We start from the raw sequence: 144179 nt of genomic DNA on the forward strand, positions 1-144179 counted from the left end.
CTTTTTATTTATAGTGTTCTTCTTTGATATTTTCAAAATCTGGTCACCTTAGTAGCATAGTGAATAAATAAAATATATCAATATAAAAATAAGTATAGAGTAACAAAATTAAAAAGTTGCAGTCCGAGTTATATTAGATTGACTCGGTTAATATTATTCCTTTTTACCGTATGGTTTTTGTTGACAATGAATTTTGATCTCGTAAAACATTTAAGTGCGCATCTGGCGCTTGTAAAACATCTGCCCAATGTTGACGAAAATCTGGGTATTTACTACATTTATATTAATTTTATTTATATTTATAGACGATTGATATAATGAAAAAGAAGTGTTAAATAGCATATTGAGAACTCAACAAGAGAATTGAAAGGCAGAAGTACATGAAACAAATTCAGCAAAATTAGAAGTGAAAAAGCATCTGAAGGATAAAAAAGTGGAGAAACTGAAGCGGATCAAAGTTGACACCTCATTTGTATAAATATAAATATAAAATAAAACGATAATTTTTTTGTCAAGTTTTAATAATAAAATCATTAATTGCTTAAAAAATAAATTATTTGTTATGATTCATTATTTTGTATACAAATTATATATAATTCAGTCTATCTTTGGTGTATTATACACATACATTCGTACATACTAAATCACAATGTAAAATCACCACAAAATGCATTTATGTCTCGGATTCATCGGCGATCCTGCCGGACAATTCCACGCGTCTGAGAATTCTTTAGAGTTGCTCAGAGTTCCTATTACTCTGATTCTATTAGGACTATGCACGCCTTCAACTAATTTAGACTTTAAAGCTCCGATTGTCGAATTACCGCACCAAATCTAAAATCGTTACAATATTATAAACGTTTCGCCGTTATATAATATTATTTTAATCAACGTACCTGTGCGAATCCTAAGAAGAACAATTGTTCTTGCGAATATTTTTCCATGCTCGGTAACCTCTGCTTGTTCGCTTGCTCGTCTCTGATTGTGAATAATTTATAAGCATTCAAGGCTGCTCTTAATCCTCCGTTATCTGCAATGTTTTCCCCTTGCGTGTTGAATCCGTGAACCTAAAAATTGATACACATGTAATATAATTCAATAATGAATATAATCAATTCAATAACCAACTTACCGTGTAATTGGGCAATTGTGCCATGTGATATTTATTATATTGGTCAATAATGCATTGAACTTTTTCATGGTAGTGTTCCAACGTTGCCGCTGACCACCACTGCTTCAAATTACCTTTTTCATCATAGCGCCTGCCTAAATAAGCAATTTATATGTCAACATTAATTCACTAGGCAGCAATTTGATTACGTTTCGGCTAACGTACCTTGGTCGTCAAAACCGTGAGTTACTTCGTGACCCATGATCGCTCCAATTGAACCATAATTGATTGATTCAAGTCCATTGCCATAAAACGGTGGCTGCAGAATGCCGGCCGGGAATGCTAAAAGGATGCAATATATCTTTTAATATATTTTATAATAATTGTTAATAATATTTTCAGCAATACTTACTGACTGAATTGAGAGTAGCCGAGTAAAACGCGTTCACCGTGGTCGGAGTGGCCACCCATCTTGAAAATATTATTATTAATATCAATATGTATTAAATAATAATGTAAATATTACCTGTTTCTGTCTGGTTTTTCACGCAGGCTTTCTAGATTTTTCTTAACAGATCCATTAGTGAGCTTCAAATATGTATCGAATAATTTTCCTTCGACTATTTCAGTCTACAATTAAACAATTGGTGATTTGTTATCGGATATTATTATAATATATATTTACACAAACATACTTTGTTGTATTTCGCATCCAACTGTTTTGTCGTCAATAACCAAGCAGGAAATCCGACATAATTTCTAATTGCCTTTAATTTGTTTATGGTTTTTATCCTTGTAGTATTGTCCATCCAATCGAGTTCCATGACGGCCTCGGAGAATGCTTTTCTTACGTCTTCCAACATACCAATGGCCTGTTGAATATGATTATGAAATAAATTGTGCACTAATCTTAATCTTTATTAAATGTTTTATTTTCAAAAGTTTAGCCAATTAATTAATAGTAAAGAATGTGTAATTATTTATAGGTGGGCTCAAAAGTAATCGGCCGGATATGTATCTTTGTCAGTACATGTTCTGGGCGTTTTATACGCTTACCATATTTATGAAACTCTAATTCAGGACAGCTAAAAAATGTCATTTCGGAAACTTTTACATTTTAGTGAGAGGATGGTGAGAATTAAAAAAAATTATCTCGGAAATTTTGTGAAACCGGGACCACTGGTTGAAACAGGACCGATGTGTGTAACCGGGACTTATGGTAAGCCTAGTATTAGATCAAATCAATCGTATCAGTGATGTTTGAAAATTGTTTTAAAGTAACTGTTGCTGTTTCTCTGCAAAGGTTCTATAGAAATCCTCCGAAGTTTAGATGGTATTTATGGCGTCTTTTACTTCACATTGAAGTGGTAGAGTAGGGTAAAATAATGCAATACAGATAAATTTCCTCCCAATGACTGAATCATTTCCTCACAAATCTTTTGACTTCTTGGAAACTATACTTTAAATATAACTAGATTCAACCAAGTAAACGATTCTCGATATGTATTTACAAACTTTTCTAATATAACATACATCTTGAATTGTTCTTTATTGCAGCATTTGTCAATGGCCAGGGGGGTGAAAGTGAACTGAAACGTTGCTTCGGCTCAAAAATATTGCGTTTTATGAATAAAATAATGGCATTTATACCTAATATTAAACTCATTTTTTACATCTTCGCTAAATGATGCAGACGTTGAGAATGAAACGAACTATATCTACCTGAATTTTTCAATTTAAGTATTTGAAAAAGGTCCTTGACTATTGTTCAACGCTTATATTGCTTTCTCCATTTCAAATAAATAAATAAAACTCTCTATGACTTGAATTGCTTTGAGAGATGAATGTAGGAATTAAGGTAAAAGTGCGAGGTGCCTATGACAGGTAGATAAGTAATAACGAGTGTCGTGGAGGAATGCCGTCAGGTGAACGATTAGTGCTGAAACCCTGAGGTAGAATTCATTGTTTTCTTTTGACTTATTTTATCTGCATATATCAGTATTTAACGTTGATTATGCAACTTTATCACGGCAGCAAAAGATTGCACGAGAACTGTAAAGCATTTAGATTATGCGTAATTTTGGGCAGTATCGAAACCAGTCCCACTGCAGAAATCAGCTCACTCACAAGAAGGAAGGAACTCTAGTAAAGACAAAGAAAATGTCTGAAATAAATACAAGTTCACCTTTTAGGAATAATTTAAGAGTCCAAGTAAAGTGAAAAAGAATATGTCTACTAAACCATCCTCGCAAAAACTTTAAGCCCAGTTTAGCGTAAATAGCACTTTGCTGAGGTGGATACAAATATAAGATAGCTGAAATTGAGAATGTCAAGGATATGAATGGAAGATATTAACATATCCTCCGAATGAATCTTGCATCATTTGTAAGAAAGGCGAAGAGTGGTGGCATAAAGCACGCGTCCTTTAGAAATGTAGAGCCGATTTCCTTTGTATTATAACAATTTATTGAAAATTACATAAACATTTTTGTGAGTATAAAATATGGGAGTTTGAAGAGTATGAGACATACCTTATCAGATCAACAATTAAATGCGCATATATATTGTCAGATCAACAATTAAATGCGGAAATTTGCTCTATCTTAGTTTTCCTCAGTTATATGGCAAAGGTCAGTAAACATTGTTAGGGGCCAACGGCCGACTTAACCGAACACTCTTTCTTATAACCCCGGCGGCAGCCAAGGTTGTATCGTGTAAGCATACATAAGTCGAAAGAAATGAGTAATAAATTATCAATTTGTTTCGCTGGTCTTTCCACTCATCAAGTTACAGAGCTGTATATTCCATGTTAACTGTATTTTAAATCAGATTATCCAAGACAAACTTTATGATACTATTTTTTAAAGGATATGTTGCTAATATTTTGAACTCATCAGTATATTTATTCAAATTGATACATACATTTTCTCTGGAATCTTTGTCGAAGTGCTTCGTCACATACAAATAACTAAGAGCGATTCCAAAGTTGGCGTTCACGTTGGCCGTACAAGACTTCCACCGTGCAGTTTTCTGTTGAAGTCCAAACACTTCTTTTGAGAATGCAAAGCCCAAATCCTTAAAAACTGATTTGGTCAATGGTGCGATAGTCGAAAATACACTCCACCAAACAAACTTTTCTATAACTATATGATCAGTAGCAGTCAGTAAAAGAGATAATCTTTGTAAATATGGCAAATCCATAACAATAACCCTATCTTCTGTGACTGAAAATGTCACATTTGTATTCTCAAATGCATATTTTATGAACTCTTCGAACTTCAGCTGAAATTATAATGATACATGTAAAATTTGTATACGATTATATTAAATATATAATAATAAATATAAATACATCCTTCCAAGCTTCCGGTCCACCAGAAGCTCCTTCGTACAGTTGACTTACTGTAACTTCGTGGAACAAGTGCGTTCCACTTCGTCTTACTTCTGTCGGTGTCATTATCTAAAATACAAATGATTGTAAATCGTATGTAAAGCAAAATAGAAGAGTAATAAATATTTACTGTGGCTATTTCAGTGCTAAATGTTATAATGTCTGCAGCGAACAGTTCAGCGTCTGCATCGGGCTCATATGTTTTGATCATTGCTGAGATATATTTACGATACTGCTCAATCTCGTGTGCGAATTTATCGGGTGAATTTAAGTACTTTTCGCTGAAGCCAGGCGATACTTGTTCTATCTAAATAATAACGTGTTTAATATAACATCCATTAAGGGAATATGTTTTTTGACTTACCACTAGTCTGTTTCTTGAAGTGTTCCTAACATCTTCAGTCACATGTAATCCAATCATGGCACTAAGACCCAAGAGCCTTCTAGCTCGTCCGGCAGATCTTTGCCAGATAAAGTGCTCATCTTTGGCTTCTACTTCTTTAGGTGGATATTTGGTCATTCCTAGCATTTCAAGCGTTTTCTTGATGGGCTCAATTCCATCGCGTTCTATTTGAGCTGTAATGTTTTGAATCGTGATCGATTAGATATTCATACATATTTACGTCAATGTAATTTTTATGCAATCGTCAGATTTTTAGCCGTTAAATCATTTAATTATGCAATGATGATAAAGTGGGGCACGCCACTGAAAGTGGGATTTAATTGTTTAATGTTAGAATAAAGTTTAACATTTTTTGTTTATCATAAATAGAACTGAGGATTATATTTCGGAACAAACTGGCGAATTATTGTTGCTAAAGAGATCAGTAATATATGGTTTATTATGTAATACAAGCTATGATTACCATTCAATCTATTGCGTAAACATTTTTTTAAGATAAAGTCCTGAGGAAGAATCTTAAAAGAAGCATGACGAAACAATTTCACAAGCGACTGGTCATCGTGGTCGAAAAAGCATATCGTTAAATCTACAAAGCCTATTGTTATTTGTTATTGCAATTTGCTAAAAATAGCGTTTAATATAATTATCTATAGTGAATCTATAACACTTTAGGTTGTTTAACACAAATAACCGACGTCAAAATCGATCGTGATCTTTGTAGTAAACAACCTGATAGATATGTAATATTTACAAAGGTGTTGTTATTTTTTACTATTTTATTTGTAGTCCATATTTTTACTGCTAAGCAATGTAGTGTCAATAATTTTTTTTTACTAGTGCAATTTAAAGTATTAGAAACCATAAGAAATATTAATTCGTAGAAGGTGCATGAGAACCATTGAAGGTTGTTTTAAAAAAGGATCTCCAATAGTTGCTAAATAAAAATTAAGAGACATTGTTGAAACTAATTCACAAACAGATTCTGAAATATTACTGCAAAAGTGGACTAGAATTATACAGAATTAATATTAGTTAAAAACAGTAGGGAGTAGCAGATTTTAAATCCCCTCATATAAATTTTGCAATTTTTGCCGAAAAAATTTCTCTTAAAATGTTTGCATATATTTAGATACTATGCTAATAAATAAAGAACGTATTGTATAATACTTCGAATTACCATAAGTAAACATATGGTTTGTTTGTGATTATCATTTTATAGAAAGCATCTAATTGCATTAATTAGATAAAAATAGATAATATTTTATAAGTATGAGAAACACTTAGATGCAGTTTAAATTAGTGCTTATTATTATTGCATCGGAAAAGTTTTAAACAGTAATAGAATTAGCACCTTGTCGCAAATAATGTGCAATTTACATTAATGATTTCACATCACGTATACTTTAATGGAAAAACTTTTTCTATAAGCCAAGATTGTGATGACAATCACTATAGACACGAAAGACTAAGAACATAAAGATACCATAAATAAATAAACATAGTTCATCTTTAATTAATACATACATTTTGCTGCAATAATTCATAATCATATTACTCACCAACATCCATGCATGTTCTATAAAGAGCCTTCGCCTTCTTGACGCTCTTTGGAAGTTCGTCAGTATCAGGATCTTCCAGTAGTTCTCTCAAATCTCTGGACAGTGTTTCTCTCAACTTTGCCAACTGGTCCCAAGTCGTGGACCATTCAGGAACTGGATTTTTACGCTGCCAGCCTCCGCACGCAAAGGAGTAAAAATCTTGACAAGGTTCTACAGATCTGTCCATCGCTTTCAGTATTCTTGAAGCTGATAATAAAAGCACTTGTTAAGAAATGGTATTATTTATAAGTGTTTTATTGATATTGCTCTGACCAGTCTGCACGCATTCTTCAGTGACGCAAGAATTTATCTTTTGATTTCCGATGAAGAACAGAACAGCTGCGCAGCAACAAACGCCGGCAAGGATCAAGGATAATCCAAAGGCGAGCAGAAAGGAGCAGCTCAAAGGACTTCGGCATTCCCTGAGAAACAAAAAATATTTTATACACTTTAATGAGTCATGTTTACATTTTATTTTGAGTCATGAATGATTCAATATTATTGCACAAACATATTATTTTAAAATATTTATACATCAGTATCACAATAATATTGCTTAATCAAACAATATGATTAGTTGCTCCCATTTTTCACTATTATTAATGGTGCATTTCAGTGACTACTTCATTGCAATATTTTTTTCTTAGAACATACTGTTTTGTTTTCAATGTATTCTAAGAACAAAAACACACTCATTTTAAAACGTATATCAAACGTGTTGTACAATACAATTTAACGGCAGTTATCGTTTCTTCAAACTTTTTATCTCTATGTCTACTACTATTTTGATATCCGAGGTGATAGCGATAGTTTGTTATTAATGAAAACTATTGTGCCATGAATTATGTATGACTCAATACAGAAATCGATGCAAGTATTCGAACGTGTCTTGAATTCATGAATGTAAAAAACATCTATTCACAGATGATACTCTAATTTATCGTATCGGTGAAAGTGCTCATGAAGTGCTTGATAATATAAATAATTGATTCATTACATTAGAAAAGTAGTTCATGAACAATGCACAGATAAACAAAGTTGTAAATTGAATTAGTTGCTATTATTTAATATAGATAAATAACTATTTAGGATGAGAAATACATTGATTGTAAATATAACAAAAGTAATTTATATTCTACTAACAGATATAATTAAATGAGTTATAGGATAGAGAGCAGTATAAGATAGAGACAGATTATTTGTTTGTTTACCATTAGCTTACATTAGTTTTTTTTAAATCTGTAGGTTGCATCACAAAGTGGACCACAAATGAAATTATACGATGAAGTCCTGCTGGGAGATATCGAAGCGAATCGAAATACACCATTAAGGAATTATTCCATGTACTTTCACGATATCTTGAGTGTTTTCGTACTACATGATATTTCCGAAGAAACAGCGATAATGCACGACCACATGCTGTTAAAATGTCGCAAGAATAAAATAACGAATTTATCTAAAAGTTTTATCTAATCCTCCAATTGAGATTTATTTGTTCAATATAACTTTAGTAATGTACTAAAAAACTAACCATTGAAATCTCCAAAACCTTACAAGTTTAATAAAAATACTAACAAGATCATTAAAAGCTCAAAATATTAATAAAATCATAATTGTAACGCCTATATTCAATATCAGACATATCCATTGTTATAGTATCTTTACTAAATATGTATAAATATATGAAAATGAGCATATATTATATAAGACTGTTCTTAAATAATAAATAATTTACATAAAAGTATCTTGAAAATATAACTATCAAAAACATAAGCATCACGTGATCGTCCATTGTCTTATTAAGTTTACGTTTTTCTAAAACGCCCCCGATTGTTATCACGATTATTTTCTATTTTAGTTATGGCAAATAAGTTCAGTGAAGTTTGTTTCATTGTCAGACATACTATATAAAGGTTAATAGAAAATTAATAAATGTATAAAATTAATCTTAGAATACTATTTATATAATATGAAATATTTATTTTGTTATATATTAATATTTGCCGCCACATTTAAACTAGTAATTAATGATAATATATTAATGATAGTAAAAATTCACTAACGAAGGGTTTTCAGTGGTTTCCATCGCATAAACAATGTTTCCGATGCGCGCGGATTAAAAAGATGTACTGGTTATAGGTGCGAAATGTAAAATAGTTTTATAGAGCGCTATTGCAAATCAGTGCTTCTAAACATTGTCTCCGTCAATATTATCTCATACGTATTGTATGCACGCTTTTTGCAGATCTGCTCGTGTCGTTATAGAATTTCCGCGAATGGCATTTGAACATGAATTAAAATTCTCACGCTCATTTTTCGCATTAATATCACGACGGTGTTGCATTACACATTAGTTTTGTAATTTATATGTTTGAACCATATAAATCGGTGACAGATAAGATATAGTTTATGTCAACAAATATTTTGGACAATTTGAATGTGGGTCACAAACTACTTATATTATATATATATATATATATATATATATATATATATATATATATATATATATATATATATATATATATATATATATATATATATATATATATATATACAGATCCTTCTTGGGCCACAACTAGGGTTCTCAATCGAACGTTAGATTATTTTAAGTTTTCGCCCGATTTTCAATTATATGAATTTTCGAATATTTGTAAAATATTCGTCTAATGAAATTAAAAAAAATCTTAGAATGAAATAATTAGAGTACTTAAGCAACACAGGTGGTCTTTATTTTGCCAGCGCCTTTATTTTGTTTCGAAAAGCGAGTCAATAAAATAATTTTACGTCTTCGAAAAACGTTTCTTAATAGAATGTTTATTGGCGTGTCTACTATGACCGAAATTTGCAGAATTCGTTCGTTGAACGAAACAAAGTGTTGGAAAGGCCTACATTTTATTATCGTTTAACGTTTATTTCAAAAACATGTGTGCGTCGAAAATTTTTGTGAAGTTCGTGTAACGTTTTTGTATTTTTAAGATTTTATTTCAATCAACTCGATCGCGATTAATTTATTTCGTTATTTAATCTATATGCGAATCCGCACAAAGCATGTATAACAAATTCGTTTCAATAATTATTAAGTATTGTATATACAATAAATTCGATGAAATTATGTGTTTAAAATGATCCATCAAATTTGCTAAATTAACTCAATCGCAATTGATCTTAATTCAAAGACGCCCCTGATTAAAAAGCATATGATAATAAATTAAACATTCTCCTTTTGACGTCTACACTAATCAGTAATTGTGTTATGCATATTATATATAATTCAAAAATTTTAGCGATTATGACAGTAATTAATGATTAATTAAAATAATTATTAATAACTATTTTTTTTTAATTAGATCTTTTTTTACAGACAATTTTTTTAATTGGTTAAATAAATTAATATCGGTAAAAACCGAGAAAAAGTTCATCCGTTTTATATTCAATATTCGAATAGTTGAAAACTACGAATAATTGAGAACCATAGCTACAATGCAGCTCTGGAGTTCCAAAATCGGACTAATTCGATGGCGGGCGGACTGAGCCCAGGATTTTTTGTAAAAATCGGCATACGTACAATCAGGAGTAAGCACTCTTTTTACATTCATACAGTTTTTTCAATAAATTACTATTATCGATACAAAGTGTGAATATCGGTTTTAAAGATGGGCATTTTCTTAAGAAATTCGCCTATGTATTTGGTCGTAGGACATTTTTTTACTGCTACTTAATATTTTTTACTACATTTAAAAAAATATCAACGCAAGACCCAAAAGGTATTTTTTGACATGACAAATATATTGTTCAACTACCTAATACATTTTATTTCACTTTTAAATCTTTTAAAAAAGTAAACTGTTTTTAAATCCAATAAATATACCTTGACTAATAACAATGAATTAAGTGGAACAGATGGACATTCTCTTCTGTTAGTGTTTGGGATTTCCAGGTGATGGTAGATTTTGGTTAAACTACTAACTAAATGTAATACTTAATGGGTTTTTGCCATCTCCTATGCGATACAACACAAGTTCCAGGTATCTTAATAAAAAAAGTGATAATTCTCGCTTTTTATCCTGTTTCTTTATGACAGGGTAATATATTAGAATTTAGTTTTAATATTTGATAAAGTACAAATTGGTGGAAATAAAATAGCTAATATTAATTCGTAAATAAATATTTAAAATAATTATGTAATCTACATATCAGGAAGTAATATAAATTGATGAAATCATTTAATCCCTCATTTAATGATTTTTTTATCGTCGAAAAAATGCATTACGGTTTTTACTACTCTATATATGTAATAAGGAAAAAATAATAAAAATATATATTATAAATCAAATTTGAGCTATTCACTACATATGAAATTAACAACTTTTAAATTAAAAATATTCGTTAAGTGACACACAACCACAACAATTATACTATTACCAATTAAAATATATATTAATCGTTTTATAATTGTAAATATATTATTAAATATGAGTTCTGTTAAAACTTTACTTTCAAATAAGCTAGGGCGATATACTTGTTCAGACTTGAAAGCCGTTTTTCTTGGGTTTCGAAGGACCAGCGAAACATTTTAGTGGTTGTTTAAATCCTTTATTTCATATATCTATATTTTTTATGATAAGTGGGCTTATGGTTGCGTCCAACCAAGAAATGCACACTTGATTTGGTCCAAACATTTCAGTCATAACATCAGTTTTACTGGTCATGCTCTAAATAAATCAGAACAGTGCAATAAATCGGCAATATTATATTTTATTGATGAGCTATATTTTTTTAGTAGTGTTAATGTTTACTTTCTCTCGTAGCACAGCTACTTTAATTTACATTTTTAATTTACAAAATGGGCCACATTAGACAAGTGGATCGCGTTTTTGACATTGAAGCAATAAAGCATTACAATTATGACAAACACAATTCGTTCTATAACGGTCTCTGGTTTAGACCATATAGATCAATCCACACAGGTAAATTTTCTATTTTTAGATAATGGTGATCTAACTATTTCGTAGTATAATTCTTAAAGAATCGATTTGTTAATAGAACAGAATTATGATTTAAAAAAAATTATACTACAAAGTATGAATTTTTCAATGTTTGTAATCTAAATAGTATGTTTTTTTAACTTTATGTACTAAATCATCAAACTAAAGCATGCGGGTGAAATCTGGTTCGCTGCTTATTTTAATTCGGCCCATGAGCTAAGATTAAATTTTACATTTTTTAACTCTTTCTTCAAAAAAGTATGCGTTCTAACGGAATGGCCAATCGAAGAGATAAGGAGTTGCGAGATATGGTCGTATGTGGTGCTCCTATTGCTTCGCATTTAGTTGTAATTCGACAGACAGTATTCAGTGCCCTCTGTTACGCATTTGCAATTATTCGATTTCATATTATTACCCATATATATTCATCGCTAGTGGACATGGAATTTTGTGATTTGAAGGCAGAATGGAGTGTGAATTATTTTCTTATGGAAGCAGATGATAAAAATTGTTTTTATTGTGCATTGGTAATAAAAGAATACAATATGTATCGTCATTACCAAATTAAGCATTCAACATGAAAATGATAGCTTGCAGAAAAGTTGGAAGGTTTAAAGCGAAATTATTCATATTTTTTTCTTAAAGAATCGTTGAAGGAAGGACGAAGGATAAACGTTACAATTTTGTAATTTAAAATATTTTCTTGTAAGAAAATGTTGTCTGACATCTCTTCTGGTTTAATTATAAACCAGAGGAGATGTCAGACAAAATTTTCTATATATTGTTGGATCTGACACTTTTCAAACCATCAACAAAAATTTTGGAAAATGTCCTTTTTAAACATTTTAATGCGACTTCCGCATAAAAATAATAGTTGCGTGAAGAGTCCAGATCGAATATTATTTAAATAAAATAAAATTAGTCAATTGAAGGTATATGCATACGTGGCGACGAATTTGCCAAAATTTATATGCTTTGCAAATACTTATATTATTAAAATATCTTATAATTTATTAAATGTGAACTACCTAATGAGCTATATGTTTTATTGTTTTGATATATGATGGTATAAAAAACCTAGTTTTTAATTTGTTATGAGCAAGTTCAAGGCCCAATTTCTTGTTATTTTTTGCTCCGAATTTAACCATTGCACAGACTATTTTTTCTGGGATTTTCCGATTGCTCATTTGATATTTATATAGGGTTAATATTTTATTATGATTATGAACATAAAAATATCTTGATTTACTGTTGAGTATTAAGAATAAAATAATAATGAAGTAAATTATATTTATTTATGATTAGAAATTTTGTTGATCCAAAAATGTTTTACATTGATAGTACAAATTCTGCATTCAATAATTAAATACTAAGAACTTTGGATTTGATTTAATAAAAATATGGACTTTTCTCTATTCCTCCATTATAACAAATTGTATATTAATTAAAGTTTAATATCTTATGACATATATAAGGTTATTACATCAATTGTGGAATGGCACACTTTATAAATTGAAAACGTCAATATATTGCGCTTCACAAACATACACGTGTTAATAATTCATATACATAAAAAAAATGATTTAGTGCATAGCTATGCTAAGTACTATACTTATTATAAATGTATTTTTCACTATTTATATTAATTATAATTAATTAAATTCCATTGTAATCAATCTGTTCGATACGTATATTGAACCTTGACAATGGCACGAGTCAATCTTGACATCATTGGATCGCACACTAGTTTGACTAGTTCTGTACCATCGCTTATTTTAATGATTATTTTTATACTATTGAGTAAATTGCAATTAAAAAAATATGCTACACATTACAATAACTGATGATACGTAGTTAATTAAATTATACACAAGCGTATGGCGTTCTTCTTTTGTGTCACAGTGCATAAATGTCTGGTTTGCCCTCTATGATATGTTAGCCTTAAAAAAGCAGTAGCTGAGGTTATTCTAGATTACATGGTGGTTATGTAAAAGTGCTATACATTCGAAATTTTCAATTATAAACGTTCTTTAAACAGATACGTTTAACTGGAAGTGAAACTGAACGGTTAACGGCGTTGAATGCGAAAGTATTATTAGTGTTATTAAACATATCGTTGATTTTTAACAATAATTTTGATTTCATCATAAAATTTACTACATTTTTTGTAATTTAGAATTAGCGATACATATTGGATGCAATACAACACTACTTTCACTTTGATAGTCTATAACTAGTGTTTGCGGTTTGTTACTGTTCATATTATATACAAATAAGTGTTATAATAATTTGTTAACTGTGTGTTTATAATGAATGCAATTTTCAATGAATCTATTATATTTTTGACAATAATGATATACTAACGATACAAATTAAACCTAAGCTAATTTAATTATATAAATAAGGCAAATAAAGATTAAAATCATTCACAAAATATTAAAACTTTGTGAGTAGAATTTTAGCTTCTAAAGATATTATTCCTCTAAAATCAATAAAAATACGCCAATTAAAAGTAATGAGTGTAAACAGGAAGCTATAGGTAATTATTGTAAGGTAGTTGCAATGAGCACGCACAATATACATGACTGATTTTATAAAAAAAATAACATCAACATAAAGTCGATAAATGATTTAAATATTAAAATAGAAAAACAGTAAAAAATAAATATGCTCGGCTTAATTTTTTATTATTTTACATGTGGTGAATTATATTAAAGAAACATTTTCGTAAAATCGTAATTTGAACAGAAGAAGAATATTTATTAACCCTTGAAGGAAATCGGCAATAAAAAGTCCAGAAATAGAGATAGCCATAGACTTTCGAAAACGTACACAAATAACGTATACGAGACCCTATAAGAAAGTGACGTCGCTTCATTGAAACCATAAACAATATTGAAGTCAATATCTCTTCAAGGATGATTTTTTGAAGAGATTATGCTTAAGCTCCACTTAAATGATTGTGTGTAAAATTCGATTTTTCACGAATCCTTTTAAATATATCCTGCGAGTGGTTTTGACAAATGGTGAATGGGTTTATTTTACTAAATTAGGTGGTATAATTTATCCCCGCCTTCCAATGTACGCCACAATCTATGGGTTGGCAATCCGTAAATTGATCTATTAACTGGTGGCTACGAATAAAAACAAAAATCATTGTCTACACCAAAGATTTTTGTATATTGATCCATTTTTATATATTGAAATACAAATTTTAATAATGTATGACTGACAAAATCACACCAATTCGGTCTCAAAACTCAAAAGTTCGATCAAATTCAACCATATATAGTCAAACATCTGCTCTTGGTACTTGTTCATGGTCAATGGGAATAAACCAAAATGTTTGTATATGTATATTTTATACATACCAAAAATAAAAATAAAAGATAAACAAATCAAGTCATCACTAATAATTATTTAACAGTTAATATGACTAATATGGCGCAATATGTTGATTGACGATGTTTGTTATTTGCAGCCAAGTCGGTTACGTGATTGTTGCTGCGTATTATATACTAGGTACTATATATTGTCATTAATTTAAATAAATAAATATATGTCATTATTGAGACAGATTCGATGACATTTCTAGTCATTCTATTATTTATTTATAATAATTTAGAAATAAATAAGGAAATATATCATTTTTCAGTTACATTGTAGGTAATAGCAGTTCATATCAAAAAATATTTAGAATTAAGATTTTGCTTTCATTAAAAATGTTTTATTAAAAATAATTCGAGCACAAAAGTATGTTTAAAGTCAAGATTTAATCTGGTTGTAATTTACGTAATTTACTAAATACAAGAGTAAATTTCAATTGCTAATTCTAGTGATAATGATAATGAGACATTGAAAAGTGCAATGAAATATTCTCAGAGATTACATCTTGTTTTGAGTAAAAAAATATGTTTAAACAGAAACTCAGGAAATAATTAAGATATTAAAAAGAAGCACAATTAAAATTTGTCTGTTAACATCAAAAATAATTCAGCGCTCAATTGAATATATTTTAAGATGTACGGATGAGGAAGAATTCGTTAATTATGATGATCGTACGATTAAGCTGCATAAATAAATTATGTTTAATACATATGAAAGTAATTCAATATTTATATTTTAAGACATAATATAAAGCTTTTACCTATTGCTACCTGTTGAATGAATAATATGTGTTGAAGTATTTATTTATTTTTTAAATGAACAAGATAAATAAAAATAAAATCTCATTTACTCATGACTGATAAAACATTTACTCATGACTGATGATACCATATTAAATATTAAATCTAAATGATGTTGATATGTAACTACTGAAGAGTTACACATAAAAAGTAATTTTGAAACAAATGGCAATTTCGTCAGAAAAAAATTGGGTCGAGAAAAGTACATCGGATAAAAAAATATATTAAAAGTATTTGTACATATAAATAAAAATATAATAAAATCTTCAAATCTGAGATTATTTTCTTATATAAATCTTCAATCCCGATGTACTTATATATGCATATATAGCGAAAAGTATTTAAAATGCCATTTTAAATTAGCCTTAAATTAATTATATTTTAGTTTAATAAATATTTAATGATTTTTCTGCTGATGCTGTATGAACAGCATCAAACTAATCAATGTAACTTAATATTTATTATTCAATAACAATGACACTTATTTTTTTATTTGCATTGCATCATACACGTGAATTGATGAATGCATATTTAAATTTCACTAAATTACTCAGCGTTTTGATGACGTTACGTATGATTAGTTGTAGCTATAAATCTTTTCGGAGGCATACCAATACAATTGAAAAAACTGCGAAACAATCACACACCTGTTCTTGAAATATTCGCGTACATTAAGATGGAAGAGAAACTTTACTTTATTTTATATACATAAAAATATATGCAATACTATGGAGAACAACCGCATCAAAGTCTGGCCATGATGGCTAAAATTATAATATTTTAGTATTGAGAAGAGTTTAAAAAAATATCATTTTATTGTATAGTTTATACAAATAAAATATAGTAATGTTAAATATTTTCTTGGCAGTAATCTAATATAAATTATATGATTAACTGATGCGGAAATTTGTCTACAACGTATATTCTGCTTTAAGAGCTTTTATATACGTTATAATATTTGGATCAAATTTTATTCGAGCATTGATTCGATCTATGTATTTATGTGTCATTAAAAATAACTCACCGTTTCTTCGAAGCTCCCGAGTTGATTGAATTACTGCTATCGCCATCGGCTTCAGCGTCGGTCACCTGAAAGAGCATGAAATCAATTTGTCAATAATTGTAAAAATCAGGCATGTGTGTACACCTTTCTAAGACACAAAAAGAGAACGGACATCTTTTTCATGTCTTTACATTTTTTACGCGTCATCAAATCTGAAAGGTATGTAACGACCTTTCACCGCGACAAATCGTTTTCTTTCTTTTTACCTTAATCCGTGTCGACAAAACGAAAAGAAGTTATATTGCATAATTGCACGGATGAGGGGTATTATAATACCTTGTCTGTCAAGTTGCAGTAGTTCCGCAGTTTTTGCGTAATCAACATTTACATAAACCTATGTATAATCGAGTACTCTATAACAACAGATGATTGCAATATAATGAGTGAGTTTTTATCATTTTTATAACGATTATATTAAAAGAAAAAAATATATTTTTTTAATTTGATTAAAACTATACCTCTTATATATTTAAACTATATGAAAAATCCAAAAATACTTTATTCATTAAAAATAAACTTAAGCTTTCTGTGTAATAAATACATATATGATATTAAGAGTTAATGTTGAAATAGTTATAACGTCGATAAAACCTAGTTTTTTTATCGTAACAGTTGGAAGGGCAACAAAAAAGTAATGTATGCTACATATAAAACCGATAGTTTTATATGTAGCATAAATTTGTATTTTATTTATAATACATTAAAATTATAAATAGTATAAATCTAATCCTAAATACTTATAAACAGCTAATAAAAATATTTTATTTTATAACAGGTTGATTAAAATATGCTTTTTAAAATATATTTCTTTCTCCATTTTACATATTTCTGCTTTGGAAGAATAACTAAATAAGTCAATTTTTAACTGGTAAAAGATTTTGGATTTTACAAATATTTCATTAATGCCAACAATGTCTGGTTTCTGCGATTATATAATTTATCTTTAATTGCCCGTTGAAATTTCGATCTTAGCTCAAAATTGATATTTTCCAATTGGTTTAACGAAAAATTGAAGGCCCCTTCGGATGGCAATAATAATCGCGACACAATTGTCAAAAACAATATATAAAAACAACTTTTTGGATTATCGAAAAAGAAAAATAGCCCCAAATTGTTTTGCATTCTGACGATTCCCATGCGTAATTTCTTCTTATCAGAGCGGTTTCTTAGATCACCAAAGCAAAGATAAAACCGCCGGCAGGTTAAAATAATAGAAAATTGCAAAAAACTGTTGGTCAAACATCAAACATCTGGCACGAACACCTTCACCCTCGAAAGGTACCTTATTTGAGTGTCGACTTTTATTACTTAAGCAAAAATAAGGCGAGTGCGAGTATCAAAAATTTGTGATTTTTTTTGTCATTTCTAGACCCCAATGAAAACAGTCCAAGAAGTATGCATATTAAGCATGAACCCGCATTTACTTATGCAGCGTTATAAAAAGGGCAGTAGTGGTAAACCTTTTTAAAAATATTCGTACAAAAATAATGAGAATTCTCGATTGACATTTTTCGCGAGAAACACTAATTATGAGTGACATTCGCATAAAGAAGGCAGCCAAATTATTAAGCGAATAAGTATGTTACCTTGACTATTTTGGGTGAAAAATTCTCATCGTAATTTGAGACAATGGTGTTAATTTAGGTACATGCATTACTGACTTCATTGTTATTTTTTGACTGGCACATTTTTGTGGTGCTATTTTCATTTTAGAAAATATTAAATCGACTATAACAATATGTAGATCAGAAGTAGTAATATTTGCAATAAGCAAGCAAATATATATTTAAATGTTGCCCATTTAATTTAGAACATACTGTAAATTCTTATTGATTCGAGCTATAAATTTAATATTTTTTTAATAATTAGATTGTCATAAACCATAAGGTATGGAGCCTGTAAACAAAAACTGTATTAAAGCTACATGTGACAAAAATGTTTTATAATTGAATCAGTCGTTAAGACTATATCAATCCAGTGGCGTAGCTAGAGTATGTGCCACCCAGGGCGATCCTTAAAATTGCCGCCCCCCTCATACATTTTTTGTAGGGTCATAAAATCAGCATTTCTTAAAATAATAAATTGGTTATTATTAAGCTCTTATTATTCGTGGATTTATATATGTTTAAGTGCATTCAGGGCTAAGAATCACACTAAATGATCCCATCGCGAATATGCCGCCCCCAAGCAAGTGCCGCCTGGGGCGGCCCGCCCCCTCCGCTCCCCCATAGATACGCCACTGTATCAATCACATTGTGAATATCAACCAATCTAACCATTAAACCCTGGATAATTTACATGTATTACTGACCTAACAAAAGCACAAAATAGTTAAAATCTTTGATATTAAGAAATAATTTGTTTGTCAGATGAATCATATAGAAGCAAATTTCAAAAGGACAGAACCGTACTTTTGCTTCTTTTATTTACATGAGATGTGATTTTTTTAAGTTGTTTCAGAAGAAGATAGTTGATTGTTTTTTTACAAAGGCATATAAATGAGAGCTCCAATAAAACACAAAAAAATTGTAAACTTAAGCAGCCTCTTAGTGGAGCATTGGTAGTTCAACCATGAAATTTTCAACTGGCCTACTGCAGAAGTGTAAGCAACTCAGCCAAGTGTGGAATCTGATAATAAATGTGATTACGTTCCGTAATATTATATTATAGATATTTTTTATAAAAAAGTTAACAAGAATTTTGTAAGCAGTATAAATACAGGAAACACGATTTTTAAATTAATAAGTTCAAACTTTTTTAGTCCGTTGCTACAATAATTACAAATGGTATTTATTGGTTATGACGCATTGGGCTAATTTAGAATATAAATTAATACCTAAATGATAATAAACATGTTTCTGAGAACTCTTTTTGAAACTTGTCATAGAGATTAAGGGTTGTGTGTATTCAAGTAGCACGCTAGAGGATCAGGTTGTCATTTGTCTCGGAGGGGGGGGGGGGGGGCAGATGGAGACAATACAGAAAAAATCATGTAATTTAAGTAAATACTCGTACTATGAATCTTAATGAAATCGAAACAATAAAAAAAATATTAATAGTAATCCAGAAATTATCGGGTTATCCCTCAAAGAAAATCTAAAAAAATAGTCTGGAATCTATCCAGATAATATTTTTAAAATATATCATTTCAGTTAAATCATATCAGAATACATTTTTATTAGTTCAAATATAATTTATCTTGCAGGTGCTAGTAAAAATATATGATTTCAAATTTTTCATACGTTATAATATATACATTTACATACTTTTCCTACACGAGCTGGAACTTGTAAGATCGTAAACCAAGATCTTTCCGCAAAATATTGTATAAAGTGAATGGATACAGCTCTAATTGCTGTGCACGATTGGGTCCTCCTCAATACTATGCTCCACAGCAGAAACAACTTATTACGTGCGCACTGTACGACGTCTCTGCGGGTGCGTATTATCAATTAGAGTATGCGTGGTGCAAAAATCGATCCATGGTTATTCGAATTACTTGCTCGGATGGACGTTTATATCGACCGTAAAATAGAGGTAGCGCACGGTAAGTTTCGTAAACTGAACCACGATTTTCGAAATAAATTTGCACAATTTGCAAGCGTTGTTCTAGCGTGAGTCTATTTATGATAAAATGGCAAACCAAACTGAGCACAAATCAGCTATCAGCTGTCAAATTAGCTGTCCCTGGAAAAAGTGTTGCCAATTCGAAAAACAAACCTCCCTTTACTAGCAAAAATGTAATTCAACTGATGCTCTAAAATGTCTATTAAACTCAATTTGACAGCTGTGAAACGTTCGTTTGATTCATTCAAACACGATGTTTTAAAACTAATTATAATTTTAGAACTTTGATTAGGTTAAGTCCAAAATACAAACTAAATCAACTCTACCTCTCAGAGAAAAATAAGCGGAGGAAAAAGTACAGACAGACATGCTTCATAGTTTGTCATTTTGATATTACACTATGTTTTAAAAATATAATAGCTATTCTTACGGAATAATGATATTAGAGTATTGGTCAAAGTATATTCAAATCGAATTTTGGTCAATAGGAGAGCGCAAAAATAATTATCACTTCTCAGAAGGCAAAAATCCACGTCAAAAGCAATAAAATCGTGTCGGCGCCGTCGCAGTGGGAACGCTCGGTAACGAGCGTTCCCACTGCGACGGCGACGGCACGATTTTATTGCTTTTGACGTGGGTTTTTGACTTTTGAGAAGGGATAATTGTTTTTTGCGCTCTCTTATTGGTCAAAATTTGGTTCAGATGTGCAATATTCTATTCTCACTTATTGAAATATGACGAATCTTAATGAAATGGAAATATTTAAAAAAAAACGACCAACGACTGACCAAATTTTGCATCTCCTCCATAGAAAAAGCTGATATGACGTCCCTGTGGAGGATTATAGAGATGTATCTACTATTCTCTGAATGCGGCGACGACGATGATACAATTTACATGGTTGTCCCTCACAACTGTTTTATTTATCGATTGCCAAGAAACAAGTGATTTTATTTTTATTTCATATTGATACGTTTGAACATTATATTATTTTAACTTTAATTAATAATAATAATATATTATTTTAACTTTAATTAATAATAATCATAAGTATTACCATTAAATAAAAATTAAATAAATAAACATAAAATTATTTAGCTCAACTTCTTACACACAGTATATAAAAAAAGCAAGAGAAAAATCTTATATTGCCATTTACGTAATTTGGATTAACGCTCGAGCACTATATCCGCAAATTTGGGTCTCAGATTTAACTCGAATTACTAGGTTAATTCCGTGAAAACTTTTTGTGCGGAAAAAGCGGATTAATTGAAATTATCAACGTTCCATTTCGACATAAAAAAACGACTGATTATACTAACCTACATTTTTATTTAAAAAACGAAGATTTAACCCATCGTCGAATTTAAATAAGACGACCTTAGAAAGTTTGCGCTATAAGATTACGTATCGCTAATTACCTTAACGAAACTCATAAAATTAATATATTAACAGAAAATACTATACTTTAAGTCAATTATTTCAGTTAACGTTTAACCTGAAAAACTCAAGTTGATGCGATATAATATTAATTATCCAATTTTTTCTTTGAAATAAACCAAAAAATATGTCAATTTTTTTTACAGTAAGAGTATCATTAGTTTGATCTTAATTGTTCTTCCATTTGTTTGACATGTGTGTTTTTTCATATATTTTTTCTTACTGCATCGCAAACGAGAATTATCCAAGTGTTATGAAATGAGTTCAGTCGACTTTCTATCAACATTTTGTCACGGCATTCTCGCTCTGATGAAAACGATGAGACTCTAATGAAGCGAAAAGTGTAAAGCTTCGAAGGGCACGACGTGACAATAATTCGATTACGATGTAAAACCTTTATATTTAGATCTATATTTCCGTGTTACACAATACGCCTTTATTGTATTTTATAATCAGGATAAAACGCTGAATAATATCCGCGATTAAATAACGATCATGACACTATAATATGTTACTTAATAATTAATAGATACAAACTTTCCATCCGTTTAAATCAATGTATTATTTATTTTTCATTAAAAAACACAGTATATGTGTCATGGCAACGTTTAAACGTGAATCTTCAATACACTAGATTTGTATTATGAACATAAAAAAAGTAACTGAAAAAATCGTCACGTTTTGTAGAAAACGTGACAATCGTTTGTGTTGTTTATCTCACATAATCGTACAAAGGATATTTTTGTAAATCTTTTACTTTATGCGCTTTCAAACTACATTTCCTAAAATTTTTATCTTTAGAATATTTTTCATTAAATATCAAATAAGACATATTATTATAAACATATAGACTAATTTTAATTTAAGGACTTTTTCCTAAAAATCAATTTTAGACTTATATTTAATTAAAATTTTAAAAAGTGGTTATAGTGATCAATGAAAGCAAAACATATTGCTCTTTTATATTTTTTATATATATGTACTAAACAGTACTCTATATTTTGTTGTTTATTAACATGCAGATTAAATTTTTTTAATCATGCTTAAAAAATAGAATATATATTTATAAAATACAAATAAAAAAATTCTTTCAGAAAAAAGCTAAATCTAAAGGTTCAGTTTTTTTCTGAAAAAATATAGACACACATTCGTGCTATAAAACCAAAGTATATTTTTATATAAATATATACAAATGATGTTGTTGTTGTATTTTACAATTAGCTATTCAAATTAACTATATTGAATAATCAGTGCCTAAATTTAATTATTAAAACATTACGCGAATCGTTAACGTTTACCATCTGATATTTTTTTTATATTGTTACATACGTTTGTACTTAATTATATACATACATACATACGTAATGATGCTAATAAGTTTGTTCAAGTGTAATAAATACACTGCACTTAATTCGTTTAGTTTGTATATAGAACACTTAATTTTATGAGATATTAATCACTAGCGAAAGTTTTATATTAATATAATGTATATACTTATATAATTTCATAAAGTTTATATATAATATATACTATGTTATTGATTTTTTAAATATTATATTAATATTCTTAAAGAAGCAAATTAAAATAATAATGTTTGTTAAAATTAATACCAAATCGTGAGTATCTTTATCGCCTTGAAGGTCATCTCATCTGTATCATTTTGTTGCATCATCCAGAATGGAAAGATAAAATGAATTTGCATTTGAGCAATATGGCATAGCAAATTATACAGTAACATCATATTAGTAACAGTATTGAATATCGCATACCACAAATACCATTACTTGCATTGTGCGCTACACTGTGCCCTATTGTTTTTGTCTTGCACAATGTAAAACTAAAGATACATACATGTAAGCTGTAAATATACAGTCGAACTCGGTTATAAAAACATATTTTAATAACATTGCATGTAAAATATCGGATATATTATAAATTGTAATTATTTCAATGCATGTTTTACTAATAGAATCAGTGATATTTTACACGCTAATGAATCTTAGACCATTTTAATCTGATTTATATTGTAACCGTTTGCATCATAAGATTCCCTATCGAGCTCGACGGTTTACCGTTACATTCTAGTTAGAATCCACTACTATTTGCCTCTCATCCATACACCGTGGGGGTGTTTTCCCTGCGCTTCTAAAGAAATATTTACCATTTTATTTTTATTATATAATAATGCTGTTTTCTTATAATAAATATAAATATTTTATTGCGTTTGGAAACAAAAGATCAGATACATAAGTAGTAAAATTATGGAATGAAGTTAGTGGTATTGTAGGCTAATCAAATTTATTCATTTAACAATCCAGAACTGACGCCGATCCCCTAGAAATAAAAGTGGGAGTGGTGTCGCATGCAACGAAGAAAGAGATAAAGCATGCTCTTTCGTGTAACGGTACTTCGTCCAGGTGACATTGGAATCTTATGAAGCTAACCACTTATGCACCAAGCTTATTCAATTACAGTATATTGACTTACAGCCTATCTAATATATGAATTCCTTGAACATAGTATGATTGTCAACAACACTCTTTAGTAGTTTGAAGACATGCTTAGCGACTTACAAATTCCTGCAAGATTCTGAGATCTTAAGTGGAAGTTTCTATAGACATAACGCTCTCACTGAAACGTGAATGAGATCAGGAAAATGGCATAATATGACATTTTCCGACACTGAAAGTCAGACGACTCACTGGAGCTTCTCTCTCAATGAGAATCTGTAGAGAGATAGAGTCCGTAATAAATCGAATGTATATAAGGAAATTTAAATCATTTACAAAATTGAATTTTATAAAGTCGAATAGCCGAAAAGTTTGAAAGGTCTAGACTAGTAAACAAGAGGTAACGGGCTCGTGCCACAGCAGCAGACTCGAATTCTTGTATATAAAAATGCGCTCTTAATAAAAACCGCCCCCAGCTGCAGAGTGATATTTATTGATTATTAATTACCTATAATGCACATAATAATTTTTAATTAATTATACAAAAATAAAAGTCTGGTGGCTTATAATTCATTATTTCTTATTCTAGTTGGTACAGATTTATTCTGTTGTAACGCATTGGGCTTACAACAGAAGATTAAATATAAATGAAATGAATAACCCATTTTAGACTCTCGAGTAACTCTTGAAGGGTATGTTCGAATAGCTCGAATAATGTTCCTACCGTGATCGTTGGAATATTTTTATGGTAATATGGCATAATCCGACATTAAAGATAGACGGTTGATGTTAGTATATCGTTTATATCATACTACTCTTCGCGTGGCATGCGATTGTCGTCATTTTTTATAAATTTCAGAATATTTATATTGAATTGTATTGCATCTATTTTTTAGCAACCTGCTCGTTTAAATGTCAACGCTTTTGAGGAAAGCTATTTGTACTCCAATCATAGATGTGTCAGCAATAGTACTTGCCAATTTAATAAATAATCCATGGATAGCTTTAGAATTATATTAAAATGTTCATGGAACATTAATTTATTTTACACAGAACACCAGTGTTCCACGGAACATAGTTTGGGAAACGCTGCCATAGAAAATCTAAATCACTTTGTAGAGAGAAAGAAAAAGCTAAAATTGATAACTGCCATATTAGTGTCATGATGATATACAATAAATAAATATGGGATTTAGGTTGGACCCTTGAAGAACTCCCAATGGGGTAAAATATTTTTTTGATGGTTTTTACGAACGGTCTTTGATTGCTCAAAAAATGAGAAACCAAAATTCGACGATTTTTTACTAATGAATCGTGACAAACCTTGTCGAAGGCTATTTCAAAATCAGTACATACGATGTTCACTTGTATCCCCGCATCAAGAGATTCGTCACAGATTAGGTTAAAGACAGGAGGTTAGTGACCGTGGAACGGTCGGAACCAGAATTATACTGTTGGTTCAATAAAGTGACTGAAGACATAATAAATCAATTAATCAATCTTTGTAGCAAAACAAGTGTAATGCTGTGTATTCGCAGTGGAATATATATGTATATCAGTTACCACACGTCACACGTATCCGTAAAAATACGAAATATTATATAATATATATCATATAAATTATATATGATACCATAAATGTATATTAAAAAAAATACTTCACAATTTTTTATAGTAATTTAAAAAATGTACTTCAAAAATTCATAATAAATGCAATAATCAGTCCAAAGCTAAGCTGTAAAACTATTATTTATACAAATATATAATTAATAATAATAATGCAATCAATAATATTTAAGAGTAGTAGTGTTATTTTATTAATTTATTTAGATAATATAATTAATTTTTAAGCTAAATAAATTTTAATTAAACATGCATATAAAAAATACATAATATAAACATAAACAGAAAATAAAAATAAAATACTAAATATGAGGTGCTTTTTTTATTACATTTAGGAAACCCCCTACATTTTTATTTTTGTGAATTGTCCTAGAAATATGAATATACAAAATCACACCATCGTACATTATTCCCCTGGCCGTACTCGTTTTTTATACCTAACTATATTTAAATTGTATCGATTTCTAGTATTAAATCTATTTACATATTTATTTATTATTAAGTAATTATACTACTAGTATTTACCAAGTTTCTTTAATTATTTGCATATCTAATTCATTACTACTGATTTATTTGTTGCCTATTTTTTACTAATAAAATTGTCGAAAAGGTAAATGACATTCATGACATATAGTGTGATTGTTTCCCCCTGTCTTCATACCCTTAAAATATTAAAATTATATGTTTTTAAATTTATAGTTACTCATAGGTACATTTATGCACTGAATTCGTTACACATAACGTATCCGTACCAAGTCGTGTCTATGAATAATTAAATAAGAATTAAAGCAAGCTTTTCATCGGCTCCTTACTATTGTAAATGATGCGTTTCATTTTTTCTTTACATACCTATTAGTATATACAAGGTATTAACTAACACCTTGTATATACTAATCCTCCCCGAAAGACCTCGACCGTGTTCTGATTTCGTTTTCAAACAATGAAAAGTGAATCGTACGGTATATCGCGTTTCATGAATTTATATTGTGGTAAGAAATCGCTTTCGGTGAAAGCGAACGATTTGTATAAATGACACAAAAAAGTATACATTATTATTCACATTACACGAAACCATCGAAAGTATTGAAAGATCGAGCGTGACAAATATCTAATTTGATTATTAGTTAATGTTAAACTATTATAGTTATACGTGCAATTGCAAACAATAACAATATTATGAAAATATAACAATTCTGAACGCCTAGACCGTGAAACGATCTTAAAGAATGTCTCATACAATGCATACGAGTCTTCTCTATTCATTAACGTATGTATAGTGCAGTTCAAGGCTTTAGCCGTTGAAATTTCAGTATTTTTTAGTGTTACAAAGAATATTTTTCAAATATAAGATCATAGAGATAGTAATGTAATTTAGTTGAGATTCTCTAGTTTTATTGTAATAGTTATTTTTGCATTTTTTGCTTATTATGCGCGTGACGAAATAAAACAGTTAGGGCTTAATAAATTAAGACAAGGCTCGATAGCAAATTATTATGCAAGTAATTAATGATTAATTAAAATAATTATTATTGACTATTATTTTTTTAATTAAATCATATTTTACCGGCATTTAATTGATTTTTTGCAGTAATTGGACAAGTAAATTAATATCGGTAAAAACTGAGAAAAAAATTAAGAAAATAATGGAACATTTTAATATAACTACGAATAATTGAGAATCCTAATTCAGAGGCTACTGCGTTCTATTTTGTTTATTACAGACGTGACGAAGTACAACCTTTAAGGATTATGCATTGAAAGAGGCGTAAATAGTGCAATATTTAGTCGTCATCATGAGTACAATAATTCTCTATTTTATTCTATAGTCTATTTATTTTCAAGAGTCAGTGCGCAAGAACATTGTTTAACGCGTAATCAAAATGTGCTCTTAAATTTCTGCCTTGTGATTGGTCGTTCTCAATGAAACGATTGATCTTACGGCGAACGACCAATCACAGGGCAGAAATTTAAAAGCATGTTATGATTACGCGTTAAACAATGTTCTTGCGCACTGACTCTTGAAAATAAATAGACTATAGTTAATGTGTTAGGTTAAGATCTAATTTATGTTGATGTTAATTACAAATCAACATAAATGTTTATACGTGTTTACTTCTTTATTTAAATAAAAGAAGGTATTTAATGTACATATATACTAGTAATATAAATACGTGACTGATGACTGAGGAATCTGGGTTTAAATCCCATATAGACTTTAGTGCTTTTTTTAATTCTACCGTATCTAATAAAATTAGTGATTATTTTATAATTATAATTTCGATTGATTATCAAAGATGAGCTATATCTATATTTTTCTGATATTGCGGATAAAAATCGTAATGAATAATTTAATCAAAATCGAGCAGTTGTGCATAGATATATAATATAAAATACATGTCAATAAAAAATAAAACACAGTCTGATCTCTCACTACTTTATTAGTAGTTGTCGATTGGATTAATCCCTTTGTAATGCATTAGGCTTATGGCTGTCATATTGAAACGAAAGATTTACAATAATGTCTTAAATAAAAGGTGCATGCAGTTCATGATTGAAATATCAAATAAAATGGCACTTTTTAAGGTTAACAATTTGATTAATAAAATTAATATTTTGTACAAAAGTTTTATTTAAATGCGACATTGTTGAATGAAAGATATCAAAACAATGCGTCACGGACAAAGCTGAAAATTTAAGTTTAATGAAATGATGTTTATATTTGATACATACATATTTCAAATGCATTTTGTAACAAGAAATTGGTTGTTTCAGATTTAGGATTGCTCTAGCATCACTTAATAAAGTCGTACCCATTGAAAAATCAATGGAAATTCAACTTAAGTAATAAACCATAAAAATCTGAAAATCAATAAATTACATACAAAATATTTGAGTAGCAATAGAAACGTCAATTAAATTAAGAGTAAATTAGATGTTTATTACCCAAGCAAAATATAGTTTATTATTAAATTTAAATGTATCTATTTTATTTTAAATATTGATAAAGTGCTCGCAAATATTGTTGTATTTTATAAAATTAGATAGTTTGTTATCTATATATTCTTACAGTTTAATAATAAATTTATGATTTTGATTATCTTTAGAGAATTCTACACGGAACTAATTGTTTCTAATATTAATTTATTACATATCAATGCTTCCACGTGTAGTATTCAAATTAATTATGATTCAACGCGTAAATATTCATAGATAAAATAAATTGAAACTGCGTAGAAATGTATAACGAATTACGCATATGTTATAATAAAAAATATATGCATACGATTTAATGCGAAAAAGTAAAAGTTTTTGCATGTCGTTTAAATTTACATCGGTTTGTTATGCGAATTTCAGTGACGCTTTCTTTGGCGTGGTATAATTTTGAAGAAAAAAATATATTATTCTGATATATTTATGAATGTTTATGTAATTATTACATTTTTTATAACACTAGAAAAATAAATATGTAATCTGTTAAAGTCACTCAAAGAAAGAAATGACGCACTAATGAGCATAACGACCGAAAAAATGTTTTTAAAAAATAGGCAATGTTAAAAAATGTTCCTCCGCTATCTATAGTTCCATGAACTTCGTTATTTAAATACTATTCATAGAACAACTTAACAGACGTGCTCAGGATAAATATTGAGTTGCAACTAATTTATTTTACGTCTCACTGATCACTTTTTTTATACGGGATGTGTATTTAAAGAGTATCAATATAAACATCTCTTAAGAGTATTTGAATGTCTATGTACACATACAAATTTATCCATTGCTTATCCTGTTACAATGTAACAAATTTTAAATATATTTGAAGTAGATATATTTTTTTAATAAAATAAGTAAATATATTTTAAATACATAGTATATGTATCGCTCTAGAAAAATAGTCCTATATACAATAATCTGTTCTAAATAATACACTACACAGTAATTATCTCAATTATAAATTTTAATAAATAAGTATATTTCTTAGCAAATTGTTATAAAAAATTAAATATTTTTAGACTCACATTTACTGGAAATTTACCATAAAATAATAGATTATGTCTTAACTTTTTTACTCAGCTTAAAATTAATTTAATATGTTATTACAATCAATCACAAAAATTCAATTAAATACAATTTTGTAGAAAAAAATATACTAGTAGAATAAATCGTTTTAACAGCGATATATGTACATATTTTCATACAAAGTTATATTTCATTAAAAACATAAAATCGAAGTAGCATAACTTCATAAGTAGGACATTGTGTTTTATTAAGAGGTGAGATTTTTCTATTGTTAAAAAATCATTTTCGGAACATCTGAATAAATCTCTGTCAAAAGTCATAAGGTCAAAATATCGCTATTTATTCAAGAGTTTTTTGTATTTAGTAATAAATAACTGCAAGGAAAGAGAGTGAATATCATCGAAAGAGAAAGTGTGCCGCTGTATAAACAATTGAGAATAAATGTGCTGCAGAAGCTCAGCGAATGTTAATAACAATTCAACAGATACACTAGCGGTTAAAAATTGATAAAGGTCACTTAGATTGCCGAAGAAAAAAAATGTAGTTACTCATTAATTGTGTAAAATACGTTAATTACAAGTGATTTTCTCAAGAATATCAAGGAATGAGAATATATATTTATAATCACGAATGTTGTATTGTTTAAGTATTTTCACTTACCTTATAAAGCATAGTTTTGCTGCAACTTCTATAATAAATTTAATAATTGAATATTATTACGATTAACATTTATAAATACACATAAATATCACACATTTTTTCAATTCTTCGATAACACACGTCAGTTAAGACATAGACAAATATTTACTTTCGATATCTTATGTATCATATAGCAATAAAAAATATTAACGAATCACTTATGACATGTCTGAAGATAGTTTAAATGTTAAGGAAATAAGTTATTAAAAAATAATGTAATTTTTTGCACGAATTGCATTGAGGTAGATCGGTGATGTAGAACCGATTAAGATATCGATATGTTATGTTGAAAATTATTATTAAATTAGGTTAATAAATATACGGTAGGTATATCGAGAATTATTAATGGTATTGAATATTTTATGTCATCGAATTAAAAAAATATTATGTAATTAATATGAAATACTAACATATAATATCACTTCACTTGTATCGAAAGATCGAATCAAATTAATTAAGTTAACTATAGTGTAAGTTTTTGCGAGTCGGTAGTAAGATGCTTTTGAATCGGAAAAGTTTCCCGGGTTTTATAGCATGGTTTCAAAACTGTGGTGCGCACTGCGCGGCGCCCACCAGTCAACTGAGTCTTGTCAGTGCTGTCAATGCTTTTGGCTATTCCCCGCTTCGTCGTCTTCGTCACACTTTCAGTGTTTCTTTGAGATTTCGCAAATCTTCGACTTCCTCTACAGTGTCTTCTCGGATCACTATGCTTTTCCTTTGCTAAATAACGGTAGTTTTTTTGTCAATTATAATTTTCTTTTTTTGCAAAACTTATGGAGAAATCGCCAAAATGACAAATCTGTAACGAAAAATATTGCCAATATGGTTGCAGTATTTTAATTTTAACATTTCCGGCAATATAAATAGTTATTTTTTATGTTAAATATTTGGAAATATGTTATTTACTAGTTAATGAGCTATGTTTAGAGTTCATAAATATACATTTACGACCTACAATTTAACTCACTGAATTAATACACATAAGATTAGAAAAAATTAGGAAAACCAATTATGATGTAATCGATCAGAACACACAAAATATAACATTTCAGTATCATGAAATATTCCTTACCAACAGAATGGATACAAATAAAATTCCTAAGATATTTATATTTGAAGGAATTTGAACATTTTGATTTTTAATATCTATGTACCGTATGTTTCCGAAGAATTACAAATTTTAAATATATATAAATTAACCTTTAACTTGAGCAATTTAATTATTGAATTTCCAGAGATTATTTATTCATATTCCATAAATAGAATTGCAGACCTTTTAATCTAACATTGTTACAAATAATTTTGTTTATTAAATATATATATCCTATAGTTATGTTATAAGATAGTATTTTTACGTGCAAGGTAAAGTACGCTCGGGATAAGGATTCCGGTTTGTTATTGTGTGCGTGAGCTGTGTCGCTCAAAACAATTTCGCTCAGAATATTTAATTTTTTATTTTAAAAGAAAATATATGTTTATTTAACATACATACATCTGAGCTAAGTTGGAAATTTCAACGGACAATTAAAAATATATTATATAATCGAAGAAACCAGATATTGATGTCATTAATTAAATATTTGCAAAATTCAAAATCTTTCACTAATCAAAAAAATAATGAAGTCCTTAGTTATTCTTCAAAAGAAAAAAGATATAAAACGAGGAAAGAAATTATTCGCAGATTGTTTAATGGCTCGACGATTCTATTAAATCATTAGAATCCATTGAATAAATTATCATTGCCGCAACGATAAGAATAATATTTTTTTTAAGCCTACAGAGAATAGTGTAAAAAAAACCAACAACGTACGAATTAATGGAAAAATAATTAAAATATTTTTATGCACGGGTAAGAGGACGAATAACTTACAGTGTATATTTGAAGCCTTGTTATCAATTAACCCATATATGCCCAAGAAATGTTGTTCTCTTAAAATTTCATTCATAAATATTGTAAAAAACAGTGGCACGAGTTTAGTGACCTACTCATGGGACAGTGGGCATATCTGGGTTTTAAACCAATATCAACACAAAATTATTTAAAATAAATCACTAGAGAAAATCGAACTTCTGTGCCACACTGCACTTTAATGACGAATACCAGCGTTGACGAATCAGTGACTGTCCTTAAAAGATAAAGCGAGACAACGAAGTACACGGTACATCGCTTCTCCCTCTCATATATATGTACACGCACACAATAACAAACCGGCATCCTTATCCCGAACGTACTTTAAAAAATAAATAAATACTAATTATGAACAGGAACGATATAAATTAAAATACGAACCCATAATCTTACGTTGATTTTAAAAATAATACTTTGAATTAAGAAGTTCTTCAATAAGTTAAACTAATTGCAACAAATTGAATTGCCAGTAACTTTTAAATGAATATTGAATACTAACTGTCGACACCTCACTGTCGTGAGGTAGCGAAGTTAGCGAGTATGCGAATACCGGACCCAAAACTTTTTGGGTTTTAAATATTATTTATAACATCCAAGAAACTACACATATGTATATTGCGAGTCGTTACTCGGAAGGGAACGATCTAGGTGCTTTTTTTTGCTGCAATAATGGATTTAATTTATTTTGCTGTAACCAAGCTTCTTCGGCTAAATAACCGACTGCATCACAATCATTGTCACGCGATCGTCGTAAAAGATAATATCCCCAAATATCAATAGAAAAAAATACGTTTTATTAGCATTTATACGGTTTGATCGACATTAACCTCAATCTTCATACATACTAAGTATATATTACATGTTCACGTTTAAAACGTACCTAGTCCAGTAAAATCTAACGTATATGTGGAAGCAATGATAATGTTTATGTATTATAAAAGGAAAAACTCACTTTTCGGCCTCGGAGCCCGTCGCCAGGAATTCAAAATTTGAAGATTTCATTACGAAGATTGTTTTATGATTGTTTATCTAATTTAATCAATGTATTCTTCTAATCCTCAACACATTATGTATATATTTAATTTACATAGTTATAACACACCTAGTTAATTTGCAATCCGATTATTTATATTCAGTCAAATTGAACAACGCACATGATGAATTAATGAAAATTATTGTCACGTAGCAAAATTTTATTTATAAATAACAATTATTTACAACTGTTGTCACGTTACTGTCGGCCATCTTATTTTATATTTGAATGCTTATTTTTCATTGGTCGAAACAACAGAACGCATTACCGGCAGCATGAAAATCAATCGGAGCAAATTTAATTTTATTTTTATTATTATAATTAAATATATTTTCTTTGCTTACGTATATTATTCACCGTTCATACAAAATATTTTAATTAGGCATTAAAAATATCTACTCATAATATTTACCTGATAATTAGTCGTGTTCTCTTTGCTACTCAGTGTTGCCATATAGTGAATTTCCAGTCCAGGTCAAAAGCAATAAAATCGTGCCATCGCGGTGAAAACGCTCGATTATCAAGCTTTTTATATTAAGACTTTATATAACAATATTACGAGTGAGCATCGAATAAAGCACATTTAAACCGAATTTTAACCAATAGGAAAGCGCAAAAAACAATTATCTGTTACTGATAAGGTTAAATAATTCGAAAAAAGCTATCAAGACCGCTCAAGAAACTGAAGTTTCTTAATTTCCGAAGAAGAAGCTCATGACAATCTTTGTCCAATGCTTTTTGAAAATCGGTATAGACACGTCAACCTGGATCTTAGAATCGATGGATTTTGTCACCGCCTTCAAAAGGCGTAAGAGTTTAGAGTCCGTGGAACGACGTGGACGAAACACGCGTTGGTTTTTAACAAGCACTAGATATATCTATGAAGAATTATTTAAAACAATTAAGCAGGTGCCAAAAGAACGATACATGATTTTTGTGAATTCAGATATGTTGATTAATAATGTTATATTTAATTCTGAAAAGGTCAAAGTGCAGACAATAGAAATATCAATAACCAATTTAACATAACATAATTTTATTATTTTATAATAATATTCCTTAAAGTCAAAGAGGAACATATTATAAAGTAAATTTTAAAATAAATCCATGTATAGTATTTAAAAATGTAAAAAGGTAAACTCAACGCGCAACGCCTAATCTCCCACTACTCAACAACAGAGTTCACGATATTCAGTTATTTATTTCAATAAAATAAAATATATATTAGTAAGTACTTGATTAATGATTTTTTTTAATAGATTACTCTGTATATAAATAAATCTTTACGATAAGTACTAATATATACATATATTGCTACCTTATTCGTCTTATACTCGAAGTTGAATGACTTTTATGAATGAGAGTTGTTGATTTTTATTTTCCCCTAACCCTTAATTGATTAATACATACTCCAAATGGTATTACTGAATCTTATTCAGAATCATTACGATGCATTTCATTTATACTTTTATTAATAAAGGAAAATAAAACGCACTCATATGCAAATGAGTTACGTTTAGTAGTATTCAATCTGTATATAACATTAATTTAAAAAGTGAATTAAAATTTATTTATTTAAAAAACAACTAAAGTACCAATGTCTTTAAAAAGAAGTCAGTTGAATTTCTAGTAAATGGCTATGATTGAAAAATCTGTAAAATAATTGCACTGAATTGAGAGATTCAAGTGTAATTTTGGAATTAACCAGTGTATTGTCATAGTTAAAATGATGTTATTTTAACATTAAATTAACATTCCCTTGCAAAATAACTCTAAATTGATGTCATAAATAATAAGAAATCAAGTGTCTTTGAATTTCTTGAAATTACATTTATGTTAGTTAGCATGTACATATATTAAAATTTTCAATTATGTTAATCTAAAAATTGAAGGTCTTCTTTAAGTAACATTAAGATTAGAATTAGACTTTTTAATTAAATAATCAATTGACACGTATCTAATTGCTGAGTAGTATAGTAAATTAATTGGAAGAGAAACTACACTGACGACTATCTAATGTATTTAGTTGCTTCTAATTTAACTATTTTATATTCAAGTCGCGTTTAAAGTTCTGTTCCCCTAGTTCCGATCAACAATATTTATTTTTAGATGTGAAAAGTCTTTCTTCAAGAGTCATTGCACCTAGATAGGAAATGCATTTAAAAGATAACACAAATTCGACCTTGATTGCGGTCTTCGTGACGATAAGTATCCTGTCTGAATTGACATGGCGAAACGTCTGCGTCCTCGTTAAAAACTTCATATTTATGCGACATCCGTGAGAATGCACCGCTGGAAAAGCTGTGATAAAATTGTCGACAATGGCAATGCAAAAAATGTTCAGACAAATAATAAAAACAGGCTAATTAACTATTATACATAGAAATAAACTGATAATCGCGATTGTCTGTTAAGATAAATTAGCTATGATGAAAACAACATTATTTGTAATTTACACAAATTAATAACAATATTCTCTAAAGCTCTATAAATAGCAAATAAATAAAAGAAAGTATAATAATTCATACAATTAATCGATAAAGTATGTAATATGGAATTGAGAGATTGATTACTCAAACAAAATCATTATACGTTGCACAAATCATTAAAGTGTTGCCAATCAATTTGCACTAACGTTTCTTAACATTTATACAATTAGTGTTTTTTTATCCGAGTAATATTATATAATTTCCTGCTTAATGCGTTAAAATTTAAATTATAAGAAATAATAAAAATAATCGTATATCTGAATTAATAAAAAATAAATCTAATAACGAAATAATATTTGTATTATTTCCACAGCTTATAAAATGTATATAAAAATAGTAATTATATAACAAGAAATTGATTTTAATATTCCTTTAAATTGTAAAATGTGAATTGTGTAATACATGAAGTCTCTTTGAGATCCATATTTTTTTTACAATACTTGCAAGAAAACAGTTACAGATCTTATAGTTTTTACAAATGATGAATGTAACATTAGCATGTTTTACTAGGCAGTGATACATAATGACGTCATTATATTACAGTCTGAAGACTAGTGAAATATAACAATGTAATATAAAAAAATGCAGCAGATGCCATTGCGTAACTCACCTGCAGACTGACTTCATTTTCTAGCAGACCCTATATTTTTATATTACATCAATTTTGTGCTTTATTTAAATTTAATGTTTTCTTTTTTAGCAATAAAAACATAATTCGTTGAAGTTGGCACCTAGTAAGGTGCCAACTTCAACGAATATAAATTATTGAACTATTAGAAGAATAAGAAAAAACAGATCTTACAAGTTTTATTGTCTGGAGTGTATTAATTGCTCATGACGACTTGAAATTTGTTAATGATTGTGTCACACTTTTAGATTCAACCTTATGTTGTAACAAAAATTCATGTTAAGAAATAAAAAATCTTCAATCATTAAATATAAGTAGAGTAGAGTAAAAAGTTTTTTCTACTAGATTTTTTCATAGCGAAGTCATCCAAGAAGTCAACATTTTTTTGTCAAAATTTGCCAGTTCCATTGCACAAAATGCTTAGTGAAGACAACCTTTTTAAATCATTTTTAATTATTAAAAGTATTGAAAAAAATATTTTTTCTAACATTAAATAAAGAATAAGTCGCAAGATTGCTTACCTCATTATGAAAAACCATCTGATTTTTCTTTGTATATAATTTTATTAAGGTCTGTATGAGACAAAACATGCTTTCTGTGGACCTATGGCTTTGTCTTACTATATATAAGTGCAAAATTTCAACAGTAAGTTGCAGGTCAAAACGCTAAATCAGCCATTCATTTCTCTGAGTGATATTTTTGCTCAAGAAAAGTTTAAAATGTATCATTTGGTAAACTATTTTCTGATGCAAGATATTTGATAATTAAAATCAACTGTTTAGTATGTGAAATGCCAAGGTGAACAGAAGCCTTTTTTCAGCTACAATTTGGTCCTAACATAACTAAAAATAAAAATTTATGGTTTCGCATAATTACATTTTTATAAAAAAAATACTGTTTTTTTTCTATTTCATAGTAATATTTTACTGTAACATCTAAGAGGAGGGGTTGCTTTTAATTTAATTTTTTTTCAAATAAATTAAAATTGAAATTGTGTTATTATTATTTTAAATATAAATAATTAACATTTTTTATATATTTTTCTAAATTTATTAATATTATTATTTGACAGCAGTAATCGAATCACTAAATTAATATATACAAGTATTTTAATTTATTAAGTGCTTTAAAATATTAAATTTGTTTCATTTCAATATTTTTTGCATGTGGCAACAAATGGCAAATGTCACTTTTGAATGGCGGTTAAGGTTAAGGTGACCGGTTTGTTTTGACAATTACACAGACTGTGTTTGTACTTTTTTATATTTACACGCATTGGTGTATTATAAAACAGTTTGATAAAAATTGTCTTCGATCCAATTATTATAAACACAAAAATGTCTGCCAGTGGAATGCGTCAGATTGAAGAAAGGCATGTTGCTTCCAAAATTGAGCTTATGATCTGGTGCAATCGGATGGATCTCTTGGCATTGAGTAATGCGAGAGGTAATATTCGTATTTATTCATTAATTTATTATACATATATGCTTAATTATGTTTTATTATATTTTAAAGGCGAAGTGAATTTGCATCGACTAAACTGGCAGCGCGTCTGGTGTCTTTCTCCTCCCTCTGAGACGAGCAAAGTGAGAGGTATGATTTGGAGACCCGACGGAAAGGTTTTAGCCGTCGGGTATAGCTGTGGAACTATCTATTTAGTGGACGTCGAAAATAAAGAAATATTACACCTCATAAAGAGCGGTAGCTTAAATCCTGAAGATAAGAATTACAGTGGCGGCGTCTCTTGTATATCGTGGGGCTTAAAATCAGATAATAAAGACTCTATAGTTGCTTATACTAGTTATGTAAGTATAATATTGTATAACTACTTTATTATTACAATGTTCAATATTGATATTATATATTACAGGATGAGCCTAGTATATTCTTACCGAGCCCACCGTCGATCAGTTCCTATAAAAAAAGTGAAGAGCTCGGTACCGAGATGAGACACGTTGAAGACCAATCTCAATTGAATATCCTGATGATAGGATACGAAAACGGAGAGTTGCATTTGAGCGTTTTTGGCCTCTTTCCTTGTGGACTCATAAATTTGAAGAAAATCTTAAACACTAATGAAAACATTAAAATAATTGACGCTCAACTATCGGACGATTTTACTTCTGTGCAAGTGTTCATTGAAAGTAGTTCGGATGGGCGTTTAAAGCTTGTGTTATTGAACACCGAAGTATTAGCTGCATATTCCGACGAATTACACTCGTTGGCTTCAAATCACGGGAAAATGGTCGGCTTATTATTATACACAGACCAAACTATGGTGTCTATAATTGAAGCGTGGGAACAGATTCTTTTAGAGATGGATTCAAAGCTCGAGATATATGCGGATCAAGTACCTGAAGGAGGGATATCCGCCGACTTTTTAGATTTGTTGATGCTAGGTAATTGTACTTCATTGCTAATTTATATACATAAACATACATTTTTATATTTTTTAATTCACAGGTGTACCTTCTACAGAATTAGAATTATTTTTATTACGAGACTTGACTGCTAAAGGTCTCAAAAAATTTGGATCCTCTGTGGAATTAAGTTACTCGACTATCCAAAAATTAGTTTTAAAGCAGTTGAACACAGTAGGACATGATATCACCTATCATTTATCTGAATTACGAGGTTTATCTCGTATCATTCACAGATATCAGGTATGTAATATGAACGAAAGAAAGTCTAATTTTTCCCATCTATCGTATATACATATATATAAAATTAGTTACTCTTTAGGACCCAGCATCATCCCATCTTTCGTGATAGACATGTATGATATATGTAAAGTTATCCATTCAAATTACAATTTTGCTTAGTTACACTTTAGGACCCTTAAGCCTTTATATGTTTGGGCACATGAGGCAGGCCATATGAGCACTTCACTTTGTACTCATTTTAATAGCTAATACTAGTGAGTGTTTTGTATGACGTAAAATGCCAACTTGACATGTATTTTTTTTAAATTTTTTTTTTAAAAGCCATGTGTCAATCCTGGCATTTTATACATCTGTATTAAATTAACTTATAAAATTATTTTTTAAATATATATCTTACAATATTTTTTTATTCTTCTATAAGTTATGTAGCAAAACTGGCTTGAAAATAAAAAAATATTCATGTTTTTATAAATAAATGACTAAAAATGCCACATTTTTTATTTATTTTATATGCCGTAACAATATACAATCGATGCATATTCGAAAATACTGGTTGTAATAGATGTACTTATAATTTGTGAAGTTTAAAAGGTTAAGAAATAATAGTTTTCCAAATATATACCTACTCTTTGTGATATAAATGTTCGAGGAAAACCATCTTACTTCACTACCACAGATATCTCACTCCCTTTCTGCTATTACGACTAACTTCAAGTAAAATGTTTTTTTTTAATTCTAGAATTTCTCTAGATCTAGGATAAACCAAATAATAAAAAACACATTTAAGTACTTTGAAGAAGATGACTTATTTGGTATCGTTCTTATTGAATCTTTAGCATCACATTTCAAATGTGTCTCATTAGTCTCTATAGCCCTTGTAGTCCAGTATCCTGAAGCATAAAGCAAAATCTATAAAACTAAAAGCTTAATTAGCAGATATTTGTTTTTCACTACATTTCTACTATTCCAAATCTTTGTCATTCCAATTCCTTCACTCCTAATTATTTACATGTTATAAAATGCTTTGAAATTATTATTTTAATAAATTTTACGAACTTTTTTGAAATATAGGAATATTTAGGATATTCTGTAGTATATATATTATATATATTTATTTTCAAGATTATTTATTACAGTATGTTTTTAGATTTTAGGTCTTGACGAAGAAGTAGTTACTCAAGCCATCTTATCCAGTAGCGCATTTATTAACAAATGTCTAGAACTTCAACAAGTGATTGATCACGCCATGAAGAATTACAAAGCGTTTTTTAGATGGTTGTACACTGTGATAGTTCGTTTGATGGACGAACACGTTCCACCTGAGATCGTCAAAATCACTCAACAAGATCTTACATACATTGCTGAATTTTTATTGAACTTCGATAACGTCGGATCTAATAATTCAGATAAAGATAATCCGACTGAGAAGAAAGGCAGATTCAATTTGGAACGCTTAGGTCAATACTTGACCGATAAAGAATTGACCATTCCTCCAGATGACGATAATCCGTGGACGAAATTTTTAAGCGAGAACTCGTGCATAGCTGAGCATCCTTCGATAATCAAAACTAATAAGAATTTTTCTCTAGTTCAACAACAAAAGCATCTCAAAGATTCTGTTTTTAAAGTTTATAGTTTTTCGGAGAAATCTTTGGCTAATCAGTTCTCGTTTGCGGGTATGATCAATTGTATACCGTGCCAATTCGGAGACGATTTCATGTCGACAAATTTTAGAGTGACGCAAATCAACTCGCCAGAGAATCAAAGCGTATTGACAGCGTTTACGGATCCGATTTCCATAGAGCGAGGATTTTATTTTATTGAAATATCATATAGAGGCAGAACTGTTTCAACTAAATCAGTCTATTATTACTTTCACGCTTGTGGCAATCTCAACGATAGTAAATTGGAAGGTTTGGAAGGAAGCAATCTTAAAGTTTTAGATGTACAGTTTTATTCGAATGATATATTGTCCGTGTTATTGGAGCATCCGAATGATGATAACACCTCTTCTTTTGTACAGTTTCCGGTGCGACTTGCAATAATTAATGCTGTCGAAATTGATGGATTGAATCAAGATTTCTTGAAAGAAACGCCTAGATTTAACGCTTTCAGTATGTTGGAGCAAGGCGGTTGTAAAGTTTTAGATAGGATATCGGGATGGCGTATCGCTGTATCTGGTGGCCGTAAAGTGGCCGTTGTTCTATCGAAAGCGTGTCGAATTGTTCGATTATTTGAAATGGAGGTCGATGGCGAAGACGATGATGATGAAACTCTCGACACAACGCCTCAGTCTCATTCTACAACACAGATGAGCGATGCAAGTCAACATGTATCGATGGCTGAAAGTCCTTTGGTTAACTTGTCCGTTAGAGCTAATGAAACTCAAACTGAAGCAATTGAACTAGATACAACTGATAACTTTTAACTCGTTTCGGAAATGCCTAGTCTATTCGAACACTCGATAGTAACAGATGCATTTATAAACTGAAAGTTCATTCGTCGTTGTATTACTAATAAAAAAACAAATGAGCGCTGTTTCACTTTGGTGCATGTTACAAGTATGGCGGCCATTTCAACTATTTAATGCTGTTTGGGTTACATCCCTGATTCGTACTGTGATCTGTTCATCCCTCTTCAAACTTTATGTAACAATATTGCTAATTTACTGTACAATAGAGTGGTGTATTGAATTTTCATTGACATTTGACAATAGGAAATGTTTCTTGTCGAACTATATTTTCATCTGCTAGCACATATAGGTGCTTTGGATGTTCCATTCGTGACATTGCGATGTAAAAGTAATTAAGTGAATTCTTGTCGCATTGAAGGATGATACTTTTTTCGTAATGGCAAATTTGTGCCATTTGAAGCATAATAGAACTACCAACCTTGAGGGTTAGTTAGTGCTATGAAAAGCCACCCAGCAGGATAGTGTGACTTTATTTTCACCATTATCTAAAGCAGGGGTCGGCAACCTTCTCAGATTCATGGGCCACATTCTGCTGCAAGTAATTAAGGGGATATGGGGTTCTTAACCAGTTGATTACGATCAACTAGTAAATCACAAAATAAAATCTGATCAATTCCATTTGATGATTTATACCATATAAAAATCTGTACTTTCAACCCAGAAAAATTAAAAATGGCAATATAAAAAAACAATAAATAAAAATCGCTGCATAGCTCCGTTATCCATAACTCCATAACTAATTACATTTCTTGCAAAGTTGTGCAATATGTTTTGAACCAAATTTAGATGTAATTTAAAGAACACATTTTATTTTTATATTTGTGTATAATTTATTATTTAAATAATTTGCAATTGGGCCGCAGAAAAAATTTGCAGGCCTGCACGTTGCTGACCCCTGATCTAAAGCAAAATGAACGTGCTGCAACTGGTTTCAAAATGGTTTAAATTACGATTTGATCTTTTTTTTATCAAAGGCGAAATAATGTAAATTAATTATCAAGGCATCAACTTGCATATTATTTGTAAAATAATGCGTTGTCCTAGAAATTCGCAGCTAAACGTTTTGTAAAAATTTAATATTGCGTGTTGATTAAATTTAAAGACAAATAGACAAATTATAGTATAGATCAGGTATATTAAAATTATTTAAAAATTGTATTTTTATTATAAAAATATATTTAATTTAGATATAAATATTTACATATTTAAATAATATTTTATAATATGTTATGTGTACAAATTGTTTTATATCGGTTAGACTAAGTTTCTGTTGGCTACATTAATTGCTATTTGTTCAAAAGCAGCATTGAAATTTGTATCCAATCCTTGATTATCGATTCCAGTGATGTGATCTTTGTTTGGCTTACTAGGTCCTGGCATAGCGTCGTTTATGACCGTCGTCGTCCTATTGTAAATTTCATCACCGCTGCCCTCGTCTTCATCTTCGTCGGCTTGAATGATAAATATTTTATAAATTGTAAATATAAATATAATATGCACAAAATAAAACCATACATACCGAAAGCGGCGAGTCTTGCGTTTATTTTCTTTTCCTTTTTCCTCATACGATAAAATATTACAGCGCAAATGATCAACATGAGCAGTGAAATAACAATAAATATAATCTTAATGATTTCAATCTCGGAATTGTCGTCGCTCATTAAAGCTGCACTTTGCGGTTTAACGACCATTTGTACAGCTCCGATATTAAGACTATCGCTATTCAGATTCTTCGAGATGCATCTATAATAACCGGCTTCTTGTTGACTCACATCCTGTAAATAAAAAATATTTAAATTATTTGAACTAATATGAAATATAAATATTACAAAATGTTACCTTGATGAGAAGCTTTCCAGATAAGACCTCATATTTGTATTTACTTTGATCGTAATTATTTCCAGGACCGATTATTTTATTTTGTCCTAATTGCCAAAACATAAAGTTGTGATTGTCGTCATTGCTGTTGCATTTTAGTACGGCTGTAGCGCCGATCCCAAATTCCGCAACTTGTGTTATTAAACTCGGTTCCGAAATCATATTCACTATGCACAATATCTCACGACACACTGGCCACAGCAATTCATATAAAACGACACTTGCGTCATTCGAACGAGTTGTGAAATAGAAATATAAATATCTCAGAGTATAGCAGTAAAACATCACGCTCGCGAAAGTCTGCCAAGACTTATTAATAGAGTACTATATCTGAGTACGAAACACATTGTCTTAAGAATATATTGTCAATTGGTTTTCCACTAAGGCGAACTATAACCGCTAGTAGGGTCCGTTGTAGCTTTGTATCAGTTTTCTAAAAACGTTGAAGGTGAGCATCGGCAGCAATAGCCAGATGGGAGCCATCACGGCGTATATCGATAGGTTGATTTTAACATTTTCGAGCTTGACACATATTATTATTTGAGCTGCTATCTTCAACCCGATCGCCACTATGTACCATATCTTTCCGTTTATCGTTCTGTCCATTACGTTCTTGCAGCGAGATATAAAATGAAACAGCACGTATATCAACAATATAGTGTCGTATATCCACATAGGTATGAAGACGATGAACCAATTCCAATGAGTCCGCGACTCGAGCCGTAAGCATAGCAGTATCAAAAACACCAACAGTATAAACCACGTAAATATCGCTCTGTGTAATATTGTCATTTTTAAAGCAAAATTGCAATTATTTTGAAATTAAAATTGAAAAAATCCTGAAATACAACAATACACTTTATTATTATAAAATCGATTATATTGTTTAAAATGCAAGATTACAATACAATTCGAGGATACAACCTGTAAACTGAGTTTCAGGTTAAAAAACACTATTTTGACAGATGGAAAATAATATTTCGTTTGTGTCAATTATAGGTCTCAAAAGCATTTTAAATAGGCATGACCGAAAAGTATGTATTTTCAGTATATAATATATATTTTGAAACATTTCATTGTGCGTGCATTTTAAATTAAATTTTAAGGCTAATTGAACGATCAAATTGGATATTCAGGAAATTATAATAATAATTATTAAAAACAAAAATGTTCAGTTATGAAGTATTGCATTACCACCTAAGTAAAAACAAATATTACAAAAAAGTTATGGGAGCCGAATTAAGATTTGTTATGGCCAAAACTGGTTGGCGCTGGAGTAGCATCGCGTGACGGTTTTCTCTCTCTCTACCGGCAAGCCCGCAAGTAATCATCAAATAAATATTACTGCAGCGGCTCAATCTGTGTCTCATTGCCACCCGCCACCATCACCGTCCCTAAAAAGTCAATATGAAAAAAATAGGTTTTGGTTTTGAACAAATAATAATTAGTACGTTATATGTATAATACAGTGTTTCCCCAAAAATAAGACCCAGTCTGATTTTTATTTTCGCTTGGAGCTTATTTTCAAGAGATGTCTTATTGTATATGTACAATACACAACATTTATGGTAACCAGACAACTGAACACGTGACATATTACAAATGAATACATAGACAATTGAACAGAAACCGCAAAAATTCTGTTAACGTATTAATAAAATACATGGTAAATGGATCATTTAACCATAACGAGGTCCTCTAACCTTTTGTAGCATAAACGTCACGCTTAAATTTGACAGTTATTAAAAGTTCAAGGAGTTCATGATGGTTAAATGGTCCAAATGAAAGCTTTATACTTTATTTTACTCATACCATTTGTGTGTGCAATAGTCTCTGTGTTCAACTGCGTGTGTTCAGATGTCACGTGTTCAACTGTCATGAAACTTATGTTTAAGTTAATTCATGTAAATAAATATATAAAAAATGTAAAATATATTGTTGCGAAAAATAAGTTAAATGGTTAACATTATTAGCAGATATGCTCTTTCATTCCATCCACAATATCTAACTGCAACAATTAATTTCTACAAATATTAAAGAAAGGATAAAAAATAGTTGAGCGTTTATTACAAATACATAGATTAGTAGCTATGAATGTATGTCTATTTTATATTATAAATATTACAATTTTCCATTTTCTGCTTTGCTCGACCATCATCTCGTTTGGACCAAATATAGGCTATTATTAATTTTGACATTTACTGATAACTCGACACTGAGTTACAATGGCGTTTATTAAAACTGGTATAATCCAATTAATTATTTACTGTTTTAGGATCGTAATTAGCAATTGCTTATATTAATTCAGCTTATATTATTTATCATTTAATCTATTGTATGCAAACAACTTGAAAACTAGTCAATTTTCTATGTACGTGGGCTTTCAATAACCGATTGTTTCAGTGTCATTAAATGTCACACAATTCATTCTCAGGATGTATTATAGTCAGGCCAGAATAGAAGTTCATTAAATGGATTCCTAGCGTAATCAGTCAAAGCATTGAATTGCGGATCGAAAAACTTCTTTGTTTATAATTAAAATCTCATTATTTACAGTTATTTATCTTGAAAATTGCCAAAACTGGAGCTTTTTTCTGGCAATGTTTATTTTTGTGTTTTTTGGTTTATACCATTCTAAGGCATTAACCCTTTAAGCGGTATCTCCGTACATATACGGTGGTCGATCTTTCACTGTTTTGACCTACCATATATACATTTTTTAAGTTTAATTTAATGTAAATAATTTTTATAGAAAATAATATCACTAAATTAAAAGAGTATGATATAAATGAACACAACTAAAAATATTTTGTAGTAATTTTATAAAAAAATATTAGGAGCCTCGGAATTGATATAAAAAAAATGTAAAATAAATTATTAAAACATACTTATACAAAAAAGTAGTAGTACAATAAAACGTTGAGAATCACTGATTTTTTCCCTATAATTTACCATAAAAATACTTATGGAAAAATAACTCACTACCAGGTGTACACTAACAAATTAACAAGTGTGTATAAATCAACACACCACTCAAATTGGTTTTATTTCACGCAGTGCTGAATTGTTTATCAGAAAATTAGATATCCCTCTAAGTATTAAATTTCATCTTTGCAGAAGCCGATAGAGAAAACGTCGGAGAAACGTTTGATACCTTCGACACGACTGAATGTAAATTCCAGGTAACGAAACTTAGTATTTAACACTTGTTAATGCACATGATCTTCAATAATGTTTTCTTTTCAAGTCCTTAAATGTAAAACGGGAATACGATAGCAACGAAGATATGTCCGTAAACAACGTAGACAGCATGTTCGAAATAGGTTGGGCATATTTAAGAATACATCATTTATATTCCAATTATTAATTATTATATGCTTTTAGAAATGCACGATGTTAAAGATATACTTAAGGCGAATACTATTGATGCTGTCGTCTTATCTCAACAAATTTACAACACCCCCAAAGTAATAGTCGAATAGGCTTCAATTAATATTCATTTCAATATTTAACTGACAAATAAATCTAAAATTTCAGGAACCAGAAAAAGAAAAATGTACCAGAGTCGATGTACCGTGTATTCTCAATGAAAATAAATGTGATAAATGTGAAAAAACATTCAAAACTAAAAGTACACTTCTAATGCATATAAAAACTCATAGCGACGTTTTTGACTTTGAATGTATAAAATGCGGGAAAGCCTTCAAATGTCGAAACTATCTTGCACGACATATGGAAACTCATATCGATGTTCGTGCCTTTGAATGTGAAAGATGTGGGAAAACTTTCAAATTGAAAAAGAGGCTTTCAAACCATATGAAAATTCACAGCCGCGCTTGCAACTTTAAATGTAATGTATGTGGAGCAGCTTTCAAATGTAAATACATGCTTTCAAGGCATATGAAAACTCATAACGACATTTGTAACTTTAAATGTGAACTATGTGAGAAAAGATTCAAATATAAAATATTTCTTACAAGACATGTTCAAACTCATAGTATTCGTATCTTTGAATGTGAAAAATGTGGAAAAGTTTTCAAATTCAAAAACAGGATTTCAGAACATATGAAATCTCATAGTGATGTTTGTGACTTTAAATGTGATATATGTGGAAGAGCTTTCAAATTTAAAAACAGGCTTTTGAGGCACATGAATACTCATAACGATGTTTGTAACTTTAAATGTGAACAATGTGGAAAAGCATTCAAATATGAAATCTCACTTATAGGACATATTAAAACTCATTGCGATATTTCTGACTTTATATGTGAACAATGTGGAAAAGTATTTAAATATAAAATTTCACTTTCAAAACATATCAAAACTCACGGTGATATTTGTGGCTTTAAATGTCAACAATGTGGAAAAGCATACAAATATAAAAGCTCACTTTTAAAACATATGCATTCTCATAGCGGTAATCTTGTCTTCAAATGTGACAAATGTGGAACAGCATTTAAACACAAATCTTCACTTTTAAGGCATATTATTTCTCATTGCGACATTCGCGACTTAGTATGCTTAAAATGTGGAAAAGCATTCGCAAGTCAAGAGTGTCGATTGCAACATACGCAGACTCATATTCGTGATTTTGAATGTAAAAAATGTCAAAAAGTATTTAAATGTCATAAATATCTTTCTCAACATATGCAAACTCATAGAGATGTTTGTGATATTAAATGTGAAAAACCAATACTTTATAAAAAAAAAATCATACAACATCTGAAAGTGCATCGTAACTTTGAATGTGAAAGATGTGGAAAAACGTATAATTTAAAAAAAAATCTTACACGACATATGAAAGTTCATAGCAATATTTGTAACTTTGAATGTAAAATATGCGGAAAAGCTTTGAAAAGTAAAAACGGGCTTTCGGGTCATATAAAAACTCATTGTGACGTTCCTGACATTAAATGTGAAAAATGTGGAAAAGCATTCAAATATAAAAGTGGATTTTTAAAGCATATGACAACTCAATGCAATGTTCGTGACTTTGAATGTAAAGAATGTGGAAAAATATTCAAAAATAAAAATGCACTCCTAAAACATATACCAATTCATAGCGATGTTCGTAACTTTGAATGCGACATATGTGAAAAAGCATTCAAACGTAAAGATAATCTACTACAACATATGCGAACTCATAGTAATGTTTGGAACAAATTTAAATATGGTCCCTCATATATAGTCATATGAAAAATCATAACAATGAACTGAAAATAAAAGGTCACCAATAATATGACCCATGTCATAAATTTCAACCCCTGATTGATCACGTTAATAATATATTTCGGCAATATTATGTTCCACATCAGTATATTAGTGTGAACGAGTCATTAGTAGGGATTAAAAACGATTCCACATTACTGCAATACTTACCTAATAAAAAACATAAGGGGTATATAATTTTGGATCTTGACTGATTCAGTTGTTAATTATTGCTTGGAATTTTTTTGCTACCGAGGTGCAAAATCTTTAGAAGATCCTGAAGAAATATTAGCACATGTCGTGGTAATAAAATTGTTGACAATGGGCGATTATTTAAAAAACGGATAACACATCGTAACTGACAACTTTTTTACAAATATTTCGTTGGCACGGTATTTGTTCAATTTAAAAACGTACACCACTGGGACGCTGAGAAGAAATAGAAGAGGTAAACCAGATTCTATAAAATTTCAAGTGCCTGTTGGAACTGCCAAATTTTGTAGAAGCGGTGAAATCATGATTACAGCGTATTGAGAAAAAGTATCTCATAAAAAGCCTGTACTTTTATTATCGAAACACTCCAAGGCTGAAAATGCTACAATTACAAGAAGACGTCATGGGCAAGTAAAAAGCATTACCAAGCCCTCAGTTATACACACTTATAATAAATATATGGGAGGAGTGGATACTTCCGACATGATGAATTGTGTATATTTGGACGAAAGAAGATCGATAAAATATTGGAAAAAAGTGACTTTCCACATATCCAGGATGGTCTTAAATTCATATATAATTTATAAAGAAAACACTAGAGGGAAAATTTTATCTAGATATAAATATACATCAAGCATTATAGAACCACTTGAAAAAGAGTTGATGGATCTAAGGAATAACGAATCTAATTAAATTAATGGATGACGTGAACTGGATATGTATTTTTTCCCCCTAAATAATAACCACAAACGTTTTGTTTTATATTCTTATTTTTTTATCGAATTTAGCTTAACATGAAAATGGTCATAAACCAGTAACATGTATATTATATATAGTAAGTATGTCTGTAAAATTATTTATATTATTGAAATAAACGTATTTAAAAAAATTGCTTATTGAGGGGTATCTCTGTCCAGTAGAGGTTACACTATTGACAGCCGAAAGTTTTTGTTGAAACAATTAATTGAGAGATCAGTTCGACCAGGAGCCCGATGCCCGCCGGAGCGACGTCACGGCCCCGCTAGATGCCCCCAAAGCCCTCCACGCACCTAGCGACGCATGTGTATAACACGAATTTTATTATTGGTATTTAGCCAAGTTGCATACAAATATTTAAATGATATTAATAGTACCGACACAAAATGACTATGTAGTAATAATAATGTATAATAAAGTGGCAGTATTTTGACTAATTTTGAAACCCAGAAGTACGTAAATGGCACTTTACATTATTAATATTGTCAACTGTTTTTGTGATTGGTTTTTATTGTTTGTAATAATTAAATAATAATAATAATAATTACTATTAAATACTTATTAATAAATATAAATAAGATATAATTAATAAAATATCAATATTAACTCTTAGTAAATATTAAATAATAATAATAATAACAAAAACGATTCCTTGTCGTAGAATCATTTTATTTTACTTGTTCTATTATTTTATAATTTATTTGTAATATGTTTATTTATTTACATTAAATTAATACCATCGTGACCTAACAGGTTACCCCAATGCGTCACGATGGTCGAAAAGTTTATTATTTATTGTATATATATATGTGTGTGTGTAATATATATTACATATTCCGCCTAGAGTGTAGATATGTTGCACTCTTGCCGGTCCCAAGCCCGGATAAAGGAGGAGGGTTTCTATCATGGAGCAAACCAACCAACGTGGATAAATCCAAATAGTTATGAAAAAATCACAAAGAAATAATAAATCCGCCCCGATTCATAATGACCTAGACCAGTAGTCGGCAAACTTATTAGCCAAAGAGCCAAATATGTACATTACAACGGTTAAAAAAAATTGAGAGCCAAATCTATTTATTAATTTAGCAAACCTATATTATAATTTTCCAAATCAACACAAGGACGTTTAAATTTAGAGCTCCATATTTCCTTATTTTTTAAATCGAATGCGCGAATGCGCGTGGATATTTGTGCCAGAGCCGCACTTAAGGGGCCAAAGAGCCGCATGCGGCTCCGGAGCCGCACTTTGCCGACCTCTGACTTAGACGATCGAAATCTAGATAAACGACTGGACTTCAATTTTGGAAGCTGGAATGTGCAATATTACAACCAGGAAAAATGCAAACAATAGCGGAAGAAATACTAAAACTCAAGATATATCTAGAAGCCCTACAAGAAATTAGGTGGAAAGGCCAAAACTGATCACCGGTTGTAGCGCCGTGAAAGAAGAATAAGAATATGTATATATTATAAATTATACATATAATTATATATAGTTGTAACATCGTATCTTGTTATCAAGTTTTATTATTTATTATTTTTATATATAAAGAAATATGACAACCTTCAACAACAACCAATTGCAAACACCGTTGATCAAAAACAAACGGTTTGGTTATTAGGGTTATTTTTGTGTACGATATATGTGATTTTGTATGCATCAAAGAAATCTTGTCGATTTGTAAATTTTTATAACAGGATGTAGGTCAGACGAAGAAAAAATGCGTTGCAGATTTATATATTAAAATTGTCTCAGTGTGAGCATGACCCTGCTTGTCGTTCGCTTGTATAGTGCCGCGCGCGTGCATGTGTGTGTAGGTGTGTCCACGCGAGCCAACAAGCGGACCGACCAATTGATTTAATTTTGTTCACCTTATATTTCCAACAATACGACTAAAAATGTTTATTTATTGATATAATTAGAATGTTTAAATCATGTTAATCATACATATATAATTTTAAAATATAAAAATTGAGTATTTTGGCTGTAATGATGTGTTAAACAGAGTAAGTAGCCAAAAAATTATATCGCTAAAAACGCATGGCGTACAGCGAGTAATTAAGAATTTACCGGTCGGCGGTCTAAGGGTTAAATAGCATGTTTTTTGGTCTTGTTGGCAAATGGCAATTAATTCACGATTAATAGAAAATGTCTAAAAAAGATTCTTCAGATATCTGTACATAAGGGAATAAAAATATTATCTATTTGTATTTTCTAAAAAAACTACTAAAATCTATGCTACGATATGGTTTCCCCTAGTTGCATCGGTGAGTGTACTTAAGAAAGCACTTATTCAAGTTGCTGATAGAAAATATATACAATCTGGAGAATATGCAAGAACTTAATTTTTGTGCGTCACTTAATAGCCAGCCATTGCGTTCCCGAGTATTGTTCGAAGTACAGCATGGAAGATCAGAAGTTAAAATACTCCAGATGTTCCTGCCAGCTCTCTTTGGTCAAGCACCTTGCCCGTTGAACCATGAGCGACCAGCAGTCTTAACTTCTTGTAAACTTTGCATAGTTAGCTGTGCGCTGACGAAATGCTCTATCTCCATTCTCGATCTACGACAGCGGCCGGGTTTCCGTTCATTATTAGAGTCGATGGTTTCCCGGTATCAAGATGAAGTAAGACCAGGAGTATTAGACAACTTTTTAATAAACAGCTTGATCTTAATGTGACTTTTTAACCATCTGTCGGATAGTATTAATTAGTTTTGACTTAGGTACTCTCAGTTAGTGGGCGCATTGTAGTTTAACATTTATGTAAATTTAATTATTTTTTTCATGTATTAAAAAGTATAGTTTTGGTTGTTTAAAATTTTATGTTGGAATGTCGGTAAATTATTAGCTGAATTAACCTAACCGGTGAATATCGATACAGAAACTATGCGAAAATGCCTTAATCTCATTTATAATTCATTTTATTAAGAATAACTATAAAAGAGTTTGAGTATTTAATATCAATAATAAAATAGTAAAATATATTTAAAAAAATGAAAACGAATCAAAAATAAAATTTAAAACGTAAGAGTTAACTCAATAGTGTAAATAAATGTAGCACAAACGTTGACGTTTGCCATCCTGCGTAATGTCATTAGTCAATGGGCGAATATTTTAGTGTTTGGGGCTTCACATGTGTTTTTGTTGTGGCCGGATGCCGGCAGCCGGAGGATGTCGTTGCTGGTGGGCACAGCCCTGATACTAACATGTCTACGAGTTCTATTTTTACCAGCTTAGTGAGTACCGTAATCGATTTTGCCACATTTCTACCCTATAACCTACATTTTTACTTATATTATAGTTATCATTTATTAACATATTGCAATAATGATTCACAGCCGATCTACAGACTTCGAAGTACATCGAAATTGGTTAGCGATAACGCACTCGTTGCCTATTAGCGAATGGTATTACGACAGCACTTCGAAATGGACTCTGGACTATCCTCCGTTTTTCGCTTGGTTCGAGTGTGCTCTATCCTACGTAGCAAATCTATTCGATCCTCAGATGTTGGTTTTGTCCAACTTAAACTATGCGTCCGACAAAACTGTTTTATTTCAAAGACTGTCAGTTGTCGTCACTGACTTCGTCCTAGCAATTGGTGCAAAAAGGTGATGTCAATTATGTAAATCTTCAACTCAAATATGTAGACATCGATTTTTTAAAAGATGAAATTACATTATTTGTAATATTTCATTTAAGGTTGATATATAATATATTCTATATCGATTTTGGGTTTTCAGATGACCTAATGACAATTTATTGTTAACGATTCTCAGTAATCAAAAGAGTACTCAACATGCTCTAGAGTACAGCAAAGATCATATCTTAGTCCGCTGTTGTTCTTTCTGTTTATAATTAAGTAAATAGCTCATGTTGAAATGTATATGTAAATATCGAGAAGTACAAGTGTAAAAATCAAATCACTATTGAGTTCTAATTGAGAGTCTTCTAATCAGACATTTACACTAGACTCCCAAGGAACATGCTCCCTGTGAGCACTATCCCAGAGAATATCTATGATTTATCCCTGACAATCTGTTCCCACTCCCCAAAAGCACTAACTATGTCACACTCACTCGTTAAAATTGATCTCGCTCGCTCTCATACCACATGCATTCAATGCATTCTGTATCCTCATCTCTAACTGCCGTCTGGTATGTCCTTGTGTCCCGAGCTCTGAGTGATATGGTGGAGTTTATCAACTCTCTGCTGAACTTCAGATCTGGTTTATATTAGGTTTCTTTATAAATATTATCAATACTCAATTTTTTAACTGCTATTATTATTTATTTTAATTTTTACTTGTAGGCCATGTTTAACACTAGGTTTACGGGCATCCGTCAAATTGACGAATAAATACAAGTACTTATTTTTTTAGAATTTTATAAATTTATGTGGTGCATTGTCGCTAGTTGTGGGTTTTTTATTTGTTGAAGTGCATTTATAGCTGGATTTTTTCAAAACAAAGTATATTTTTTTATGCATTTTTGCATTCTTTAAAAAAATGTATTATAATATGTAATTTATTTTGAATACATTCACTGCAAATACATGTCTAAAACATTATCAATGAAGATCCTTTGCCAGATTTTCCAGAGGATAATAAAGTAGACAATATTTTCCACAAAAACTGTTTACTGTTATGTTTGAGCGAAAAAAATTTAAATATCCAAGTTATCACCAATAAAGCAAAATTTAATTAAACAAATATCAGACACATATGTTCTGAATGTGCTGACCAAGTTTCGTGCCGGTGGGTAACAGGGCGTTTTCTATAGCCTTGCCTATATATCGGGATACTGCACTTAGGAAGCATAAATTGTCATGCGGATATATCGGCATTTCTCACCTAAAAGGTTAAAAAGAGAATTTCAGACTACAAATGAAGTCTCAGAAAATAAATCAAGATAATAGTAGAACAGATAGTGATAAACTTTTTGACTATCCAGCCTCAAAAAAATCGTGTTGTTTGCACTTACTTCATACTTGTTGTTTTTTCCTGAATTATTTGGTCTTCCAAATGTTTTTATAAATTTTTCCTTTGTACTATAAATAATTCTGGATTTAAGCTTCTTTGTTTAAAACTAAAATTAAAATAATTTATTGACTAATATCCTTTTTATTTCTCGCATTAAAAAGTAATCAAAACAGTACAGTCCTTACGAAAATATTTCAGATAAAAGTATAACTGCAAAACAAAAATATATGTATATAATATAAATATTTAAGTTGTTGAGTTTTGCCTAAGCTGAGAAAAGCGAGTGTGTAAAATAATAAACATGGTCGCCACACTTCTAATATATACACAGGCCCTTGCGGTGAGTTCTTTTCCCTTTCGCTCACTTGCACGTTAAGTGACGAGAGTACTTACTTTCGTCACTTAACACCCGAGCGAGCGAAAGGGAAAAGATCTCACCGTATGGACCTGTTCATACATATGCATTTGTTCATACACATTGCAAAAATTTCTGTGTTAAGCTTTTAGGTTTTACACATGTATTTTCAAATAAATATACATTTTCAGGTGCTGTGATTCATTTATTGATGCTAAGTCAAAACTGTTGATATTTATATTTATTTATGGAAACATAGGATTACTTATGGTTGATCACATTCATTTTCAATATAATGGAATTTTATTTGGATTTTTATTATTGTCGATCAGTGACGCAATGAAGGTATTGTATTTAATTAAGAATATAAAAGCAAAGGTAGCGTAATAAATACTTCCTATATCATATCAGTATTTTTTTTTCAGAATAACTACCTCTTATCGGCTTTTTGGTTTGCTGTTCTGCTCAACATGAAACATATTTACCTATACATAGCGCCAGCTTATATTGTGTACTTATTTCGATCTTACTGCTTCACCGTATCCTCGAAAGATTCCGTGAGCGTTGCTTGGTATTCGTTCTCATTTAAAAACCTGATGAGATTAGCCACTGTCGTTTTGGTCGTATGCTTTGCTTCGTTCGCTCCGTTCTACAAAGACATTCCGCAGGTCATTAGCCGATTGTTTCCGTTTAAACGAGGACTGTGCCACGCTTATTGGGCACCGAATTTCTGGGCGCTCTATAACGTCGCGGACAAAGCTGCTGTTCATTTATGTGTGTGCAAATTAATATTTATTGTTTTTGTGTGTTGTGTTAATGTACGCTTCAATTTTTAGTTTCGAAATTTGGTCTGAAAACTAAGAGAATCTCAACTGGATCGATGACTGGTGGTTTGGTTCAAGAATATGATCATGCTGTTCTGCCGTCTATTACACCGTTAATTGCTTTATTACTTTCTGTTATAACAATGTTACCAGCATTAGTTAAACTTTGGAGGCTGTGTGCAGATAGGAAGAGAAGAGCGTTTCATTTCATCAGGTTTTGTATTATATTTTAATTCATTATAAATGTTAACCATATATAATTTTGTGTACTGGTCTTTTAACGGTAATCCAACGCATCCTTTAAAGCACGGGTTCCCAACCTATGGGTCGCGAAGGGTTTTCTGTGGTATTGCTGCCTGAAACAGTAAACTACAAAAACATTTATTTTTAAGTAATAATATTAATTTTTGCTGCTTGCAAGTGACAGAGACTTGATCGCACAGGAAGTTATCATCAAGAAAACACTGGAAATTGCCAAGCAAAAAAAACCTTCCCACAATTGGAAAAACACCAATAAAACCCTGCATGTTGAAAATGTTGAAGCTGGTTCTTGGGGATTCCAGTGAAGTAAAGATGCAAAAAAATATCTATAATAATATTATTCAACGGCGTATATTGGACATGTCTATAGATGTCAAAGAGAAAAGTAAATTTAGGAAACATTGCAGTGTGGTAGATGGATCTGAATGTGAAATAAATGACCGTTTCAAAGGAGAGATTACTAAACATCTGGAATCTCTCGAAAACAAACTCCAGCATTTTTTCCACGAGCTGACAGAAAAAGCTGCATTGGTTTGAAATCTATTCTGTGCTTCGAGCAATATTGTACAATGCTGTATTTGAACAATAAATATAATAAGTCGTAAAAAACCCAGAAAAAATACTGTCTGATACAATTCAAATCAAAAACCCGTCAATTTGACGGGTGCCGTAAATTTAGTATTTAATAAAATGTTTTATGCAATTACTTTAGTTTATTCCTTGAAGTTTCTAACAAGCATTATCATGTTTGCACATTCATTGCGTCTCAAATTGATACTTTTATAAACTTCTGTGCATAACTGCTTTATTTATTTGAGATTGGAGCATAAATACATCTTATTATATATATTGGCTTGTTCCTTGAGGCTTCTAATCTCTGGTTTGACAGTTTAAAATATAGCATACAAGTTCAATTTTCCTATAAACTTAACACAAACTTAATTTCTTTTTTGATACTAAATGTTGTGTCTAAAAGGAAAACGATGATATTTATACAAAGATGATTAAAAAAATGAATGATACAGCTGAAATGTGTATGATTACATATTTTATTTCCGTTAAAAAGCATATCGAATATAAAATGTATCTCTTCGTATAATATTGACTTGATAATTTAAACATCTGGAATATTTGAGTGTGATTTTTTGCAGTGTATCATATTCTGAATATATTTTACTTAATTTAATTTCAGGTGTATAACAATTTGTGGTGCTTGTTCTTTTATGTTTGGATGGCACGTTCATGAAAAGGCTATTTTGATCGTACTGATACCTTTGAGGTGAGCTAATTAAATAATAACAAAATCAAATTAACTACACATTTATTAACAATTTATAAAGGAACGATAAACATTTAAAAATAAATAGCATAGCTTTTTCTCTATAACACATCAATAAATCATAAACAATCAGGTAACGAGTATATACTTTAAACATACAATACATAGGCAGTAAAAATAATGTTTTATATTCACATGTATATATGCCATCAGTAAGGAATGTAATATATATATATATATATATATAGTTAATAAATGGCATTGTTTTTTCAGTCTTTTGGCAGCGCTGGATCCGTACGACTGCAGAGTGTTTTTGATACTGTCGACGGTGGGCTACTATTCGCTGTTTCCGCTGCTATTTCCAGATAATTTGTTGCCTATTAAAGTGCTTTTGCTGCTGATACATTCCACGATCGCGTTCTCCCAGCTGCCGACTCTGTACGCCTGTAAGAGGCCCGCGCCCGGAAAACTGAAGCACCTCCCCATGCTAAACTTCCTCGAGTCTGTTTACATATTCGGATTGATACCTCTGTGTCTGTACGATAACGTGATACACCGATTTACGACTCAGTACAAAACATATCCATTCCTGCCGCTGATGCTGACGTCGGTGTACTGCTCAGTGGGCGTTCTCTACTGCTGGTTGAGGCTTTACGGAAATTTTCTTTCAATGGGCGTATTCGACGGGGACGCAAAGTCGAAGAAAGTGAAATAAAGTACAAATTAACGTATATAAATACATTTTATATAGAATATTATATTAAATAAATATTTTAAAAGTTTTTGGTTTTGTTTGTATGGTCATCTTTTTATTCATTTTCACCTCAACGTTCTTGGCATTTCTTCTTAAGCTTGATTTTATCATTATCAATTAATTGATAGTATAGTTTAGAATATTATATATAGATGTTTTCTGCTACTGGTTAAGGAAAGAAGTACTACATCAAAAAAAACCTTTTGACTCGATCATAATATTGAGTATGCTGATGATACAGACGAGTACCTAATCATCAGTTTTATGTCAGATTTGAGCATATATCCTGGTTTTCGTTTTTCCAAAGGATCTTTTCATTGTATTATTTAATTCGGATGAGTCAATCCTGGTGTATTTTCTTTTGAGGACAATTTAAATGAGCAATATATGAAATAATTGTTCCATAAAATGAATTGTTTGTGCATTACTGTTAGACAGATTAGGCGCGAGCGAGTCAGCATTTGTCAGTACACCAAACACCCCACGAATAACTCTGAAACGGATCCTTTTCGGAAGAAAAAATTCGAAGATTTACTTATATAAATGCACAAAAAAATCGTTTTATGGAACAAAGTATTTATTTAAATGCATATATCACTTAAATAATTCCCTGTTAGATCACACCCTTTTTTCCTTATCTCAATATCTCTTGAGTAGCAAATTATGTATATCAATCGACGATGGTTTTAAAGCAGATATTAAGATAAGTAGCTGTGCTACTTCTTTCGTATTTATATTGCCAATAAATATTCTTCGCTTCTAGTTGATGAATACGATCGACGGAAACATTAAAGCAAATAAAGTATAAATTAAAAAATATAGTAACATTTTATATAGAATATAGATATAAATAAATATGTTTTTGGCTCTACTTCGTTCACGACATTTTGATTACGTTAAGGTTGTTCAGTTTGTTGACGACTCGGATGAGCGCTCGGTTCTCGGCTTTAAGTCGCTCGTTGTCCGCTTTCACTTTGTTGTAACATTTGAGCTCCTCCTCGATGAACTCAATCTTCTTTTGGATAGTTTCTATTTCTGTCTTTTCAATGAGGGCCGCTGCTGAGGTTTTCTTTGCATTTTCTTCCGCTTGAAGGGTTCGTCTCTTTAGCCGAGTGATCTTTCGTTCATTGCTCTCCCACAAGATCTTGTAGTCGTCTCCAGAGTAGAATTTTGTCATTTTTTCAGTATTTATGTGTGAATCAGATTGTCGTCTGGTATTCAGCTCTGACAGCAAACGAGCGACAAGTCAAACTGCCGCATATGTCAGTGGTCACGTGTAAAAGTGTTGCCATAGTTAAAAATATATTTCCCAGGTGTTAATTGGTTTGTGGGACTAGGGGTTTTCAAGTTTTATTTAATATAATATAAAAGTAAAAGAATAGATAGTATATAAAAATACGTTTAAATTATCTAAATATCATGTTTCCCAAAAATATGACCTGGTCTTTTTTTAATTCTTGGTCCAAAATACGCACTAGGGTTATTTTCAGGGGATGTCTTATTGTGTATGTACAATAAACAAAATAATTTATATATAACAATCAAAATATATTACAGTATAACAATCTACATTTTATTCAAAAACAGTATTGTCATCTTCTTTTGGAGCATCGTCACACCTGATCTAATGAATTCCGGCTTGATTTGCTTGCAACTCCATCACTGGTCCGAACCTTTTATGAGAAGAAATGCAACGGAAACTAAATAGAGCTAAACTCGAAAGCTTATTAAAAATTATATTTTTTCAATTGAGGCTTATTTTTGAAGTAGGTGTTTTATTACAAACATTCTGAAAAATCATACTAGGGCTTACTTTTGGAGTAAGACATATTTTTGGGGAAACACTATATATGATTTTGGCAATTGCTAAGAATATCGCCACTACGTTCAGAAACAAATGGTTATGAACATTATCTCTGCCAACAATACGGAAAATAATCATTGCTGCGGCCACGGCTCACACAAGGCTGTAGCGCCGATAAAGAAGAAGAATAAGGTGTGAGTGACCGTAAGTAAGAACATTTAAACCATTTATGTAAAATAAATAATTCTATCAATTTAAATAACTCTTATTTAAGTAGACTCTTAAGTTGTCCAAGTGTTGTTCACTGTACGCATCTAATTAGTTTTAATTTTAAAATATATTTATATAACAAAATGTTGTTGGCCACCTTCGTAGCTGTTAGGGCCAAATGCAGTGTAGAGTTCATGGTCATTGTTTTCTGAACATGTACCAAGATTTTTATTGTGCAATTTTTAAAGTTATATTTAAAAACGATGAATATATCTATTTTATTGAGGCTGAACTTTAATTTTGCTTATAAAATAACCACTATTTGCTACTACCGACAAGCAGCTTGAAGCCAATATTATTTACTAATTTATTTATCTGTTTGTGCTACTTTTGCAACGTTGGCCATCTAGACGTGAGAACATAGAAACGTTTTAATATGGATAATATGTAACATTTCTGCGCGTTTTAAAATATTTTATACCAAGAAAATTTCAATTTCTGCATTTTGAATACTGATTTTACTATCGAGTATCGACTAATTAAGTAATGAATTTGTCATATAATATATTTTGTTAAAACCAGGAAAAATGCCGCGCAGCGAGTTTTTAGGCATTTAACAAACGAATTGTTTAAGCATTAAAAAATAATTTACTTTTATTTGCTGTCTGTAACTTGAAAACTCATGTCGACCTAGATTTGTATTGGCTTCTCGTTTAAGATTATTGCGAAACGTTAGCGGATGACACGCACGACAGCAGTTAATTAAGCCATCGACAATAATAGAAAAAGAGCTTCGATGAAAGCTCACAAACAAAAATAATGACTAACGTATTATATATACGTAATTTCTTAAAATGTTATTTTGACCAAATTAGTGGTAGAACTATTTTTTAGCAAGAGCATAATCACAATTTTAAAATATTTTTACATTTTAGAATAAAACCAACTTAATTCGACATACTTTCCTCGAGCCTTTGTATTGTAACATGTATTAAAGAGTAGTCAGATTCGTCAAAGTTCAGCGGTGAATTAAATATAATTTCTTTCGTTTGCTATTTAGGTTCTCTGCTCTTTTTTATTTATTAATGACATACATGTAGTAACGAGCGTTCATTTCTCAAATAATTATTAAAGCTAAGAAATGATGTCGAAAATCCGTTGATGATCGGCGATTGATCAGCTGTGGGGTGAAAGGCCCTAGAAAATTACGATTACATCCCTCATTCTTGATTGTCGCGGTCAGGAGGTAAGGAGCTCGAGAACGCTCTTTACACGGGCTTGGTTATCAGCGATAACGACCATTTATGTGGGGCGCACAACTCTTTTAGACGTGCGCCAAAAAATTTTTTTTTTAATATTTTTGTGCAATTTAATTTATTAAATGGCCTTCAGTACTCTATACTTTATTTTTTATCTAATTTAGTATAATTTATCTCGATTCCCCGACCTCTGACCCAAAGGTTGGCCATCCTTGCTATATACGTAATTTTTAATACGTTAAATCTCTTGGGACACCACGTGCAGTACCTAGTAAGCAATCTGGTCAAAGAGGGGCTTGTTAATGCCTTAATTCAATATGAAAGTACACTTTGCGGGCTGGAAGCTTCACCGGTTTCAGCACGAAAGGGAGAGTAGTAGGAGCGATAAGCGTTTTCGTTTTCCAAACTTGGTCACACAAAGTTGGTGGGAATAATTTAGAAGCGCGTGCAGTTGTTAAGCATTGCAGACAAATAAAGAAGAGAGAAAGGGGGACCGTTCTGCACCAGCCGGCCGCAGTCTGGAGGAATATCCCGGGGGACTCGTAAAATTGTCCCGCAAGTTTTGTAATTGCATGGTCCACGGCCACGGTTACCCCGTTCCATTTTCTTCCTGCAACAAATGCACTCACACACGCGGACAGGACTTTTGCAGCAGCGGCCACGAACGAACATATTCCTTGTAATCGATGTAGAAACACGTCTAGACCGCCGGGCTTAAAACTCGACTAGACTACAGATAGACACAGGTGTTTGTCGTCGTGTCGTACATCGGAAGGGATTTGTCTTGAGAGAGAAAGACTGTTAATTGATTAACATGGTAGAAAATGCACAATTGTTCTGCAAAGAAAGGTATAGAATTACATTGCGCATCAAGATAATTATTTACTAGATTTATATGTGCAATAAAACGTTGGTTTTTAATGGATCAGTAGATGTTTTCTTATTAAATCTCTTTTTTTTATGTATATCGTCTATTATGTTTATAAAATTTTGATGAAATTCAAGACAAGAATAGTAAAAAATATAGGATCTCAAATATCGCGTTGCTGCTTCACCGTTTCGATGCACCAGCACACATCTTTAAAGTGTGAAGAATATCTTTAATGCTGATATTGGAATTTTTAGATAGTGTTAAAAGCAGAAAATAAAAATAGCAATTAACGTATACTAATATTTTAAATAATGATATACATATATTAAAATTACGCTTTTTTATTAATATACATACATATCCAAACTTTCACTTATATCTTTTTGTAAGGAGTCATCCAACTTCAATTTTTGAACATTTTAAAAAACCCCCCACAAATTTAAGAATAACTTTAGATTTAAAAAAAATGAATAGTAATTAAATGGCCGCCTCTGTTTTTTAGCAGCTTTTATAGCAGCCGGTCCTTTCGATGACTTTTTCTTACATTTTGGGCGGTATCTCGATTTTCGAAACCACAGATTTTCCACAACAATATCTTTGATTTTGTGGCAAAAATAATCGCTAATCATTCGCCTATAGCGCTCAACGTTGACTGTTACAGTTCGACCTTCATTGTTTTCAAAAAAGTAAGGCCCAATAACGCCGCCTGACCACAATGCGCACCAAACAGTTAACTTTTTAATCACATGAGTATTTTCATTGCATCATATATGGGGAAATTTTGCTAATTAACATACCCAAGAGGTAGAAATGTCCCTCATCAAGGAAGCAGATTTTCTTTTTAAAATCAGCATCAACTTCCTGCTTCTCTAGCATCTAATCTGCGTAAATTCTTCGCTGTCCATGGTCTCTAGTTGTTACGAGTATATGTTCAAGTCCAGATGCAAAATACGCCAAAGGGAGCCATAAAAAAGCCCAAAATCTGCGAACGCCAACGAATAGACAATTCCGGGTCTTGGACCACACTTTCACTTACAGTAGCAATATTCTCGGCTCAACATGCGCCACGATGATGCACAGGCATTACCCTATCTTCAACGCTTTCAGTCTCTTCAATTTTTTTTGACGAGGAAATTTATCATATTCTTCCCGTAAATTTTGTACATCTTTTCATAGAGAGAAAATACGTGTTAGGGTTTTATACTTGTAGAAATTATAGTTTTGGGTATTTATTAAAAAACGTATATTTAAACAACGAGTCTCATTTTCTTTCAAAATCATGAATTCTCGTCCTTATTTCAATATTTAATTTCTGAATTATTATTCAATGTATTTTTAAAGGATTTTGTAGTAATGTATCTTATCTTGATTTATTCGCTCTTAAGATAACAACTTAACTTTACAGATCTGCGATATTGCGTTTATTTATTTACAGGAAACAACATATATTACAGTTACTAAATATTAATCTTTCCTTAAAACTTAGTTTTAATCTCTGTTTATTATTCCACGCCCGAAATTAAGAATCAACATATTAGGTACAATTTAAAAATTATCTTTAATCAAAGTTATAGATTTTTAAAAAGATGTTAGGTAATCCCAAAATATTTCTTTTAAATGAATAAAAAAATCACTTGTTTGTTTTTCTTTTATTGATTCAAAATATTATATAATTTCTTTCCAAATATATAAGCTTCTCCCACCTTTCAGTAATTTTGTAATTTCATTAGTATAACATGCAAAGCCAATGCAAAATATTCCGATAGTCTCTTTTTTGGTCTGCGTAATGAAGTGTTGTATCAATTGAAATAAATGGCAGTCGAAATATCGTAGCAAGGTCTGGAGAATGAGGTGAGTGATATAAAACCTTCCAGCCAGATTTATCAATTTTATCAAGTGTCAATTTTGCCACATGGGAATGCACATTGTCGTGATATATAACTATTTTTTACTTCCCTGTGCAAACAATTTAACTAATCACAATATAAACTTACTGTTAATGTATGGCCAGGTTTAAGAGCTTGCATTCCCACCATACATACAAAATATTTTGCTATTTGACTTTTGACTGTCTTATACGACGATTGTTGACGCACAACACCCATTGAAAAAATGCGACAAGCTACAAGATCCAAACACTCATGGATTATGCAGCAATTTTCCAATTTTTTTCGCATCGTTAAATCTGACTGGTTTAGTTTCTCAGCCAGCTGATAATAGTTTCAGTAGGATTTACTCCTATTTATGCAGTCAGAACATCATCGTTTATCTTTGCGGGTCTCCCACACTTATTATTCTTAATATCGTAATATCCCGAGCAAACTTTTTAAATCATCTTTCACATTTACGGATATGTAATGAATCACCTACTACAGTTTTTTTTAGTAGTTACATTAATTATTTTAAATAAATTTATTTAACATGCAATTTTATATAAATTGTTCACTTGGTAAAAAATCTTTCATTGTAAACTTTGGGGTCCAATTTGTTTTAAAATATTAGAATAATGAGTCCAGATGTGTACCAGCAAAGAGATGATAAAATATGTACTGAAGTTTCAATGGCTAAAGCACGACCGACTATTAAAACTTAATTTTTTAAAAAACGACGTTTATTTTGCGATTACCTAATATATGATATTACATATATTGCTTAATATGATATTATTACATTATTTATATCTAGATTTTCACTAGTAGTCCATTTCAATAGTAACTGTGTTTAAATAAATAAATATCTGTAATTAGTGTGTCAACTAAATCATTATTTAAAATAATGCAAATATAAAATATACACGTTATGTATATTTTTCTTTATTCATTTGACGCACAGTGTTTTGTTTTATAAACATGTAAAATAAATACTTTCCGGTAAGAGGCAAATAAATCTTACAATAATTTCCATTCATTTATTTTCAGTCACGGAATGCCGTTTGCTCATTGTCAAGTTTGTATAAATTTCTGGATGTATTCAACATTTTTTTAACCGGCGCGATTAAAATTCACGAACGGAATTAATTAACTGACATGCAAAATAACTGTGTTAAGCATTATTTTATAAAATAAAACTCAACAGTTTTTTTGTAATTTCAAAACGATACTTTTAAAGCATTAAGGTTTTAATGGTAGTTTCTTTCAAGGTTTTTAAACTTGTACACACGTATTTACAAAATTATAAAGCTTTTATATTATCTATTTATATCTATATAATAACTCTATTTTTCTTTGTGATATTAAAAACACGTGAAAGAATTGTTTATATGACGTTCTGCTGCGATTTTCTAGGTAAAGTTATCAAAGCTCGTACCGAGAGCGTTCCCGGGAAAACAATGATTCCGGGCCTCATGAATATTAATTACAAAAATTAGTCATATTTGCAACATATTTTCTAAAATCATATTTTATGCGAAATATTTTAATTAGGCATTAAACATGATTAAAAATATCTATTCATATTATTTAACTGACAATTAATCGAGTTATTTTCTGCTCAGTGTTGCCATATAGTAAACTTCGAGTCCAGGTCAAAAGCAATTAAATCGTGCCACAGTCGTGAAAACGCTCGATTGTTAAGCGTTTATATTAATACTTTTTATGACAATATTACAAATGAGAATCGAATAAAGCACATCTAAACCGAATTTTGCCCAATAGGAGAGCGCAAAAAACAATTACCCCTTCTAAGAAGTAAAAAATCCACGACAAAAGCAATAAAATCGTGTCGGCGCCGTTGCTGTGGGAACGCCGCCGACACGATTTTATTGCTTTTGACGTGAATTTTTGACTTCTGAGAAGTGATTGTGCGCACATAAAGCTTGTTATAAAGCTGGATGGTTTATGTTAGAGAGGAGTTCTCATTGACTATTTCTATGGATATTTGAGTTTACTTTAAAGTCAAGCTATTAGATGTATTAAAATTGTTTGTTTTTGGAACGCAACACCCTGTGTACTGAGCATAATAATATTGTAATCTAATGATAGGCGGCGTCCAATCAAGCGAAAGGAAGTGTTTGTCCCGTTGTATAGGGATGGCAGGGTCGCCGCAGGGGTGAATCATGTGTAAAACAAGGCGTTAATATTTAAAAACCTTCGAGGTGTTCCGGCAGGATAAGTCGGGGCGGTATCCCCGGGGAGGTTCGCCTCCCGTCTGAACAACGCCGGTCCAAATGGCTAGGCATCACCTCCCCCACCGAAGGATATAAAATTTATAACGCCAAATTTCTTTACCAAAACTCATTCCGGAGTTTCAACTTTTTATACGCCCCGTACGGAAAACTTCGACATCTTGAAGGGGACTCGGAAAGTCGAAGGCTGGGCTAGCGTTACCGGTACTTTTTCAACAAATAATAACAATCAATCTGCTCGGGATACAATGCGGGATGTGTGTGGAATAGTTTCAGGTGAGTAGCATTTTCTTGTTATTGAAAAATATAGACTTTATTTTTATGTACATACTAGTATCATACCCATAGAAAAATCAATACGTAAATTAATATTTGTTACAAAATATTAATTTAATTCTTAGCAGTTTTCATGGTTTTGTCGGGCTCGTCAACTAAATCACTCTCTTTTCACAATTAAATGGATAAACGTATACTAATAATCATAAAAAGGTCAGTTCTGTTTTTAACCGTTTAAGAAAACATAGGTTTCTTCGTTAAGTCTTTACCGTGGTAAACCTCTTAATGGATAAAGTCATAAGGTATGCGCAATAAATCAGAAAGGATTAAAATATCCACTGCTTTGAAAAGAGATCCCGTCTATTCGGGTTTATATCGGGTTCTCCCCACTTGAATTTGGCCATTTACATGTAATTTAATAAAATACTATGAATTTTAACTAAGCCAGAACTTCTCGAGTTATCCCTAAAAAAATCTAAAGAAAACAATTTCGAATCAATCCCAAAAATATTTATAAAAAATATGCCATTTCTTCTTTTCTTTTTTTAGGATCTTCCGCCGACATCATCCTTCCGCCAGCTTCTCTACCACCGCTTGGAGGATAACAATCTCGCCAATCATAGTTTGTCGCAATATATAATATTAACTAATAAATTATTATAAGTTTCCAACGGCATCTTTTTGACTGCAAAGTCACACCCCTCGGGGTTAAGAAAACCGTAAAGTTCAATATTTTCCAAGAAAAAAATAATCGGTATTTTAATAGGAAAAGCGGAAAGTAATGATAATTTTTTTTCATATACAAAAAAATATTAAAAAAATATATATATACAATTTTAATCAGTAAAATAATTTCCATTGTTTTCTATTACTTTTCTCCAACGATCAGGCAGCTTTCTAATCCCTTTCTTATAGAACTCTGCAGGTTTTTCGTTAAAGAATAATTCTATGTGATTTTCGATACTGTCAAATGAATTAAAATTTTTATTTTTAAGGGAATGCTCTAAAGATCTGAAAAGATGGTAGTCAGAGGGTGCGATATCGGGGGAATATGGGGGATGCTGTAAAACTTCAAAATCAAACTCCCTGAATTTTTCCTGCGTGATCCGTGCCGCGTGTGGTCTGCCATTGTCGTGCTGCAAAATTCGCCTTTGATTGTTGACCAAAATTGAACGTTTTTTCAACAGCTCCGCTTTCATTCTGACTAATTGACCACAGTATACCTCTGCAGTAATTGTTTGACCATGTTTTAATAACTCATAATGGATGACGCCAATCATGTCCCACCAAACACAAAGAAGGACCTTTTTTAAGGGTAAGTATGGGTACTTAGTTTTTAGAAAGCCATTGATTTTTTTCTTTGGATTGTTGCATAGGATCTACTTCTCATCGCTTATAACGATCCTTCTCAGAAATGATGCCGTTTCGTGCCTAGACAATAGCGACGAACAGATGGTAAGTCGCTGCTCAATGGCCGTTTGTGAAAGTTCGTGCGGTACCCAAATTCCTTGCCTGTGTTTTTTTCCAATGCGCTTGAGATGGTCTTTAACGGTCATCCAAGGGCAGCCAAACTCCTCTGACAATTCTTTGACGGTTTTTCGGGGATCCGCTTCCACTGCTGATTTTAACACGTCATCGTCTAATTTTGTAGGTATTCCCGATTTGGGGGCATTTTTCAACCCCTATCACCGCTTTTAAATTGTCTAAACCACCTGTGACATTTTTAAAGATGTAATACGTCTCCATAAATTTCACAGATGATCTGAGTGGCTTCTTTTGCTTTCTTTCCTTGATCGAACAAAAATAGCATATAATAACGCAAATGGGTCTCCTCGATTTCGGGCCTTGACATTTTTTTCTATAGGGTAAAAAAAAACCTTCTGAGTATTAACAAAAGTAGACTAACAGAGCTACAAAATAAGATCAAATCTTACGTGTTAACTCGAGACGACAGCCGGCGGCAAACTAATTTTAAAATCGTCCCTTTAAAAAATATCATTACTTTCTGCTTTTCCTATTATAACACCGTATAAGTGGCCCTTCGATGCGATTGTAAGATGCAATATAACCAATACACCATTGCACAAAATCTTAATTTTATTTTTATTATTATCTTAGTCTTGTTTCGACTAAGCTTTGTCCACATTTACGTACATAATTCGCAAAGGGCCGAGAAAGGAGTGCGCGTCCCGAAGTTGTCTCGTCATCCGCACGCGCTCCGGCCACATTTGTCACAAAAGCCGAAATTGTAATATAAACACGCAGCGTGCGTAATTTATAACGGACCCCGAAATTAAACCGCATCCTCGGCGTGGAAATGCCCCTACGCAAATTATGTACTTAGGATAGGTACCGATGTCCCGAAAGGGCTCGCGCGCGGAAAACAAAAGTCCCCTACTATTTTTTATTTTATTATTTCATGCGAATAAATAAAAAACGGAGGCAACAGCCAGTGAGTGCCGAACCGTGTTCACGGCCCGTGTAATTGGTCGCAGTGCTTCACCTGAGCATTTTAATTATTCTCGACGCAAACGTTTCGGCACGGGAGCAGGGTGCTCCCTCTTTTTCGCATTAACCAGCCAGCCGCTGAGTTATTGCCGCAATTACCGATGACGCCCTACGGGGCCGTGCAGTCAAGCAACAGTGCGCGAATTCCGACGACAAACACCAAACATTATGTCGTTTCTGGGTAATTTGTTAAGAAAAGGCATGAACGGGTTGCCCCTTAAGCGCAGGGTGAGTCTATGGGTCTATGGGGGTTGCTTGCTAACGATGATTCGGATGAATTTAAAAAAAAGGAAAATACTTCAAAAAATAATTAATCACTGCGCGGCTTAATTTATTATATAAAAATTTCTTTCGGGATTGGCCGCAATAACAAAGTTGTTTTAAAACAGTTGTATGGATAATGTATTCGTTGAAGTATTAAATATTTTTTTACAGCACAGTTCTTTCTTTGAGTCGTTTTCCTGGTACTTTCCAAGACCAGAGAAAGTGTTCCAGCCTTAATATGTCGTTGTAACGATGGCGGTAACTGTATTTTAAAAAAAAGTGAAAAGCTTAACGATAATAATTTAAAGGATACTAAATATTATTAATGCATCTGAAAATTATTGTTAAATGAAATAGTCCTGCAAAATTAATTTATTCATTTGCGGAATATCTTAATTTTGTGCGTTGAAAAGCAATTATACACATTTCACTACTGCCGACATCGTTCAAATTTCATAAAGCCCGTGTCCATATTATATTCCACGAAAATTGTTCATTACACCTTAATTTGAATATAAACTAAGCTTTCTGATTGCCTCCAGACCCAAGTTGGGTATATCCTCGGCTCTTACACATTTTGAGAACAGCTCAACTCGTAAGAAGCAAACACTGTGTTATATACTTTATACGCAAATACAATGTTTTGTACTACTTGAGGATATAAAATTAAATAGGTTAATTCAATATTAGGCTGAAAGAAGTCATTAATGCCACACGCATTGCTCACTATACATAATAGTTGGTTCAAGAAGTTCACGGACCATTAAAATATTTCGTATTTAATATAATTTACTGCAATATTATAATATATTATTCGCGCTGCATTGTTTTATTTATATGCTAATAATGCGTGTTCGCGATTTTTTAAGTAAGAATTAATATATGTGGCAGTTTACATAGAATTGGCAAAATTAATACGGACCAGGCGCGGGCTGTGAGATTACTTTCCATCGCTCGTGTGTTACATGCCCTTATCTCTCACTCGCTCTAGTCATTTAACACGCGAGCGATCGAGAGGGAAAGTATCTCACCGCCCGAGCCTGATACGGACACTCGTTGAAAAAAAATGATAACAGCAAGAACTAAAAATTATGCTAAAAGTCACATTGATCATATGATCAGGGCCGCCTAGAGCGAACCCGGGCACTGTGAAAACAATGATTTCGGACCTCATGACAAAAATGTCATTTTTATATTTCTTTCTTAACATCATAATATAATTTCTTGAATAATTTTTTTTTGATGCTACAAATAAATATAAAAGTTAGCCATTGTTCCGACATATTTTCTGAATTCATATCTTATGCCAAATATTTTAATTAGACATTAAAAAGATCTACTCATAATTTTAACTTGATAATTAGTCGTGCTTTCTTTGCTGCTTTGTGTTACCATATAGTGAATTTCCAGTCCAGGGAAAAAGCAATAAAATCGTATAATCGCGGAGAAAACGCTCGATTATCAAGCGTTTATATTAAGACTTTTAAGATAATCGAATAAGGCACATCTAAACCGAATTTTGACCAATAGGAGAACGCAAAAAACAATTATCCCTTCTCAGAAGGCAAAAATCCACGTCAAAAGCAATAAAATCGTATCGTCGCCGTCGCAGTGGGAACGCTCGTTACCGAGCGTTCCCACTACGACGGCACCGATACGATTTTATTGCTTTTGACGTGGATTTTTGACTTCTGAGAAGTGATAATTGTTTTTGCGCCCTCCTATTGACCAAAATTCGATTTGAATATAATTTGACCAATACTCTCATATCATTAGCCGAGCGTTCCCAGAATTTAACTATATCATAATAATATAAACATCAACAGAATATCAAAAAACTTTAATATTATAATTTATTTTCTAATGCACGAATGTGTTTCTTTATTCTATTGAGGAAATTCGCATACATTTTTATATGCGGATTATCCTAGGATTATTATTATACAAATTCACACCTCTGTACATTATTCCTCTTGCCGTACTCGTTTTCTTATACCTGACTCACCTTAAATTTTCTCAATTTCTGTCCACCAACAATAACTGTCCGGTGACACACCCCTCGTACCATGTTTTCGTCGAGAATTATTTGTTTTGAATTATTTTTTCATTAGAATATGTTCTCATTAAAAAAATAAAGTGTGGGATCCTTATCTTTTTTATAATTTTTTTTATTATTTTTAAAACACTTTAGTATTAAAAAAGACGAGAGGGAAAAAAACGATCCTCTGACATAATACGTACTTCAAGTATGAAGATGATAATTAAAAAAAATATAAAATTAAAGTTCAGTACTTTTAAACGAATTACAACTTTGAACTTAACACTCGTCGGTACACAAATGGCTATTTTTTGACCTTTTAGATACATATATGCTTATAAATGCACGTATATTTTTGGAAGGAGTTATTGTCAATTTAAATAAAAAAATGTAGCCCGAGGCGAGATCGAAAATTACCCCATACCGTAATTTTTCAGACGCGGCTCGTCTATATTTTAAGGTTTCGCGTGCGCGCGAACGCAAATAGGGACACAATAAGGGAACCCCCCTTTGTCACCTGTAGATTGGCCTTTTCGCAGCGTCCGGGATCATTGGGGATTTTTATGATGGCCCTTTGCCGGCAGCCGTATTGTGCCGCGGGGATTAATACTTACATAATTTATCTAGAAAAAGATCGTGGGGCGGGGCACAGTGGGTTGAATTTATTTGCGAAGATAAGTTAATTTTTTGCTATTGATTACCGTTTTTTGTTATTTTTACTGTGGATTTGTTTACGCGATAGTACAATCAAATTGAATCATTTTACACCAAGTAAATCTCTAACCCATATATGCTTATTATATATTTCTATAAAGCAACCTTAGTGTATCTTTTTTATATTTACTGTATACTAATTACTATACATGAAGAGTTATTTTAACTCTGCAGATTCACACATATTTTTTAATACAGTCAATTTTTTAATGACATTGCAACCAACATTTGAAAATATTCCATATTACTTACTTATATCTGATTATTTCTATGGTTAATGTTTTTGCCAGTTTTTTAACGTAAGTACTGACTGAGAATTTTAAACATAATATGGGACCGACCCTGTTGTAGACTTTGTAAAAATACATTTCACAAAGCACATGTATACAGAGTGCCGTAACTAGCTTTTCTGTTACCTGTGCCAGGCTTAATTTTTTAGGAGAAAATATTTTTCAGTGTTACATTCTATAAGGTGTTTTTGTGTAAATATTTGTATGTACATATATAAAAAATATTCACATGCGTATGTATGTAAAAATAATTATTTGAGTTGCGCTTATATAATACATCGTCATAATTAATATATTTAATGAGTCTGAAAATATTCCATAATTTAAATTAATTAATCTAAAGTAAAAAAATCATCACTAATCAACGCTTCAATTATTTGTTTAATATTATACATATGACTTAGTATTTTTACTTCCAACTTAACCATGACTTTATTTTAATTTTTTATTTTTTAAATGTAATTAATTGTTTTTTTTAAATGTATATTTTCTATGCAAATTTTCTGTAAATATATTTTCGATGTATGTAAAATTTATATATATCACAATATAAAAAAAATATTTTATTAATTTTTGTAATGTTTTTAATTGCATTTCTTAAATAATATATCTTACGTGTAACATTATTATCGACCTCTGCTAAGCTCGCCAAAGTATGCCGATACGCTGTAGTATCCCGATAATAGCCGTTATTATAGCGCAGGTAGGAACAAAAACAACACACAATCGTATTTTCGTGTGACGTATACGACTTTCTTCTTGTGACTCGGATCTAGCAGGCGCAAATGTATGTGTTTAAATATTGAAATCTGTGGCATACACTGACTTAGACGAAGCAAGCATAAATTTACCTAAAGTTCTAGAATTAACTTTAGATTAGGTAAATATTTTAATTATTAGGTCGAAAAAAAGCCCGGATGTTTCCATCCGCTCCTTATGGTCGAGCATAAGTCCTTACCCACCGGGCCATTTGCAATTTGCTTTAACATCATGTAAGCCGACTGCAGTCAGGTACATATTGAGTGGGCAATGAAACCTCACCCAATCAGACTAAGCGTATCTAATGAAAGTTTTAAAACTAACTACAGCAGCATATAATTTCACTAGCGCTTATCAGTTTAATTATATTTTCGAAATTATAAATATATATTTACTAGTGAAAATGTATTCAACTAAGATTGCACTTCAATAATAAATACACATTCACTGTAAAATATACATATAATAGATGTTTTGCTTAAAATATTTCATATATTGAAAGTATCGTTCACAAATGAGAACAAATGAAAAAATAACAAAATACTCATATTAATTTGTATTTAGTTTTCTTTTTCATTGCGTGTCATTTCGACCCACTGTGCACGGGCGCGGAAACGAAAAAATAATATTCAATAAATAATTCAATCCAATTTCGTGGACCATTAACTGCGCTTCTTTGATTACGCCGAGGCGTTATGCAAAAGCGTTAAAGCATTTCATAGAGGTGGTGTGAGAGGGTAGTGGCCCTCCGGAGGTGCTGATGTAATTTCGTGCATGACGAAAAAGCGACGCTCAATTTATATTGAAACGTTTCCGGAGAGGAAAGATTGGGCGCGATCGGCAACGTATACGGCATTGATTCCGTATAGATAGACGGATAATAGAATCTTTTGCGAAGAAAATGAGAAAAAAATTAATATGAAAAATAAACGAACGAAAAATGTAGGGAGAAGTCGAGCGTTATGCTTTCAGGCGATGCGAAAACGCCGGTCAAGGGTCTAATGTTTATTTTGACAGCTGAACGATTTTTTTTTATCTTTTGCTATTTCTATTTTAGTCAATAATTTTATTTATTTATAGTTCTTCTAGCGCTTAATATTAAAAAATTAAGAACGTATAAGTGAAAAAATATCTTTTCGAAATTGTACCTACTTAATAATATCATTTATTTTTCTGTTAAAGTACGTCTTTAACCCTCAAAAGTCCAAAGGAATGTATGTCATGCCCTATATAATTTATATTTTCTAAAGCCTTTTTGAGTGACTTTCCAGTATTTTATTTCGTTAGTTACTCAGGGATATTTTTATTATATATTACGGTAAAAAGATTTGGTATAAAGAAGTAAAAACAAATTATGTGTATTCCAAAGAGAAAATAATACCTCACGGTATACCACAGGGAATCAAAATTAGAACCATTTATTTTTATGTTAAATATTAATGATATAATAAATAAAAAAAAATGTAAAATACTTCTGTTTGCGGACGATACATAAATATTATATATAATGCATAGGTAATATAGGTGAGAAATATATAATGCATAGAAGTTGTAGATATTTTAAATAATGAATTAAGTATAATAGAAATTTAGTTAAAAAAATATTTTAGATAATTTTATAAATAGTTATAGCGACCTCAAATATAGAAATAGTTGATAATATGACATATTTAGGAGTAATTGTTGATAAAAAATTAAATTTAAAGGAACATTGTTTTTAAATATTAAAAAATAATATAGGAATATTATCAAGGATGAAAACTAATTATGTAAGGAATAAATTCGAAAAAATACAATACCTAGTAGCAAATTGCGCTATTTTAATTATTGTGCAACAATATTATACATGTTTTATAAATTAGATAAATTGTTGCAAAAATTACAAAATAGGGCATTGAGAGTACTTTAAAATACAAATAGATTTAATAGGTGTAGAAGTATAATTGGTAGATTGGAATGGTTAAATGTTCAAGAAATATTGATGATTAATGTTTTAGAAAATATTACGTTACTAGAATATTTTAATAAGTAAAGATGTAGGCACATATATTTAATACTAGAAATAGAGACAATTTAAGGATAGTTACATATAAGAAATCGAGTACGGCCAGGGGAATAATATACGGAGGTGTGAATTTGTATAATATTATTCCTAGGATAAACCGCAAAAATAAAAATGTAGCGGGTTTCCTAAATGGAATAATGAAACTTTCGTGAATTAAAAAATAAATTGTAATATTAGGTTTTTTTATTTTCTGTTTATGTTTATATTATGTATTATATCTATGTTTAGTTAAAAGAACAATTGTTGCGATTGCGTTAGGCCTTTTTGTTCACTAGATTTGACGGTTTCTGATTATTTAAAAAAAAAATATTTCAACAACCCTTGCGAATCCTTTATGTTGAAGTTTTTCGGTTAGTAACGGAAAATACTCTTGAAATAGCCAATAATTGCCAGTAAATAGCTTTATCACAAATGCAAATATCCTAGCTGAATAAATTCAGTAAATAAATATTTTAGCATATTTTTTTAGGGGTCTAGCGAGGCTCTGTGCGAATTCTGAGGCTCTAAGCGCGTCCTTACTTCGTTGTATGGATGATTCGCTACTGCCTAAATGATTGAAATAATGTGATTTGAATAAAACTGCTGACCAATAAACATATATAAATGTTTTTCGTTAAAAATTATGCCACTTAGATTCGAGTAGTGCTGCGGACATCATCACTTCAATACAGATTGGACCATATCAATTGCGCTTTAAATCAGCGTACGCCACAGCTTAAAAATTTTTACACATACATTTGCGCGTACTACGGCCGAAACACAAGAAGAAAGTCGTATACGTCGCACGAAAATTTGATTGTGTGTTGTTTTTGTTTCTTCCTGCGCTGCAATAATGGTTATTATCGGGATACTATAGCCTATCGGCATATTTCTGCGAGTTTATGCAGAGGTTGATAGTACTGCTACACGTATGATATATTATTTAAAAAATGTAATTAATAACATTTTAAAAATTATTAAAATATTATATATTACATACATAGTAAATATATTTACATATTTAAAACTGCAATTAATGACATTTAAAAAAAATCACGGTTAAGTTGTTAGTAAAAATACTAATTTTTTAAAGTAATATATTTTTATCGATGAACTTCTTTTGTACAGAATCAATCAATATCCTTTTCACTTTACATTAAAATTAAAGATAAAATTTCCATAGCTACTGTATATCCAGTGGCGTAGTTAGGGTATGTGCTGCCCAGGGCGATCCTTAAAATTACTGCCCCCCCTCATACATTTTTTACAGGGTCATAAAATCAGCATTTCTTAAAATAATAAATTGGTTATTATTAAACTTTTGTTATTCGTGAATTTGTATATGTTTTAGTGCATTCAGGGTTAAGAAACACACTAGACGATCCCATCGCGAATATGCCACCCCCAAGCAAGTGCCGCCCGGGGCGGCCTGCCCCCTCCGCCCCCCATAGCTACGCCACTGTGTATATCATATGAAAAGGACTTTTAATTTTTGAATTAATTACATGTTTGTAGTAGTTTACATTATATATTGATTGAATAATTTAAAATAATACATTTGGCGGCCCCACTTTTTCAGGGGCGTAATTATTCACCTAAAGCATTAAATTCTCGGACGGTTCATCTCTTAAGCTAGGTATCCTATGTTTATACTTAACGGTAGGTCTTAAAATTTTATTTGTTAAGATCGATGAGACAGGTGTTGTAAACTCTTTTATGATTCCTAAACTCCCACTCTGCACGTGTATTTATGGCAATTCTTAAGCACTTATTTTGGATAACGTATATTTTTGGGAAGGAACTATCGCATATGCTGGGCCATAAAAAAGTTCCATATTTATGACAGTAGTGTTGAGTATGAGTTCAGATTTGCTATCATTGGATAAGACCTTTATAAACATAGCAAAAACAGTCAAAAAATTCCAATCTACAATATAAAAGAATTAAAATGATTTTATGTGAAATGTGTCATATTTATTAATCTGTATTGATATTGTAAATCATTAACACACATTAAACTGTATCAATGTAAACATTGAACTTTAAAAAAGTATTTATTTTCTTTTCTATGCAATATAAATGAAAATAATAGCAAACAAATAGATTGGAACTAGAGTTCTATTTTTATGTAAAATGTGCACGTGAGAAACATAGTCATAGTCATAAAAACAATTGCGTCTATTTTGAAGAGTTTCCCCTCACATGTTATTATTAAGACTTAATATATTCGTTATTTATGTATCTGCAATGGATAAATAGGAGGTATGAGGACGTGTGCGTATATATCCGGGGTTATTTACAAATCCAATCGAATGGGATCCCTCGCTTTCGCTTTATATTGTGCCTTTGATGTTTATTGAATATGATGCGTTCAGTTTTCACTCTATTTAACATCATCATATTCCCAACCCCTGATTGTCACATAAAGGGGTGTTCAGGTGACTGTATAGGATTTTCACGAACCCTCCGAGAGCGGCCATGCAACGGTTATCGATATACGTCTCTCTACCCGGTTACGGAAATAGTGTATATAAATCGGATTTGACGGGTCCGAAACACACTTTAAATTCAATGTGACTGTATAAAGATATGTGATACGAAACGAGTATTTATGTAAAATAAAGCTAGTGTTGCTTTTTAATATTACTTGTTATGCTTTTATCGGACATTAGTATTACACTTAAATTTAATTAAAATATTTAATTATTTTAATAAAGATGAGATATTCTTAAATTTCCTAATATATCAGTAACTAAGACATTTTAGCCAACAGAAAATGGCAAATAGTTAATCTTATTAAAAAATTTAAAAACATTTAAAGTATCAGAGACAACTTTTTTATAATTAAAAATGGCACATACATACTAGCCCTTTCTTAATAAAACATAAATTTATTAGAAAATATATTTAATTATGTTACTACAAATTCAAAATCCCAATTACACTTACTGTCCTTTGCACCTATTTTACATATAATAATCTCGGTTGCTATGTGTGCTATGGTAATTGTCGCTCATTTTGAAATACCGCAGGGATACAATTTGGGTCCTCTGCTTTTTCTTTTCTTAATCAACGACATATGTACACGCGGTAATAGATACTCAGAATATTTATTAAATAATGATGAACTGTACGTGTTTTAGAGTTTTCGCACAAATGCGGATTCATAGTATTTGCAAAAGGACTTGAAATCGTTGTGGAGTAGGTCGATTCAGTATTAATTAAAAATAATTAGTGTAAATATTAAATATAGTTATTATAAATATATTTTTTTGGGTCAGTATTAATATTAAATCGTTAGTATTAATATTAGACTAGCAGTACATTTTTGAACTTGGTTACAAAGCATAATATTACAGTAGTCGCTATTGCTATTTATTGTACATTTTTTTATGAAAACGGAATCTATATTTTTTTTGTAACTTTATAGACAGTAGTAGTCATTTTGAGTTCTGACATATATTTTCGGGTTTTTAAGACTGAAGGGGCGTGTCTTTGCAGCCATAGTGTGATGCTATCTGAATGATCTGCTGAAGTATCTTATGTCGATCTAAATGTGCCTGCTCGTGTCTGTCCGAGTCTTTACTTCGATGTCTCTCCAAAGTATGATCGATTTTATATAAATCGTTTGAGGCAGTTTTGGCGAATCACATATGAGGACGTTGCATTGCAGTGCTTCTTGAACACATCTTCAAAATATGTTCACGCCTTAAGAGAAAACATGACTCAGCGGTAAATAATCAAGAAGTTTAAAGAACAATTTTAATAAATGCAGAGTTAAGCATGTTTATCGCGCATCTTCTCATATTAGCGGTGATAATGCGTAGTTACCACTTTTGGAAGGACTATGCAATATTTCTTTTGTTAACGCTGTACCAAAATCTATATTCCGTTTTGTGATGTATAAAATATTACCTCTCAAATGGGTTAATAATGTTGTATTGTGAGAGATTTTTCTTTTCGTTGTTTAAGTGATCGCAATGGTGATCTCATTATTTATAATTTATGACGCAGGTGGTTAAAATCTCAGAACATTAAAAATTTAACTACATAAACTGTAATTTATAAATTTAATTATAGGGTAAAATTTATTCAAATAAGCAAACAATGCTATAAAATATTTTTATAATTAGGAATAAGGCTTTTTGTAGCATTTTTTGTTTTATAATTGGATTTTTGACATTCACCAATACTAATTATGCCAACTACAGTGATGGAAATTTGCGCCTAAAATCGGAATATTCGAGTACCGAATATATTTCCAATTTTTTTATCAAATATTTGTCTAACAATTTGCTCATATTTCGATTTTTTTTTGTTTTCAGATAAATATTACACAAGCTTTAAAAAGTTCAATAAAGCAGGTAGTCAATTTTTGGTGCACTGCTGCAGTATCTACATATATGTCATTACAAACTTATAACAACCATGGTCAATCTAAAAGCCGACAAATAAGCAGTTGCATACAAAGTAGCAAAAAATAGCTATCTTATATATAATTGTTCTAAGCCGTCGTCGCTTCCGGACGCGCATAACTTTCAATGAAACATTCTCTGTTCAATTCTTTACTCTGTAAATCGTATCGCTTTGTATAAACGATGTGTAACAATACACGTAAACAAAGGAAATATATTAAATTATAATAATAAATAATAATAAAAATAAAAATTGAATTTGCTCCGACTGATTTTTGAGCCGCCGGTAATGCGTTCTGTTGTTTCGACCAATCAAAAATAAGCATTCAAATATTCAAATAGCTTCGACCAATGAAAAATAAGCATTCAAATTCAAATAGACAGTACCGTGACGACGCTTTTAAATAATTATTATTTAATAATAAAATTTTGCTACGCGACAATAATTTTTTCATTAATTCGTCATTTGACTGAATAAAAATTAAATATATACATATTGTGTTGAGGATTAGAAGAATACATTGATTAAACTAGATAAACAATCATAAAATAATCTTCGTAATGAAATTTTCAAATTTTGAATTCCCGGCGACGGGCTCCGAGGCCTAAAAGTGAGTTTTTGCTTTTATAAATAATCGGATTTCAAATTAACTAGGCGTGTTATAGCTATGAAAATTAAATATATACATAATGTGTTTAGGACGAGAAGAATACATTGATTAAATTAGATAAACAATCATAAAACAATCTTTGTAATGAAATCTTCAAATTTTGAAATCCCGTCACCGGGCTCCGAGGCCGAAAAGTGAGTTTTACTTTTATTTTACATAAACATTATCATTGCTTTCCGATTTAATACATATATACGTTAGATTTTAAGAATTTTAAATTAACCAGTTATGTTTTAAACATGGACGTGTAATATATCCTTAGTATGTGAGGATTGAAAGTTAATGTCGATCAAATCGGCGCTGTTGGACAGCTTATAAATGTGTAGTTTCTTGGATGTTATCTAATAAACGACATTTTACAATGATTATAAATATGTGATTGCATACCTGGAATAATCGATAGCCAAAATATCTAATAGTGGGTTATTTTTAATTCCGATGTGGCAAAATATGTACAATTTTTGTTCTGTGCCATCATTCCTCTTTCTGAATAGCCAAATTTAAGATATTCAGTTACATCAAACTTATGTAGTATGTTCTTTATAAAAAGATAATACTTGCTGACAGTGACTTCAACATGAGAAGATTAACTCTTTGTTTATATATACCAATTCTACGTTGTAGCCATATAGGTCATCAAATTGTTCCATCATTGCTTCTGAAAAATAATTAAAAAACAATAAGACTCCTATCAAGAGTAAACATTGAACACATTATTACTACTAATATAATCCATAAATTAAATTTAAACGACAACCAAAGAACACAATTGATGAATGTACTGTAGAGGATTAAACACGTAGATTGGCATCTTTTCATCTTCTACAAAATTGTCACATAATGTCATATATTTTTTATTATTACTAGCATTGTAATATGTTTAATTAACTTCGGTATGTATACCTTTAATTGCCAAATCACCGCTGTTTGTCTTTTAATATTAGATCCTGGAAAGTCAATAGTAATTTTGTTAGAATAACCGTGTTATATTATTCATTTATAACTAAACACTTACTGGCACACCCGCAATTTATAGTTTTGTCTATAATTTCAAATGCTGCATCACTTGAATCATCTTCAATTGTCACTTTTTAACAAAAGTGCCGCGATTATAACATATTACGCAGCCGGCACAGCGAGCGCTTGCCAGATGTGACAGAACTGTCAAAGCAAATTTGGGAAGTCCCGCGCTTGAGAACGAACTAAATTGATTTTACGAGCGAAATTGATTTTAACGATTTAAATTGTAAAACATTTATTAAAATATGTATAAAAATCAGCAAATACTAAAAAAATGTTTTTTAAAATATTTTTTTAGTTTATAGATTTAAAATATAATAAAAATAATGTGGATATGTATTAGCTTCTCTATACAGAAAAAATATGTACCAAAATTTTGGCGAACGTTGGCAATTTAAAGTTTTAGTTTTTAGAGAATTTTTAAGACTGCTTTAAAAAATATTTTCAACAAAAAGGGGCAAAGTTTCAAAATAAGTACTATTCATTACCAACCAACTACTAAGCGCACAGTATTGCAAAAATCCCTCTTACTGACGCCTTTAAAAGTAAACTACACAAAAATGTATAACACTAATTTAAATATTTTTTAAATTAAAAGTTTCAGAATAAAATTTCAAGATTTATTCAAAATATTTTTTTAAACATTAAAAATCTTTTTTATTTTATTATGGATTTCAAATAATAATAATTTATTATAGATTTTAAATATTTTTAGTTTATTATTAATTTTAAATATAGTGAAAACTTTTTACACTCATTAATTATTAAAATATATAATGCTGCGCAGATAAACATTTACTTTAAAAAATATGTAAATCAAAATATTTTTTGATCAAAAAAGACAAAGGTTTCAAAATTATTAATATTTTTAAAGCGCACTTTTGGTCTAAAGTAACAGATTAGATGCTTGATATTTTTAGTTTATTGTTTCTTTCTAATTACTAAATGTAATTAAAAACTGACTTTTATATTTACACATAAAACATAGAAATATTTTTTTTTATTATAAAGTAACTTATGGTGTCACCAAAAAACTTTTTTGTTACGAAAATTTAAATTTATGATAAAATTGTGTTATGCAGCGTTAAAACTGACACTCAAACTCCTAAAATACGCTAAAACACAATCAATGACTTATAATCACTCACATTGCACTAACTATATATGATCGATTGTGTTGTTGCGTTAGTAACGTGTAACAAAATATTTTTTCATATCAGTAATATTTTTGAGCGGATGTGTAACCGATGCTATTTATTATTATTATTTATTAAAGTGTAAACCTACTTTTAAATGATACAAAATGTTACGTTTTAATATTATTTTTTATGTTGAAAACATTTTGATTTTTTTTGTTTTATTAATATTTAGTAAAGTTACAAACCTATTTTAAAAAATAATACAATGATATTTTTTGTACCGAATACCGATATAACGAAATTCCCAGTTAAACGAATCTTTAATTTGTCCCCGAAAAACTTTCATACAAAATGTTTTCATTGTAATGAAGACTAATCTCAGTATAACAAAATATTTTGCTCTGAATTTAAGAATGACGTTTTAACTTGACAAAATATTTCTAAGAATTCAGTTCATCATTGACTTGGGGTGTGCCAGATGTGTTCAAAAGCGACATTACAGGTGTTTCGTTGACCCTCAAACTTTTTTTATAAAACATTTTTTTCACAAATTTTATTGTGTTTCATACATTTTCCTTAAACAAGGAAAAAAAAACGATCTGTCAACCTTATAAGAGGTTATTTTGATGCTGTAGTAATATAGTAATTAAAAATAAAATAAAAATATATCATCTTCCTTACATTCAATATAACGAATTTTCAGTACACCAAAATTTATTCATTGGTTCCGTGAGTTTCGCTGTATTGAAATTTCATAGTACAATTTAAAATTTATTTTTATATAATAAAAGTTTTAAACCTATTCATAAATGATATACAATATTTAGATTTATCATTAAATATCTAAGTTTCAATATAATGATAAAATCTAACGTTGTAAATCTAATAAATAATATAAAATGTTTTCTTCTGGAAATATTTAGTCAAGTTGTAAACCTATTTTCAAATGAATTGAAAATGTTAAGTAGTTTTTTATAGATTGAACTATTTTGTCTATCATTGAAAATCCTAAATAGTAATGTCCAATTTGAACCATAAAATTTAAAAAAATATTTAAAAAAATCAGAACGAAGCAAAAATTATATTTAAAACCCAAAAAGTTGAGGGTCCGGTATTCGCACACTCGCTAGCTATCGGTACCTCACGATAGTGAGGTACCGACAGCTAGTTAAAATATGTTGCTATTGAAGAGTCTTATACATTGTAATTATATAGAACTAGCTGTCGGTACCTCACTATCGTGAGGTACCGATAGCTAGCGAGTGTGCGTATACCGGACCCTCAACTTTTTGGGTTTTAAATATAATTTTTGCTTCGTTCTGATTTTTAAAAATATTTTTTAAAATTAAATGGTTCAAATTGGACATTACTATTTAGAATTTTCAATGATAGACAAAATAGTTCAATCTATAAAAAACTACTTAGCATTTTCAATTCATTTGAAAATAGGTTTACAACTTGACTAAATATTTCCAGAAGAAAACATTTTATATTATTTATTAGATTTACAACGTTAGGTTTTATCGTTATATTGAAACTTAGATATTTAATGATAAATCTAAATATTGTATATCATTTATGAATAGGTTTAAAACTTGGCTAGATAATAATAAATTAAAAATTGTACTATGAAATTTCAATACAGCGAAGCTCACGGAACCAATGAATAAATTTTGGTATACTGAAAATTCGTTATAATGAACGTAAGGAAGATGATATATTTTATTTTTAATTATCACATTACTACAACATCAAAATAACCTCTTATAAGGTTGACAGATAGTTTTTTGCCCATTTTTAAGGATACTGTATGAAACAATAAAATTTGTGAATAAAATGTTTTATAAAAAAAGTTTGAGGGTCAGCGAAACACCTGTAATGTCGCTTTTGAACACATCTGTCACACACCACGTCAAGAACGAACTGAATTTGGAGAAATATTGTGTAAAGTTGCAACGTCATTCTTAAATTCGGATTAAAATATTTCGTTATACTGAGATCAGTCTTCGTTATAATGAAAACATTTTGTATGCAAGTTTTTCGGGGACAAATTAAAGATTCGTTATACTGGGAATTTTGTTATTTCGGTATTCGTTACAAAGAGATTTCGTTGTAATATTTTTTAAAATAGGTTTGTAACTTTACTAAATATTATTAAAACTAAAAATATCAAAATGTTTTCAACATAAAAAAAATATTAAAACGTAACATTTTGTATCATTTAAAAGTAGGTTTACAGTTTAATAAATAATATAATAATAAATAGCATCGGTTACACATCCGCTCAAAAATATTACTGATATGAAAAAATATTTTGTTACACCTTACTAACGCTACAACACAATCGATCATATATAGTTAGTGCAATGTGAGTGATTATAAGTCATTGATTGTGTTTTAGCGTATTTTATGTGTTTGAGTGCCAGTTTTAACGCTGCATAACACAATTATATCATAAATTTAAATTTTCGTAATAAAAAAGTTTTTTGGTGACACCATAAGTTACTTTATAATTTAAAAAAAATATTTCTATGTTTTATGTGTAAATATAAAAGTCAGTTTTTAATTACATTTACTAATGAGAAAGAAACAATAAACTAAAGATATCAAGCACCTAATCTGTTACTTTAGACCAAAAGTGCGTTTTAAAAATATTAATAATTTTGAAACCTTTGTCTTTTTTGATTAAAAAATATTTTGATTTACATATTTTTTAAAGTAAATGTTTTTCTGCGCAGCATTATATATTTTAATAATTAATGAGTGTAAAAAGTTTTCACTATATTTAAAATTAATAATAAACTAATGATATTTAAAATCTATAATAAATTAATAATATTTAAAATCCATAATAAAATAAAAAATATTTTTAATGTTGAAAAAAATATTTTGAATAAATCTTGAAATTTTATTCTGAAACTTTTAATTTAAAAAATATTTAAATTAGTGTTATACATTTTTGTGTAGTTTACTTTCAAAGGCGTCAGTAAGAGGGATTTTTGCAATACTGTGCGCTTAGTAGTTGGTTGGTAATGAATAGTACTTATTTTGAAACTTTGCCCCATTTTGTTTAAAATATTTTTTAAAGCAAAGTTTTAAAAATTCTCTAAAAACTAAAACTTTAAATTGCCAACGTTCGCCAAAATTTAGGTACATATTTTTTCTGTATAGAGAAGCTAATACATATCCACATTATTTATATTATATTTTAAATCTATAAACTAAAAAAATATTTTAAAAAACATTTTTTTTTGTATTTGATGATTTTTATACATATTTTAATAAATTTTATACAATTTAAATCGTTAAAATAAAGTTCGCTCGTTAAAATCAATTTCGCTCGTTAAAATCAATTTAGTTCGTTCTCAAGCGCGGGACTTCCCAAATTTGCTTTGACAGTTCTTCTGTCATCTGGCAAGAAATATGTTATAATCGCGACATTTTTGTTACAAAGTGACAATTGAAGATGATTCAAGTGATGCAGCATTTGAAATTATAGACAAAACTATAAATTGCGGGTGTGCCAGTAAGTGTTTAGTTATAAATGAATAATATAACACGGTTATTCTAACAAAATTACTATTAACTTTCCAGGATCTAATATTAAAAGACAAACAGCGGTGATTTGGCAATTAAAGGTATACATACCGAAGTTAATTAAACATATTACAATGCTAGTAATAATAAAAAATATATGACATATTGTGACAATTTTGTAGAAGATGAAAAGATGCCAATCTACGTGTTTAATCCTCTACAGTACATCCATCAATTGTGTTCTTTGGTTGTCGTTTAAATTTAATTTATGGATTATATTAGTAGTAATAATGTGTTCAATGTTTACTCTTGATAGGAGTCTTATTGTTTTTTAATTATTTTTCAGAAGCAATGATGGAACAATTTGATGACCTATATGGCTACAACGTACAATTGGTATATATAAACAAAGAGTTAATCTTCTCATGTTGAAGTCACTGTCAGCAAGTATTATCTTTTTATAAAGAACATACTACATAAGTTTGATGTAACTGAATATCTTAAATTTAGCTATTCAGAAAGAGGAATGATGGCACAGAACAAAAATTGTACCTATTTTGCCACATCGGAATTAAAAAGAACCCACTCTTAGATATTTTGGCTATCGATTATTCCAGGTATGCAATCACATATTTATAATCATTGTAAAATGTCGTTTATTAGATAACATCCAAGAAACTACACATTTATAAGCTGTCCGACAGCGCCGATTTGATCGACATTAACTTTCAATCCTCACATACTAAGGATATATTACACGTTCATGTTTAAAACATAACTGGTTAATTTAAAATTCTTAAAATCTAACGTATATATGTATTAAATCGGAAAGCAATGATAATGTTTATGTAAAATAAAAGTAAAACTCACTTTTCGGCCTCGGAGCCCGGTGACGGGATTTCAAAATTTGAAGATTTCATTACAAAGATTGTTTTATGATTGTTTATCTAATTTAATCAATGTATTCTTCTCGTCCTAAACACATTATGTATATATTTAATTTTCATAGCTATAACACGCCTAGTTAATTTGAAATCCGATTATTTATAAAAGCAAAAACTCACTTTTAGGCCTCGGAGCCCGTCGCCGGGAATTCAAAATTTGAAAATTTCATTACGAAGATTATTTTATGATTGTTTATCTAGTTTAATCAATGTATTCTTCTAATCCTCAACACAATATGTATATATTTAATTTTTATTCAGTCAAATGACGAATTAATGAAAAAATTATTGTCGCGTAGCAAAATTTTATTATTAAATAATAATTATTTAAAAGCGTCGTCACGGTACTGTCTATTTGAATTTGAATGCTTATTTTTCATTGGTCGAAGCTATTTGAATATTTGAATGCTTATTTTTGATTGGTCGAAACAACAGAACGCATTACCGGCGGCTCAAAAATCAGTCGGAGCAAATTCAATTTTTATTTTTATTATTATTTATTATTATAATTTAATATATTTCCTTTGTTTACGTGTATTGTTACACATCGTTTATACAAAGCGATACGATTTACAGAGTAAAGAATTGAACAGAGAATGTTTCATTGAAAGTTATGCGCGTCCGGAAGCGACGACGGCTTAGAACAATTATATATAAGATGCCATCCGTTTCAAATTTTTCTCAGTTGCACTCTAGGACCTATAATACTAATCACCCCATATTATACTCCTTATCTCGTCATTGTTTTTTCGCGAAAAAATTTCGCAAACGTATTTTATCATTATTTTTCATTTGCATTTTTTGATTATTTGCCGTTAAAGTTACCACATGTTAGTTTATATTTATATACCCTTTTTTCTATATTTGCATACCTTCCTATCTATGAACTATGAATATAACTGGTTCTACCAAACAACAACAAATTCTCAACACTGGACATCGTTGGGTAGTAAATCAGTTGCATATAATATTTAAGTTCAAGTTGTCTTTTTAATATTTTCCCAGTTGTATTGCTATTTGATCGTCATCTTTCGAGGTTCAGTGTGCATAATTGATTCAAAGCAATAACAGCTCGCAGATGCCCTGCGCTTTCCTCCACTTATTCGCTTTTCAGACACTTAAGCAAATAATTATTTTTATCCCACTTTGCAGCACAGCGGTACTCTTCAAGCGGAACGATATGCGCTATAAAATGTTTGGAATCACTCTTTTACGATGTATATTAATAAAAAAAATGTTAATATCGCCCGAGAGCGGTTCCTCTCAAGTCTCGTCACGTATCGCGAAGGTTGTGTATGAAGATACTTTCAGACATCATTACGCCATATCCGAACACCTTTTTATGTGTATTAAAATGAGATATTCGCGTGAAAAATTTAAAGGCCGCCCTCATTTCGCATACCTTTATTTATTACGAAATAATTCGCAGCGTGTATGGAGCGGGTGGACGAGGGGGTAGTAGGTTAACACGCTCTTCGGCATAAAGGGACGGTTTCCCTTTTCACTTATCAAAATGCAAAAATATTCTCAACGCTTTAGGCGTTCGATTTCTATTCAAATTGAAGCCTTGGTGGCCTAAGGGCAAACTAATGGAACCGCGATTAATTTTCAAAGTAAATAACGCTTCCTTTTGCAATCTTTTCATACTAGCTAATGGTCTCAGAGCTCGACTTAATTATTATCATATTTTATGCATTTTTTCTGAGGAGAGATAAGCGCCCTTGTTCCAAATTTTTCTTCTGTAGGGTAATAATGGATAATTCATTTAAAAATTTTCTCTTGTGAAATAGTTATCGAGTTTCAAAGAAGATTTTCGCTATTGTTTTAAAAATAATTTGCGTATTGTGGTAATAAAGTAAAGCTTAGTTAAATCAAACACGGTAATTCGGTTTTAAAAATCAGTTAGTTTCATATATTGTAAAATTAAGTCGAAATACGTGTTTTGAGCGAAAATATTACATTGAAAGGAAAGTCATTAATCTAAAAACATTTTCAAGTTTTAAGTTTTATTGTTTTTAATAATTCGTTCACGCAATTCTTCACCTGCATGTTTATCTTTAAACAAATATTTATAATTGTATTTATAGAATCTTATATTTTTAAAAACTTGTACCTTATTTGCCTTAAACAGGGCCATATTGTGATTCTGTAGGTCCAAACTTAATTATGATAATTTTTGCAGAGCGTCACACATCAATCCTAGGTTTAATATTTTTTCATCATAAGTAGATTTATATTTTATATCTAGTGTAGAATCGTGCATTGCTTCTTAAAAATGCTACACAAAGAACTAAAAATTATTCCACACCGCAAAATGGAGATCAAAAAATAGCAATAAATGAAAGAGGTGACGTGAAAGCCAATTAAAATACTTAGTTACCAGTTTTAAACAAAGTTAAATTTAATTTTAATAAAATTCATTTGAATGCATTTGCAATTCATTTGTTTCCCTAGTAACAAACTAACAAAAACAATTAAAAAATAACAAGTCACACGATTGACTCAAAGTCAACATAGTTAAATAATCTGCTTCGGCCGAAATAAGATCGAGACTTTTGTAAGTCGAAACATCGGCAAACGTGATAAAAGAAAGAAAACCCCTACAATCTCCCAAAGCTAAGTAACATGTTAAAATGATATAAAAATTTAAACACATGTATGTATTATATATATATACATACACTTAACATACTATCAGGTTTTGAGACCGAAAGGGTGTGATTTTACAGGCAAAATTGACATTGGTAACTATTGTTATTACTATAGAGAAATATTGTCGAGTTGAATTTTGTAGTCTGTATGGTGATGGAGACTTAATATCTTCTGGATGATCCGATGTAGTCTCTGGTCTAGCTGTCTACCGTTTTGAATCGGTTGATTGTATGCTTTCGATGCATGTGATCGTCTCTCGCCTCGAGTCGCGTGATCGTATGTCGATGTGATAAAGTGTCAGATATTGTATACTCTTGATTTGAGACGTCTCTGGCGAATCACATGTGCATATATTGGTTGGCCAATTGCATCTCTTGCATATTCGACCTTTGAATAAGTGAAAATGCAAGGTGCACATATTCAAATATCGTTATTACAAGGGGTAGATTATAATAGCGGTTTTTACGTCGGTAGCTGCATTGTCTATTGTATTATTACGCACAAAATGGTAGCTTTTTAGGCGATTACAAGCCCTTAACCCTTTGAACGCGGAAATCGACTTAAGTCGCCCAATTGATTTTTTTATCTCTTTACGCAAAAATCAGTAAAAAAAATGCTTTTCAAAAAAAAAAACTTTTTTGTAAATAAACATAAAATATCATTTTAAATAAATAAAAATAAAAAAATCACAACATTTAAACACAGAATCAAGGTAAAATTTTCATTTAAAAAAAAAAAAAAAATATTTTTGATTAACGCGTCCAAAGGGTTAACGGGCGGATGGGCTAACAGGGTATCTGCTAGTACATTGTTTTAATTAGTTTTTATAAGTATTTTTGATACTGAATCTCTTATTGTTATTAGGACTTTTGTCATAACGAGTTGTTATTTCCGTTTTATTATTTTGAATGATTTTAGCATTATCTGTACTGCTGGGTGAACCTCCCAAAATTATTTTATTTATTTCATATGCGCACTGTTTTGTAAGATAAAAAAATTGAAACACATCTGCACTTATTTTTTAAATAATGTGCATCGTCATATCACATAAATTATTTAAGCTCCTCGCAACTATCTCACTCTGTGTTTACGTGATTACACATAGCAGTTAAAATCTTGCGCAGCGGATATATAATCAAATAAATTGAAGGTTAATTAAATTAAATACATGAGCTATAAACTAACAGTTAACAAAAACATCTATTACATACGATATTTCCGGTTCTCAAATCATGAAATACTTAAATAAATAAAAAAAATCTTTTCAAAACCTAATAAATGGTACATCATTCAGATTTGGCACACACTGTATGTATGCAATGTATGAGAAATTATATTTATGTATAAATACGATTATATCTGAGACGTTAATCCTAACGATGCTCTCAAACGTAAGAGGAAATTCCAAAATCTTGATTGATCTCAAAGATTTTCCTCTCATCAACCCACTTATATATAGTTATCTATCATATTATGTATATATTATATACATCCATAAATGTATATAATAAAATATATAGAATTAAAATTAAAACTTCCATGATCGAAAACTATATTAGTTAAATTTTGTACACTGTTATTAAGTACATGTTTGTGAAGTGAGATTTTTTAAAAAATGTATTGTATTACAATGTATATTATTTCAAAGTTGTGATCACTTTTTCATAATAATATTATAAATATGTATTTGTGAAGTAATATACTATGCAGCCTATTTTAAAGCTGCGTATTATATTAATGCGGTAATTAAGCCTTCAAAGCGAATTGGCTTATTGCTAATTCCCATTGAGGAGAACCTCACAATAGGAGTAATGTGGCTGCGGTGTTGTTATTATGTTTCTTATTAAAATTACGACGAATAATTGATGATTATTGGCGAGAAAACCAATCATATAAAAACATCGACAATTTAAACAATTCATGTTAGCACGCTAATAAAATCTCATAAAATCGGCGTGAGGCCCACACACGTTCCATATCGGCGGCAATAAACGCAAAAGCGCTAAATTATTATGTGCTTTGCGATGAAAAAAATGTATGTGTACGAATTCATACGTAAGCATCGCTAATGCTTTATCGGAGAGATGAGAGTAAAATTTTATAACATGCCGAATATAAACCAAGCGTTTATGATAAACATGGCGTAAGGATAACGAGAGTTTTATTGCCAATAGTAAATATTCGCCTGGTTAAACCCATTCGCTCCGTTTATATGTTACAAAATGTTTATGTGCTTTATTTTTAATTATAATTTTAATTAATGGTTATTGCATATTTACGTTTGGAGAATGTATCTGGTTTGCACGTGCACGCGAAATAAAACTTTGCGATGAATTTCATTCCGCTGAAACGCTCGTAAATTTGGTAACGGTCGTAACATTGAATTTTTTGCTCTTATAAAGAGTACGATCCGCCCCTGGCGTCGGTTACATGTTAAAATATAAATTATTGATGTGGATTTGTGACGTTCTGATTTTAACCATTCGCTTGGGGGTGTAGATTGACAATCTATATATTATATTATATATATTACAATATCGTCTTAAGTGTATATTCTATATTGGCTCGTTTATCTTTTGGGTAAAAGTAACTATTCTGATACATATATAAAAATATGAAGCATTTTAACAAAAATTAACAGCTTCATCGTCACTAAAAGCAGCACTGCAAAATATCTAAAAATAGCAACACAATCATGTTATTAAACTGTCAGTGTACGTTATGAAGTGATGAAATAATTGTATGGGAAAAACAAGAATTAATGATCTATCTTGTGAACTTTAAAGTGGTGAGCAACAAATATATTTATTGCTACATAAGACTACAATGAACCGACGTATGAATTAATCGCCAATCGCGAAATTGTCTGTAACTATTGTATTCGCAATGAATTCGTTCAGATGGACGTTAAAGTTGCAGACAAATACAAGGAGTTGTAGAAGAATACCAAACTCTTCATATCGATATAGGGAAGAGATAATGTCTACAGTTGGCCGAGTTGAAAGTAAAATCAGGTCCTCAGTTCGAAGATGCTGAGCCAAGTCTGCGAGCGAGGAAATCTGTGGTCTATTTGGTAAAGAATAAATCGGCTGGTTGAGGTCGGTCGATGAGATGATTAATCTATCGTCAACCATATAAATTCGATTAATAGTATATGTAGCTCGTAGTCTGATTAAAAAAATATTTTAAGGGCGAACCTCAATAATTTAATATTTTTTCACAATATCGTTATGTTATTCTCATGATTTCAGCTCTCATGTAGGTGAGCCGCTTTATTCCATATAATCTGTGACTTATGGTAATGGAATTTTAGTTAGTTTTGTACCTGAGAAGTTTAATTTGTTGTATTTAATTATACCCAGAAATTACATTAATTGTTTCCTCGAGAAAAATCATGATTTAGCAGGTGCGCGCGTTGATGAAGAGTCAATTTGATATGATAATATATATTCTTTGCTCATTTTAAGATGATTATTTAATGATATTTAAAAACAGTGGTTGGCAAAAGTTGGTTCTTACAGGAGATTTTTTTTGTCGCGGGGCTTGTTGCTTGTTGTGAGCCGTTACTATCGGCTCATTAGCGACTCTTACTTGAACACAATTGCTTCCTATCAGTGACGATGATCCACTGCCAAATCTCAACCTCAGCCGTCCACGGTGGACGGCTACGGTTGGTATCCCGATCCGGAACGGCAATTTATTGGAGACGGAAGAACTCACAAGTACTGCACAAAATTTCCTCCAGATTACATTTAAAACTAGCTTCCGACAGCAGTATCAAGAATGTAGTACGAACTCTTAAGTCAAGAGGAGCAGTAAGAGAACGCAACCGCTTCTCTCTTCACGTCAGATTTGGTCCAGATACGACGTCCATAATCCAGAGTTAAATCCGGATCTATAATGTATGTAAAAACCTAATTATACAAACTGTACGTAAACTAAATAACTTTGTCTTCTCTAAAAATAAACAAATTTAACACAGGGATCAGAACAGTTTCAACGACATTTTTTTCTTCTTTTATAAAATAATATTAATTTTAAATAGTTATTTATTATTCTAAAAATATTTTTTGAAAGGGTGCTAATATTTTTTATAAAGTTCACGCCCACTAACAAAAGGCGATAATAATCTAAATCAGAATCACACGTTAAACTTTTTGTTTACTACTAAGTTTCCAAAATATTAACCACAAATAACCATAAAATGGCTGAAATAGCTTCTGACATGCCATACTTAACAGGTATATACATATGTATGTACAAACATATAAGCTTATATATTGTAATAACATATTTTAAAGAGTAACTCAAAAAAATCTAAACAACTAGATATTATTAAGCAGCGAACCTAACTGATAATTAACCATAAAATAAAATATTCCATATGACATAACACGCTACGCCTAGTTATAAAAAGGTTGCGTAATCTTTCGTCAGTTTTTCGCAATATATGCAACATGTAACTTTATACAATATAATAATTGAATATATTGTTGGTAAGGTTAGGTTATATGTTAGTTTATATTACTTATATATACAAAATGCAGTTTATTGTAGATTAGATAGTTATCCGTTGATTTTTAATCGGCTTGTATGATAGATATATGTATGTATATATATATATATATATATATATATATATACATACATTTATAAAAGGCGAATATATTATGCATATTATTTATTAACATATACGAATAGCGCAGTAAAATTATCATAATAACTCATAAATAAATTCGCAATTCTAAATTGTTTGTCGAAAATTCGTTTCACAACCGCAATATCTATGATATGCGCTGAAAACATTGTACAACATAAACGGCACGGTTGTGGGAGGAGGGGGGGGGGGATGGAGATTTTCATGAATATTAAAACGCTTCCATTTTAGGATAGGCGCCCATTAAAATACTACTTTTCGCAGAAAACATAATTTATAAAAGGTGTGTTCAACTTATACGAACATGTCTAGCGAATATGCTAAAGCAAATTTAATAATCCTCATTTCGCGACTGATTTAATTGTACACATTTCTTATCATGTTATATATATTTTAGGATTAAAAATATTGATTTTAAGTTATGAAAAACAGATTTAATTCAGTATTAAAAATATACAGTCAGTTTTGATTTGCGATGAGTCACATATATGTTGCACATTTATGTGATATAAACCAATTGATTAATCTATCTACAATATATAATAATTGTAGTAGATAGCATTTAATCGGATTAGATGGTTGGCAATGACGTTAAAGATAGTTTTTATTAAATGTATTTTTTAGTACGGTTTATAATTTTTTTATATTTATTTACCATTAGTATTAAATTCAAGTATCATTATTGTCGAATCAAATAATAATGCTTTGAATAAAATTGTATATCTCTGTAAAAATATTTTCTTAAAAAATCATTGTGAAAGTGTAGAAATTCTTATCATATATTAATTCAAGAGTAATACAGTGGAATATTAAATTTAAATAGAAAAAATATAAACCGCAACATAATTCAGAACTACATGATGTGGTCAAAATATTTTCCAACAAATCGAAGAACTTCTTTTCGTAAATATACACACACACACTTATTCAGAACTCCTTATCAGTACATATAATATATTTAAAATAACTGTAGTCATTGACAGTTTTATATAAACTATAATAAGGATATGACAAATCATGATTAATTCACTTCAACCTTTTTTAGAAAGCAATGCATTATGTATTATAAATACATATTTTTTATTAGATAATATATAGAAAACTTCATGTTAAATAATACTCGATGTTTGTTTTCCAACAGGCACTACACAAGTTCATAATAAAAACAGCTTACCTGACAGTACACTGCACACTCACGTTGTTTTTAAACTTTCTGCCGCATTCATTATGCAGGGGTCCTATTTCCATTTGCTAAATTCTCCATTCCCTACCCCGAAGTGTGTCCGTCGCGATTGATTTATATCGCACAGGTTTTGTGGCATAAGCCTCGCCTCCCTTTTTTCATCATTCGCCAAATTCTTTCTACTTTACCTTCGTTTTTTTACACGGTATCTAGTACATCCATTGGCAGAACCTTTAGGGGCAGCCGCGGCCTTGGTTGGCAGGGATTAATGCCTTATCAAGATGTGTCGTGATTACGGGTGACGTTTCACGTCACGACCGCGATATTGCCGATTTAATAGGGTCGTTTCGCGTGTATATCAAATTTATTGGACGTTTGATGAATCAGCACAATGATTTACAGTAATATGTGAAAGATAAGGATTCGCCGTAGTTAATGGGCCGCTTACGTCTCCGATGCCATAACAGATTGCATAACTAATTGTTGATGTATTCGTATTAGTTTAATATTCTGATTATGGTAATTTACTGCTTCTATCAAATGCTTAAAACAAGGGATATTTGAAGAATAAAGACTAGTAAAAATTACAGTGATATTTTTTAATTGATTTTTAACACTGCCTTTTTCATTAGGTCAGCGAGACGCGTGTGTTTAAAATTACGTGTCATTGTTTTTTAGTCTGCGTGTAAAAATAACAAGTTAGAAAAATCAGATAAATCAAGAAGATGCTACAATGATTTTTAATTTATTTAACTCAACCAAGTAGAGTTTGTCCTTCATGTAAGCCTGTGTTTATTTAATAGCATTTACAGTGTAAAGACTATTAAAAAAATTGTATTGTACTATTAATAGTGTGCCGCCACTGGATGAAACATTCAGGTTACTTCAATACAAATGCACTCTAAATGTGATACTACCTGAAATGTTTAGGCAATCTTTCGACTTTTCCCCACGATATGAACTTTGCTCACCCAGGCGAGAAGTATAAAAAGGGCGATACTTGTGCCACGAAAGCTGCGCGATATAAATCAATCGCGACGGACACACTTCGGTGGGGGCCCGACCGGGCGCTTCGCAAGTGGAAAAAGGGCCCCCTACATAATGTATGCAGCGGAAAATTTAGGGCACATCCGAATTTTCCTTTATTTTCGCGATGTGTGAGAGCGCGGGCGGTCCGGTTCTCGGCCAGCTATAAATTCTCGCGTCGCTTTCACACGTACGCGAATTAAAATTAATTTTTAAATGTGAAAAAGGGGGACAGCCCTTAGGCCGGTGTGTTTAATTTAAATTTTATACAGATTCACCGGACGCTCAAGGGTCGCCAGGAATGTTGTGTGTCGCGCTGCAAGGTTAAAAATCGAAAAAAAATCAACGTCGAGCGAGCTTTAATAAACGAGGGCACTTGTGACGTTTCGTTAGAAAGGGCCTTTTGTGAACTCTTTTTGCTCTTTAGTTTTATTTTAAAGGCAGAAAATCTTACTACAAAGGTATTTTACATTTGAAAATAAAAGCCACCCAATTATTTTATTTTATTTTATGTGTTCGACGAATATTTGGAGAGAAAATATATAGCGACATTTTTTACTGGGTTGGCAACACTGTCGTTTCCGCTAAGGCATAAAGGACCTCACAAGAGTATGTCAGGTCTAATTAGTCATAAAAAAGTTTTGCTTGCTTACACATGAACAATATTAACACATGCGTAAAATTTATATTTAAAATGCGGTTGCCAAAGGGAGCTAGAAAGAGGGATAGGCACTAGACTTCTATGACTTTTGAAATAATAAACCAATGTTTATCTCAATGCTCACCAAAAGCATTGAGATAAATGTACATAAATTTAGCTCACCGTAAAAATACATAATTATAATATGGGTATTATGGCAGTAATGTATTTCTCAAAACACGCTAAATTTTTACTTATGCATATGACTATGTTTAAATACGTACAATAATCCTTCCATCATAGTAATTTTCTTATACTTAGCTATTCTTAAATTATTTATTTTTTTAGTGTCAAATTTATGTACGTTTTTTTTTAGATAATCAACATATTCAAAAGATATTATAATATTAATATTTTTTAATATTAACCTATTCCAATTATTTAAGCACTAAGTAGTTACAATTTAAGAAAAAAATAACCAGTATATAAAATAAAAAATAACAATGAAATAAGTGCTAATATGTATATTTAATTAAATTTTTAGAACCATTGAAATGTGATCTTCAGCATTAAAATCAATATGTGCTTTGTTATTTTTTGTTATATTAAAATTTAGGGTTATTTCTATCGTAGTTTCCTTTGCATAATGTTTCCTTTGGTAAGTGGGTTACGTGAAATATTTTATGATATAAAAATGACAATGTAAATACAAGATTAAGAATACCGGAAAATACCAAGATTAAAATAAAGTACAAGCTGCTTATTTATCACTATATTTTTAACAATCACAGAAAATTAAATTAAAATTATTAATAAGTCTAATAGTAGTTTAAAGCTTTTATATGTTAATATAAAATATAAGTACATAAAACAATTATTTAAATTATTAAGCTTAAGACTATTTATAACTATAACTATTTAAATGAAAACTGGAGCTACTAAATTAATTTTATTTCTTCAACCACTTTATGCTTTTATTATTTTATATAGCTGATTTCTACGTAATTAAAAAATAAAAATATAAAACTAATGAAAAATAAAAAAAATCAACAAATTTTGATTTATATTTCTGTCACTTGTTTTGTTTGTTTATTGTATACGACAATTTCAAACATATGAAAAGAAAATAGCAAACACCATATTTGTATGCCCAATAACTTGTAATGACCATAAAAACTACCCTTTTTGCGTAAAGAACGCAATAGACGGTACGTCTACCGGCGTAAAAACCGTTATTGTAATATACTCCTTTAATTATCGACCCTTTATAATTACACTTATTCAAGACGTAAACATAATACTTTGGTCGAATATATAATTGGTCAACCAATTTATGCATCTCTGATTCGCTAGAGACGACTTAAAAGATCTGATACTTTGTCACATCAATATACGGTTAAGCGATTCGAGATGGTTAGAGACAACCAGACCGAGACCGAAACAGAAACACTTCTTCACCGGATTCTCTACAAGTTCAGCGTAAAAAATATTTAAAACTTTTCGTAAATGGTACAACTTAACAATAAACTGTAAGCAGCTTTTTTTGCCGTCTATTTTTGTTGAAAGTCACACTCATTAGGCTTCAAAACCAGAAAAATATATTTACAGCATCTTTAAAAGCAAACAATTATTAACCTGTTACATTTCTTTAAGCGATTCAGTAAAACTGTACAGTTATAAAGTACATATGTCAAATGACAAGTGTTGGCATCCTCATAATAATATTATCTGTACACAGCGATAATTTATTCATATTCTTATCAAAAGTTTTTCAGTTGAAAACTTTCTTGAAGCATAAGCATAACCAAATTTACTATACCGCGAAGTATTTTAAAAAGTCGTTTTGTTGTTTAACTACAATATCAAAGATTTACAATCACATATTTTAATAGGAAAAGTTACTGGCGCCGTCACTCGGATGCGTATTAAAAAATTCACAGTTTCCGTCAGTAAGTAATTTAACAAGTGTAAACGGATATAAGATGATGACTTTGGTTTACGAGGCGTGGAAGAAAAACCCACTAGTGGGTCCTCGTCGTTGACATAATAACAAGAAGGGGGTGTATAAGGTAATGGTAGGTAGGTTTTCCACACTTTCCGCATTGTTTACGGCTGCACGCAAAATCCACGCCGCTTCGCGGATTTTATGACATTTTAAAGTCTACCCCGGGTTTACGACGCACCGGCGCCACTAAATATGAAATTATGATAATGTAACCGAGCATAATCCTAAAAACTCGTATAAAATGTATGAAGTCAAAGCGAGTTATTACATATTCAAGTGGCGCGCCCTTGGGAACTCCAAACTCCGGTCGGGGAGGAATTTTGGCTAACCTCCCTAGCTAATCTTTATAGCGACAAGATAATACAAATATTATTATTATTAAAACATCAGGTCAGTCTATATTTACTTATATAATAATAACTGGTGGACTAAATAAAATCCAGTCGATATTTCTGGAACGTGTACGCTATTTTTTCAGTATTTAACAAAGTTATTTTTAACGTTTGATAGCAGATATTTTTATTAAGCTAAAATAGTGTTTTAATATTTTATCTAATGATGGTAATAAACTGATAATATATCTTAATTATAGCTTTTTCCCCTGGTTTCTTAATCGGGTAAATCGATCATTGCGGTTTTCCAAACGGCGAGGAAATACCTAAATGACAAACACATGGTAAAAATATTTGTAAGCTTACCATTTTTTGATCCAGATTTTTTTTGTTCAAGGAGTGCAACATAAAACAATATTTTTTTAGATAAAATAAATAATGACTGTTTTCTCTCTTGGTAATAACGGTATTAAAAATTCCGGTATTAGTGCAATCCCTACGCAGGATTCAGATATGAATCGGCCACTAAATAATGTTCTTTCAAGACTCGTACACAAGTTAATATTTAACTATAAAATAATAAGATGAACATATTTTAATATATCTATAATATTTAAAATGTGCATTGTTTGACACAATTATTTTTGTGAAGAAAGAATTATCAGATAAATAATTTGTGTCAAGAATTTACATATTGATTTAATCAATTTTTAGTTATGTATAAGAAAGTTTCTTCATATGAAATTTGCCCATACGTGCAAGAGTTAATTGAGATAATCTAACCAAGGCTAATCCTTAAAACTCGTATAAAATGTATGAAGTCATAGCGAGTTATTACATATTCAAGAAACCCTCGGGAACTGTAGCTCCCCAGTCGGAGTCGGAGTTCCTGGCATCCTCCTTGGGTAATCCCGATAGCGACACAATAATACGCCAGCGAGTACTAAGCCCAAATCTGAAATTATAATCGAATATGCCGGCCGACTGTTTTCGCGTACAGGGGTGATTATGGTGTAAATTATTAATGAATTGGAAAATGAGAATAGGGAGTGTTTGGTGGTGAGGTCCTAGGGGCCGCAATTTTGGATTAGGGATTCAGCGCTCGGGATTTGCAATTTAATAATTTTGGTTAGTTGATGCTGTCGCAAAAATGTGTGGTTGTGGTTGAAATAAAATATTGTAGAATTCTGCTTGGTGTCACCGCGAGTCGGCTTAAATTCGAATGTGAGCAATGTAACATTTTTGATTAGGTCGACCCGAGAGTATGTAATACTAAAAGTATAAGTCGTTTAATACCCTTTAATACACATATATATATAGAAGTATGTATTTATTGCACATATACTATAAAGAATATTCAGGAAGTGAAGATATACTATATACATTTAAGCGATCTTTTTACTTGGTTGCTCTTCACTTCTGTTTCCACTAAGGTGCGTGTGACGTGTCAAAATTATCTTAGTCGCAACTAGGGCATCTAGGCAAATTAATTACATGGTTCTCGAATGCTTTTTTAAATCAACTACTATTAGATATCGACAAAGAGTTACAATTTATATATTAAACTAAAATATTTTCGTATTTTGCTCAAAAGTATTTAATTAAAAAAATAAAAAAAAATTGTTTGAATATAAAATTAAAACAGATGTAATATTTTATTGAAGCAAAATATGAATGTACATACTCAAAGACGTTATTTTTTTTGGAAGGGGGTGGGAAGGGTTGATAAGTCAGTGGTTGTTTTTTTAATATTTTCACGTCATCAAGATTCATAGTATTTCGTTAAATTACATGAATTTTTCTAGCCAAATTCACAGAGGTGCCTGTTCCAGTGTTTATATTAACACTTTTTATAACAACATTACGACTAACAATAAGTGAGAATCGATTGAAGCAAATCTAAACCATATTCACCAATAGAAGAGCCAAAAAAAACAATTATCCCTTCCCAGAAGTCAAAAATCCACGTCAAAAGCAATAAAATAGTGCCGTCCCACTGCAAATCCTTTTTAATATTTTTTCTTTAAATAATAGATTTAGAAGTTTAAAGATTAAAGATGTATGGGTTTATAAAAAAATAAGCGAACTTTGTAATTTACTATAATATGAATCAGACTGAATTGTTCACAATAATTTTATTTAAATGTTGATAACAAAAATAAATATGTATATGATATACAAAATATGTGTAAATATAAATTTAATTTAAAAATTTAAATAAATTTAGAATTGCATTTACGAAACAAAAAGTGGAGGTTCAATAAAAAATATAAGTAAGAAGGGTTCCTAAGCTTTTAAACCTAAAGACTAAAATTTTCATTTAAATTAATACTTAAAAATTAATTACAACGGCAGATAAATTTATCGTATCCTAAAAAACTATTATGGTTAATAAATTTATTAGTTTTAAACCATCTGACAACTTATATTAAACTGCAGATAAAACAAATGTAATTCTTATAAAGTTGTATCTAAGAAAGATTTAATTTTAGTTATAATATATATTTTTTAGAATCCACAGTCAAGAATATATTTTGTTATGAAACAAGAAAAAAATGGAAAATAAATATTCCAGAACCATTCATGTTTAGTTTTTTGTCGTGAGCGTGGAACAATTTTCATACATCCATTTGCTTATCGTAAAAACACGTTAAAGGGCTCACCTGTCCCAATATATTATTGACAGCAAAAATGTGTTTCTATTATGAGTCAAAAGATTAACAAAAACTTTATGAAGTCCTGATCATTATTAACTCACGCGGATTATAAACTTGAAAGTATCATAATTTTTTTATATATGGATCACCTAACTGTACATGCATAATACGCACCTTTCATATTTGCAAAAGTAAAGAGTAAATATTTTTTGTTTAATTTTAATTTTATAATTAAAGCCATAAAAAAATCGTTTACATCTTGTGCTAGCGATGCTAACCATCAACCGATGGATAACGAGCGAGCAAGACTAATGAGCATAAATCACTGACGGTAAATAATAACAATATACTTAAACGTCGTTTTATTTGTGTACCACCGTCCCCTGAGTATGACGTGTGTATTTTTTGCTGCAATTTATTTTTTTTGTTAAGCGGAAAAGGTTTGAGGATGTTGAAACAAAATGTCTCATAAAACGTACATTGTGAAACAATACTTTTGGGCTGTTAAATAGGGATTTCTTGTCCCTTTTCGATACAGTGCTACCCACTTTGGGAAAGAGAAGAATAGCTGAAGAATTTCGCATCTTGCAATTTGTATGAGATATCTCAAATGAAAAAAAAATATGTAACAGGATACCCGTAAAACAATGTTGTGCTTGCAGTCTATAATTCGTGTCGTGAATTTATGATGTAAAAAAAGTGAAAGTTACTTTTTTTTTACATCATTAACAGTGTCAGCTAATGTAGTATTCGGAACATAACTGCAGCATAATAAATATAAAAATTAAGATATTCTACATTAACGTTTTTAAATGACATTTGGGTTTTAGTAAATTATGATTTTAAGAATATATATTAACAAGTTTTTGAAACATTTTTGTAATATTCTTAAGTTTATTTTGACTAAAGTTAATTTATTATTCTAATATAAAAATATCATGCATACAGTTTTTGCAAACAAGTTATGTCTCTATAAAATGCTATGATATTATTTACTTAAGATTTCATACTCCCATGTGAACTTTAAAGCATCGATGCATAAAATTAAGCATTTCAAAGGATATTACATTTTAAGTTTAAAATGAAAGCAAATAATAAAATATTTTATAAGATACTCAGCAGCTTGAGTAAATAAACAATGTCTGTATATTATATAATATATCATATTCCTATGTAATTATAAAGTCTTTTAAACTAAAATTTAGTTTAAAATATTATGTACATATTTACACACATATATGCTGATGTTTGATAGTTAAAAATAAACGCTTCATTACATATTTGGTCCGTGATTGATTAACACGATAAGGCTTTTAGTTTGTTAGTACTACATAGCACATTACAAGAAAAGTACATTGACGAGTCCATCTAATGGTGCGTTAAATTAAATTATCTATTTGCGTCTTAAAACATACCACGTATTAATCATATGCTGATAATGTTTAATGGAATAAGAAAACTTTTTCCCAACAATAATATCGTAACATACATGTCATCGATCCATTAATAAAACGATACAATACAATATGGGTATGTGATTCTATTATGTTGCTATACGCGTAGATGTGTATACGCGTATTATATAATACATGGTTGGATAAGTTTAAGCCCCCTAACTGATTATGTCGTTGGGGTGAAATAAATGCGAAGATGTCGTTATTTGTCTTGTTAAGTATTTCGCTAATGTGTCGTTAACCAATATGGTTATTGCGTTTAAGCTCGGATTGGTTCGGGACACGCGCTCTGCAAATTAAAATTGTGTACCTACTTATATCTATACAATATATAGGTATATAAAATATGTATTGTTATATTGCAACATGCCTAAGAAATGCCGCATCGAAGGTATCTAATACAGAATATGTTTAACTATTAAGAATCACGCAATCGAATGACTTAATTATTTTTAGAATTATATAAATAGCTAGATGAATGGAATGAGTTAATGGTTTCCACTACAATTTAATAATACTTAAAATATTTCTGCTCTTATTCATAAATCAATATTTGCTTAAATTAATGAATTTGCATATATTATTTATTCAAATTATAGTAAGATCATCGAGGCCTAACAGGTTACCTAAATGCATAACGATGGTAAAAAAATTAACAATACATTGTAATATTACAATATATAATACAATTATAATTAATAAAAACGAGAAAAAAATCGTAAAACTTAAAAAATAAATGATACGATTCGGACCAGCTCCTCGTAGCTGACATTAAATATATCAATGTTCAATGTCAGCGTATTAAGGAGCTGGATGGTGACAGTCATAGGCAAGTGTGATATATGAAATTATATGAGTCGACTAGTGTGGCCACTATAGAAATTATATGAGTCGACTAGGATGCGATAGCGATTCTTGAAGACGTTCCAGAACTTAAAACTGGAATACACCTGTAGAAAAAATTAGTTAAATCTTTCCAAAATATTTGTAATATTCTAATGTGCAATAATTAAAATAAAATATATAAATAAATCACATCAGAATCAAATAAATATTACAATCATCAAGTAAATAAATCTGTTTTTAGAAAAAAATATGTCGCATTTTAAACAACTCGGAAAAAATACTAATGAAACTCCAATAAAATTTATAGTAGTACAGGAGGTGGGTATAATACATAATAATTTATAATTAATAATATAGATGTCATTAATTCCCAGACTTTCAGACTAGTGGTTAATACTTGTAGGTATTTATTATGTCCAATTGACTTAATCAGTTGGTATAGATTTGCCCGTTGTAACACATTGGGCTTACGCCTGTCAGGTTGCAACGGAAGATTTAATAAAAATAAATAAATTTATTATATTGATCAATAATAATAATTTGTTATATATGGGAGAAAAATGAGTAACTATTTACAATATTTTTTTAAGTGAATTAAGGTAAAAATTTGGTACATACATATATTATCAAATAAATCATATTTTTTATTAAATTTTTTTTCAACAATTTACCTCTTTTAAAAACTCGATTAAAACAACTCATTATAAAAGCATCCAATATATTCAAAATATAATATAAATATATTTTGATTTCGTTACCTTCACTAATCTCGGTTTAAAATAAGTTAAAATACCAGACAATTCGATGACACGAATCATGGTAAAATATAATAAATACTCTATTACACACGAACATAGCAATGGTTTTTAATGTAAATTTTCTGAATATGCCAATATCACTTTGCTCTCACTATTCTGATTCATATACTATGAAAATCTCGCATCTAAAAATAGCAAGTAGTATAGGAAAGTGTCACAAAACAATTAAATAACTCTATTGTCACTGAAAGCCACATTGAAACGTCTAAAATGAAACTTTTGATTGTGCAAAAAACAATTTTTACTCTTTCCTATAAAATTAAAAATATATCTAAACAATTTACATCAATATATAAATTAAAATTCCATTCAAAAAAGGAATTAATATAATGCTATTAACGTTTCAATTTGATAGGCAATTAATTGCTCTTCGTTGTCTTAACGTAATATTCACACTGTATTTTCATGTTGAGAATATATCAATTATGCTTTTATGTATCCAGAAACAAGTTTGTCAATATTTCGCCATGAATTAAAAATATAAAAATATAAATAGGAACAACCAGGGAAATTCATTCAAATATAAAATCGCTAGTTTTTATTTTTATTGCTGTAATATTTGTAATCTGCAGGTAGATGACGATTTGGTCGATTGAGATGTTCAAATTAATTACATTGAATTTCAATTGCAATTGACTTAATTTTAGACAGATTTAACAGTGTTAGGGTTTGGTGTATGAATCAATAAGATTCTTCTTCAAACACTAAGTTTGAACGGAATTTCTTGTTATGTAAATCCATGAAAATGCAGTCAATATAAATATGCATTCATATGACAACGTTTAATATGTATATATATATATATCAAAACAATATACAGTTTTACATTATTAAATATAAAAATATATTTATGAACCACCTTGTATAATATACTTTTATCTAAATGATTAATTCGATCGCTTATAATATATTTTTTGTAATTGATAAAACGTGTTTGCAAAAGACAAACCCGTAAAAATAAATAGACGTAATGCGGATTTGAGTCCCTCTGCGAGTTATTTACATAGCACCCTTTCTAAATGAACGTACAGTGTATTTCAATTATCAACGTTAAATGGTGAGAGGGTTGAATGTGTAATTGAGAAAAATACGGGTATTACAATGTAACAATAAAAATGCATTAAACTAAAGTGAAGAGTCGTCGAGCACATAAATTCAAACGCTAGAGTCGCGCTGATTCGTTTCATTAAATTTGCACATGCCTATAAAAATATTAAAAAATAATATGTAGCTTTTTGCACAGCTGTTGACACAAATATTTATGCTATAGTCAGAAAGTTAATAATGCTACACAGATTAGGTTTTTCACGTGGAAAAATTCTACGAATTCAGAGGCAAAAATTTCACCATAAAGGATAGCTATACTTTGAAAATTCTAATGCCTGTGCTACACTCTCTGGAAGTTGTCCAAACCGAAGTTACAACTGAAGTCGGCCAAGACCTACGACTTTGAGTAAGCGACCACACTGTCGCAAATTTCATATGATGTCCGGACGGCGGCTTCTGTCACGTACAGTCGGCATATATGCGCGCGATCGAAAAATGTGCCAAATAATCGCAATTTTTAAATTCTCATATTATTAAAATTACGCTACTGATAATTATAAAAGTTTGTGTGGACACTCACCAATGTAATATCAGAGAAAACTTTTTTGTCGTAAATATTCAATTTACGCAAAATCTTTGTCGGCTTTTGCAAATGCCATAAGGCATAAAAATGATACTTCAGAATACGAACACCACATCTGTGACTATCCTAGAATTTGTCGCCATCGATTCTAAATAAGAATTCGTTATGGTGTGACATTTATATAAGCCGATCTAGGATAATACATAAGGATATTCAAAACGATTTTTTTTAACAAAATTAAGTACCACTAATTATTTTTAAATTATTTAATTTTATATGAAAAAAATATAATAACGATATAATTGATCTCTTTTGGTGCCCTAAAATATTCAAAGATGTCAGTAAGAATCTGTTGAAGTCCCCGATAAGCATGTGGTATTATAACTTGACTACGTGACTACGATGCAGCGCTCGACATGCGTGTTGACCATAGGGCGCTTACGCGCATTCTGAAATAGAACCGAGTTAGTCGTTCTATCTCAGTTTGCGAAACACCATATCATTATCTCTCTCACTGTCGTCACTTAACACGCGAGAGAGCGAAAGGGGAAGTATCTCACCGCTCGCGCTCGAAAGAGCAGCTCCGACTTCGGTCCGTTTGCCGACAATGTTCAGAAGCGCTCGAAGCTGGCGAAGTCGACTGAATTATCCCCACTTTACCCCCCGTTCTCGGAAACCTCGGACAACTTCCGAGAGATTTTAGAGCAAGCAGAACCGAACTCGACCGAAGTAACCCACTATATTATCCGTCCTTGGCCAACCTTGGCCAACTTCCAGAGAGTGTAGTCCAGGCATAAGAATAAATTGACGACTCACAGGCTGCGAGTCAGCCGCTAAATGTCATCGACCTGTGTATTTTTAAATTCAAATCTGTCGTTTAAAATCGATCGGTTTTTTGGGCCATAAAGAACGATAATCTTTTCTTTGATACCGAACTTAAAGAAACACTAATCGGAATTACCGTTAATTTTTCATCATCGGAAATCACACAATCGCATTAAATAATATAGAAAAATCGACCTAATTCCACCCTCGCGCGTATTAATTATGTCCGAAGCGAACGAAAGAAAGTTATCAAAGTCGCGCGACTTAATTCGCCAAACTTCTTTCAGCGGAATTTCGGCAATGCGATTCGAATTAATGCCGAAATGGAATTCAGGAGATTTGGGTATATTAGCGTGGAAATCGGCTGTGGTGGTGGGCGGTCGGTGGAAGGGATGAGGCATTGTGGCCCGCGACGATATCTTTGAAATATCAGATGGAAGGGCGGCAAACGCTCAGATAGGTCTGCCTAAATTGATTTCACGGTTGGGAGACTGTTATCAAAGTGGCGACCCGACGCCCGGACGCTCACTTTGATGATCATCATCAGCTCGTTCGATGGCGAACCTTCGGCGGGGTTTGATCTCGAGCTGTGTGTATTATATGAATGTATTTGTGCGCTTTTGTGCATCCTCGCCGGATGCGTTCGGCGGATACGATTTGTAATAAGGGGATTCATGATTAAAGAAATGGTATATGCGGCTAACCATACGATCGTCGTGGTAGCTGTACATTTATGGCATTGCTTTTATTTATGGTAATTCTAGTGTTTATTATGTTTGTCGCGTAAAAAATTGTACTTCGCCTTTAATTTGCGGCGGTGTTGTTCGGTAGATCCATCGAGCTCTATCTAGTCGATTCTCCGAAGTTGAATGCCCAAATCAAAATCCTGAAAGTACAGAATAAATGTTTTATTTAGATATCCGAAATAGGTGCTGAAGATTCCTGTCCCATAAGGGTTCTGATTCTGTACCTATGTCAATATGAGCTTAGTGAAAACTCTGCTTAGAAGTAAGTTACTAAATGTAAAGACACGAAAGAGTAAAAGCAATTGATGGCAAACGCTGGAAGCATTTTAAACGTTATCTTAGGGAAATTGTTATTGTTAATTGAAATGGTAAATGTCAAAAATATTATAGTGTTCATTGTATATTATATTTCTAACCAAACTAGATTTTTATGGTTATTTTATTTAAAATTAATTGCGAGTATAAATACTGTAGAAGCGATACCTTATAGACCATTGTATGTATGTATAAACCGACACAACATATACGCACATGTAGGTTTAGGGAGTTTTCGCTTCAGAAAGCATTAATATACTTAAGTAGATGTTTTGGTTGCATTGTAAATGGTGATATATTCTCAATATTTGCGATAGTAATTCCATCTTATTGCTTGAAAATAAACTACCAGTGGAAATATATAAAAAAATATTTAAAGAAACATCATTAACCATATTTTCGATAAGAATTTTTTATTATGTTTTATTAATTCTAGCTATTACGAAATAATAATTGCCAATTAAAAAAAAATATCAGTATAAATATGGAAATAGTTGATCAAATAAATGCTAATAATTTTAAAATATTCATATCTCATGAGTATTTTGTAATAATTAATAAAGGTAAGTACTAAATCTATTTTTATATAGTTGCTCAAGGTATCATTGAATAAAAAATATAGTAGAAAAAAACACGTCACGAAAAATATCATTAGAAGATATGAAAAAAATCCATTTTATTCCGTTTTCATTAACGAATCATGTAAAAATTTGAACATAAAAAATATAATTTAAAGAATTTTCTAAAACGTACATATAACATATTGCTTAAAAAGTCTAGCAAAATATTCGATAAGAAAGGTTGTCAGTTTTTAATTTTATATTGTAAATCTAAAAGTTAGAAACTCTTGTTTGCATCCCAAGCAGTGCACGCATCTCACGTTAAGAAACACTGGTGAAATATTAAATACAGATAAATAAATTAATATACATATGTACTATTTTTTCTTCTTATTGTGTGTATCAATGAAGTAAGTGTAATACTTTTTAAAGCAAATACAGGCGGCCCTCGACTTTCGAACGTTCGACTTTCGCACAATTCGCTATTTCGCACATTAAAAAAAAAACAATTTTTAAAATTTGATTTTTTTTTTAAAAAAACGTTCTGATAGCGGTGAATCATTTGTTTCAATCGGACGTTCGTATGATACAAACAGGTCTACGATATGTTCAATTTTGCAAAATAAAAATATTATTAAAGAATACTTTCAAAATTGTGGAAAATAAAGATATATTTCCACAATCTTTAATGATATGCTTCCAAAAAAACACAGCAAAAAACAACATGGATGAAATGGAAAATCTTTGTCATCGTAGATCGATGACCAACATCAAAAAGATGTCCCCCTGAGTATTTCAATTATTCAAGCAAAAGCTCTTAGTATGCACAAAGATTGGAAGGATAGATTAAAAAAATATTTTAACACGGTTTTTCAAGCAAGTATCGGTTAGTTTTACAATTTTAAAATGAGGTATTCTTTTCATAATATTAAATTTACTGGAGAATCGGCTGATACGGATAAAGATGCTGCAAAAGAATTTATTTCCTAATTATCCAAAATTATTGAAGATGTAGAATATTCCTCTAACCAAATATTTAATGTAGATGAGACAGGTTTATTTTGGAAAACTCTTTAACAATGAAAAATATGAATGAAGCCTTCACGCACCTTGTAAAATTTTTAAATATTATGGAAGATTGTGATCCCAATGGAGAACGCATATCTCAAGTGCGTAGAGCGATCAATAAAAACATAGCATGTTATAAAATACTATATGAAGAAAAGAAAAAGAATAGTGGAAAACAGTTAACTCTTGATAACTTTTCAAAGGAAACACCCGCAAACTTCACTTAAACGCCTCTTAAACATCTTATATTTACTTGATAAATAAATATTTTAAAATACACACAATTTAAATTTTTTTTACTTCCCTCGACTTTCGTACATTCAACATTCGCACACATTTTCAGGAACCAATTATGTGCGAAAGTCGAAGGCCGCCTGTAACATCATGCTGTTTAAATTTTGTTTTGTGATTTGGAATAAGGAAAAATTAGTTTGAAGATACACAATCTAATTTAAATTTGCTTGTTTTATGAGTAGCGCTAATAATTTGATGATAATCTATAAAAAAATAAATGTCTGTAGATTGTTTTATTTTAAAATATAAAGATTATTTTTTGTTTTATCTTGAGTACAACGAATAAAATGTAAGCATTATATAAGACTACATTTTATACAAGAAAGCTAAATGGCACATCCTGGAGAATTTATCAACAGCTTAATACTGACTAGAATGCCTCCTCACAGCTAAAAGGTGCTTAAAGCTCAAAGGAACTCCGCAATGGAAAAGATTGATAATTAAACGCGTAATAAATAAATTGAATTTGTATACATATTTTCGTGTCATAAAATACATTAAACATATCTTTGCTAGTGTATGTCATAAAAAGCAGAAAATTATAATACACCTTAATTTTAAAATAGTACAATTTAATTTGAGAACTCATTAATTTTTTTATAAAATCGTGCTATATGTTCACGCAGTGCTTATTTTTTATGCGTCAATTCAGACTCGAAAGCAATCCGATTTATTTTCAGTTTTCTACCGAGGGTTGCAACTTATAGCCCTTCGTCCACCCTTATTTATTCCTCACCGTATTTTTCGCACATAAAAACGCTCCGACCCGATTGGATACGTCCGTCCATCGCGCGAACCGGCCCAAATTTTTATTCGCAGCAAATAAAATTAAATCACCGTGGGCCCGTTGTTCGTTACCGCGCTTCAATATTGATTTCGCGGGGCCTTTCGGCCAATGCAAACAGTACCGCTCCGGGGCCGAAACAAAAGGCCCAATCTGATATTTCCGATCGAATGACATTAATAGCGCCCCGCCGGAATTGATGCGTGCCCATTTGTTTGATAGACGCGGCCCTGTGTAAGATCACATTAGCGGTTTCTCCTCGCCGTGCAGCGTATGTATTTAATCTAATAAATCACGACCGTTTGCGGCAGCCCGTCTAAAAACGCCCCTTTATCTTAATCACCGCAAACGGTGGATACGATTTCGAGCCGAATGCTCATCCAGCCGAATAGACGCGAACGGAGCTCGTCAAAGGGCCAAAGAAGATGCTGCAAATGTATATACATAATATGTACTAGGTGTATCGAGATGAAACGTATAATAAAACTATTGTCAGTTTACAACAAAGGTGTAGTGATGAGAAATATTTGGCAAGTAAAGATGTTTTACTTTGTAATTAACTACCTTTAATTTTTTTAACATAATCACATAATCTAGTAATTGTTCCTTTTTTCAACACTTAATGCGCGCAGAGTTCCTTGTAGTAATGCCTCCACTACACTCTCTGAAAGTTGTCCGAACCGAAGCTACAAATGAAGTCGGCCGAGATCTACGACTTCGAGTAAGCGCCCACACTGTCGCAAATTTCATATGCCGTCCGGACGGCGGCTGCTGTCACGTACAGCTAGCATATTTGCGCGCGATCGAAAAATGTATCAAATAATCGCAATTTTTAAATTGTGATTTTATTAAGTTTGTGTGGGCACTAACCAATACAATATCAATGAAAACTTTTCGGTCGTAAATATTCAATTTACGCAAAATCTTTCTCGGCTTTTGCAAAATTCCATAAGGCATAAAAATGATACTTCAGAATATGAAAACCACATCTGTGACTATCCTAGAATTTGTCGCCATCGATTCTAAATAAGAATTCGTTATGGTGTGACATTCATATAAGCCGATCTAGGAAAATACATAAGGATATTCGAAACGATTTTTTTTACCAAAATAAAGTACCACTAATTATTTCTTAATTATTTAATTTTATATGAAAAAAAATATAATAACGATATCTGTTAGAAGAATATGCTATCAAAAATATAATGAATCCCTTTTGGTGCCCTAAAATATTCAAAGATGTCAGTAAGAGTCTGTTGAAGTCCCCGATAAGCATGTGGTATTATAACTTGACCACGTCACCACGATGCAGCGCTCGACATGCGTGCTGACCATAGGACGCCTACGCGCATACTGAAATAGAACCGAGTTAGTCATTCTATCTCAATTTGCTAAACACCATATCATTATCTCTCTCACTCTCGTCACTTAACACGCGAGAGAGCGAAATGGTAAATATCTCACCGCTCGCGCTTCGATCCCTTTGACTCGGAAAAAATGCCGACGATGTTAGGAAGCGCTCGAAGCTGGCCAAGTCGACTGAATTACCGCCACTCTACCTCCCGTTCTCAGTTACCTCAGACAACTTCCGAGAGATTTTAGAGCAAGCAGAACCGAACTCGACCGAAGTAACCCACTATATTCTCCGTCCTTGGCCAACTTCCACAGAGTGTAGTGCAGGCATAAAATATTTATTTTACATTGTTCATGAAGCATATCTATATCTAAGCGCCTATAAAAAGTTTCTTTATCTTGTAATAAATTCATTAATTTGCCTCTATATATCGTCATTGCCATAAGAAAGTTAGAGATTAATTTCTGAAGCAGTTTTTTTTCTTTCGCACAGAGGAAATTTATTACACAACCATGATGGTCGCGTTGAAATTAATTTGTAAGAGGTTCTTAAAATACGGCCCGCGGGCCACAACATGGCCCCTTGACCGCTTTTTATCTGTCTCGAGAAGAATATGTCCAGAAAAATCAACAAAATTAAAAAATAGATGAAAAGAGGGTGTAACAAATTACCAAATATTAAAAAAAATACAAATCAAAACTTAAGTGTAAAATTGCTAACTCCATATTTGACAACTTTACAGGATAAACAAAAAACTAAACAGACAACTTTAAAATAGAAAAATAAAACAATATTTCAAGTTTGTAGTGTTTAATTTGAGATTTTGGAGAAAGCAATTTTTTGAGTATTTCGATTAAAAGCACATGATGACACTGTTAAGTTTTTTTCACCTAAAAGTAGTTCAAAAGTAGTTCAAATTCACACTTCAAGCCATCGGTATGAATATTGATAAAAAACTGATCATGTGAGTTGACTATGTGTTTAGGTCTTTACAAATATATAAATATTGTTGTATTACATTGAAAAAAAAATACAGAATTTGAGAAAAAGGGAAAAGTATGGAATGCGGGGTTGGTAAATCTCCATCTGCTTAACCTTTGACGGTTACGTAAATATTTTAATGAGAGAAGAAAAATAAATCCAATTACATATTTAAATCTGTAATTGACCGTAGTGCCGAGAGTGGACAAGCATAAGCCCTCCCCGCTGTATATAAGCGCATACATGGAGTTCATAGCCGTCAGTACTTTCATTCAGAATTTACTTCCAAAAATAACTTTTATGCGAACACAAGAGAGTTCATACGAACTCACACAAAATTGAGCTACGAGAACTATCGACAGAGACCAAGAAGATAAAAATAGCAGCCGCTTCCCTCTTTACGTAAACTGTGGTCCAGCTACATCGTACCAAATATATATTTTAACCCGTTCTTTGGTGCCGAATGTTATTTTTTAGATGCAAACTCTACGTGATGCATACTGTACGTGGACTTAAATATTATTGCACAATATTAATAATTTATATTTTAATAACTTTGCCTTATATAAAAATAAACAGCATGAGAAAAAGTAATTTTGATTGAATTTTTATTCTTAGAATAATATTATTGAAAAATAAAAAAATACACATTGACATAACGGAAAAATCTGGTAAATTTCACGAAGGGTGTCAGATTAAGAACGGTTATGGGGGACAGTAAAATTTGTTCACTCAGAGGCCAACGACCTATTACGGTCCCCAAAGTTGCGTTATTAAAAATCTGTTGCGAAACTTTGTTCTATAAAATTTATTGATAAAGCTTTTCCATTACGAAAACTAACTTTATTTTAATTTCAAGTTATGAGACTCCGACTCGACCGCCGATTTTACACTCGAATCGTTTCGAAAATGATTTGATACAGGAGGTGCGCTGGAACAAACTTTTGATTTTATTTTTTCATTCAATACAAATTGAGGCAGGGGAACGAGTATGTAAATCGGTAAAAGTTTATTTTAATTTTGGGTTTAATAAAAAATGTCTTCATCTAAGAATCGAAGCAAGAGTTATATATATATAAATTATATTATGAAATTATATTATGCCGTATATTTTGAAGTTTCTAGGGAAAATAACGTCATTGTTGAACATTTTATTTTACACTCTTAGACTCTTCGTAAGTGATATTATTCCAGTTATTAAAATGTTAGTAATTTCTATATACAATAATAGTCTACTCAGAGCAGACAGATATGTAAAATTATAGCGAAAAACCACAAATCGGAAAAGCCATCAATCAAACGCGGAAAATAGTTTGCGGCGCGGTACGTCAGTGCGTATTTACTTTTTGACAAATGAACAAACGGATCCGCACAAAGTGTACTCCATCATGGCAAAATATGAAAATCTGACAAACCTCAAGGATTTCATCGCGGCCCCGGTGAAAATGGAAAAATCGCGCTTTTATCGCGCGCTGGCTGTCAGTCGTCGTTACGCTAGTACCTAGTCCCTAATCTTGGGCTAGGAGACGAGACGAGAGAAAAGGGATGGAGAGAAATGAAGAGGAAATAGAGAGGATTCCCTTCTTTTTTTCGGGAGAAATTGATGATGGAAATTCGCATGTGTGTGTATCGGTCGTTAGGGCAAAACACGGGGGCTTTGAGGGCGAAAAAGAACAATGTAGCACATCAAACGCGTATCCATATTTCCTTGCAATTTGCACACATTTTGTATCAATTCCGGGGAAAATCGCGTAGGAAACGAAGGATGCTGCGTTTGACGTAAATCTCGACGCCGTCAAAAGCTGTACATACAAGATTGAACTGTTATTTTTTTGTAAATCGTTATTACTTTTTTCTTGTTATTGTTAACGTTTTATAAAGAATATTTCACCAAAGGTAAAATAAGCTTATATTATAAATTCATCGAAGAATGAAATTTAACGAATGTATTTCGAAAAGAATTGATATTGGGTAAAAAAGACAGTTATACACTATTGCTAAAATATATTTACTGTTATATTTTATAAAATTAATCAATTAACCAACCATTTTTTTAATATTTATATCCATATGACAATAAAACAATTTTGTGCATTATTTTTACAAATGTGAAATTTATATGCAAAATAGAATAAACGAGATAGACACAACAATGTTTTCAGCCGTAACTACAAGAAGCTAGATCGATTTATGTGAGATGGTGAGCATCTCTTTAAGGTGTGCACCTTAATTATTTTGAAAATGTTTATTGAAATAATTAATGATAGTATATGCATTTTTATTATTAAAAATGTGAAAACGTATGTATATTAGTGCATGTTTTATATGTTGTATTGTACATGCATGAGTATGAAATAATAAATAAACTATATTTTACAAAGGTTATTGATTAACTTATCACATTAAAGAGAACTCAAGAACACATTGGACCGTCGTATAAATACCGTTTTATATGGTTTGAAGGACCAGCGAATACTTTATTTCGTTTTTATAATTTTTTATTAAAAAAAAGGTTTTCCCCGCGTTTGAAATTTGAAATACTAAATTTTAAATTTAATTAAAGCACTCATTGTAAATATGCTATGATGATATGTAATGAAATAATTAGTAACGCATGTAATTAAATAGTATATATGTTTACTAATTAATAGAAATATTCAAAGATTTTTAAATTAAAAAAAACATTGAATTTAAAAGATTATTTAATTGGCAAAGAACTAATTCTTAGGATTACGTGTAATCTACTTTGTTATGTATTATTTGAGTCATCAGTATCACTGATGAACTGGTTACAATTTATAATAAAAAACATATATTTATTAAGCGGTTCATAATCCATTAACCTAATTAACAATGTCAAGAAAATCGGCAAAAAAGGATATTGGAAACTATCGAACACATTGGGTGCTGACATAAAGACAGGCTCAAGATTTCGATGACGTCAAAACCAATAAAATCATTTTCAGGCTTATCAAATACATAGGGATGTATGGTGCCATAAATGAAAACATAAGTGATGTTCCAAAGGTATAAATCTATTCTTAAAAAAATAGTATTTGTGTATTTTTTTTATATCTTTCATAGTATTATATTTAAAATACAACACTTTTTTAACTGGTATATCTTAAAGAAACTATACTTTAATTAAAAACACGTTAAATTAGCATAATCAGAGGATAAAAATGCATTTATTAATTATGCTACAATAAAGGTGAAAAATAAAAACGTGTAATGAACGCGCGCCAGGGGGGCGGCTGCTTAGTCGGTCGATCGTCGCTTCGAATGTTTACGACCCCTGGCTGGCACGTTAACGTTAAAATGGAAAAGAGAAGGGTAAAAATACCGTCGAGAGAGAGCATAATAACATTTTGCATTTGCTCTTTGTGCAAACTCGGGTCGGGGTCGGGCGGATGTCGGAAAAAATGTATGAAAACACTAAAAGAAAAACCCCTTAGCGCAATGGCGCTCTGTGGTCATTCACGATTAAGGGGGCGCCCTGTTTTGTGTTTTGCAATAGAGACGCTTCTAGAAAATTGTAAAAGCGCTTGGAATTAAATTAAATACTTGGAATTTAAGTGTGCACGTATATACAAAATATAATAAATAAATATTTATACACTCCTTTAAAAACATTTTATATATTAGTTTATTTTTATGCAACTTTGTTGGCGAACTAACACAGGATTGCTACGCAGGATTATATGGGACAGTCTCGGACTCACAGCGCTGTCCCGTATTAATAATATATTTCTTCGTTCTACTCACTTATATTCGTCTTTGTTTGCTACTGTGGAGTAGGTTAAAAGCAACTATAGATATAGACTCACAAATAAATTACTAAACTCGAATGGCGGTAACAAATATTTTTTTAATATGTATATACAGCTTCTACTATTGTGTATGCACTACATGTTCCTAAAATAAATTTAAGAGAAAGTATGCCTAAGTCGAGAACATCAAGCTGAGGGTAAGATTTTTGTTGTGGAATGCGACTATTCGATTTGTTTTGAATAGAGTAAGAAAAGTATCATATGATTTTTTGGTATGCAGCCAATCAACACATTTTATTTAAATAAATTATTAAAATATTCTAAAATATGAAAGTACTTGTGGCATCTTTTTAGATAATGTAAAATTATTCTCAGATAAATAGGCAGCAGCATTTTTTTAAAGTAAAAAACTTATCGAATCATATGCAGGTTTAAAATTAATAAATAGACAGTGCGTCTCGATATTGAATTCCTTGGTATTTTATAGAATTTGTCGAATTGAGAAAATTTGGTTTATTACTGATTTTCTTTGTTTATAACAGTATACAATGTAGTTTGAAAGAAATATTTTGGAGCAATATTGGTGTTAGTGAAAAAAACTGTGCTCATCTCATTTGCGACGACATACTTATGTGAGTTTAGATTTAGTGCTCATTTGTCAATCAAAACAAAATTCAGAAATTGCTTGGATGCACAAGCAGATATGCGAATTGCTATTAGCAACAAAGTGCCAAATCTAGTAAACATTCATTTTTTTAAAGATTTTTGCAAATGTTAATTTATGTAATATTTTTTTATGTTTCATTTTTGTTTTTTATTAAAATTTGATTATACAATTTTTTCATTTTTTTTAGAAACTGATTTAGGGGGTGTGAGAACATATTATTTTTTTTAGGAGTGCGGGACATGAATAAGTTAGAGAGCCCGTGATTTTGAGCAAGGACATCCGCACTAGCCGAACCGCCTATGTCTGTCGCCATTCGGCTCCTTAACACTTTATCTACCGCTCACGCCAATTGGCGTCCTGAGTGTGCCGAAAGTTAAACACCGCAGACGCCAATTGGCGTCCTGTGTATGTTTTCCTTTCCATGTCAAATTAAAAATATATGTTTAGTGTTTTATTTGCTTTTTTTTAAGAGATGACTAAATAAATGTATGAATTTTCATTTTATTTTAATTTTTTTTTTTTAAATTATATTTAGAGAAATGCGAAGGTTTTAAAAATATATTTTATATTTCTTTCATCAGACAGTTTCACGACCAGACAAACTTATGTATCTTTTGATGTGGTCCGAATATTTTAACAAATTTTTCTAGACATGTTATAAATGTAACAATGCATCAATTCAAGCCATTATTAAGTGGTTCTCAACATGTGGTTCGCCGGAAATAGAAATTAATTATTACATTTCCTTATTATTAGATTTTAAAATTGATTGATGATTTTAAAATTATAAAAGCAAGTAAACTAGGAATTTAAATAAAAATAATTTAAATTGAGTTAGCCAGCGGTTTTCAAACTTTTTCAAATTTCTAAAAACTTTTATCCAGCACACTTTTTTTTCGGACGGTGTAAAAAAAGAAAAAATATGATATTTTATTCACAAACATATAAATATGTATATTTAAAAATAATTTATTGGGTAAATGGGTTTATTTAGAAATAAAGTCAAATTACATAAAATTAAAAAATACGATGTACATATATAAAAAGTACAAGACACTAAAAATTTATCATATCATTAACCATTAGATAGTATTGGATTACTGAGAATCTCAAGATTGTCAGATTAGTAAGATTCTATTGTATTTTTTTCTATCCTGTTATAAGGAAATTCCAACATATTTTTTGTAAGTAAATATTATCTCCTGTCAGATAATACTGGCTTACTGGAAATACTGAATCTCAGTGACACATTATTTTAGAAAGTGGGAATTTTTTCGAGTTATTATTTATGAATTATTAGCACGATACACATAAAAACTTATGGATAAGAATTAAGTTTAAGTTATACTATCGTGTGAAGTGCATCTGGTTTTCGTGTGCTCGAGTGAATATTCGAAAAATATTACGAACTGTTTATAAAACATAGTTTTTTAGTTAGATACGAGTGTAGAATCTACGTGAAAATAATTACAGTTTATGTTATTTAATATAGTGTTAAATATATATAGATATTCCAAGTGACAATGAAAATTATAGTGATAGTGATTCAGACTCCTCTGTTCATGAAAGAAATCGTCTACATGCTATGATGCTCATGAGCAACGAGGAAGATGAACAAGAAAAATATTTAGAAGACACTTTACAAGACACAAAACTTTATTGAAGATGACTTATTTCCCGTTATTGCAAAAGAAACGAATAGACACCATAATCAACACATCAACAGATACAAACTGCAAATAAAATCTAAAAAATGGGTGGATGTAACAATACCAGAATTAAAAAATTGGTTTGAGTTGATATTGCTAATGGGCCTGTTAAAAAAAAGCTCATTACACCTGTATTAGACAATAAATCCACTAATAGGAACCTTGATATTTACAAAAACCATGAGTAGAAATAGGTTTTATCAAATATTACGTTACCTGCATTTTTACAATAATGAAAATGTTCCTGATAATGTAGGATTACTGTTTAAAGTACAAAAAATAATTGATTATTTCTCCGAAAGATTAAAAAATATGTACAAACCTAGCCAAAACATATCTCTGGATGAGGGTATGATCCCATGGTGTGGAAGATTAAATTTTCACGTATATAACCCCAGTAAGCTCACAAAGTACGGTATAGTGATAAGAATGGTATGTGAATTAGTGTCAGGATACATATCGAAATTAAAAATATATTCAGGACCTGGAATTTCGTTACAAAATTCAATATCACATCTAACATCAAACAATAAATACAAATGGCATCATCTTTATATGTACGATTTTTATAACAGTGTTGAAATAGCAAAAAAAATAGAATCTTTGGTACCATAAGGAAGAATCGGGTTTTACCAGAATATCTGAAAAATGCAAAATTACGAATATTTGAAACCAAATATAAACGATATGTGGTAATATTGTTGCAATTGCGAAAAACAGTAAAAAATCGAGACACTTTTCACTTTCATTATATAACTAGTTATTTTGAAAAGTGATTTACACGTGAAAGACAATGTAAATTATCTGTGTATGTGCCTGGAAAATTTCACATTACGATGGAGTGACTTACAACGGTTAGTGAATATTTTATTGCAAATGAATTATATATAAGTAAACTCGTATTAGTAAAAATGTCACAATACAAAAGAAAAGTTTTCTTGAAAAAAGTTTTTACAAATTTAAAAAAGTTTGAGAACCGCTGGTTAACTCAATTTAAATTATTTTTATTCAAATTTCTAGGTTATTCGTTTTTATAATTTTAAAATCAAGATAATCATTTTAAAAATCTAATAATAAGGAAAAGTAATAATTATTTTTTATTTTCGGCGAACCACATGTTGAGAACCATCTAATAATAACTTGAATTGATGCATTGATACATTTATAACATGTCTAGAAAAATTCAACGAAATATTCGGACCGTATCAAAAGATACATAAATTTAAATAAAAAAGGTAAAATTCGCGAAGTTTTGCGAAAAAGTGCCGGTATTTAGCGTAAGTCTGGTAGTGAAACTGCCGGTCGGTAAAGTGTTAATACGCTAGAATTGCACATTAATATATTTAATGTCAGCATAATTTAATTTAAAAAAAAAAAATTGGATTGGTCAATCCTTCGCAAAAGTCATGATTATTTGAGATGAGTCTTTGAGATATGTTACACATAAAATATATTTAAAGCATGTTTTAGATATATTATTTAGCTGTTTTCTAGAAATTGTAATTTATACTTAATTAAAATAAAAAAAAAGAATATTATCTTGAATGTCTAGATTAGTCATAATTAGTGTGATCTACATATGGTCGATTACAAAAATTACTTCAAAAAAGTCACGATCCTCTCAACACAAAATGTAATGTTTCTGTACATTTTTAGCTTTTCAACTTGTTAACATTATCACTTTTATACTTATATGCAACACACTGGTAATTACTGTATATTAACATTTATTAAATGTTTTTTGCGGCTTACTAAGCCGAATACTCAAAGGATGTCCAGTAAAATAATCTTTGACGTGTTGTTCATCTCTCTGTGTTCAAAATGGACGTGAATTTTTTTGTGCAAAAAAGAAAAATGCTACAGAAATTCAATGAATGAAAAAAATAATCGTTTATTATAAATTTAATAAATAATGTCAAAAAGTATCAATATCTGTTCTTTATAAAACAGTTACTAAAAGGTCATGGTATGACAAGCGAAACTTCCACGATAATGCAATCAAAACTCGTTTCATGGCTCATAAAATGCAATGGGGTTAGTCGCGGTTTTGCTAAAAAATAATAATTCAGTCATAGTTACAAATATATTTCTGGGTATTTGATTTTCGAAAATCTTTCATAGTGAGTTTTATATAAAATTGTTTCTATTCGATATAATAAAATAAAATGCTAATTAAACTTTTTCGTAGTTATTAAATATTAAAACAAATAGACAATAAGCGTCATGGCGGGTGGATCTTCACTCCTTTGTGCTCGGCTGTCTGAGTTCGGAGGGAGTTTTTCGTTGACACGAGCGAAGCTGTTATTATAATGTAGCCGTAAAGCGTCTGCTCAGGAGACATTTTGACGGATAAAAAGGGACCCAAAAAGGATAAAGAGGCGGACGCGCACTTCAAAGCCTTGTTTCCTACCACAACAGGTATTTTTTTCGCCGTGCGGTTTTCAACATATTACACTGACGGTCGGTTGTGAATTAAAATTTTCAGAAAATTTCTCAAACACGATTCGAGTCCGACAAAAGAGAGAACGAAAGTAACTGGGTCGCTTGTACGAGCCAGTGCATTTTTATGAAAAATGCTGTTATATTTAAAAAAATATTTCACCATGCGCTTGTATTTTAATAAGCAATTACGATGAGTGTTTAATAGAAAATTGGTTTCTTTAGATTGTCAACGTCGCTCCTTTGCAATCTTTCCCTCAGCCCCGAGGGCAACTTCTCGTTTTCGCGTAATATTCCTCAGCTCTGAAACGGATTACTTTGAAAAATGAGATGAAAGTAATATGCTTATATATAACGCGCATATACACGTAGGGTGCACAAAAATACAATTCCATTTTATTACTCTAACTATGAATATAATAATAAGTTTAAATGTACCTTCATATGTATTTTTTTTATTAAAATAGGAAGTAGGAAAATTCTCAAGAAATGCGTATTCTTAATTAGGTATTTTTCAGTTAACTAACAGACTGTGCTGTTCTTAAAAAATCTGATTTGAGAATTACTTTTACTCATTTTTTTTCGTGTTCTCTCTAGTTGATAAATAATAATGAAAAATATATATTTACGCTTAGTAAATAGGAGTGCATTTGGAGGCAATAGCAGCAATTCAATATCCTACAACTAGAGAATATATTTACGCTTAGAAAATAGAAGTGCATTTGGAGGCAATAGCAGCAATTCAATATCCTACAATTTTAAGATAAGTGTGAATAAAACTTTATGGTCATATATTTTTTTTATTTTAACAGAAATAAATGTTATGGCTTATAAACGTGAAATGTGTCTCAGAGTATACATGTCACTGTTTTGATTTCAGAATTACTCAAAAAAATGGTTGACCATTTATATTTTAAAATATTGTTGAATTAAATCGATTTATTTAATTCTTAGTGTCAAAACACTAGCTTATTTGCTTAAGAGTCCATGATTTTTATATCCGGTAATTAGCTGCATTTTGAATACTATGAAAGTTAGAACGTGGTATAAGACGTAGCTAATTACAAAACAGATAATAATTGCATTGAAAACAATCTATGGTATATAAAAATAAAGCTCAAATAGTAATATGATATATTAGACATAAATTATTATATCAATAATATAATTATTATATATTATAGGATTGCAAGTAAAATAAAAAATATTGTATCAAATTAAAAAAAAGTCGAAATATACTTATCAATATCCACATACTGATTTGATAAACTACAACAATAATATTTTAATTGATTTAGCAAATTTTTGATAATTTTTTTTAAATATAATGTAATACAATTAATAATTCAAACATTGCCTTATTATTTATTATTGAATTTAAAATATATATTTTATATGTATGATATTTATATATTGATATAGTATATATATCTTAAAAACAAGAAAGTATTATATATTAAATAATCATGAATTCATGTGGATCTTACCTTAGAGCTTTAGGTTGGTAAGTAATGATAGTACTGGTTACTCAGGGTGCTAAAATCGAAACGACTACTACATATAATACGATATATGTTATTTCCTGTCTTGGAAACTTTTCAGTCTTCTTAGATAACATCCAAACTTTTTCAATTTGTTAAAGAAGTACCGATAACAGAGGAACTCGCTCGAACTGCAAATGACAAAATAGTTAAAACGCAGCACAATAATAATACATATATATTAGGTATTTTATTAATAAATTGTACACATAAAATATATTCAACATTTAAGATAAAGACACTGTTACTTAATTAGCATATTAAAAGACAATTTTATAAATGAATTTGAGAAGCACGGGAAAACAATGAGTTCACTCTAGGAGCAGTAGTTTACTCCTGACTTTATTACACCTCAGGGATCTATACACAGTGGTAGTAATTTCACGTGTCGTAAAACATACTAGGAAATGCTTTGGCCTCGTTTAGTCCATCTGGTTTATAAACGTTAATTTAATTATTGGGATGTACCTCGTCGTCCGAATCAGAAAATGCATATTATGTCATATCGAAATATGAACAAATGGTTATGATGGTCGTATACTATGATTCAAATCCTAACACCTACAATATGGAATAGCGGATTACTGGCTCAGTGCATTTCACGTCTACGATCAATTAGCTCTATATTAGCGTGCCCTGGTTTCTCGATCTCTAGGTGCAAATTTAGAAAATTATATTTACATATGTTCATCAATTAATGCAATAACTCTAATAGACAGAGTATTTAGTAATTTAGTTTCTTGCAGAAAGTATTACACAGTGCATTATTAACAGTCCGCTTTATTTACATTTTAAAACAACAGAAAACATCCATTGGATGCACATTTTGCTTGTGCTTCAAACGTTCTTTAACAGCTTACCGCCCGGGGGTTTTTTTTGCCGAACTTTGCTTGGTGGCCGGATGATTTCGCAGAACAATAGCAAACAAACTTTTTTAGTAAATTCCCCTATGGAATGTTAAATAGGTACCGATTAAATTTGTAATTTAAAATTATACACCAGAAAAGCAGAAAGATTAGTAAACACGGTGATGAATGTACTAAACCCATAAATGTTGAAACTATTTATAATATCGTTTTACTTGCAAAAGATTTATTTTTACTTTGTGGAACAATCCGAAAAAATAGTCTGCCAGAATCTCAAAAATATAAAATTAAGGCCCCTACAGAAAAAAATGGCAGAAAAGGTAAAACGCTTGTCCAAATTTGGAAAACAAATATGAAAAGAGATTTTAGAATGATACTTACTTTTCATAACAGCCAGATGATAGTCACGGGAAAAAAACCAGAACGACCGGCCTTAAAATATATAAGCCTCAATGTATAATGGACTGTTGATCGCGCCTAGTTACATAATATTTTAAAAAACAATTGAATAAACAATAATATTATTTTTTATTTATTTCAATGCGCATTGTTTAATTCGTTCAGTGTCTATCAACATTTGAATTGTAACGGTCAAATTAAATTCAAATATTTTCTTTTGAGTAAGGCTAAATGATGGATGCAGAATTCAGTGAAATCTATCGATTCTGAAGACATTTCACTAGTTTCTGCCTTGCCGTGTCGTGTCGATCCACCAGAAAAGCTTTCGGATAAGCTCAAAAATCATTAGCCAATAAATAGTGGGTAGAAATACGTGAGAAAATGTCGTGCTTGTTCTGTTCGTGGAATAAGGAAAGATACAGCATACATGTGCATAAAGTTGTGAAATTCCTCTTCATATTGAGGAATGTTTTTGTGCGAATCTCTTAAATTTTTGTGTGTAAATAAGTGTGAATAATAATAAAAATTAATATAAATAAGCATATAGTGTAGTGCATAAGTGTAATTATGAAAATAACTGTGTTAGTGAAAGTTGTACGCAGAAAATGGACGCCGAAAAATTTGGTGAGTGCAAATTAAATTATATTATAAATTGTTTTTACAAAAAATTATGGAGGCATTTAAGCATACATATTATAAAATTATAAAAAAACTGGTTTATAACCATTTCAACTACTTTCAATTTACACGAAATATTAGGAATGAAAAATCATATTCATGATTTTATTCCTTAGAGATTCTTTTAAGCGCAATAATATTTTTTTTCAAATATTTCACTTAATGACAGCAATAAGTTAATACCGCGATATTTTATCTGAATTGTAGCTTTTCCACCTAGTTTTTTAATCTGTGAATAATTGCGGTTTTCCAAACGATAAGGAAATATTAAATTAGCAAACACCCGTATAAATGTTCATAAATTTATGAATGATTTTTTTCCGGAAGTTCTTTGATTACTGTGCTATCTAATTTATATCAATATACCGTAACGTTTTTACTTTTAATTTTTTCAATAATATAGAGAATTTCAGGTTGATGTACTATCAACCGCGGATGTTTCAATATCTTTATCGTTACTTAGCCAAACAGTTTTGACCCTGAAATCCATTTCTGTTCAAGGAGTGTAACATAAAATATTATTTTTTAGATGAAATAAATAATATTGCGTTCATACATTGCATAAACTTATGCAATGTATGAACGCAATGTGACAAGAGTCGTCTTATCACATTGCGTTGCATTACAACGCAGTGATAAGACGACTCTTTTTACAAAAATTTGATTATTGAAAAATATTGAAAAATATAATTAAAATATAATTTATTTTTTATTTGATATTATGTAGATAATAGTATACTAGCATCTATCATTATCATGTAGAGGCAAGCTTAATGGTATCGCAGTATTTTTTTAATAAAAGAAAACACATGACGCAGGACTAAACAATGTTCTTTAAAGAATCATACACGAGTCCTCGGGCGTTAAGCTGTTAACTATATAAATTTCATAATTTCTCCTTTCTCCCAGCAACTAGGCACTTGCTAAAGAAATAGAAAAATAATAACACAAAATTATAATATGTTTAATTAGGTTAAACTGTAGTCTTATCATATTATATTAAAGTAAAAAAGTTTAGGTAGTATAGTATCATATATTCTCACGCCACGGTTAAGGATCGTTGCATAAAATGGCATTTAATTACAATAAAGTACTATCTTTTATTCTTTCGATTTTCACTCTTTAATATTGACAGCATTTAACGCCACTTTTGTTTCAATATCGATCGCGATCGCGATCGCGAACTTACTGTAATGCTCGTCATTGCTTTACTTATTTCAATTTATTTATTTTTTAACAAATAAATTACTATTAACAGGTGCAAAATATACGACACAATTTATACCATATTGAAACGTTAAATAATCTGTTAACCGTATAATCGTAAAATAGAAGTTCTTTATGACTCGTTGCAATATTAACGAAGAAAACTCTAGCAACGTCTAGACTCTAGCGACATAAAATGCCTCGGCTTGAAAACTTAACGTCGTCTACACACCTGGACTGCAGATCATGCCATAGTGATTAATTGGTATTCAGGTGGGCAAAATCTAATTTGACCTGCAGCCGAGAAGAGGCACGCGTGTCTAATCAAAGTTGCACATCCTAAAATGGCGTCTCCGTCTGCGGCCCAGGATCGTTTAACTGCCAAACTTCTGGTCGTAAACAGGAGAGGTTTGCCGACCCTAATGTCTTTGCCGGTCCGTCGACTCGGCATAAAAGCACCTCTCTAGTCTAATATCTGTCTCCTCATACATATTCGTCAAGGTAAAGTTCTCTTTTACGCAAATGCGTGTTAAGAAAAAAAATATGTGACACCTAGGCCGCGAATGCCACCTAGCAGAGTGTGATGTTTATGCGTCTTTGAAATTTGTTATGAATTTCTGAGCATGAGCGTGAAATAATGGCGAAATTTTAGATCAATGCCGCCAGACGACGTAATGCGGTTGTAAAAAGGTATATCAAATAATAAATGAGATGGGACTCTTCGAAATGCTTCGAAATTTGTATTTTAGGTGTACTCCATATGCACGAAGTTTATAACCACACTTACATATACTTATCAAAAGGCATAAAATACCATAATTTCTTATATAAGTGACATTTTGAAAAATGCTTAAATGTGTTTGATGCAGTTTCATTTAACGTATTTGAAAAAAAGTTATTTTTCATAGTTCTAGATTAAATATGAAGTAAATTATTTTTATTTAATTACTATTTCACTCTTCTTGTCACTCGTGAATTGTTTTATTTTTCAAGTAAATTTATCTCTCTTATCTTATTTTGTATGTAGCTTATTAATGTAAATTTTTTTTACATAAGCAAAAAAATCACTGGAAGCAATATTTTTTGTACAAAAATATTATTTGAAGCTCGCGACTATCCAATGCTATGCCTAATAAATTTTTTATTTTAGTTTTAATAAGGAAACGACCGCAATGGTTTCGTTTATAAAGAGGCCCGGGAACGTCGCGTCTTAATGTCACTCGATAATGACACAGCAATTACATTTGTACATCAGTATAAGTATAAAAAAATATATGTATATGTTTCTTTAGTCATCTTAAAATTAGCTTCTCTGTCGACGAGGTTTTGGCCTATAATAAAGCTACAGAATTTTTAGTCTTTAATCTCAAACAGATACATATCTTGTATATGGAGTCTTTTTATACGTTAACTGTTATCAGATATATAAAACAAACGATTCGGTAGTTGCGTATTTGTCCAACGTGTGGAGCCAACTTTAGATTCATCTCGATAGCTTTAATTTGAGACTGACAGATGACGTTTCGCTTTGAAGGCATGGTATCCACAATATCGACAATGGCGTAGTTTGGCTATGCATTGTGTTGATTTAGTATAAATAACGTTGGCGATAAACCGGGTTTCGTCGGCCTTCAACCTGTCCGCCCGACAACCGGCGCAGATAACATTGTATTTAAATGGCGGTTAGCTGTGGTACTCTTCAAACGGGCGGCGCAGCGTCCCATTTGTGCCGTGTTGTTCCGAAAAAAATTACACCCTACAGGGACACTCTTTGGCATTATGTATTCCGAAGGTTGAACGTCGAATAGTTTTCCCACTAAATATGCATGAACGTACATGTATGTACATATGTACATTATTGTAGATATATTTTAATTAATCGGCAGTGAATTAGAAATAATGCAGTGGTGAGAGAATATTATTCTTATGTATGTATGTACCTATGTATGTGCAGCGACCTTTATGTTTATGGAAAGTGGATTTTCGTATAAAGCTGGAAAGCCAGACGGGAAAGTGTTGAAATTGGATTCATGCGAAATATTGCGGTGTCGAACAAGCGCTAGTTCTGTTTTTAATGCTTTTTCAATATGTTCATGAATTGAGTTTTATGGGTATGATTGAATTGCGCGAATAAGTTATTATAATTAGGATTTATAAATATGGTTTTATTGCCAGATAATTGCAATAGCTCGATTATATTATGTGAATCATATCATTATTTCCCCCTCCCCTCCACATGTTCTAGTGCTCAAGATAGCACCAATTTTCGTTTACTACAATAATATATTGATTATTACAATACAGACAATTTTTTAAAAATCTAAAACAATTTTTGCGATCAATTCAGTTTTAAGATTTTTAATAAAAAAAATAATATTCATAAGTAAAATTTACAAATTCTACGCGCGCGAGAGTAATAAATTATCTGGATTATTTTAAAGGAAATAATAGGAAAAGCGGAAAGTAATGATAATTTTTTTTCACATACAAAAAATTTATTAAAAAAAATATATATACAATTTTAATCAGTTAAATAATTTCCATTGTTTTCTATTAGTTTTCTCCAATGATCAGGCAGCTTTTTAATCCCTTTATTATAGAACTCTGCAGGTTTTTCGTTAAAGAATAATTTTATGTGATTTTCGATACTGTCAAATGAATTAAAATTTTTATTTTTAAGGGAATGCTCTAAAGATCTGAAAAGATGGTAGTCAGAGGTGCGATATCGGGGGAATATGGGGGATGCTGTAAAACTTCAAAATCAAGCTCCCTGATTTTTTCCTGCGTGATCCGTGCCGCGTGTGGTCTGCCATTGTCGTGCTGCAAAATTCGCCTTTGATTGTTGACCAAAATTGAACGTTTTTTCAACAGCTCCGCTTTCATTCTGACTAATTGACCACAGTATACCTCTGCAGTAATTGTTTGACCAGGTTTTAATAACTCATAATGGATGACGCCAATCATGTCCCACCAAACACAAAGAAGGACCTTTTTTAAGGTCAATGAGGGTTTAGGGGTAGGTATGGGTACTTCGTTTTTAGAAAGCCATTGATTTTTTTCTTTGGATTGTTGTATAGGATCCACTTCTCATCGCTTGTAACGATCCTTCTCAGAAACGATGCCGTTTCGTGCCTAGACAATAGCGACGAACAGATGGTAATTCGCTGCTCAATGGCCGTTTGTGAAAGTTCGTGCGGTACCCAAATTCCTTGCCTGTTTTTTTACAATGCGCTTGAGATGGTCTTTAACGGTCGTTCGACAATTCTTAAATGGTTTTTCGGGGATCCGCTTCCACTGCTGATTTTAACACGTCATCGTTTAATTTTGTAGGTCTTCCCAATTTGGGGGCATTTTTTTACCCATATCACCACTTTTAAATTTTCTAAGCCACCTGTGAAATTTTTGAAGATACAATATGTCTCCATAAATTTCACAGATGATCTAAGTGGCTTCTTGTGCTTTCTTTCCTTGATCGAACAAAAATAGCATATAATAACGCAAATGGGTCTCCTCGATTTCTGGCCTTGACATTTTTTTCTATAGGGTAAAAAAAAACATCTGAGTATTAACAAACGTAGACTAACAGAGCTACAAAATAAGATCAAATCTTACATGCTAACTTGACGACAGCCAGCGGCAAACTAATTTTAAAATCGTCCCTTTAAAAATTATCATTACTTTTCGCTTTTCCTATTAAGAGAATATTAGCAAAAAGTAAAAAAAAAAACATTTAATTCTCTAATTAAAAATATTTATATTATTATTTTTTATTTACCATGATTTATAAAGCGCTCTTCTAACAAAATTTTCGTTAAACGAACTTCTTTCATATCTCATTTAGACCTCTATATACGAACCTAGATTCGAGACGCGAACCACAATGCACTGAACTTGCGCACAAGCGAAAATTATTTATCCGAGCGGTGTTTGTTGTTACTATGTCGCATATATCTAAAATATAATTCAAAGAGTTGTGCATCTATTTTGGTATTTATGCAATTAAAAGGATGTAATGGTTAATTTTGGTTTCGAGATACGAAACACAGTCAGAAACGAATTAAGTGCAAGTCGAAGTACCACTGAAGTTGAAAAATTAACTGACAAATGTACTTCAAATGTTAGCCCTTATAAGTCTAAAAGCATTTTTCTTGTCATGCCCACAATGGTTGCACTCTAAAGACATCTATGTCATGTCTAATATAATTTATATTTTCTGAAACCATATAATGCATATATAAATATATAAATGCATATTTTCCCATGAAAATAACGGAAATGTAAGTTGATTCGTTACAAACTCAAAAAAAATTATATATCAAATACCATATAAAAATGATAAAAAGTACACGTATAATTTTTGTAAAATAATTAAATATTATATACTAATTATTTATGTCAGAATCACTGCTGTCTATTACTGATAACTCAATAGTTTTTTTCTTCCGTGGTTCTTTGAGGATTTGGCGAAAATATGTTATTGCTTTGTCATTGTATAGATTCATTGTATAGTGCTACAATCTTACTCTCTGGTGCTTTTCCACAAAATTTTGCACTGTTTCTCACATTTTACAGATATTCCTAATCTTATTTGAAGTAAGTGTTTTCTCAGCTTCTTTCTCCCCTCCTTTTTGACGACATTTCTTTTGAAGTATTGTGCTGTTGCTCACGATGCAGATCTATTAGATTCTTGGGGGTCAGCTCCTGGCTATGTTCTTTCATCAACTTGAATATCGTCCTCATTCACTTTTAATCCTGAAAATAAGGACATCTCCAAAATTACAACCACCTTATGCTTTACCGATAACTCTGAGGTAGCTCACGTTGTGAAAATAATTTTTCTAAAAGTCTTTTAGGATTAAATTTGTTCCTTCGGTCATTTCAAAGCATCGATGAAATAGTGAATTGGTGTAAAGCTTTTAGAAGTTCGAAATGACCTGCTGATCCATGGGCTAGATTACCCTTAAACAAAAAGACTTTTAGTGATCTTTTTTTATAAAAGGTGTATTCAGTACAAGACTGTCGAAAGGAATGTCGGGAAGAAAGTGACGCAGTGTGTTCTGATTGTATTTCAAGACAACGCTCGTTTATCAATTTGCTTGTATTGCGAAACACTCGTAACTAAAATTATTCGCAATCCGAGGTTGCACTATATTTTATTTCGTAAATTACCCACAAATATTTATAATACTATTTCGGTAAAAATATTTGGTAATACCTACTAATCATTTTAACTGGAATTTTCAAATTATTAAAATTCGATGTATAACCAGTTAATCCATCGATAAATATTGGAAACAAGTTTTTTACCTATCTGTGCTGACCGCTCTTTGAGAGCCCACCTATCGCTTCCCGAACGTTAAACACATTACGATTCGTGGTTTGTCAATCTAAAAAGTTTTGTTCTGTGTTTACGTACATATTTAAAAAAAATATATTTATCAATTACGTTCGATGGTGATAAAAATATTATTATGAGAATAATTTCACATTCCTCGAAAATTAAAAAACATTAAAAAAATTTACGGAGCCTCAAAATACGAGGGAATTTTGTACGTATTTATACTCTAATCGTAGAGAAAATTGTCAATAAAAGCTGTTACTATATATTTCGTAGTTCGAACTTGAATTTGAACTTAAGGACATTACCTTTTTGGATTATTCAAAAAACGAGATTTAAGTTCGCCGACAGGCAAATTTTATGGCGAAACTCTATGGAAAGCCCCCCATACATTTTTACAATATGCCAATTTTCACGCTGAGTGATCTAATTATTAATGTTGTTCTTAGATTACCAAAGTAAAGATAAAGCCGATTAGAGTAGAATTTTTTGCTATTCAAGTACCTCTCTATTAAGAGCTTCTAAGAAAGCATGCATATTTTCAAACATCTGGCATAGATTCACTATTTATTATGCAGCGCTCGTAATATAATACATTGAAGAATATTCGTACAAATGTATATTTTAACCCAACTTAATTTTCGATTTAGCATAGAAAATCATCTGCTTTATTGTGAAATTTATAGTTACGCATTAAATTTTTCTTTTGTAAATATTTGCTGAGAATTATATTTCTGTTTTGCAAATATTTATGATAATCTAAGTGATAATATCTAGTGATATTATGCTTGTAAGTCCCTCGTAGACGTCATTTATTTATTGACGATGACACTGATGAACCTAAAAGAAACACTCTTAGATTTTATTAACCCAATTTGATAAATGTAAATGGTAGCAATGACATTCAGAGACAGCGGTAATTTTTTTAAGGCAATTAGCGAGACGAGCTAAAAATACCAGAAGGGTGTCAGGAGCATATAAATTTCTTTTAATTGATATTCACGAATACAGTTTAAAAATATATGCAGAAAAAACTACTGCAATTCTAAAACTGCAAATATAAATCTTTCGAGATAATTAATTCTCAAAAATGAAAGAGGTGTGTTAATTATAAAAATTAAATTGTAGTGATTAATTATTATGAAGTAAATTCATTTAAATGACATAAAATATTATTTTTCAAATAATTTTAATATTAAAATATATTTTTCAGCTATCATTAAAAGACAACGCTTTCTATAATTTTTTTGACGTTCATGATCTAATCCAAGATTTATGAGAAGATCAGCCAAATATTTAAACAATAGATTCCGACTTTTTTTGTCAATCTCTGATTAAATGTCAGAATATTAGAAACATTACTTCGCATATAAAAAACACCGTTTATTATAATATTTTTTGACTGAGCATCAAAGGAAACCGACCATAATTACAAAAGCACATCAGACAACAATGTATCATAGCTGGATAGAAAATCTTTAGAGTGTCGAGTTTTCACCGAGGCTTTGACTATACAGCCCTGTCTGTTGCTCGTATACCCTCATGGTTAACGAATTTTTGCATTTGAACCCACGGCTTCACAATTGAATGTGCATAAATTATGGTGAGAGCTTCGACATTGGCTCACTTTCCGGGAGAATGGCTGTAGCTATTTGGAAAATTTATTATCTGCATCATAATTGAGCTGGCCGAGGTGCTTACTATGCAAATACCTGTCCGGCATTGGGTGTTCTGGAACGCAGACCCACCCGAACCACCCATTCCAAGCCACTTATGCTCAAGGAGGATTTGCATTAGTGTGCATGTTTTTGATGCACCCGATTTTGGAAAGGATTTCGGGAACAAACTGGAAACAAGCGCATCTGTATGCCTGGCGGCGTTCACTATATAAGTTATGCGCATACTTAATTATTAATTACATAATGACACGTGTAATAGAACCATGAAGCTAATAGCTTATTTGACGCTCTGGAATGTAATATGCAGATATTATACATATATCAATAATAAAAAATAACCGAACTTATATAATCTTTAATGAAAAATGAAAATATAACGACAATACAAATCAGTATATGTAGTGTGCACTTTTATTTATAATATCACCATTACAATCTTGTTAAAATATAGTTTCAGATTTTTTCTGTTTTTGTTTTCACATATTAATATTTAGATTTCCCATGAAATTTCGTCTTCTATGCCATTAGGCGTTAGTAATGCAGCATTTCTTAAACGAGCCATCGATTATAAGAAGCACCCCTATATTCAGAGACCCTCAATCAGGAAAAAGAATGCGTCTTTTAATAGATAAAATAAAGCATTCTGCATTTTACACGTTTTGTTTATCAAAGAAAATTGCGCTTTTTAAGTACAAATACAATCTGAAGTTATTTAACGGAAAAAATTAAATTCTATGAATTAATTCAAACCTAAAGACCATCTTGCATCATATTTCACTAATAATGTGTTTTTGTATTTTCACGTAGTGACTTTATGACACAATACTTTTGAAGGGCGACGAATTGAAAAAATATGTCAACAAGCATTATAAATTTCAAGTAAAGTGCCGAAATAATAGCGTAATATACTGATAGTAAAGCATGATGTTTCAATGTTTTATTTTTAAAAAATAAAAGCAGTTACAAAATCTATAAAGACCTTTCACTAATTTTAATGTTATTATTATTATGTAACAAATTGCTTCATGCACATTTTTTTTCTATGTGCAGCTGTGTCTCGGAATTTACATCGGGCGATGGAATGTCTTTGTAAAGTATGGTTTTTATTATAATATACTTTGCACAATTATTTTCTGTTTCTTTAGTGCAGGGGTCCTCAAATTTTTTAGACCAGGGGTCAAATATATTTTTTTCAAATGATATAAGGGCCAGTTCGGGCAAAAGTAAGAATGATACACATTTAGCTATATCTTATTTAGGAAGCTCGAATAAATAAATTTAAGTGAGTGATTTCCAATTCAGTTCAAGCTTGTTAATTTTTTCAGATACTTTAAACATATACACCACTAGTAGTATCTTTTAAGATCTTTAACGCTGCTACTTCTTAAATTTCTTCAAAGTTGTACTTTGACGAATCAAAATGGGTAATTACGCAGTATCACTTTCATGGATTGCCAGTGAAAAACGTGTAAGCTTAGATGCCTTTTTTTAGCTTAAAAAACAATTATTCGACCAGTCTCTTAACTGTACTACCAGATAAACTTATATCGACAACTATTTCTGCTTTTTCTTTAACAATTGCCACAAGATATTTTTTTAGCAAACTCGCTGTTAGTAAAAGGTCGAACTTTCCTAACAATAATTTGGCTCTAGCTATGTAATTAAAAAAATATTATTTTGTTGATTTGTTAAGTACTCTTTTTTACGCAATTCTGCATAAAGTTCTTTATGCAGAATTAGTATAATTTAGTTCTTTTTCAATTTTTTGATGATGTTACCCAAGGTTATGTCATTTTAAATTGTAATCTTTGATGACAGCAGAAGTTTTCTTACATATAAGAAATACCGCAAGATTAAAACAAAAATCAATAGTACATTGTTCATTGAAACATGACAATCACTTTCTAATTTTATGTTTTCTGATATTTTGGATATAAGTTTTTATAAATTTAAAAATCTAAAATTTTTATAAAAACTTTTTGAAGTATTATATTATTTGACTAAAAATAAGGAAAAAATCATCAAAATTTAAAGCGAAAATGAGCGTTGGTTTTTTGCAGATAAATACTACGTATTCATTCGATGGATAATTCGTAACTTAACTTCAATATTTCAAGAAAAATTTGGGATTTTATAGGTTTTTCTATCTAATCTATTTAGACTTATATTTGTCAGTGTTATTTTAGGTATAAAATGCACGTCGGCTAAGTTTTCGTTGCTAAATTATAGTTGCACGTGTTTGGATATTTTCAGTTCTTAAAGGTTTTTTTTATTTACTTTTGTCTTACATTCAAGTCAATTTTTCGAAAAATTGACTTGAAATTGAATTGATTTAAATGAAAAATAAACTCTTCTTTCTATTCTCAGGCCAGATAAAAAGCGGTCACGGGCCACATTGTGGCCCATGGACCATAGTTCTAGGATCTTTGCTTTATATAATACAAAATACATTTAGTATTATCTGTCATTGTTTATTAATTATTGTCGCCAGGCATTTAAGTTCGTTTTGTTTCAAAGTGTATTATTATAATTCACGTTTTATGGTGCCCGTGAAAATACACTAGGCGTTATTATTGCTAATAACAGTTATTATGGGTCCAACACGAAAGCAAGATAGCATGTAATGATCGAATGTTTCAGTTAAAAACAATACTCCTATTATTTATTTAAAAAATTATACTTTTCCACAGAGAAGGTGATTGGGAAACCGCTTCATTAAATTTGTAATGCATTCCTAAATAAGCTGATTGTGTAACTGTTATTTTTCAATGTATGCTATTTACTAAATAGTAACAGGTAACGGAACCCTAAATATTGTCATTATATTTAATTCACATAATTTATGAAAATTAAATTAAACACAAAATATAAATTAATCAAAGTGAAAAACAATTGTCGTTTAAAAAAATATTGAAAGCTACTGTTATATAGTAATAAAGTAAATGCGTAGAGCAAAAAATATATATTTTTAATATGTCATTCGCATTAACTCGTAAAGGGTATATTATATCATAAAAACTCACTTGATAATTTTTTCAACGTAGCAATTCGAATATTTTAACGCAATTTTAACGACTAAATGTCGTTTTTTATTGTGTGAAATGTGTAGCAGTTGAGTTTTATGAACCGTATCGCATTCGATACCGTATACCTACAGAACCGAAAACATTGAAAATCAAATGCAGCGCCACCGTCGCGAATCGAAGATATTCTACAAGATTAAGCTGTAAAGCGTACCATTAGTCATTTCTTCTATATTGCCATCATAAAATCTACGGGCGCCTTTAATAAATGGAACACGGATGATATATATTATATATAGATATTAATATAACGTCAGAGAGGGAAAGAGCGAGCTTCGATCATGTCGCATTACAGCCACCCTATTGATTTAACAGCTTTCCCCTGTAGCTTGGTACACCTTTTAGCTCTTTCGACTTTGGCTCTCCAAGCGCCATCTGTAGAAGTTCCGCCGAATCCATCAAAAATGTCCACCCATGCGAGAAACAAGAGACCGAGCGGGAAAATAGCCGTGAAAAATGTCATCGCAGTATTTACTCAACTTTATTGTTTCTGTGACTCGATAAAGATTTCGGCCCAACCGAGCGACAAGGTCTCAATTGGCCGAACTGGATCGCTTTTTAGTGGCACATAAGTGGCTGATATATTATTTTTGTGTTGATCAATCTGGATAAGCCTAGACAAGATGTCCTTTTAAAAAGTGTATACAAGCGTAAAAATCGTATATAGGCAAAAAACGACACATTAGGATATTTTCATTTTTTTTCTCATACGCTACATATTTATTTGGTGAAAATATATTTTTTTATTACGCTACGGATTTATTTAATGGAAATAAATCAAGTCTGAAACATCGCCTTTCTATTTATCGTAAAATAATAATAACGCGTAGTAAGAAATTATATATCCTTTCTGTAAATATTTTTAGTAGAAAAACTATAAAAAATTTCTGAGGAAAGCAAATTAAACTTTTTGGATATGAACAGAACCATGCAAAGAAAAAGTTGCGCCTGGGGAAAAGTCAAAATTTGACGACCCCTCCAACCATAAAATAGGACTAATAAAAAAACAGTTTTCTCTACAAAGTTCTCTTATTTTTACTCTAATATTAATATTAACTGACAGCCATCACATTCATATTTTGACAGCCGCCTGTAACAAAAAATCTATTTTATGTTAAAAGTTATCTCTCTTATGTCTATATGTAATAAATGTTTTACTTTGTTTTGATTAGAGAAATTGCTAAATCTGGCATGAGCTATTGAAAATTCCTAATAGTTTTGAAGGATCTATCCGCTGAAGCGGTGGATACTGTAATACTGAACTTGTGCTGTCTCTATATGTTTATAGTTTACTGTGAAATTAATTAAAGGATATCTAAATAGTTCAATTCTTATCTCACTTAAAAACTGGTCCAGTCAAATTTTTCGTACATTTGATCACAAGGTGTATAAAATACCTACTTAACGCAGTTACATTTAGCGATTTTATATTTTAACCAGTAAAAAATACAAAAATCTTGAAATCTTCAGTTTAGTTGTTCGATTATTGTGTCAACAGCGTTTGAGTATGTGCTGCCAAATTTATCAGCTTCATTTAAATTTCAATATTTATCAAATTGTTTCTGATATTTTCCTTTACTATTTTACTTAAATATAGGGTCTAAGTCCAACGATTTAGAATTTACACCCTGTTGTTAAAAAACCTAAAACTTTTTATTTTATTTTTTAAGAAACAGTTTTGGTTTTTGTCTATAGTAAAAACTGAACCTGTCTTTTTACTTCAATATGTTATTTCACACTATGAAGCTTTTAGCTTTATATTTTTTTTGCGCTCCTGGTTTCATTGTTACAAGATGCTCTTAAACATCTTTAACAACGGTTTGTTTATTTTTCTGCATGAGTACTAAGTATTGCAATGTTTATTTAAAAACAGGTAAATTTGATAGAAGATGGGAAAAAAGTTTTGGTCTGTTCCAAAAAAAATTGTCTTTGTTTTTGGCAATACCCTATCATCGTACATTCAAACACAATTTAAAGAATATGATGAAAATAATTAAATATATGCAAATTCATTCATTTTAATAATTCAAGATTACACTCCTTTAAATTGTCTTATTGAATATCAAAGTTGTCAGAAATTTCTTGTGCTTTGATTCGATAAAATCAATGAGCAATTACTATGTTCTATAATCTTAACATATCTTATTATTTGAGTTATTTGCGTACTGGGAGCACTCTGTAGTACAATTGCAAGAAATGGAAGAACTTTGACTTATGAATTTTATTCAAAATAATTTTCCTCATTTCAGTGGGAAGTAGAATCATTACTCAGTATTTATGGATAATTAACTATTAAATAAATTGTTTTTTTTTTTATTAAAATGAAATCTTGACTGTAAATATTATTTGACAAGCACCATAACGTAAAATTCATGTTTACAATTTTGTTAATAAATATAATATATTGAAAATAAAATGTAATAGTTACAGTCTTTAAAAAAATGCAATTTAAAAGTGTATAATCAATGGATTAAGTACTAATCTAAGTACATTAAGTTAAAGATCTGGAATCATTGAAATGTGTTTTTCGACCTCTAAAGCAATATGTGCTTTTATTTATAATTAAGGTTATTTTTATTGCAATAGTGGGTAAACCAACATTTTCATTATTATTGTCACTAACATAATAACACAAATTCCTGCATTTTAAACGTAGACTTTAGGGCAAACACTGAAAATATTCATTTCAAGCATTACACCGTATATTGATTTGTTATGTAATTGTTTTTAATTAAAGCTGCAACAGTGATAACTTCAATTTAATAGTAATTAAAATTATATAGAGTACTATAGATCTGGTGTAATTTTAATCGACTATGTTTAAATCTTGTGTGCATCTTTAAAGGATGTACAATAATACTAGCAATTTTTGATAAAAATGAATACAATACATTGCACCAGTTTAATTCGGCGTTTTCAAAGCCGAAACTCACATAAAAATATTTTGCTTTGTATTTAGTGAGATTTAAAAAGTAACGTGTATATCAGCTAGTGTAATTTTATAAAACAATTACAGCTTCACCTTAGTTCTTAGTATAACAATTGACAAATTTATCAGCAACATTGAAAATTAAATACAGGAATTGCTTAAAAGCGCAACCAATTATTATAGTTCGATATGTAACAAAAATATCTTTCGATAAAGACAAAATTATATAAAAAAAAATGGTGTAATAAATAAGCTTTCAGAAAGGATTAGGATTATAATTTTAGCAAATTATCTAGGAGATTATAACATTGAATTTGTATTTCAATCTAAAATATCTGAAATTGTCATACTAGATCTACAAAGTACACCTAGTATTATTGTGTTATGGTATCGGCCATATATTGAGGCAGCTCATAGCCCAGATTATTATTTTACAACCTATTTTCTTTGTTTGGAAATCGATTGAACGACATTTTAACAATTCATGATTGGCAAACGAGTCATACAAAATTACATCTATATCAAACGAGTCATACTAAATTACATCTATATCAAACGATTAACACATCAAAAACACGGTCCAATTTTCATGTATGTTACTATAATTACTGGATCGTTTATTTTTTACAAATATATTATTTATAATTTTGTAGAATGGAATATTAAATGGAATAATAGATTCACTATATTTAACGTGGATTGAAGTAACGGTTTGGCATATAGACTGCAGCTCCTGTTTAAAATATCTTTATGCATGTAACTTAATCAGTTAATTATTTTTGTCTAGTATAATATCTAATGTAGTGCATATTGCAGATATTTAAATTTTTATTGCTGCAGCTAGTCATTACAATTTTGTACGGACCGCCACAAGTACAGAATATAAATATAGATGCATATATATAATCACACCAATGCTTTGCTAAAAAACATCATTTTAATTCAGATATAAATCCCATAGGATTAATAATAAATTACATAAAACTAGGACATCCCTCGGAAATATGCATGTCCAGTAACCCTAATTTAGTTATATTTACTAATAATTCATGAAGGGTTATCTTTCATTAATATTAATTGAATTGAAATACAAATGTTAAATAGTGATAAATATATTTTAATTTAATGAAACTAATATATATTTTATTGCAATAAAATTATTTAATTATTATGAATATATTATGTATCAATGTATTACCATGTTTTATTTTAAAATAAATTAGGCTGAAGTTAAATATAATTATACAAAGGTGTCGCTTTCATATTCCACTACAATGCATGCATATTTATATAAATGGATTCCCATAATGAAAATTCCGCGCAATCGTCATTACACGAAGGAGTTTCTCCTGAGGGAAAAAAACATATCTTTATGATGTTTGCGCTGTAAAACTTTAAAGCGGTAATTTTGTCGGAAAGTGGTTAGAACCGATTGCGCGATAACAGTCTCATATCACATTGTAGCTGGAAACAATTACACACACAAGGTTCTCAACGACCTGAAGCGTCGTAAACACAATTTCTCGATTCAACAAATTTTATTTATTAAAGAAAAGAATGTTAAATTAAAAATGAACTAATCTGTTATTAGAAAATACAAAATTAAATGCCATTTTATGAACCACTATCGTGATTTTAATATTAGCTAGTATATTTTATTAGATTGTTTGTTAAATAAATTGCTGATGATAACAATATTTCTTGGCTTATTGATTGTTAAATACAACACTTTTGTCACGCAGCAATATATATGTATATATTTGTTAGTGAAGAAAGCAAAAATTGCTGAAAGATGTTAGAAACTTGCATTCTCAAAAGTAACATTTGGGAATTCGCATCAATCTTTCTAATGAGAAATAACAACGATTGTCGCTGTCAGTTTTTACTTTTTTCTGTCATATATCGTTCTGTGGTAACCAAATTGTATGTTATAGTTGAAGGATGTAGATTCTAAACAATGTAAGATAAAAATTTAATTCAAAAAAGGCATAGATATTTTTTTTTGCATTGAAAATAATAAGGAAATTGAGATTCAGGAAGTGGTTTTTAATTACATATATACTTATTTATTTTATATTTATATAATTAAAATATATTCTTGGAATTGTATATATATATTTATTCTTCTGTACGATTCCAGATGTTGTCGAATAGTTCCAAATATCTCTCATGGTCCTTGGCTGGATAAAACACTTCTTCGGCTGTCATTCCCGCCCATACGCGTATATTTCGCAACCAAGACATATCTTTCTTCCTATTTTTTAACTTTAATTTTGACCATTATTAAAGAATGAAAAAGCTCATATTTCATACTTTGAATCATGACAATGATGCATCGAGATGAGGAAACTTTCGATGACTATAAATATATCACTGATGCTTTCATGGAGTATTATATTTTTAGTCTATCTATGACGAATCATATTCAGCTCCAGAACGGCAACAGAGACAATCTGAACTCACTCTTCAGCTGGTCGTCTCTTTTAGAAGGGCTGCCAGGTCTTAATTTGTGGAGATGTATAAAAATCACTTACAAAACTTCAGATTTGTTGTTTGATATAATTCTTCCCAGATATATTGACAAGCGCTAGAAGATCAACAACGCGGGTTTCGTTCGCATCGTTCCATGGTCACTAACCTTTTGCGTTTTTCGAAGACAGTGATAAAATCCCTCGATTCTTAAATCCAAGTCTTTTAAAAAATATTCGACAAAGGTTTATTGAATGATCTTGTTATCTAAGTCACCGCAATATATGAGGTATTGAAATTGTCGCTTCAACAAGTATTTCGCTCATTCTAAAATAGCATAGGGATTCAATCTGGGTCCTTTTCACTTTTTAAACCTAAAATATTTATTAAATGTTGATGACCCGAAAGTGCTTTAGAGTATTTGCACAAATTCAGATTTACTCTTTTTACAAAAAAATACTAATAATCGCTGTAGAGGTGGTTGATCGACAATCGACTTCCTTTCAGCATCGCTGAGAGTAACGTTATAACATTTTCCAGATCTTTTTGTCTGGCGGAATTCTCTCACAGTTTAGGCAAAGGTGTTTGAAAAAATATTTCCATCAATGACTTGGGTGTAATATTCGAGCAGGGATGAAGATTTTTTATGCACATCGCTAAAGTTTGCGATAAGGCGCTAAAGATGCTCTGCTTCTTCGGCTTCTGTTCGATATGCTAGTTCGTAGCGTTCTCGAATATGACTGCATTGTATGGAATCCGAGTAAAGCGAAATACTCCTTGTTGTTAAAGAGAATTCATAAAAAAATTCTGAGATACAAGGAGGACCCAAAAATAACGAGACTTTCTTTATAATTTTTTTATATAATTCAATATTTTTACACTAAATTTTGATCAGCTTCAAAGCTCTCTCCATTGACCTTATCCAAACGTTTTTTTTTATTGTTTAAAATAGTTCTGGAACTCACATAATGTCTTTTAACTTTTATTTTTGTTTTACCTGTTCCACAGTCCCAAAATGTTTTACTTTCATTTCCTTTTTGAGTCTAGGAAACAAAAATAAGTTACAGGGACCAGGTCAGATGAGTAGGGCGAGTGTTTAATCTGTGTTATTTTGTTTTTGCTCAAAAACTGCCTCACAAACGACGCGATGTGAGCCGGTGCGTTGTTATGATGGAATAACCAATCCCTTATGAGCCAAAAATTCGCCCTTTTCTTCCTGATACTCTTTTTCAACCTTTTCAATACCTCCATTTAGAAGACAACGACCTTCACGGACGATTGTGTTGATTTTTGATTGAAGTTGAGGGTCGTGTGGAACGAGGTTGGTCTTCAATCGTCATTTCGCGGACCCTAGCTTTACTCAAAGTTTTATAATTTTAAGCTGTTTGAAGCATTACAAAAGTTTTCTTCAACAGAAAACAAAACTTCACTGCCGCGCGTTGGTCTCG

At 30.6% G+C, this 144179-nt stretch overlaps 6 protein-coding genes and 1 long non-coding RNA gene across 11 annotated transcripts; 3 read left to right on the top strand and 4 right to left on the bottom strand.

Moving 5' to 3' along the window:
* Positions 1-537: 537 nt before the first annotated feature.
* LOC148238996 (endothelin-converting enzyme 1-like) lies at positions 538-31119 on the bottom strand. Of its 4 annotated transcripts, XM_088193008.1 has the most exons (16): positions 30948-31119; positions 30499-30526; positions 16703-16767; positions 6777-6925; positions 6465-6710; positions 4867-5078; positions 4633-4809; positions 4464-4571; positions 4034-4393; positions 1807-1983; positions 1638-1741; positions 1524-1582; positions 1337-1453; positions 1133-1266; positions 897-1067; positions 538-834 (listed from the first exon to the last, which is right to left on the bottom strand). In XM_088193008.1, exons 2-16 carry the CDS (start codon positions 30508-30510, stop codon positions 658-660), a joined length of 2268 nt encoding a protein of 755 aa, XP_088049134.1. In that variant the 5' UTR covers positions 30511-30526; positions 30948-31119; the 3' UTR covers positions 538-657. The 4 variants fall into 4 exon arrangements, with proteins under 4 accessions (XP_088049134.1, XP_088049143.1, XP_088049155.1 ...); XM_088193017.1 differs by lacking the exon at positions 30948-31119 and having other exon boundaries at positions 30499-30599; XM_088193029.1 differs by lacking the exons at positions 30499-30526; positions 30948-31119 and having other exon boundaries at positions 16703-16779.
* Positions 31120-37767: 6648 nt separating this feature from the next.
* On the top strand, positions 37768-42405 carry APC4 (anaphase-promoting complex subunit 4). The gene is made up of 5 exons (XM_088192949.1): positions 37768-38042; positions 38112-38401; positions 38467-38995; positions 39060-39259; positions 40407-42405. The coding sequence occupies exons 1-5, from the start codon at positions 37934-37936 to the stop codon at positions 41685-41687; spliced, it is 2409 nt and encodes an 802-aa protein (XP_088049075.1). The 5' UTR covers positions 37768-37933; the 3' UTR covers positions 41688-42405.
* Positions 42406-42962: 557 nt separating this feature from the next.
* On the bottom strand, positions 42963-43895 carry LOC148238998 (uncharacterized). Its single transcript, XM_088193128.1, has 3 exons — positions 43572-43895; positions 43252-43507; positions 42963-43183 (listed from the first exon to the last, which is right to left on the bottom strand). Exons 1-3 carry the CDS (start codon positions 43893-43895, stop codon positions 42987-42989), a joined length of 777 nt encoding a protein of 258 aa, XP_088049254.1. The 3' UTR covers positions 42963-42986.
* A 114-nt stretch (positions 43896-44009) lies between these two features.
* On the bottom strand, positions 44010-44402 carry LOC148238999 (transmembrane protein 60). Its single transcript, XM_088193142.1, has one exon. The coding sequence runs from the start codon at positions 44400-44402 to the stop codon at positions 44010-44012; it is 393 nt and encodes a 130-aa protein (XP_088049268.1).
* A 1408-nt stretch (positions 44403-45810) lies between these two features.
* On the top strand, positions 45811-48614 carry LOC148239000 (uncharacterized). 2 transcript variants are annotated; one of them, XR_015810799.1, is made up of 5 exons: positions 45811-46249; positions 46518-46792; positions 46858-46933; positions 46995-47077; positions 47148-48614. It is a non-coding gene; the product is annotated as an uncharacterized LOC148239000 (long non-coding RNA). The 2 variants fall into 2 exon arrangements; XR_015810798.1 differs by having other exon boundaries at positions 45811-45854; positions 46728-46792.
* Positions 48615-52868: 4254 nt separating this feature from the next.
* On the top strand, positions 52869-58273 carry xit (ALG6/ALG8 family glucosyltransferase xit). Its single transcript, XM_088193051.1, has 7 exons — positions 52869-53027; positions 53130-53402; positions 55319-55472; positions 55553-55901; positions 55964-56165; positions 57405-57491; positions 57765-58273. Exons 1-7 carry the CDS (start codon positions 52963-52965, stop codon positions 58204-58206), a joined length of 1572 nt encoding a protein of 523 aa, XP_088049177.1. The 5' UTR covers positions 52869-52962; the 3' UTR covers positions 58207-58273.
* Positions 57517-59520, bottom strand: LOC148239002 (protein phosphatase 1 regulatory subunit 12B-like). Its single transcript, XM_088193153.1, has one exon. It carries the CDS (start codon positions 59420-59422, stop codon positions 59123-59125), a length of 300 nt encoding a protein of 99 aa, XP_088049279.1. The 5' UTR covers positions 59423-59520; the 3' UTR covers positions 57517-59122.
* Positions 59521-144179: the final 84659 nt, after the last annotated feature.

This window comes from Plectrocnemia conspersa, unplaced genomic scaffold (assembly GCF_051122295.1).
Source record: "Plectrocnemia conspersa isolate PC_06_02 unplaced genomic scaffold, ASM5112229v1 ptg000001l, whole genome shotgun sequence".
Classification (NCBI taxonomy): Eukaryota; Metazoa; Arthropoda; class Insecta; order Trichoptera; family Polycentropodidae; genus Plectrocnemia; species Plectrocnemia conspersa.

Coding starts and splice junctions, on each gene's coding strand:
- APC4 (XM_088192949.1), top strand. CDS start 37,934: ATGTCTGCCAGTGGAATGCGTCAGATTGAAGAAAGGCATGTTGCTTCC. Junction 38,402..38,466: donor TAGTTGCTTATACTAGTTAT/GTAAGTATAATA, acceptor TATATATTACAG/GATGAGCCTAGTATATTCTT. Junction 39,260..40,406: donor GTATCATTCACAGATATCAG/GTATGTAATATG, acceptor GTATGTTTTTAG/ATTTTAGGTCTTGACGAAGA.
- LOC148238996 (XM_088193008.1), bottom strand. Junction 6,926..16,702: donor TCGGGAGCTTCGAAGAAACG/GTGAGTTATTTT, acceptor TTTGTTTCTCAG/GGAATGCCGAAGTCCTTTGA. Junction 1,984..4,033: donor ACAAAGATTCCAGAGAAAAT/GTATGTATCAAT, acceptor CATATTCAACAG/GCCATTGGTATGTTGGAAGA.
- LOC148238998 (XM_088193128.1), bottom strand. CDS start 43,895: ATGTTTTACTGCTATACTCTGAGATATTTATATTTCTATTTCACAACT. Junction 43,508..43,571: donor CTGGAAAGCTTCTCATCAAG/GTAACATTTTGT, acceptor TTTTATTTACAG/GATGTGAGTCAACAAGAAGC. Junction 43,184..43,251: donor CGCAAGACTCGCCGCTTTCG/GTATGTATGGTT, acceptor TTATCATTCAAG/CCGACGAAGATGAAGACGAG.
- xit (XM_088193051.1), top strand. CDS start 52,963: ATGTCGTTGCTGGTGGGCACAGCCCTGATACTAACATGTCTACGAGTT. Junction 53,028..53,129: donor GTTCTATTTTTACCAGCTTA/GTGAGTACCGTA, acceptor AATGATTCACAG/CCGATCTACAGACTTCGAAG. Junction 55,473..55,552: donor CGATCAGTGACGCAATGAAG/GTATTGTATTTA, acceptor TTTTTTTTTCAG/AATAACTACCTCTTATCGGC.
- LOC148239002 (XM_088193153.1), bottom strand. CDS start 59,422: ATGACAAAATTCTACTCTGGAGACGACTACAAGATCTTGTGGGAGAGC.
- LOC148238999 (XM_088193142.1), bottom strand. CDS start 44,402: ATGACAATATTACACAGAGCGATATTTACGTGGTTTATACTGTTGGTG.